At 35.3% G+C, this 144179-nt stretch overlaps 2 protein-coding genes across 2 annotated transcripts in view; both read left to right on the forward strand.

Moving 5' to 3' along the window:
• Positions 1-4743: 4743 nt before the first annotated feature.
• Positions 4744-95679, forward strand: LOC136037515 (transient receptor potential protein-like). Its single transcript, XM_065720239.1, has 18 exons — positions 4744-4814; positions 15387-15568; positions 16881-17025; positions 30074-30169; positions 32023-32165; positions 35721-35922; positions 42451-42618; positions 52511-52745; positions 54684-54836; positions 60201-60346; positions 61947-62187; positions 69858-69981; positions 75672-75867; positions 78215-78376; positions 81746-81968; positions 86580-87104; positions 93400-93716; positions 95128-95679. Exons 2-18 carry the CDS (start codon positions 15408-15410, stop codon positions 95290-95292), a joined length of 3402 nt encoding a protein of 1133 aa, XP_065576311.1. The 5' UTR covers positions 4744-4814; positions 15387-15407; the 3' UTR covers positions 95293-95679.
• A 21558-nt stretch (positions 95680-117237) lies between these two features.
• LOC136037521 (uncharacterized) overlaps positions 117238-144179 on the forward strand; it is a 30176-nt gene continuing 3234 nt past the window's right edge. The window contains exons 1-4 of the mRNA XM_065720246.1: positions 117238-117330; positions 124337-124464; positions 127205-127313; positions 136818-136954. Coding sequence (XP_065576318.1) covers positions 117321-117330; positions 124337-124464; positions 127205-127313; positions 136818-136954 — 384 coding nt within the window. The 5' untranslated portion in view covers positions 117238-117320. The remainder of the gene's footprint in view (positions 117331-124336; positions 124465-127204; positions 127314-136817; positions 136955-144179) is intronic.

Raw genomic sequence — 144179 nt, forward strand, 5'->3', positions numbered from 1 at the left:
AACGTTCAGAAATTAAATAAAAAAAAACTAATTTTTTTAGCTGAAAGTAAGGAGCGACATTAAAACTTAAAACGAACAGAAATTACTCCGTATATGAAATGGGTTGTCCCCTCCGCAATCCCTCGCTCTTTACGCTAAAGTTTGACTCTTTACCACAATTCTACTTTTTAAAACAATTAAAAACTTCAACGTAAAGAGCGAGGGATTGCGGAGGGGACAACCCATTTCATATACGGAGTAATTTCTGTTCGTTTTTAGTTTTAATGTCGCTCCTTACTTTCAGCTAAAAAAATTAGTTTTTTTTTTATTTAATCCTAAAAGAATACCAAGCCTATGGCCTTTTAAGCTTCCTCTTCCTTCAGGTGAATACACACAGAATTTTGTGGGGCATGGGCCAAAATTGGCTGGGAAACTGATTTAGATGGCTGGTTTAGAATAAAAAAAATGTCTTATAAATATTCTAGCAAAGTTCTTTTGCTTGACAAACAGAGCATTTTTGTTGTTATTGGACTCGATTTTTCGCACGAAATGTATTCTCTCTGACTATATGATTTATATGAGAAATCAATGATTCTTCTTGTTTAGGCCATATTGTGAAAGAATTGATGGTAGTGAAGTTGCTTTTTAATTCTATCTAAAATCAGTGTAATTGTTCAGTCTTAGAATTCTTGACTGAGAATTAGTATAATTAGTATTGTTAGGTGACCTTTTATTTTTAAAAGAAGGAAAAATGATTGTTTTCGTGGTAAGTTTAAGTTAGTATTCCAATTTAATGCTACTGAGCGTTTTATTTCTTTTTCTTATATGAATTGATTTTGACTAGTTTAACACTCTTAAAATTATAAAAGAATCTTCAACATAAGCTTTATTTCCTCAATAACAACACCTATATCATTTTTTTTCCCCACTTCTACGCAATTTGTGCTTATTGCACCGTTTAAGCTTTTATAGTTGCATCTACTATTTACATCTTCTTTCATTACTATCAGGACGAAGCCAGAGGAGACATACAGGTATAAGTGTCCCCTGCCCCTTCCAAGAGTGCAGGAAAGGTATCTTACCTACATATTTGACAACTAAAGGGTCAAAAAGAACAAGTAATGGTTTTCTAGAGTTGACTCACCCCCTGAATAATGGCTTAAATATTGCCGTGGGTGCTATCTGGTGATGTTGAACCCGCCATGGTTGGTTCTAATACTGTGTGGGAGTAGAGTCTAAACTACAGTATCTTAAGATAGTAGTTTTAATGACTATATTCTATTTATTTTGTTTTGCGAAGTCCTAGCAAAGACAAAGCTATTAAACATAGCTTTGGAATGACAAACATGAAACAGATCTTAGCATGTCCCAAATTTTACAATCATACTTCAGATTGTGCAATGATATGCCTTTCACTCGCATTTTCAGCAGAGAAACTTTGTTTTCGGTGAATGCAGTAAGTGAATTTTATATATTTTTTTTCCCTTGCCTTTTATTTTAGTTCGTCTTACCAATTGTTTTTACTTCTGTGTTTTACGAGTGGAAAGAGCTTTTTTATTTTTGTATTGCCTGCAAATATGAGACTTGTCAATAATATTGGCTTTTACAAACCGATCAAATTTTTCGCTTGACCATTTGCGTTGTTGTCAAGAATGAAAATTTTGAACATTCTTCGATATTACGGCCTTTCCCCCGTTTTTCGAGCCCATGAGTTAAAAAAAGGTTTCCCACTTTTGGCAACTCTTCCGTTTGTACAATGTTTTTCCACCTTTTATATTTAGTCAGTCTTACTTTCTGTTTTATTTTCATCAGTATTTTTTTTCTATTCATTTTTTTTAACTTCATGCGAAAACGACTAAATTCAACTAACAAAATTAAAATCTTCGATCGAATGACTCTTCTCTTGATATTCTACGAGGACTGGCCCAATATGATTATTCCTGGAAAAAAAGAAATAAATAAAGGCGCCTCCGTTTAAGGAATTGGCAACCTTTTCTTTAAATTTTTGCAACTTCAACCTTTGTAGGTAAGGCTTGACCTCCGCTACTGAGTACTCAGACATGTTGAATTTGACGGTGATATTTTCTTAAAGATCACTCCCTTTTGGGGGGGGGGGTTTCTGCTTTTTTTGAAATTATCGATTTTATGATAATAATCAATGAGATATAATTGGAAAAGTTAATATGTTTTACGCACGGAAAAATAGACTCTTTTGCTGTATATTTGTTATCTTTTGTTCAGGAGTTACGATTACCATCAGTATAGGTTACGATGACTACGACTTATTGTCACGAACAGTTTTATTTTTATTATTTTTATATTTTATTTGAAGTGAAAAAATTCCATAGATTGGAAAATTTCAGACGGGAATTCTAAAAGCAATGAATAATAGGTTTAGAACTAATGGCGTACCCAGATGGCTTGTAGTTTGGACCTACTCATCTCCCAAATTCGACAAATTAAAAAAAATATATGCATCCTGCTTATTTCATTATTCAAAGCTTCTTTTCCATACTGTAGTGAGTCCCCCTACCCTGAATCCAAATTATGAAAATAATCTTGTTTTAAACTAGTCCTGGCCAACAAATTGAATTCCTAAGCTCCCTAGCTTTAAGAAGTTAAACAAAAAAAAACAAGTTTTTCAAAGTGAAAGTAAGGAGCGACATTAAAGCTTAAAACGAACGGAAATTACTCCGTATATGAAAGGGGCTTTTCCTCCTGAACGCCGCGCTCTTTACGCTAAAGTTTGACTCTTTCTCTTAACTCTACATTTTAAAGCCCCTTTCATATACGGAGTAATTTCTGTTCGTTTTAAGTTTTAATGTCGCTCCTTACTTTCACTTAAAACAACTTGTTTTTCTTGTTTAATTTCTGGACGTTTTTGAATTAATGCATGTTTTGATCTTGGCTCTCAGCACATAAATAATTAAAACGAAATTTGCATATTAATTTTTTGGGGCTAAATGCCTTTTTCATAGTTTTAATCGGCAGATTTTGAGAAAAAAGGAGCGAGGAAGGAGGCTTAGTTGCCCTCCAATTTTTTGATTACTTAAAAAGGCAACTATAACTTATAATTTTTTACGAACATTTTCATAAGTAAAAAATATACGTAACTTACGAATTAAATTACGTAGCGAACTTCTATATTCGTATGTCTTTATTGCGTATATGAGGGGGCTTACCCCTCGTCGATACCTCGCTCTTTACATTAAAGCTTAAATTTTGTCCCAATTCCTTAAGAACGACCACTGAATCACAAAGGCCGCAGAATAAATAGTTGAAATTACTAAAAATACTTTAGCGTAAAGAGCGAGGTACTACGAGGAGGTAAACCCCTCATATGCGTAATCATTTCTGTTTGTTTTAAGTTTTAATGCTGCTTCTCACTTTCAGTGGAAAAAAACTTTTCATATTTGTTTTTTCATTGTTTTTTTTAATTATGCTAGAAAATCCTGCGCCCCCTCCATTGAAAGTCTCCCCCATGAGAAGTTCCTCCATGGAAAGATCCTCCCACGTACCCCCCCCCCCTCAACTCCCTCCCCCCTCCGAAACCTAAAAAATCCCCCTGAAAACGTCTGTACACTTCCCAGTAACCATTACTATATGTAAACACAGGTCAAAGTTTGTAACTTACGGCCCCTCCCACTAGGACTGCGGGGGAGTAAGTCGTCCCCAAAGACATAGTTATTAGGTTTTTCGACTATGGTGAATAAAATGGCTATCTCAGAATTTTGATCCGGTGACTTTGGGGAAAAAATGAGCGTGGGAGGGGGCTTAGGTGCCCTCCAAGTTTTTGGTCACTTAAAAAGGGCACAAGAACTTTTAATTTCCGTTAGAATGAGCCCTTTCGTGACATTCTAGGACCACTGATTCGATACGATCACCCCTGGGAAAAAAAACAAATAAACACGCATCCGTGATTTGTCTTCTGGCAAAAAATGCGAAATTCCACATTTTTGTAGATAGGGTCTTAAAACTTCTACAATAAGGTTCTCTGATACGCTGAATCTGATGGTGTGATTTTCCTTAAAATCGTATGACTTTTAGGGGGTGTTTCCCCCTATTTTCTAAAGTGAGGCAAATTTTCTCAGGCTCGTAACTATTGATGGGTAAGACTAATCTTTACGAAACTTATATATTTAAAATCAGCATTAAAACGCAATTTTTTTGATGTAACTATTGGTATCAGAATTCCATTTTTTAGAGTTTCGGTTGCTATTGAGCCGCGTCGCTCCTTACTACAGTTCGTTACCACGAACTGTTTGATATATTTTTGACCTGTGAAAGTTCGACTAAGTACTATGCATACGCTATTACTTACCAGTTGTTCATGAACGGGCTCCTGTAATAAGTTGTTTTTTTTATCTTATATTATTTACCATGTTATAAAAAGTGCATATTTATGAACGCAGTATCTTAGGCCAGGGAAATTATAATTAAAATTTTTATCCATTACTGCCCATCCATATTTTGCGTAAAAGCCTATGTTTCAGACCTATCTGATAACACAATTGGCCAAATATTAATTCCCTTTCCCTCTAGGTCCTCATAAGACAGGGATGAGGTGGGTTCACCGTAAATGCATCAGTTACTGTATCCCTCTTGCTATAAGTTGTGATTATAATTTTCACCTAAGAAGCTCTTTATTCCCAGTTTTGAACACTGAACCTATAAGGCTTCCATGTGAATTTATTGTTTCTGGCGTTGTTCCAATTTTCTTTAATCTCATTACCAAAAAGACTTCGCTGATTTTTTTTCTAGAGCGAATCTGTTCTTCGAGTACCAACCTTTGTTCAATGTTTTATTATATTGTATTGGCTACCCAATTCATATAGGTAAGTCTTATAAGAGTCATCATGTTCTTTCCAGTTTTGAAATATAGCTTTCTAAGTAAGCAGTGGATTGGGAAAAAAAAGAGATGAGGGCGTCTTGGAGGTGGAAATTCTTCCTAGAAGATTATGTGTAAATATAAAATTTTATATGCAAATGAACACTTATGTAAACATGTGTACTTATGAACCGTATATTTTATCTATATAATAGATGTCTTAACAGTAATGCGTTTAATCCCCCCGCCCTATTAAAGTCTTGCCAAGAAACTGTTACCTTACCATATATGGCAAGGACTATGGTTCCCTGAGAAAAATTCTGCTAGATATAGCTGGTAAGGAGTCTAAGGGATTTTTTTTTTTTGTTAGAGGCCCCTAGTTTTTACGATGATTTCTTAATTATGGCATTGGGAGTTGGACGGTTGCCGTTGAGTCCAAATACGTTTGTAATAAGGATTTAGATAAGGTTGGACAGACATAATATTCTTCAGAAAATTTTAACTGGCTACCATTCTCGAGACTTCAGCAACTCAGTTTGATATTAGTTATCTGCAGGTTTGGGTAATATTTGCTTTTTGAAACCAGGGAAATCTCAGGTAATTCTCACCTCTGATTTGACGGTTTAAGAAAGTTATCAAAGTAACTCAAACAGCCCCTTATGTTCATGGACATCTTCATTTTGAATTATAATTTCAACCGTTTCACAATAGAGAACAAAGTTGATCGTAAAAAAGGGACAGAAACCGCACTGGTAATGAACAATTACCCCATAATACAGACACACGGAGTTTTCCTCTAAATCGGTACGGAGGGCCTTCCAACACGGAAAACATTTTCGGCCAAGAAAAGACCAAACCCCATCTCCTTACGGAAATAAATAACAAAAAAACAAGTTTTTTCGACTGAAAGTAAGAAGCAACATTAAAATTTAAAACGAATATAAATTATTGCGAATATGAGGGGGTTCGACCCCTCGTCAATATCTCGCTGTTTACGCTGAAGTTTGAATTTTGTCCCAATTCAAGTACTTAAAAAAGCTTTAGCGTCAAAACCGAGGTATTGACGAGGGGCACCCCCACTTATACGTAATAATTTCTGTTCGTCTTAAGTTTTAATTTTGCTCCTTATTTTCAGTAAAAAAAAAATTGTTTTTTATTTAATTTCTGTTCGTTTTTATTTTAGTTTGGCTGGAAAGTCAGGCGTCCCCTTCATGGAAAATTCTCTTCCCCCATGGAAAGGTCCTCTCACGTAATCCTCTCCCCTGACCCCTCCTTCCACCAGAAAAATTTGTCTGTATAATGAAAATGTCTGTATACTTCCCAATAACCAATACTATATGTAAACAATGGGCAAACTTCATAACTTGCAGCCCTTCCTCCGAGAACTGTTGAGGATTAAGTCGTCCTCAAAGACATAGTTATTAGCTTTTTCGACTATGCTGAACAAGATGGCTATCTCAAATTTTGATACAGTGACTTTAGGAAAAAATGAGGGGGCCTAGTTGCCCTCCAATTTTTTCAGTCACTTAAAAAGGGCACTAATTTCCGTTCAAATGAGCCCTACCACGACATTCTAAGACCACTGGGTCAATACGATCACCCTTGGAGAAAAATAAGTCAAATAAACATGCAACCGTGATATTTCTGCTGGCAAAATATACAAAATTCCACATTTTTGCAGATAGGTGCTTGAAACCTCAACAACAGGAGTCTTGATATGCTGAATCTAATGGTGTGATTTTCAATAAAATTCTATGTTTAAAATTATATGTTACCACGAACTGTTTGACTTCGCTCTAACAGGAGAAAAGAATGGTCAATGTGCACAGTTTTGCTCATTTAATGACTCTAGTTTTTAATTTGGTGTTTTATGGGGTTTGACTAAGAGACTTAGCAAAAACATCTCCTTTTATATTGATCAGTGTAAAAAAAAAAACCTCCACTGTGACAGTGAGAAAGGATATGGGCAAAAAGTACTGAATAAGACTAGAAGATTTACCAAACTTTCTCTCAGCCATTTGTATTTATATAAGAGGTTAGTTTCAAGAAGCCACAGAGAGAGATACATTTATTAAACCAAAAAACAGCATTAGTATTAAGAACCAACCCGAGAAGTAGAAAAGCTTTCCGAAGGGATGGCAATCGGTACCCCCACGCCCCTTTTCCCCGAACCCATCCGATAAAAATTTTGAGATAGCCATTTTGTTGAAAATAGTTGAAACATCAGATAATAAAAACTCTTGTGTCGACACAACCCTGGGCCCAGGGCCAGGCGTTGTGCCCCGAGGGTATATATGGTTCTTTTTGAACGGATGCTCTTATAAACATTTGAGGGGGCTCATTTGACTGAAAATTGAAAGTTCTAGTTCACTTTTAACAGTGAAAAGGGACCGACGGGCAACAACCCCTCCTCCACGCCCTTTTCCCCAAACCCCCTGATAAAAGATTTGACGTAGCCATTTTGTTACAATTAGTTCAAAGATCAGATAATAAAAACTACAGAGTTGACACAAACCCCTAGAGCCTGGGGCAAGTTATACCCCGAGTGCATATAGCCTAAGGTTCTTATAGAGGTTCTTAGGGTTCTTAGGGGAGGTCGCATAAACTTCGGAAGTGGCTCATTTGATATGAAATTGAAAGATCTAGCTACCTTTCTAGGAGTCAAAAGGGGTAGTAGGGTATCTACCCCCCCCCCCTCCACACGCATACACAAAATCAAAATCTCATTTCCGCAAATGCGTCCGATCAAAATTTTGAGATTGTCAGCTTGTTTGAAATAGTCCAACAATCAGATAACAAAAACTTTGTGGTCAACATATCTCCCCCTCTAGAGCCAAGAGTATGAGTTGTAACTTATGCCTTGGGGGCGTATAAAGTTTTTATGAAAGAAGTGGTCGTATTGATCTCAGAAATTTCTAATCAAATGATTAGAAACTGAAAGTTCTAATTCCCTTGTTAAGAGTCAAAAGTGATTCGATTGCAACTAGAACCCCCCCCCCCCCGCCAAACTTCTTTTCCCCAAATGCGTCTGATTGAATTTTTTATATAGCCATTTTGTTCAGAACAGACCAAAGATCATATAACGAAGACTAAAGGCAACAAGCCCACCAAAACCTAGGGGCAAGTGTTATAAATTATGCCGCAGGGGTATTTATGGTTTTTATGGAAGAGATGGTAGTATAAACTTCGGAGGGGGCTCATTCGATTGTAAATCGGAATAAATAATGTCCTTTTTAAGAATCAAAAGTGATCGAAGGGTATCTACCTCCCCCCAAAGGCCCCTAGCCATTTTGTTCAAAATAGCCCCCAGAGTCCGGGGAAAGTATTGACAGTTATGCCCTGAGGGCAGATAAGTTTTTTTTTTTAATAGGGATGGTTGCATAAACATCAGAGGCGGCTCATTTGATTGGAACTTCTATTGACTTTGGAGGGGGCTCATTTGATCGGAAATTGGAATTTTTAGTTCTTTTTAGCGTCAAAAGTGATCAATGGGCATTTAGTCCTTGTCCCACTTCCCAAAGGGCATCCACTCAAATTTTGACATATCCAGTTTGTTCAAAATAGTTCGAAGGCCAAATAAATATGTTTTTGAACCCCCCCCCCCCCCTCAGCCCCTGGTAAGTTGCTCTGATTTATGGAACTTGCTTATTGTGAATTTGATATTTTGTTTACCTTGATACCTTGTTTACTTTGATGTTTTCTTTGCTTTGATACTTTGGTACTTTGATCCCAGTTTTGATACTTTGATGGAATCTTGATTCCATTTCCAAAGGCATTTTCTAAAAACTTGATTCCAAAAGGCATTTTCTAAAAACTTGAAACTTTTTGCAATCAAAAACGAACAGAAATTTCCGAGAAAGAAATTTTTGAAGTAAAGTAAAGGCCATTTTAAACTTAAGATCAGCAGATACAAATACCTGTTAAAATCAAACAGTTCGTGGTAACGAACTGTAGTAAGGAGCGACCCGGCTCAATAGTAACCAAAACTCAAAAAAATTGAATTTTTATATCAATAGCTCCATCAAAAGAATTGCATTTTAAGGCTGATTTTAAATATATAAGTTTTATCAAGTTTAGTTTTACCCATCAAAAGTTACGAGCCTGAGAAAATTTGCCTTATTTAGGAAAATAGGGGAAAACACCCCCTAAAAGTCATAGGATCTTACCGAAAATGACACCATCAGATTCAGCGTATCAGAGAACCCTACTGTAGAAGTTTCAAGCTCCTATCTACAAAAATGTGGAATTTGTATTTTTTGCCAGAAGACAAATCACGGGTGCGTGTTTATTTGTTTTTTTTTTTTTTTTTCCAGGGGTCATCGTATCGACCAAGTGGTCCTAGAATGTCGCAAGAGGGCTCATTCTAACGGAAATGAAAAGTTCTAGTGCCCTTTTTAAGCGACAAAAAAAATTGGAGGGCATCTAGGCCCCCTCCCACGCTCATTTTTTCCCAAAGTCAACGGATCAAAATTTTGAGATAGCCATTTTGTTCAACGTAGTCGATAACCATAATAACTAGGTCTTTGGGGATGAGTTACTCCCCCACAATCCCTGGGGGAGGGGCTGCAAATTACAAACTTTTACCAGTGTTTACATATAGTAATGGTTATTGGGAAGTGTACAGACGTTTTCAGGGGAATTTTATTTTGTTTGGGGGTGGGGCTGAGGAGAGTGGGCTATGTTGGAGGATATTTCCTTGGAGGAATCTGTCATGGGGGAAGAAAAATTCAATGAAAAGGGCGCAGGATTATCTAGCATTACTATAAGAAAACAATGAAAAATAAACATGAAAACGTTTTTTCAAATGAAAGGAAGAAGTACCACTGAAACTTAAAACGAACAGAGATTATTACGCATATGAGGGGTTCTAAAAATACTTAAGCATAAAGAGCGAGGTATTTAGGAGGAGATAAATACCTTGCTCTTAATGCTAAAGTATTTTTAGTAATTTCAACTATTTATTCTAAGGCCTTTCTGATTCAGGGGTCATTCTTAAAGAATTGGGACAAAACTTACGATTTAGTGTAAAGAGCGAGGTATTAACGAGGGTACAAACCCCCTCGTATACATAATAAAAATATAAGGTTATGAAAGTTTGTTACGTAACTTAATTCTTAAGTTACGTATATTTTTTTACTAATAAAAACGTTCTTTAAAAATTAAAAGTTCTAGTTGGCTTTTTAAGTAACCGAAAAATTGGAGGGCAACTAGGCCTCCTTCTCCACCCCTTATTTCTCAAAATCGTCTGATCAAAACTAAGAGAAAGCCATTTAGCCAAAAAAAAGAATTAATATACAAATTTCATTTTAATAATTTATTTGCGGAGAGCCAAAACCAAACATGCATTAATTCAAAAACGTTCAGAAATTAAATAATAAAAAAACTAATTTTTTAGCTGAAAGTAAGGAGCGACATTAAAACTTAAAACGAACAGAAATTACTCCGTATATGAAATGGGTTGTCCCCTCCGCAATCCCTCGCTCTTTACGCTAAAGTTTGACTCTTTGCCACAATTCTACTTTTTAAAACAATTAAAAGCTTTAGCGTAAAGAGCGAGGGATTGCGGAGGGGACAACCCATTTCATATACGGAGTAATTTCTGTCCGTTTTAAGTTTTAATGTCGCTCCTTACTTTCAGCTAAAAAAATTAGTTTTTTTTATATTTAATATTAACTAGAGACGACAAGAAATTACTATTAAAGAATAAATGAAACCCAACACGAACAGAAATTAAATAAACAATCATAGCCAAAAAAATTCACCCAGTACTAATATAAATAAACAAATTACAATAGATTACTATTAAAGAATAAATGAAACCCAAAACAAAAAGAAGTTAAATAAAAAATCATAGCAAAGAAACATACAGTAGATACTAATATAAATGAATAAATAAATTTTAAAAACGAGCCAAAACCAAACATGCATTAATTCAAAAACGTTCAGAAATTAAATAATAAAAAAACTAATTTTTTAGCTGAAAGTAAGGAGCGACATTAAAACTTAAAACGAACAGAAATTACTCCGTATATGAAATGGGTTGTCCCCTCCGCAATCCCTCGCTCTTTACGCTAAAGTTTGACTCTTTGCCACAATTCTACTTTTTAAAACAATTAAAAGCTTTAGCGTAAAGAGCGAGGGATTGCGGAGGGGACAACCCATTTCATATACGGAGTAATTTCTGTCCGTTTTAAGTTTTAATGTCGCTCCTTACTTTCAGCTAAAAAAATTAGTTTTTTTTATATTTAATATTAACTAGAGACGACAAGAAATTACTATTAAAGAATAAATGAAACCCAACACGAACAGAAATTAAATAAACAATCATAGCCAAAAAAATTCACCCAGTACTAATATAAATAAACAAATTACAATAGATTACTATTAAAGAATAAATGAAACCCAAAACAAAAAGAAGTTAAATAAAAAATCATAGCAAAGAAACATACAGTAGATACTAATATAAATGAATAAATAAATTTTAAAAACGAGTGAAACTTAAATTAAATATGCAAATCAAGCTTGAAACGAACGAAATCACTACAAGCAAGAGTTTTGATTTTGCCTCCTTCTCTCACTGTTAAAGTCTAAAACCTACTGCCTCATTGGCGTTTTACGCTTTACTAAAAACGAACTATATTACAAATATCTTCTTTTGTACTTATCGTAACATAGAAAATAACCATAAAAATTAGAGTAGAGTTAGATTTTGAAGTGATGGGCTTTCATCAACTAATATCATTATACATCAAATATTCAGTTTAATTTTATTAGCTGTTTCCTAGGCTATTCAAGACAAATATATTTTCGCAGCAAACAAGAGTTCCATACTGCCCTTCCTTAACAGTATTAAATAAAAAAACATGCATTAATTCAAAAACGTTCAGAAATTAAATAATAAAAAAACTAATTTTTTAGCTGAAAGTAAGGAGCGACATTAAAACTTGAAACGAACAGAAATTACTCCGTATATGAAATGGGTTGTCCCCTCCGCAATCCCTCGCTCTTTACGCTAAAGTTTGACTCTTTGCCACAATTCTACTTTTTAAAACAATTAAAAGCTTTAGCGTAAAGAGCGAGGCGTTGAGGAGGGGACGGCCCATTTCATATACGGAGTAATTTCTGTTCGTTTTAAGTTTTAATGTCGCTCCTTACTTTCAGCTAAAAAAATTAGTTTTTTTTATATTTAATATTAACTAGAGACGACAAGAAATTACTATTAAAGAATAAATGAAACCCAACACGAACAGAAATTAAATAAACAATCATAGCCAAAAAAATTCACCCAGTACTAATATAAATAAACAAATTATAATAGATTACTATTAAAGAATAAATGAAACCCAAAACAAAAAGAAGTTAAATAAAAAATCATAGCAAAGAAACATACAGTAGATACTAATATAAATGAATAAATAAATTTTAAAAACGAGTGAAACTTAAATTAAATATGCAAATCAAGCTTGAAACGAACGAAATCACTACAAGCAAGAGTTTTGATTTTGCCTCCTTCTCTCACTGTTAAAGTCTAAAACCTACTGCCTCATTGGCGTTTTACGCTTTACTAAAAACGAACTATATTACAAATATCTTCTTTTGTACTTATCGTAACATAGAAAATAACCATAAAAATTAGAGTAGAGTTAGATTTTGAAGTGATGGGCTTTCATCAACTAATATCATTATACATCAAATATTCAGTTTAATTTTATTAGCTGTTTCCTAGGCTATTCAAGACAAATATATTTTCGCAGCAAACAAGAGTTCGATACTGCCCTTCCTTAACAGTATTAAATAAAAAAACAAGTTTTTTAACTGCAATTAAAGAGCAATATTAAAACTGAAAACGAACAGAAATTATTCCGTATATGAAAGGGGTTGTCCCCTCCGCAACGCCCCACTCTTTTCATTGAAGTTTGACTCTTTTTCACAAATCTACTTTTTAAAACAATAAAAAAAACTTTAGAGTAAAGAGCAAGGCGTCGCGGAGGGGGCAACCCCTTTTATATACGGAATAACTTCTGTTCGTTTTAAGTTTTAATGTCGCTCCTTGTTTGCAGTTATTTTTTTTTATTATTATTATTATTTCTGAACGTGTTTGAATTAATACACGTTTTGATTTTGGCTCACCGCACATGAATGATTAAAAAGAAATTTACATATTATTTTTTTTTTGCTAAATGGCTTTCTCTTAGTTTTGATGGGATAATTTTGATAAAACAAAGGGGTGAGGGAGGAGGCCAGGTTGCCCTCCAATTTTTGGTTACTTAAAATACAACTAGATTTTTTTTATTTTTTGTACAAACGTTTTTGTTAGAAATAAACATACATACCTTACGAATCAACCTACGTAACGAACTTCTACATTTGTGTATTTTAATTTTGTATATGAGGGGGTTTGCCCCCTCTTCAATACCTCGCTCTTTACACTAAAGCTTGAATTTTATTCCAGATCTTTAAGAATGACCCCTGAATCCCAAAGGCTGTGGAATAAATAGTCGAAATTACTAAAATTACTTTAGTGTAAAAAGCAAGGTACTGTGGAGGAACCGAACGTCCTTATATACGTAATATTTTATGTTCGTTTTAAGTTTTAATGCTACTCATTATTTCCAGTTGAAATTTTTTCTCATTTTTTTTTTTTAATAATGCTAGAAAATCATCTGCCCCCATTCATGAAAATTCTCTTCTCCCATGATAAATTCCTCCATGGAAAGATCCTCCCACGTAACCCCCTCCCTCGACTCATCCCAACGCGAAAAAGTCCCCTGAAAACGTCTGTACACTTCATAATAACCATTACTATATGTAAGCACTGGTCAGTTTGTAAATTGCGGCCCCTCCATCAGGGTTTGTGGGAGAGTACATCGTCCCAGAGACATAGTTTATATCTTTTTCGACTATGCCGAATAAAATGCTATCTCAGAATTTTGATCCAGTGACTTTTGGAAAAAAATGAGCGTGGGAGGGAGCCTAGGTGTCCTCCAATTTTTTGTTCACTTTAAAAGGCACTAGAACTTTTAATTTCCGTTAGGGTGAGCCCTCTCGCGACATTTTAGGACCACTGGGTCAATACGATCACCCCCGGAAAATTCGTAATCTGTCTTGTAGTAAAAAAAAATTACAAAATTCCACATTTTTGTAGATAGGAGCTTGAAACTTCTACTGTAGGTTCTCTGATACGCTAAATCTGATGGTGTGATTTTCTTTAACATTCTATGACTGTTAAGGGGTGTTTTCCCCTATGTTTTAAAATAAGGCAAATTTTCTCAGGGTCGTAACTTTAGATGGGTAAGTCTAAACTTGATGAAACTTATATATTTAAAATCAGCAGTAATATGCAATTCTTTTGATATAACTGTTGTTATAAAAATTCCGTTTGCTTTAGATGTCATAAAGCTTATAAGGCAGTAATAATTATAATAATTATAATAATGATTATATAATAAGTTATAATAATTATATTTGTAATTATATATATTTTATATATTTATGTATTTTATATATTTTTTATATTTATATATTACATATATTATATATTTTTATATTATGTGTATATATATATATATATATATATATATATATATATATATATATATATATATATATATATATATATATATATATATATATATATATATATATATATATATATATATATATATATGTAATTGTACAATTATATATATAAGTATAATGATTATAATTATTATTTAAATATAACTTAATAATTTCAATCGATCTTGTCAAGAATCAAATGACCATCAGTTTTTGTTCAAATTGCGATGTTGAAGGATTGCTTCTTTGTTAGTAGAGAAAAGCCTGGAAAGGTGCGATAAGGCACCAAAACTGTATCATATACCAGCGTTACATAATAGGTGTAAGATTATTATTTATATTTTTAGATTTTGTATCTTTTACGGATCCAAGAACTGAAAGTTTTGTTCAAGTAAATGAAATCTGTTTAGAAAAATTAAAGAAAAGGATATTTTCCTAAAAGAATAATTAGTACTCAGTTAGCTCAGAAAAGTAAACATTTACAGTATTGTTATTTGTAGTATGTTTTCATACTATACATTACATTATTGTATGTTTACTTATGATAACTAACATAATGCACTGACTTGTATTCCCGTATTCCTTCATTCCGTGGTTTCCAGCTGTCTTCAGCAGATATTTAATATTATAATATTTCTGCAACAAAAAATACGCTTTGTGCAACTCATTTCTTAATGATTTAATATATATATATATATATATATATATATATATATATATATATATATATATATATATATATATATGACTCTCCTTCTAATTTATCTAAAGTTTCCACGTTATGAAAATTTTGGTAAAATATTTGAAACGCAACAAAATTCGAAAATATCGGCTAAATAATTTTTTCAAGTATTAGAACAAGAAATAGATATTAAATATCAGATACATTTGCATATGTCACAAAAAAATGGAAATAAAGCACACTTTACAAATGGAAGTATAGGAGAGTAGTCTACACCTTCCTTTGGTCAGATTCCGTGCAACCCTGATCATCACTCATGTATTATTATGATCTTTACAGGTGCAATATACAATTAAGAACATGAAGGCGACCGAGTCCAAAGAGTTCCTTGTAGGAAGTGGAGATGGGGTCAGCATTACTGCTTCTGAGGTAATGGGGCCACCAGTCGAAGCAATTCTGACTAATGAAGAAAAGAGGTTCCTACTATTTGTGGAAAGAGGGGACGTAGCAGGTTGTCGGGAGTAAGTTTTGCGTTTATCACCTCCAAATTCTTTCCATTTTAGTCATTATGCTGTTGATACCGGACGGGTATTGTATTTGACTGAACATAGTCTTGTGTTTCTAAATATTCCAATTTGCCAAGCTACATTGTGGTGTTTAAGGTCTTCAATTTATGAAATGTATGGAGGGTCAAAATATTTTCCCCAAAAATCAAGTGTTTGGCGACTATTCTGTTTTTTTTTTCACAGGAAATTCTCAAAAAAGACGTTTTTCAACAAAAATATCTAATAAAAAAAATGTATTTTCGAAATCTAGAGGGAGCAACTACCCACCCCTCCGATTGACAGGCTCCTATGATTTTTCACAAGAGAAGATGTAGCATGCTGACCACAAGTCTTGAGCTGACCACCAATAAATCCTTTGTATGGTATTTTAGCCATTATGCTATTCAATGTAACCGAGTGCTATATGTGACTGAACATAGCCATTGCATAAAAAATTTGTTTCTAAATATTTGAATTTGCTCAAGTTTAATAGTAATAAATAGGGGCTGCAGTTCACACAAAAATAGGGATTGGGAATGTGTACTTTTTTAAATATTGGGTGGTAATGCTGTTGTTTCTTTTAAGATTTTTTCAATAAAATGCCCCTAAAAAGGATTTTCAAAATCTAAAAGAGGGAGGGGAACACTAATTTTCCCCCAATCGACGCCTGGGGATATCTCTCGTTATGACAAGACTTTGACCGGAGACTAAGTCCATTGCAACACCAGTAAAATTTATTTTTACTAGTGGATAAAAGAGGTTCCTTCTTTTTGCTGAAAGGGGGAGTGGTATAGCAGACTGTCAAGAGTAAATTTGGTGTGAATCACCACAGAATGCATTCTATTTCACCACGTTTTTCCATCCAAAGTGTTATGGTATTCTGTTTGAGGAAAAGAGTGTAATTGTTTTGTTGGAGTTCATAGTAATATTCTGCCAAAACTCCAACTGGAGGATAGTGCCCAAGGTGGATTTGAACAAGTGGGAGATAGGAGTTTCTCTGTCATTATCCATAACAGCGTAAACTCCTAAGTGTACTCTCCTTTTCTCACTAACATGAAAACCTTACGTCCTCTTTGGTGTAATCTTCCGAGAATACAAATTTATTGAGCCTATTTATGGCACTTGCCCGTTGGCCAAGTGCCAAATAGCGATCGCAAAATTTAATTGCAGCTTATAATTTAAAGCAGTGTGCTGCAGTTAAACAAACATTGAAAATTTTTCCGAAAAATTATAAATTTATTTTTGAAGGTCAAAATGAAGTGTCTCTTAACCTTATTATATTTCCTAGATTATTAAAGGAGATGAAAGACCAGCCGGATAAGCTGAGCATAAACTGCACAGACCCACTTGGAAGAAGCTCATTGGTTATTGCCATAGAGAATGAAAACTTTGAATTGATGGAAGTTCTTTTGGAATTCGGAATTCAAGTTCAGGTAAAAACGAAAGAGTTTCAGTAAACCAATATCACACGTAGAGTAACAAATATTGCTATGTTTTTGAGTTTTAACAAGGAAGATATCAGAAACTCTACAGTAATCTAAGCTTGGCTTTTCATGAAAAAAGAAGACAAACAAATTAGAGCCTCTTCCATTGGATCTTTAAAATAACTTATTTGTAAATTTAGCTTATTGACTGGGGGGTAAAATAGTAAAATAGTAATTTTACTATTTGTAAAATTAACTATGACTGGGGGGGGGATAAAGGTTGCAAGCTCCAACCTTCTCGTTTGTACTAAAATCTTTCAACACTAAACATTTGCAAGCAGATCAATTTAGTTTCACAGTTTTAACGCTACTCATTTATAAGTTACATTCTTTTTAAAGCACTCTTTTTTGAAAATAGTGAAAAAATGAACATTTATGAACAATTTTTGTTTATATGTTTTTATTCATATGTTTTTGTTCATTGTAATTTTTGTTCAATGTATTGTTTCGTATTCTCCAATGTCTTATACAATTCTTGAACGTTCCTGAAACGAATCATGGGTTATTATCAGATGCGATAATCTAGGGTATCTTGAGTCTAGAGAAGTGAGATTTCAGCTTCTGGATTATGAGGTTTTTGTAGGATTTAGTTCCCAGCTCATCAACCTCAAACAACTGTGAAGAAAAAGAACAATGATTTCAATCTAATCAATATTTTTCGTTTTCAGTAAAGTACAATGACAATCGTGCCGTTGTGTGATGTTCGGGGGGATAGCAACGTCAAACTTATATTTAGTAAAAATATCTTGACATAAGATTTCAATTTTTCAAAAATCAAACCTTTCAATTTAATTAATATTTTAAGTTTTCATTCAATTTCAAGCAACAATCGAACCTTTTCATGAGCTTGAGGGGGGGGGGCATCACACTTATTTGTGATGAAAACATTGTTGACGTTGTTGTCCGTTTTAGGTATCATTTTTTAGCTTGGTTTATTTTGCTTGTTTTAAGTTTTTAATTTATTCTCTATTTTCCATAGGGAAGCTTTTTTTTAATTTAATCATACCTAAATGTCATGTGTTAGTTTTTCTGTAATTGATTTACTAAGGGATTTCACAGAAGTGCAAAAAAGAAGCATTTTATGGTAAAAGCTTCTTGATGTTAAATTAAAAAAAAAAATTGTTCAAAGAAAATATCTTTTGTTCCAAAAATATTTGTTAATAACAACAACTATAATCTATATAGAGGTAAAATTTAGCTTTAATGTATGTTTACATTGAATATGCTGTCCCAATATGATTTCTCAGTAGATTTTTCACTGCTTCGAATGAAGCATAACCATAGTGCATCGGAAACAAATAAAATTTAAACCCCTTAGGACTTTTATATAAGCATTCTTCCCTAAGAATGAGCATGCTTTATGTTCATCTGTCCATACTGTCTCCTAGTAAAATAAGTAAAAAGGTCACTCCCCCTGTTGTCTGTGTTTTTTTTGTTGTTTTTTTTAAATCAACCAAGTTTTTTCGTGGTCGATGCTCAGTAGTTTTGAACTTAACAAATATATATAGAGAATTGATTGAAAATTAATCCATTTATGTATATATATTTTTTTTTATCAAAATTCTTTTTCCTAGAGTTTGGTTACTATTAGCGAGTCACTCTTCACTTATAGTTTGTTATTTTGAGCTGTTTGATATGGCCTTTCACTTTTATTTGAAGAGTTTGTGCCACTCCTGAAGGATTCCTTCAGGAATGCTACATGATTTCTTCTTAAAAATCATTAACCGTGACAGAAAAATAATTCCGCGAACAATTCGATTTAATGTCTTAATTGTAAAAGTATGCGGTCTGAAATATCATTTTTTTTCAAGTGTGCTTGCTTGTTATACTTGCTTACCAAATTTCAAGTGAATCTGGACTCACTTATTATGCTGGAGTTTCTAAGTTTTTCAAAAATACATCTCGTTAAAATCCATGAGCCCTTGTGTTTGGGCAGTCTCTCTTAAAGAATAGTGACAAAAAGTTAGACTCTAGCGTACAGGGCGAGGGTTGAGGATGGGGTAGCTTCCGTCATGTACGGAATAATTTCTCTTTTTTTAAGTTTTAATATCGCTTCTTAACTAATTTAATTTCTAAGACCACACTGCTTTTCCATCTACGAAAAAATTAAGCAAAGAAAAAACGGGTTTAATTTCGACTAAGCAGTGAACAAAAATAATATATAAAAACTATACATTAACTAAAAAAAAATACAAATACTCCGAATATTTCGGCCCCACGTTTAAAACAAAACTCCCACTGTTGGCAATAACTTTAGAACAAAACCAAAGCAAATATTTATAATGAAACCATGGGTTCCTTTCCTCTGCAGCAACCGGTTTATAAATGGGAATCTATTAAAAATGAAAATTATAATTACATGATCAAAAAAAAGAAGGTCACCCAGCCCCAGATCCAAAAAGAATCTTACAGGTTAATGAATAAAAGTTATGAATTATGATTATTTTTGCAGTGTTAATCCCCTTTTCCCAAAATCAGACAAATTTTATCAGACTTTTAGCTCATAATTGGTAAAATAGAGCTTAATGAAATTTATTTATTTGGAATCAACATCAAGCAGTTCGTTTCGTGGTGACGAACTGTACTAAGGACCGACCCGGCTCAATAGTAACCGAAACTCTAAAAAACTGAATTTTGATACCAATAGTTACATCAAAAGAATCGCATTTTAATGCTAATTTTAAATATACAAGTTTCATGGAGTTTAGTACTACCCATCAGAAGTTGCGAGCCTGAAAAATTTGCCTTATTTTAGAAAATAGGGGGAAACACCCCCTAAAAGTCATAGTCATAGTCATTTTATTGTTTTAAAAAGTAGAATTGTGACAAAGACTCGAACTTTAGCGTAAAGAGCGAGGCGTTGAGGAGGGGACAATCTCTTTTATATACGGAACAATTTCTGGTCGTTTCAAGTTTTAATGTTGCTCCTTACTTGCAGTTAAAAAAAAACCTGTTTTTTTAATTTAATAAAAAGTAAAATCTTTTGACTTTTGTTATCAAAATTCTATTTTTAGAGTTTCGACTACTTTTCAGTCGAATCACTCTTTACTTACAGTTCGTTAAGACAATCTCTTTGAAAATCGATGAAATGGGCCTTTGTCCACTTTTCAAGGACTATTGACCAATGTCTGATTTAAAATTCGATTTTCTTGCTGTTAGCAAACTTTCTAATATAAAAAAAAAACGGAAAAAACGACAAGCTCTAACTTTGCTAGAAACACGATAACTATTAAAGTTTATGAAGCAGATGTGATGCCACATTACTGACGCAGTTCCCGCCACCGAAAATAAAATGACAAGCTTAACCGTAATCACAATCAAAAATGTCTTATCAAAGGAGATGGCAGCAATTCTCCAGGAAAAATTCTCCTTTCTTTTTAAGCTCTCAATTTTTCTGTTTACTATTTTATGAAAATGTTTTGGAAATGGAGCCAGGGAGGTGTCTTACAAAATAAGTCTTTTTATATATAATCCTTCTTGAATTTAAAATTGCTACCTATTTGCTCGCTTGATCGAAAAGAGCTTTCCAATTGAAAGCAGAAACATTGCTTGGAGAAACGAAAGCTTGAAAAGAAAGCTTAAACATAAGATAGACAAGAATTACATGCAGCTTTCCAAAATATGATGTAATTTTTATTCATCCAGCCAGAGATATGCTTTCTTTAAAAACCTCGGTGTTTTGGTCCTTGCAATTTGCTCCCAATAAACTAAAACTCATAATATAAAAAAGGGGACAGAATCAGTGTTGGTACCGCAAGACAATAATGAAATATTCTAACACAGTAACTATGACACAATATAGAATTTTCCAACACTATAATGTGTCTATAGTATAACGAAATAGTAAAACATAATAAAACACATAAAACACATAATAAAACTATAATAAAACACTATAAATTTTGTCTTTATTTTCAATTTTCGATTTATATGCCTAGATTGCGTCTCGAAGGTGTGTTATTATAATATTAACAGGGGCGTAATTTGATATGGGACAGGGGGCGACTGCCTCTCCCAGACCTTAGTTTACCCCCCGTACCCCAGTTTGCCCCCCCCATCTGAAATTTATTTTCTTCAAAAATCTTGTAAAAATAAGATAAACCTGCATAATTCAAGCATCAATTGAAACAGATAAATTTTTTAGTACAAATTTAACTTTACACCACTAGAAGTTACTTTTATGTAATCAGTCAAACCAAGATTGAAATATCGTCAAACCAGTCAAACCAAGATTGAAATATCGTTTTTCACCTGTGTAACTTTGTGTCAATATTGTGATTATTTTCAAATGGTGAAAAAATAGTCTTGTTGCTAGGTAATGGTACTGGATCATATTAAGGAGTGATAAAGGTCTACTTTTTGTACATTGATAAGTTTATAAGGGTGTAAATGGCAGACCAAGCACAAGAGGCTGAGAAAATGCAAAGTGCCCAGTTTTTACAAGAAATTAATTTTAAACTAGATTTATTACCGGTGCTTTCGCAGAAAGTTAATGCGATTCCAGAACTTTCGGAAAGCATTGATGCCGTACATATTTAAGTAGCATTATTACACAGTTATCTAACAATGCCAAGACAAATGAAGAAATTAAAAGAGAGCTTGAAAATGTGAAATCAAACCTAGCAGTCACTTATGAACCAGCCAATCCACTCGAAGCAGAGCAGAAAAGAACGAATTTAATGATATGTAATTATACTTCTCAACACCTTGGCGATTATACTTTGAAGCAAGAAATAATGGAATTATTAAACCGTACTATGCTGATATATTGATAATCAGGGCCGATAGTTGTAAAGCTAAACTCGGTTGAAATCAGAGACTATATTTTAAGAAACAGCGCCGTATTAAGAAGGTTTGGTTTATCGGTGGCTTTGGATTACACAGCAGTGCGAAGGGAGGCCCGTAAACACTTAAAGGAAATTTTGACTCTTGTGCAAAATGACGCCATGCAAAGCTATGAGGTGACAAACTGTTTATCCAAGGCCGATTTTTCAGGTACGATGGAAATTCCATTGTCGACATTAAGCTTAATTTGAACCTATTTCAAAATCCAGGTCCACTCCTTAGTGATAGGCTCCCAAATAATCCCAATAATATTCCGATAAGGCTAGATAGTGATGCCAGTGATAGTGAGGTGGAGACATTGGTACCGTCGACCAGCACTCCTCAGGCAGTATCGAAAGCCAAAAGACCAGCTAGGGCTTTTTTTCAACCCTAATTACCTGCACCGACCAAGTAGTCGTAATGTGGCACCCAAAGGAAGTCGTTCGCCAAGAAAGAAGTTTAACGAAAGACGTCGTGGTGGTTTTCCACGTGATTTTTATGACAATAGACACCGAGGTGTGTTAACGGATATAAGTAACCACCGTCGTAAGTATTATCATGTTGCCTTTTCCCCGACCAAGACTAGTAACGAGCAACTCCAACTAAAGGCTAGTGATATTAACGTGCTGACAGAAAGCGTAGACACATAGGAAATAGAGGGCAATATGCTGCGTCTAGTGTCATGGAAAATACAAGGATTACGTGATAAGTTGACTTTTTCATATGACGATTTAATTTCGTTTGATGTGATTTCGCTTATCGAAACATGGAATGATTATTCTCCTAAATCACTTCTCCCCGGGTATTTGGTAGAACAGATCGTGCGTTATGTATCAAGAAATAATAGACATTATGGTGGTATTTTGGTTTTGATTAAAGCATCTGCTATTGCAGGTTATGAAAGATTTAATAATAGATCTGGAAACTTTCTTTGGCTGTGTATTTGTTTTAAATTTGGGACTCAATTAATTTTGGGTGTAGTGTATATACCTGCACAGAGTAGTTCGTATAATCGAGAAATTACTTGAGAAATTTTAGAAGAAGAATTACCGTTAATACAAGAAAGTTATAGAGATCCGGAGTGCGTGTTGAGGGGGGATTTTCATACTTATCCCGGCATGGAGGCTGAGATCCCAGATGCGCTGATCTATATGTCTTCTCTATATTTCTATATAGAGATATCTTCTCTATATAACTTCTCTATATTTCTCACAATTTTTATCGGCCTATTTTTGGTTTCAGTGTGTACCTTACTACTGAAGTTGTCAACCCCTTTAAACTTTCAAACTGGTACATCTCATGAAGGAATTTTTCTACAAAAAATGGATGACATATACTTTGATCAGCTCATCAAGAGCTATCGACTGCCGTCGAAAGAAATCTATCTGTCTTAGTTCAAAAGTCGACTTTTTTGTCGTAGGCCAAGTTTCTAACGTCATCACTTAGAAAGGAGCAATGGATAAACTCTAATTTCCTTAGCAATTAGAAAGCTTTTAAATTTTAAGAGGCACATCTGAAACCACTTCTCTACCGCAATCCCAAGTACGAAAAATCGAATGATAAACTCAGCTGAAATCACGAACAGAAATGGGTAGAAACAAAAGATGGGAGTACTTTCAGTCCCCACTTTTTTGTTTCTATAAATTTTTTTTATTTATCCCTCAAAGAAGATATATTGGCTGTGGGGCCAGGTAACAGCCGCATATATTTAACACTTATAGATTTTAGTCCATCCTCAATCTGAAACTGGTGCCTTCCCGCTTGCCTGCCAGAACGGAGCTTTCCGCTCGAAAGCAGAAACATGGTTTGATGAGACGAAAGCTTTACTGCATAAATTCAGATAGTTCTCTCTGGCATAGGATATAAAACTACAAGTCACTTCACACACTATAGACTCTGGCTTAAGGACAGGCAAAAACCATCCTTTTTGGCCCCAGGCAAGAGCTCTACGAAGCTTTCCAAAATGCTAAGTCATATTCATCAATCCGGCCTAAGGTCGACACTTTCAGTAAAAACCACAGAGGTTAGACCCTTACCACTTTCTAGGAATAAGCTGAAACCAGGGTGCTAGGAAAAAAAACATGACAAAACCAAAGTGTTGCTCTCGCAACACAATGAGCGGTATTTTGATTGCAGGAAATGAAAGGAGAAGTGAGATAATTATTGAATCGCTTGAATGAATTTGAAAGCACGGAAGATCAAAGTTTGAAATTGCCTAAATATCAAACAGTTCGTGGTAACGAACTGTAGTAAGCAGCGACCCGGCTCAATAGTAACCAAAACTCTAAAGAATTGAATTTTGATATCAATAGCTACATCAAAAGAATTGCATTTTAATGCTGATTTTAAATATATACGTTTCATCAAGTTTAGTCTTACCCATCAAAAGTTACGAGCCTGAGAAAATTTGCCTTATTTAGGAAAACAGGGGGAAACACCCCCTAAAAGTCGTAGGATCTTAACGAAAATGACACCATCAGATTCAGCGTATCAGAGAACCCTACTGTAGAAGTTTCAAGCTCCTATCTACAGAAATGTGGAATTTTGTATTTTTTGCCAGAAGACAAATCACGGGTGCGTGTCTATTTGTTTTTTTTTTTTCCCAGGGGTCATCGTATCGACCAGGTGGTCCTAGAATGTCGCAAGAGGGCTCATTCTAACGGAAATGAAAAGTTCTAGTGCCCTTTTTAAGTGACCAAAAATTGGAGGGCATCTAGGCCCCCTCCCACGCTCATATTTCCCAAAGTCAACGGATCAAAATTTTGAGATAGCCATTTTGTTCAGCATAGTCGAAAACCATAATAACTATGTCTTTGGGGATGACTTACTCCCCCACAATCCCTGGGGGAGGGGCTGCAAGTTACAAACTTTGACCAGTGTTTACATATAGTAATGGTTATTGGGAAGTGTACAGACGTTTTCAGGGGGATTTTATTTTGTTTGGGGGTGGGGCTGAGGAGAGGGGGCTATGTTGGAGGATCTTTCCTTTGAGGAATCTGTCATGGGGGAAGAAAAATTCAATGACAAGGGCGCAGGATTCTCTAGCATTACTATAAGAAAACAATGAAAAATAAACATGAAAACGTTTTTTCAAATGAAAGGAAGAAGTAGCATTGAAACTTAAAACGAACAGAGATTATTACGCATATGAGGGGTTCTAAAAATACTTTAGCATAAAGAGCGAGGTATTTAGGAGGAGGTAAATACCTTGCTCTTTATGCTAAAGTATTTTTAGTAATTTCAACTATTTATTCTACGGCCTTTCTGATTCAGGGTTCATTCTTAAAGAATTGGGACAAAAATTACGATTTAGTGTAAAGAGCGAGGTATTGACGACGAGGGTACAAACCCCCTCGTATACATAATAAAAATATAAGGTTATGAAAGTTTGTTACGTAAGTTAATTCTTAAGTTACGTATATTTTTTACTAATAAAAACGTTCGTTAAAAATTAAAAGTTCTAGTTGCCTTTTTAAGTAACCGAAAAATTGGAGGGCAACTAGGCCTCCTTCTCCACCCCTTATTTCTCAAAATCGTCTGATCAAAACTAAGAGAAAGCCATTTAGCCAAAAAAAGAATTAATATACAAATTTCATTTGAATAATTTATGTGCGGAGAGCCAAAACCAAACATGCATTAATTCAAAAACGTTCAGAAATTAAATAAAAAAAAAAACTAATTTTTTTTAGCTGAAAGTAAGGAGCGACATTAAAACTTAAAACGAACAGAAATTACTCCGTATATGAAATGAGTTGTCCCCTTCGCAATCCCTCGCTCTTTACGCTAAAGTTTGACTCATTGCCACAATTCTACTTTTTAAAACAATTAAAAGCTTTAGCGTAAAGAACGAGGGATTGCGGAGGGGACATCTCATTTCATATACGGAGTAATTTCTGTTCGTTTTAAGTTTTAATTTCGCTCCTTACTTTCAGCTAAAAAAAATTAGTTTTTTTTTTGATTTAATAAAGATAAAAGAAGAGAATATAATAGTTTAATAAAAAGGAAAAAAGAGTATGAGAATAAGAAGAAACTAGACATTGCTGATGATTTTAGAAAAAAAGATTTTAAGAAGTTCTGGGACCATATATGGAATGATAGTGGGAAAAGAAAAGTAAATACCAAGTTGTTCCGGAAGTTGATTCATGCCCTGACTACCTAAAAAATGTGGAAGGTGATTGTGTAGATCTTCAGGAGATAGCACACACCCCAGAGATGGTTATTTATCCTATGAGGGAGCACGATTGTGATTTAGTGGGTGATGGGTAAGATCAAGAGATTAAGTTAATATTTAAGAATTTAAAAGGTGGTTCTGCTGCAGGTGTTGATGGTATACCAATAAAATTATTTAAGAATTTTTTCCATTTTTGTGCTGATAATTGTTCTTCTTTGCAATAAGGTGTCAACTACAGAGTAATGGCCAAGCGTTTAATAGACATCATTGTTTATACTACTTTTTAAGAGAGGAAACCCGAAGGATCATGAGAATTGTATTTAATCGTGCTTGTCTCTGCGTTAAGTAAGGTATCGGAGAAAATGTTAGATATCAGGCCTTCCAATCGGTTAAATAAAAATAACATAATACATAAGGAACAAGGAGGTTTCCGGAGAGGATATGGGACGACAAATAGTGTGTTTGTGTGTTTGTTTTAAAGACATTAATAGATAAATATTGAAAGGGGAATACTTGTCTTTATTTGGGATTTTCGGACCTCCATAAGGCTTTAGACAGTGTCGATAGAGATTTATTGTAAGATAATATGCTAAGAATTGGCCATCCTCAATTATTTGTTAGCTTGATAGTGAGTATTTGCGTGAGTATAACCGTAGAAGCTGGTAACAAGTTTTCGTAGCTTTTTGATATTAAGCTGGCAGTAAAACAGGGCAAGACCCTTTCTCCTAAGATGTTAACATTTTTATAAATTATTTTGTTAACTTTCTAAAGAATAGATGGGCTCCAAAAGTTAGATTAAGGACTCAAAACTATCTCTTTAATTATTTGCAGATTATATTGCTTTGGTGGCTAATAGGCCGCAACATCTACAGGCGCTTTTGAATATCATAGAAGAATATTTGCAGATAAAAAAATTAAGGCTGATTCGAACAGTTCGTGGTAACGAATTCAAACAGTTCGTGGAAATGAACTGCAGTAAGGAGCGACCCGGCTCAATAGTAACCGAAACTCTAAAAAATAGAATTTTGATACCAATAGCTACATTAATAGAATCGCATTTTAATGCTAATTTTAAATGTATAAGTTTCCTCGAGATTTTTACGCATCATAAGTTACGAACCTGAGAATATTTGCCTTATTTTAGATAATAGGACAAAAACCCCCTTAAAAGTCATACAATCTTAACGAAAGTCACACCATCAGATTCAGCGTATCAGAAAACCCTAATGTAGAACTTTTAAGCTCCTATCTACAAAAATGTGGAATTTTGCATTTTTTGCCAGAAGACAGATCACGGATGCGTGTTAATTTGTTTTTTTGTTTATTGTTTTTTTTTTAAATGGTTAATCGTATTGACTCAGTGGTCCTAGAATGTCTCTAGAGGGCTCATTCTATCAGAAATCAAAAGTTTTAGTGCCCTTTTTAAGTGACGAAAAAATTGGAGAACACCTAGGCCCACTCCCACGCTCATTTTCTAACCAGATCAAAAGTAACCAGATCAATATTCTGAGATAGCAATTATATTCACCATAGTCAAAAAACCTATTAACCATGTCTTTGGGGCAGACTTACTCCCCCACAGTCCCCGTGGGAGGGGCTGCAAGTTATAAACTTCGACTAGTGTTAAGATATAGTAATGGTTATTGGGAAGTGTACAGACGTTTACACAGGGATTTTTTTGGTCTGGGGGGGGGGGAGAAGATGAATGGGGGTTACGTTGGAGGATTTTTCCATGGAGGAATTTCTCCTGGTGGAAGAGAATTTTAATGAAAGGGGCGCAGGATTTTCTAGCGTTATTAAGAAAAAAATAATGGAAAATAAATGTAAAAAGTTTTTTCAACTGAAAGTAAGGAGTAGCATTAAAACTTTAAAGGAACAGAAATTATTACGCATATGAGGGGTTCACCTCCTCGTAATACCTCGCTCTTTACGCTAAAGTATTTTTAGCAATTTCATCTATTTATTCTACGGCCTTTGTGATTCAGGGGTCATTCCTAAGGAATCGGGACAAAACTTAAGCTTTAGTGTAAAGAGCGAGGTGTTGACGAAGGGGTGAAACCCCTCATATACGTAATAGAAACAAACGAATATAGAAGTTCGCTACGTAAGTCAATTCGTAAGTTACGTGTATTTTTACTAATGAAATCGTTCGTAAAAAAATTAAATGTTCTAGTTGCCTTTTTAGTAATCAAAAAATTGGAGGGCAACTAGGCCTCCTCCCCCACTACTTTTTTCTCAGAATATTCTGATTAAAACTATGAGAAAGCTATTTAGCCAAGAAAATAATATGCAAATTTAGTTTTAATTATTTATGTGCGGAGAGTCAAAATCAAAACATGCATTAATTCAAAAACGTTCAGAAATTAAATAAAAAAAAGCAAGTTTTTTTTAACTGAAAGTGAGGAATAACATTAAAACTTAAAACGAACAGAAATTATTCCGGATAGTAAAGGGTTTGTCCCCTCCTCAACACCTCGCTCTTTACGCTAAAGTTTTTTTTATGTTTTTAAAAAGTAGAGTTGTGACAAAGAGTCAAACTTTAGCATAAAGAGTGAGGTGTTGAGGAGGGGACAACCCCTTTACGTTTTAAGTTTTAATGTCGCTTTTTACTTTCAGTTAAAAAAACTTGTTTTTTTTTTAATTCAATACTGAAAAGAGCAAAGTTATTATTTAAAAAAAAGGAGTGTATGTGGTGAAGAAAAGTATAGATTTAAATTTAATAATAAGGAACTAATTATAAGTAAAAGAATAAAATATTTAGGCTTTATCTTATCGGAAAATGGAAGTCTAAAGAGTCATGTTGATGAAATAATTAAGAGAGGTAGATTGGTCATGTCTGCAATTTTTAGAAACCTGACGATAATGGAGATTAAAAGCTTAAAAATGCAAAAATGAATATTTAATACAAAAATTTTACCCGTGATAGATTATGGAGCAGAGATATGGAGTGGAGAAACAGTGCAGCAACTGGAGTCCCTTCAGCTCCGGTATTATTGGTTCTGGTTGAAGTTAATTAAGAGTAAAGAAGATAGATTAGTAAGAACGGCATATGATCAGTTGTTGAAAAGTGGTGTAAAAACCTCGTGGCCATCCTAAAATAAGTCATTTCTAGAAAAAGTAGGAATGCCTTACTTATGGAATAATGGTCTTTGTTCTAGTTATGTACCAGCAAATTTAGAAAGCCTGGTACGATTTATCTTAGAGAATCAGGAAATTCAGCATTGGCAAGAGCTGGTTTTAGCTTTTACAACTGCACAACTTTACAATCAGCCAAAACCTAGTATTGTAGAGGTAATTTATTTTAAATTTTACTTATCGGCTATGATTATACGTCGTTGGTTTCAGCTTAGGGTGAATTGTCTTCCAATCAAGAACAGGCAAAAAATGTTCGACAAAAAAAAAATAGTTGTTCCTGATAGGCGGTATGTTTGTCCCCTTTGTAAAGATGAGGATCATTTTCCCCGGAAATGGCCGGTGGTCTTTGATTTACGGGAAAATTATTTACATGGAATTAATTTGATGCTTCCTTGTATTCTGCAAAATAATAACCCAGCCACAATATTACAAGTGGTAGTGTATATAGGTAAATCCTTAGCAAGAAGAAAAAGCTTATATGATTAATTTATTTTGTCGGTAGGTTAGGTATTTTGACATTTTTTATATTTTTGTGTGCATATAGCCCTTGGGCCTTTGAAATATACTTATCTATCTATCTTTCTATGGTACTACAGAGTATCTTTATATTACTTTTAAACTACTAAATAGTATCTTTACGGTATCAAACGGCTCATTTTTTAGTTTATACTGTCATTTTGGCTTGATTTGGAAAAACTGGCTCCAACTTTGCCCCCCCCCCTTCCCCAGAATTTTGACAAAATTAGGCCCCTGAATAAAGGTCATAGTAGAAAAAAGAAAGACACTACTATATCTTTAAGTATTATTTTATATATGCGATATACCCAGTCCTAGGATCTCTTGTCATATCAAATATATATTTTCCAGGATTCTCTACTTCACGCCATATCAGAAGAATATGTTGAAGGAGTGGAACTTCTCTTAGAATGGGAGGAGGCAAACCATACAGAGGGAACTCCCTACGTAAGTTTTAGTAGATTCTACCATATTTGCGTAAAGTTAAGTCAAGATTTTGCCTAGTTATGGAAATAAACCTCAGGGTTATATTGTGCTGTTAATTAAATGGAAAATAAATCTCAAGGAATATTGTGCAGCTAAAAAAAGAGAAGCGACACGAAAGAAAATGGCTGGAGAAAAAAGAAATAAAAGGGAAGTAGCATAGATCGACCAATTCGAAAACCTAAAAATAATTGCTCAGTATTGTCGCAAATAATAATAAAAAAGTTAATTGAAAACCAAATTGAAAATCAATTAAGAAGGGAGTAGCAGAATAATGATATAGTGCCATGAAACTAAAATTTGTGTTTACCCAGCCCTGTTTACTTTTGATAAGTTTAAGAATGGAAAGCTAAATCATGTCTAATTATGGAAAAAATAAAAGTAATTTAATGTCAAGGTACATTTGTACTTTGGAAAACTATTAAAGCTGTTAAACACTTCGAAATCGTCTTCTTAATTCTGTCTTGCTTCGGCATTTCATTTTCATACTATCATTGCATATTTTATTGAAATAAAAAAAATTCAAGGAAAGAGGAGGTGAAGGCTATAAGATAAAAATATAAGGAATGTTTTAAGAATCTTTATTTGACTAACTGGAATCTTGAAAGAACGAGGGAGATTTTGCTCTTAACTAAGGTGTTTAATTTCATATCAGTAATGGTTAAAAGGAAAATGAGATGATGATTATAAGTAGAAAATTATGTGAATATTTTAAACTTGTATAAAATCTCATAGTAAAATCTGTTGTTGATAATTTTAAATTTTAAGAGAACCCGAGGGACTTTTCTCCCAACTAAATTTTTATATAGGAAAAAATCCTGAAATGTCAGTTCCAATCTGTATTTCGTACATAATTTAAAATACCACACTGCCTTTCCATGACGATAAATAAAAATTCCAGTAGGTATTAAAGCCTTTAATATGTAGTAATAAATTTCACAAAAATACTAGATATTTCGGTCACATATACAGTGATCGTCATCCGTAGTAATACTAAAACAATATATATATATATATATATATATATATATATATATATATATATATATATATATATATATATATATATATATATATATATATATATATATATATATATATATATATATATATATACATATATATATATATATATATATATATATATATATATATATATATATATATATATATATATATATATATATATGTATATATATATATATATATATATATATATATATATATATATATATATATATGTATAATAGAATATGTATAATGGTAAGACACTTGAAAAACAATACTGTATCGTAAATTTTTTCATTTAAAAAATACCATAAGACAGTAAAGTGTTACCTATCGATATTGCAGCATTACCCAGCAGAACTAGAACAATTCCAAACAGAAATAATAGTCATTTATTGAAACTTGAATTCAAATTCAAGATTCAAAATTTTCTATCTCCCTGTATTTTTCTTTTATTGTAGAGGGTTAAAATCAAATTTTTTAGATAAAATAGTTAGTATTCGGCTATTTCGCAAAAATTAAAAATTTATGCAAATTAAGCATATTCAGCCCTTTTGGCAGACAAGGTCACTATATGATTTGGGAAGTGAAAAAGTAGAGGCGAAAGTAAAGGAAATAAGAAACAAATGAATATATCAATATCTTTATCTAGGCTCTCATAATCTATGATATTTTTTTGGGTCGCACTAGATGGTGTCCTTTTTTTCTAAGGGACAAATTTTAGTTCCAAAACTCTGAACTGAGCCCTTGCCTGTATAGAAGAAAATTACTGTCAATCATCCATAATGGTCATTTTTTTTTTCGTTCAGAGCTGGGAAGCAGTTGACAAGGACACAGCAACATTTACGCCAGATATCACCCCTTTGGTGCTTGCAGCACATAAAGATAACTACGAAATCCTGAAAATTCTATTAGACAGAGGAGCTTCACTTCCCATGCCTCACGATGTCAGGTATTACTACTAACTATATTCCACATTTTAAAGTTATTAATCCTTGTAGGATTGCCAAAAAAACGCAATGTTCCTAGCATTGAACCTCATTTAGAGATACTGTGTAATAGATTTAATTGAGGTTCTGCATCTTTAGACGATGAGATATTTTTCTGCAGATTCCAGGACTAAGATTAAAGATGAGTCTCTTGCAAGAACAGCTTAAAAAACAAAATTTTATTACTGTTACTATTTTAACTATTAAACAAAAATCAGTTGTCACAGCTAAAGTTTCAGTTAAAAGAGGGAGGACAAGTTATATTTAGCCCAGAAATTTGTTTCTTTAATAGGAATTGTCACTATAAATGTCTCCCGATGGACTTGTTGTGGTTTGATATTTTTTAATATGTGTCACCTACACCGATATACCTTTAAGGCCGTGATTAAGTGAACTGATGGAACTCGAAAACCCTATGTTAAAATCGAAAATTTATATCTAAAGAGTACTCAAGTATTCATTGGCGGAAACATACCGCTTTTAAAATCAGGCCGTAGCTTCTTGAAGATGCTACAAAATGTTTGGTAGGTTTTGCTCTATTTCTTCTAATTGCTTAGATATCCTCGAAAATGTTTCGCTCTTTGTCATAAGTGTACTCTATGAACGATAATGCTTATAGAACAAAATCGGTATTATCATCACCAGAAGACAATAACCTGGAAGATGATTGCAACCATTTTTTGATGTATTTTCCTGTTTTCGAACAGTCTCGTAGAATATTTTCAGCTACCTGAAATTTTTAGAAGTCAAAAAGAATCGTTTCAGATCGCCGATAATACCCCTAGAGACCAGCTTGACAAGCTGGTATAATTAACCTGCTATTTCTGCCAATGAATAAGTGCTATGTGTAGGATTTTTGACAAATCGATGGTCTCTAGAGAATTGAGGGACAGAAGGCTACCCTAAATTGAGTTTTGAACCTGGATGTTTTCAAGTTCACTTAATCACTGCGTCAATTCCAGAAAGATACAAAAATGTGATTATGTCAATCCCGGAGGCGTGCATATGGTTCAATTCTATGAACCATATGCAAGAACGACGGTTAGTATTTTAATGTTCTAGATATTCAGCATATTTTGACTTTCTTGCAAAAGATTGGTACCAAGAACTGACAAACATGTTTTTAGAAGGTAAATATCAGTGTTGCGGTTTAATGTTTTTTAATATTTTGATATTAATATTGATATTCTTTTCTATTCTAGATTTTTGTCAGTTAAACAAAGCTCAAAATCACCGGATGTTTATGTTTAAGTCAGAGAAGGAAAAACTTAGTTTTGTGATCCATGAAATAAAAAAAAACCAATATTTTTTAACTGAAAGTAAGTAGCGACATTAAAACTTAAAACGAACAGAAAATTCTCCGTATATGAAAGGAGCTTTTGCCCCACTCTTTACGCTAAAGTTTAACTCTTTCTCTTAACTCTACTTTTTAAAACAGTAAAAACTTTAGCGTAAAAAGCGGGGCGTTGAGGAGGAAAAGCTCCTTTCATATTGGGAGTAATTTCTGTTCGTTTTAAGTTTTATTGTTTCTCCTTACTTTCAGTTAAAAAAAAACTTGTACTTTTGATTAATTTCTGAACGTTTTGGAATTAATGTATTTTTTTTATTTTGGCTCTCCACACATAAGTAATTGCAACAAAATCTGCATATTAATTTTTTGGCTAAATGGCTTTCTCATAGTTTTAATCGAAAGATTTTAAGAAAAAAGGAGCGAGGGAGGAGACCTAGTTGCCCTCCAATTTTTGGGTTATTTAAAAAGGCAACTAGAACTTCAATTTTTTACGAACGTTTTCATTAGTAAAAAATATACGTAACTTACAAATTAACTTACGTAACGAACTTCTATATTCGTATGTTTATATTACGCATATCTCTTTCTTTACACTAAAGCTTAAATTTTGTCCCAATCCCTTAAGAATGACCCCTGAATCACAAAGGCCGTAGAATAAATATTCGAAATTACTAAAAATACTTTAGCGTAAAGAGCGAGGTATTATGAGAAGGTTAACCCCTGATAATAATTTCTGTTCGTTTTAAGTTATAATGCTGCTCCTTACTTTCAGTTGAAAAAACTTTTCATATTTATTTTTTCATTGTTTTTTTTTTAAATAATGCTAGAAAATCCTGCGCCCTCTTCATTGAAATTCTCTTCCCCCATGAACAAATTTCTCCATGGAAAAATACTCCCACGAAACCCCCCCCTCAACTCCTCTTCCCCCAAACCAAAAAAATTCCCCCGAAAATGTCTGTACATTTATAACCATTACTATGTGTAAACACTGCTCCTTTTACAGTTCGTTACCACGAACTATTTGACTACTTCCATGGATAACGGGTGGTGTTTCGATGTTCCAGATATTCTGCATAGTTTGACTTTCTTGCAACAAAATAGTTTCAAGAACTGGCAAATATGTAAATTAGATCCTGTAAAAATGAACCAGAGCTGTACCGAGCCTCCTCATTTGCTCCCTAAGTAAAACAATCTAAATCAATTACATATTTTGTTGTTATGCCCCTTTATTCGACCAGACCGAGTCTATTCTCACTATTGGGGGTTGGAGTAACGCCTCGCTCTTTACACTAAAGTTTTTTTTACTGTTTTATAAAGATGAGTTGAGATAAAGAGTAAAAACTTTAGTGTAAAGAGCGGGGAGTTGATGAGGAAGCAGCCCCTTTCATATACGAAGTGATTTCTGTTCGTTTTAAGTTTTGATGTCGCTCCTTACTTTCAGTTAAAAAACCTTTTTTTTATTTAATTTTATAAATAATAATATGCCACAACGAAGTGGTTTCTTAAAAAATTAAGAAACCACTATTAAAGATTAGCTGCAGTAATATGATCCAGAAAATTTAGGGATAGATACATTGCACTCTTAGCCTTTATAACACCTTATTTTAAACTTAAAACCGTAATGATTGCAACGATTGAAAAAGATAAGTTTCAATTGGCTATATATACAAAGTAATACTTTGGAATTCCTTCACCGGATCCCAGACCAAAGTGTTGAGGAAGAAAAAGAAAGAGCCAGAAAAAAATATACTACTACAGTTACTACTAACAACTCAATGCAGCACTAAGCCACCCGAGGCCAACACAGCTAAACATGCTCTTCCTCCATCTCAACCATTTCAAACCCTTCCTCTTCATACCTTTCCAAGAATTTCGGATTTCCCTCAAATTTTTCCTTACGACATCCTCCCACTCATTTTGTGACGACCTAGTTTTGTTCAGTTTTAGATGCTTGGCCAACAAGACCGATCTTTAGACATCTGTCATTCTTCATCCGAAGAACGTGTCCTTGCTATCTCAACCTTTCTTTCATTATAGTTCGAGAAAGCCGGTTTGAACCATATTTCTCGTCAAGCTAACTGTTTGAGAAACGGTCGATCAGTTGAGTATCCGAAACAATCTGTAGACTAATTCTCGAGAAAGCACCTATCAAATCCTCCTCCGTCACTCGGAGTGCCACCTCTTCTGAACCATAGTTGATCACTGTTAAATTTTTTTCTTTTTACAGATGCGGATGCGATGAATGCTCGCAGTCTATGCAAGAAGATTCCTTGCGTCACTCACGATCACGCATTAACGCCTATAAAGCTTTGGCATCCCCATCATTAATTGCACTCTCAAGTAAAGATCCAATTTTAACTGCTTTTGAGCTCTGTGCTGAACTCACTCGTTTGGCTAATGTGGAGGCAGAATTTAGTGCTGATTATTTTGTAAGTAAGAGCTTCAATACTATTTGCTTCAATAATGTGGTTTAGATGGTAGCATTTAGTAATACTTTATATGGTAGGCTAATGTTTAGTAATTTTGATGTGGTAATGTTCAGTAGCAGTTGATAGGGTGGTCTTTATGTAGAATTCACTGTTGGTTATTTCATAAGCATGAACTTCACTAATGCTTTGCTAATGTGGCACTGTTGGTAGTGTTTGGTAAAAACTGATATGGTAAAGCGTGGAAATAATAGAGTTGGTAATGTTGAGCTTAGTACTGATTATTTCTTGAGTTCGAGCCTTAATAATGTTTAACTTATGTGACTGATAAGGCTTAGTTCGTATTTTTTGGTAGTAGCTTATTTGGTAACGCTGGCTAATTACTGATGTGGTAATTTTGAAAAAGATCCTAATGCTAATCGCACCCTAAACTATTTAATTAGCGGCCGGATGGTAAATCGGAATCAAGAGACTCGTAATATCATAAGCTATTGTAATACCGTAATCTACATATATAAAAATAAGTTGTCTGTGTGTGTGTGTGTGTGTCGAGTGACGTCATGTTTATGTGTCGACTGACGTCATGTTTGTTGATTGACGAAATTACACACCGGGACATCGGGATACAAATGACGACCGGGACAACGGGACATCTATATATATAAAAATAAGTTGTCTGTGTGTCGAGCGACGTCATGTTTGTGTCTCGACTGACGTCATGTTTGTTGATTGACGAAATTACACACCGGGACATCGGGACACAAATGACAACCGGGATACTGGGACATAGGGAATATAAATGACGACCGGGAGAAAGCGAGAAAGAGAAAGAAGAAAGAAGAAAGCACTCAAAGAGAAAGCGACCGGGACACAAGGAATGTTCGATTAGCAATCACCATCAACAAGGCACCGGGACACAAATGACGACCGGGACACAGGGAATATAAATGACAACAGACCGGGACACAGGAACACAAATGACGACCGGGACAAAAATGACGACCGGGACACAGGGAATATAAATGACGACCGTGACACTCAAAGAGAAATTACAGACTGGGACACCGGGACACAAATGACGACCGGGACACAGGGAAACAACAACAACGGGGACGCCGGGGGGCACTGGGGGATATATAAATGACGACAGGGACACAGGGATTGTTCGATTAGCAATCACCATCAACAAAGCTCAAGGGCAATCATTAGAATAACGAGGTATAAATGTGAATATAGATTGTTTTTCCCATGGACAATTATATGTTGCATGTTCAAGAGCCGGTAAACCTGACAATCTATTTATATGCACAGACAATGGGACAGCCAAGAATGTTGTACATTCGCAAGTTTTACGTAGTTAAATATATATATATATATATATATATATATATATATATATATATATATATATATATATATATATCTATATATATAAAAATAAGTTGTCTGTCTGTGGATCTGTGGATCAGGTGACGTCATGTTTCTGTGTCGGCTGACGTTATGAAATTAGTTGTCAGGTGACGTCATGTTTCTGTGTCGGCTGACGTCATGAAATAATACCTAGATCAACTCCTGCAGACGAAATGAATGCTTGCCTGAAAAATTCTAATTTATGGGCACACGTAAAAACATTAAAATTAACTACAAATATGCGGGTCCGATTGCAAAACGATGACTCTGGTCAAACATTTTCAGATCAATTACTGGCAATGGGAAACGGAAAGCTCCCAGTAGACTCAATTTCAGGACGTATACAACTACCTGCTGATTTCTGTAATTTAGTGACGTCCAAAAATGAATTGATTGAAAAAGTATTTCCGAATATTCTAAAAAATTATAAAAATAATAAATGGCTAAGTGAAAGAGCGATTCTCGCACCCAAAAATATAGACGTCCACGAAATCAACAATATTGTTTTGACCAAGATTCAAGACCAGGCAGTCCTTTACAAGTCAGTCGACACAGTTTTGGAACCAAATGAAGCGGTTAATTATCCATCTGAATTTTTAAATTCCATAGATCTTTCAGGGTTTCCACCACACGTGCTACAACTAAAAATAGGCGTACCAATAATAATTTTAAGAAATATAAACCCACCAAAGCTTTGCAATGGCACTCGACTTGCCGTAAAAAAACAATGGAAAACCTAATAGAGGCCACAATCTTGACAGGGCCTTTTGAGGGTGAGGCTGTTCTTATTCCTCGGATTCCCATGATTCCAACGGATCTGCCTTTTCAATTTAAAAGATTGCAATTCCCAATTCGATTAGCATTTGCAATCACCATTAACAAAGCTCAAGGTCAATCATTAGAAAAATGTGGTATTGATCTTAATACTGATTGTTTTTCCCATGGACAATTGTACGTTGCATGTTCGAGGGTCGGTAAACCTGACAATCTATTTATATGCAGCGACAATTGGACAGCGAAGAATGTTGTATATTCGCAAGTTTTACGCAGTTAATTTGTATTTTGGAACCAAATGAAGCGGTTAATTATCCATCTGAATTTTTAAATTCCATAGGTCCTTCAGGGTTTCCACCACACGTGCTACAACTAAAAATAGGCGTACCAATAATACTTTTAAGAAATATCAACCCACCAAAGCTTTGCAATGGCACGCGACTTGCCGTAAAAAAAAACAATGGAAAACCTAATAGAGGCCACAATCTTGACAGGGCCTTATGAGGGTGAGGCTGTTCTTATTCCTCGCATTCCCATGATTCCAACGGATCTGCTTTTTCAATTTAAAAGATTGCAATTCCCAATTCGATTAGCATTTGCAGCCACCATCAACAAAGCTCAAGGGCAATCACTAGAAAAATGCGGTATAGATCTTAATACAGATTGCTTTACCAATGTACAATTGTATGTTGCATCTTTGAGGGTCGGTAAACCTGACAATCTATTTATACGCACAGACAATGGGACAGCGAAGACTGTTGTATATTCACAAGTTTTACGTAGTTAATTTGTATTGTATCTATCTATCTATCTATCTATATAAAAACGAGTTGTGTGTATGCATGTTTGTTTGTTTGTAAAAAGAGCGTTTGCATATGACGTCATTATTAGTACATACGGCTTTGTATATGGACAGACAATGGGAAAGCCAAGAATGTTGTATATTCGTAATTTTTACGTAGTTTGAAACACATATATAAATCTATCTATATTCACAGGTGGGACACAGGGACACAACTACAATGGCGCGTAACTAATATGGCGCGTAACGACTTACGCGCGCGGGGGGGATTGGGGGGCGCGAAGCGCCACCCCAACAGCTAGTATATATATATATATATATATATATATATGATGCAACGATTTTATTTTGTAGTTTAACTTTCTGTAGAAAGTACTACAATTAAAAAAAAATATATATTGCTAAAACTTGAACTCTGTTTTTGATAAATATCGAAATAGTGACTCTATTTAAGCATATAATTGCTAAGATTTGATGCGGCAATTTCCATACAATGGTCAACTTATATAGCTGCTTACTATTAAAAGAGTTAGTCAAATAACAACAAAATAGTCGCTTTTGCTTGAGAGTATTGTTTTTTTTTCCTTTTTTTTATTGTTATTATCACTCAAAAGTTTATTGTTGCAACTTTGATATTTAATGTTCAGCACAATGTCAACTTACAACTTTTATTGTTTTAAAAGTTTTTATTGTTTTAAAAAGTAGAGTTGTGAGAAAGAGTCGAACTTTAGCGTAAAGAGCGAGACATTTAGGAGAGGACAGCCCTTTCACATACGGAATAATTTATGTCCGTTTTAAGTTTTAATGTCCCTCCTTACTTGCAGTCAAAAAAAATATTTCATATTTCAATAAGGTTATCAAATTGAAAATTTAGGGAATAATGCGGGGAATGTTGCACTAAATCAAAAGACACTAGATGCATCCAAGTTGTCAAAAGGGTGTACCTGGGTGTATCTATGTTGATCTTGGGAATGGCTATGGGTATCAAGTCGAACCTTTCGTGGATTACTAAGGGGGGATTGAACAAAATATTATACCCATTATATGCATCCAGGTTGTCAAAAGCGGCAGTATTTCAAGAACAGCTAAGAAAGGGTATCAAGTTGAAACACTCAGAGAGTTTTAAGCGGGATGTTGAACTTGAAGACACAATTTGTATCCCAGATGTTAATTGGCGGGCTGCACTATCTCATGAATGGCTAATATTTTAAGTTGAAACTATCAGGAAAAATGGACGAGATTTTGAACTAAATCAAAAGACACCATTGGCGTTCTGATTGTTAAAATGAAAGCTTCTGCAATATCTCACGGAAAATGAAGGATATTAAGTTCAAACCTTCGGAGAATATTGAGGGAATTTTGAATTTAATCAGTGTTCAGCTATTTTCATTCTAGTTGTAGGCGCAATATAACAGGGTCACCTAGTCGTATTTGTTGAAACTTTCAGGGGATACTGAGCTAAATCAAAAGATGTTATGTGCATCCATCTTGTTGAAATGGTGTGTACAATAGGTTAAATATATCAGGAACAGTCAAGGGTATTAAGTTGAAACAATATTGAGGGGAATTTTCAACTCGATTGATTTACAATATGTACATCCCGGTGGTACAAAAAGGGTATCTGCAATATCTTAGGGGCGACTAATGGCATTTATTTGAAAATTTTAGGAAACGTTGAGGGGATGTTTAAATTAAATAGAAGGTTTTAATTAGAACTTATGCTTTAAATTTCCATATTTCAATTTTGAAGCCGAAGACGTGAAAACTGGAGAAATACTCATTACAAACTAATGAAAAACTTTGGAAATCAAAAATTATTTTTTGTTAAACTTTCCCAAAAGAAGTTTAAAAAAAAAGGTTAGAGCCATATTAAACTTAAAACCATTAAAAACAAAGTTCTAGAATAATTCAAACTTAAAAAGACCAGAAACTACTATTAAAGAATAAATGAAAACCAGAACGAACAGAAACAAAAATAAAGACAGTACGAAATATAAAGATAACAAATACCGATATAAATATATAAATAAATATTTTATTGATTTTATTATCTAAAAAGTATTTGATTCAGATGATTATAGAAAAGAACCCTTGTATAGTGTACCAGTTGAGTACATTAAAATGATTAGTCCTTTACACTAAAGTATTATTGCTGCGGCAGAAGAAGGAATTGAGGCTAATAGTTGTCCTGTGTAGAATCAGGAGTCACATAGAAACGTTCTCTTCGTCTCCAGTTGCACTCTCTGTTTTAATGAACTATGTTCTAAACACCAAAATATAGGCTATGAGATTAAGAGGTATTAAATAGGAAGTTAAAATTCTCCTAGACTTAGATAACTTAGAGGATTTGAATGTCCTATATAATAAGATGTGGGAGGAAATCCATAAATTTATCGCGGTCTTGAGAAAACAAAACATAAGGATATACCTCAAAATAATGTAAGAAGACCAAGTGAGCTAAACTAGGAATAAATGAGGGTAATGATATCACCAATAAATTTACCGAGTGGAAAACCACTCGCTTAGGCAATACTTATCGTTTGGCAATTGTGATTTAGGATTCTGGGTGCACTGAAGGCATAGAAAGTAGAATAGTTAATGCACGGAATGTATTTTACCAGCTAAAATAAGTCTAAAAGAAAAAAAAACAATTTGTCCTAGAATTAAGACTTGAATGACAGGAGCCACGCTAGTGACTGTTGTTGGGTTTTGTTCCTAAATGCGAGTGACTCAAAACCTTGAGAAACATATGATACACGAGTAGAAAAACGGGATATACGATTTACAGACAAATTGTCTGAATATATACCAAATTTGTACTTTAGAAAAGCTACTAGGGCCAAACTAAAAGTAGTCCGCCCTACAATAGAGTGGGAAACCGTACTATGAGAAAGAAGAATTAGGAGCTTCGAGGGAGGGAGTAAAGAGTGAAACTCAAAACAAGATGGGATTAAGGAGAAGCTTGATCGGCCGTGTTTGTCTTCGGAGACTTGATCTGTGTCGAGCATTCAGTAGTAGCACCAGTAATAGCATTACTGTTCTATGGTTTGATGTAGACTTTCTCTCTCTCTCTCTCTCTCTCTCCCCTCTCTCTCTCTCTCTCTCTCTCTCTCTCTCTCTCTCTCTCTCTCTCTCTCTCTCTCTCTCTCTCTCTCTCTCTCTCTATCCTCTCTTTCAAAATTTTCTCTCTGTTGCTTTTCTTACTCTTTTTACGGAAAGTTGTATACAGCATACTTTATATTGGTTTCTCTTATTTTGCATTTTAAATACATACCCATATGTCTCAACCATTCCAACAACTAAACCAGACATTCAGGATCATCATCTTGCTTTTTAATCTTTGAGTTAATAGAATTTGGTTTTTATTACCGACATTTCATGTGCTTGCTATTGAAGTATAATGTTATAATTTTTCACAAGTATATACAAACGTTTCTACATTTGCCTATCTGTGTTCCTGTTGATTACCATGATTTTTGGTATTCGAACTATATTTTTACCTTTTAAGTGTTTGAATTCGTGTATATAATATTCAACAATTTCAGGATCTAGCCCGTCGAACAGAAGCATTTGCAACAGAGCTTCTTGATCATGCTCGTACGTCCCGGGAGCTTGAGATCATCCTCAACTTTTCACCTGGACAATCTTGGGAGCCAGGAGACCGTCAGACCCTTGACAGACTGAAACTGGCGATCAAGCGTGACCAGAAACAGGTAATGAAGCAATAAGGCACGGGAGTCAGTTCTGGACTGAATAAAAGTTCAACATTGCTGAGCTTCCAACGAATCAGGTTCAAAATTCAATGTTCTAAGACCAGGTCAAGTATTTGAACGCCACTTTTGACTCCTGGTAACTTTGTCTTAGTTGACTAAAGATATTGCTTAATGACACTTTTATAAGGCTTTAGAAATTTGTTTATTCTTTAATAAACAAAAATATTATTCCTGCAACAGAGTGTTATAGTTTTTGAAATATGATGCCCAAATCATCTTAAAGGTGTCACTGGTTTGACCTTAAAAAAAAGAAAAAAATCCGTCAATATTTTTCGCTTTTCCCCAATCTTCTATTTTGCCCAGCTTTGATATACGAAAATATATTCTTTGAGACTAAAAGACTGAATATACATCCTTTTGACAATTCTATGCTAATTAGTTATCTCGATATTAATGTCTAATAGAATCGTCGCCATATCCTGTAAAAAATTTTGATTTGCGGAAAAAATGGCGGAAATCTGCGCTTTGCTGTGGTCGGTCTCATTTCTTATTTACAAATTGGGCCTAGAACTGTAAATTGCCATCTGAATAAAGTCCCTGATCTTAATGAACTGATCAGTCCCTGATCTTAATGAATTGATCAGTCCCTGATCAGAAGACTGATCAGTCCCTGATCAGACGACTGATCTGAAGATCAGTCATCTGATCTTAATGTCTAATAGAATTGTCGCCATGTCGTATAAAAAATTTTGCTTTGCGGGAAAAATGGCGGAAATCTGCGCTTTGCTGTGGTTGCTCTCATTTCTTATTTAAAAATTGGGCCTAGAACTGTAATTTTCCATCTGAATAAAGTCCCATATTTGTTGATAGTAGCTTTAAGGCTCACAGGTATGTTGAATTATATCGTATAGTATTCATATTGATAACATCCCCTTTCTAAAATTATATAAATTTTGCTTTTGGTCAGTAAATCTAAAATTAATTAATGTTACAAGGTTAGAATCGTGTCAAAATTAGATTCTGATAATGCATATATTGTAATGTAAATTTGAATTTTTTGAATCTCGATTTCTATTTACAACTTTTGCCTTTAAATTTTAGCCCATGATCAGACCTATTTGATACAAGTTTCTCTTCAATTTCAGAAAGACTGCTATCTCCTCAGCCCCCTGCTGCCCACGTTCAAGTTAAATTTTGGTTGATAGTGCTTCGAGAATATTAAAAATCTCTTACAATAGTTTAGCCTAAAGCATTTTTCAGACAGGGGAGGTGGAAGTTAACATCAAAAAGAACTTGAGGCTTTCATTTTTAAATTTTGGAAGGAAGGGAGTCTTTTAACAAATGTTATTCTTGTAGGGTGTCCCTACCACTTACCCTTCTATGAAGATAAGATTATAATAATAATAATAATAAAGGTACACATTAGGTATTTCTGCAATGAGAAAGGATCTTTTACCCAACAGCTCAAATATGCCAGGCTTGGTAAAAAATATGTCTCTTAATGAAGGGACGACCCTCCCCCATATTTCTCTGGAGGACCTGTTGCACTAATTTAGAAAATGCGAAACAAAAATTCACTTTTGAGGGTTCATCCCCACTCCCACAAAAATATCAATCAATCATTTTCCCTAATACTTTATTTACAGCTAAGCGCGCCTCCTATAAATTTATGGCAGTGCCATTACTTCTGAAACTGCGAGGCTGCATTAATAGCTTCTTAATATTTCTAAGTCATTTGGCTATCTCTGAAACTTAACTCGTTAAGATGGCTTTCCATAGGCGTAAATTGTTTTTTTTTTGCACCACAAAATCGAAGAAATCACCTATTTCTATTGCTGTTTGCTATGTTCCCATTAACATGATTCCTATTTTAAAATTCTACCCTCACTGGTTGGTTATGATTACCGTTGGAAAAAAATAAAACAATGAAGAAATAGCTATCCAAGATCATTCTTCTGAAGAAAAAACTAAATTGTTTAGTTTAGTGGAAAGAGTTTTGGAAACCTTTACAATAGAATCCTCTGATGCATTGAATTTGATGGTATTATTTTAATTAAGATCCTTACCGTTTAAGATAAAATTTTTCAAAATTTATATATTTGTTACGGGTAATTTTTTTTTGGTCTAGCATGGATTAGATTTTATTAATAGTTTATTCGTTTTCACTACTTTCCGTTAAATATTACCTTTTAATTCCGATGGGTTAAGAAAGATTTCAATTTCAACTGTCTATTTAGTTTTCAGCAAAGCGCTAGTGACTATTTCTCACCCTGCCAATTAAGAACTAATAAATTAAATACATAAATATGTATAGCCTAATGTCCATTAACATGGAAATTTTTTTATGCAGCATTAGATTGTTGCTTGCCAGATTTCAAATGGGAGGGAGGGATCAGCGGGTCACTGCTTGAGGGAGGGGTATCATATTCCTCAGAAATTACGTTTTGCGGACTAAGTCTCTCTGTTTTCATGGAAAATATTTCAGGTCAATTTAGTGGGAGAGTCGGAGAAGTGATTTACTCGTAGGCCTACTCTCCCTTGCGCTGATGAAATTCATTTAGGTTTCACGTTAAGAATAGTTGCTAAAGGGGAAGTAGGTCGCATCATCCCATGTAATTGTGCTAGATGTTAAATATTTGACTGTATATTCATTTTATTAATTAAATAGTCTGGGAATTGACCAGGAGAATAAATTTCACAGGAAAGATTGCTGGAAAATATTTGGAGTTTGTGTGAGGCCTTAAAAGTATATTTGAGGCCTAAACTCTAGAAATTTTTGTAAGAAATCCCTCAAATCAATCTTTGTCAAGCGTAGAGAGCTATACATTTAGGGGGCATATTCGGACCGATTGTCAAGAATGTTTAATGAAATGAAGGGATAGAAGGTCCTGCTCTTGCCGAAATATTTTGTTAAGAGGAGAGAACAGGATGTCACTTTGTCCAAAACTGGTAAGTCGCAGTTTTAAGATTCATGTTTTGGTCTTTTAGACCTCCTTGTTCAGAATTCAAATTTAATTTACTGAAATAGTATCTTAAAAAGACCAATTTTAAAATAATTACATTTTTGACAATTTAATTTTATTTCATTTTCAGATAATTTAATTTTAAGATAACAGAAAATAACATAAAAACTTTAAACAAACAGAAATCAGAGGTAGTGCTCTAGTATCACCACTGTAAAGAGCCATAAGACTTGAATGTATTATTTTTTCAAAGCCAATCAATATGGACAGATTTGATCGTGTAAATTATGGAGGGGGTTCATTAGATTGGAAATTAAAAGTTCTCTTACTCTTTTCCAGAGTAAAAAGTGACTGGAGGGCAACCAGCCCCCTTTCCACGCCTTTTCCCCAAATACATCCGACCTAATTTTGAGATAGCCATTTTGTTCAAAATAGTCCAAAAGTAAAATTACTAAGTTTCAGGTTTGACATAAAACCCTGCACCTGTGGGACAAGCGCTGTAAGTTATGCAAGTTGCCTGTTTTTGAAATAAAATTTTTTCTTTGGGAAATGGGGGTATGTTTCATCCTGGGTCCTCAAAGTGGGTTAGGGCGTTAAAGTGTTACTTTGAGGAAATGTTGACACCAAACACAATTAAAAGACACTGTTTGCCTAATGTTTGTCAAAGTGACATATCAGTAATACATAACAAACAGCTGAGGGTATTAATTTGGAACTTTCAAGGCCACTACTACCACAACTGCTACTGTAACTGTAACCACGACTACTTGTGACTGTGACTAAGATGACTTTTGACGGCGATCAAATAAAAAAAAACTAACTGCAAGTAAGGAGCGATATTAAAACTTAAAACGAACAGAAATTATTCCGTATGTGAAAGGGGTTGTCCCCTTCTCAGTGCCTCGCTCTTTACGCTAAAGTTCGCCCTTTTGTCACAGTTCTACTTTTTTTTAAATAAAAAGCTTTAGCGTTGAGGAGGAGACATCCTCTTTCATATACGGAATAATTTCTGTTCGTTTGAAGCTTTAATATCGCTCCTTACTTGCAGTAAAAAAAAACTCGTTTTTTTATTCAATTTCTGAACATTTTTTAATTATTCATGTGCTCACCGCACATGAATAATTAAAGCGAAATTTGCATCTAAATTTTTTTTGGGGGGGGGGCTAAATGGATTTCTCAAAGTTTTGATTGGATGATTTTGATAAGAAAGGGGGTAGGAGAGGAGGCCTAGTTGCACTCCAATTATTGGTTACTTAAAAAGGCAACTAGTACTTTGTATTTTTTATGAACGTTTTTATTAGTAATAAACATACATAACTTACGAATTAACCTACATAACTAACTTCTATATTTGTATATTTTTATTACGTATATGAGGGGGTTCGCCTCCCTCGTAAATACCTCGCTCTTTACACTCAAGCTTGATGTTTGTCCCAATTCTTTAAGAATGACCCCTGAATCACAAAGGTCGTAGAATAAATAGTTGAAATAACTAAAAATACTTTAGTTTAAAGAGTAGAGTATTTTGGAGTAGGCAAACCCTCTTATATACGTAATAACTTCTGTTCGTTTTAAGCTTTAATGCTGCTCCTTATTCCCAGCTGAATTTCTTTTTTTTATTTTCTTATTTTTTTTTAATAATGCTAGAAAATCCAACGGTGCCTTCATGGAAATGTTCTACCTTCATAATAAATATCCTCCCACGTAAACCCCTCCCCCCTTAATGTTAAAAAGTTCCCCTGAAAACTTCTGTACAATTCTCAATACTTCAAATCCCTGTGTACTGTGGGGGGTTAAGTCGTTCCGAAAGAAATAATTATTAGGTTTTTCGACTATGCTGAACAAAATGGCTATCTCAAAATTTGGATCCGGTTACTTTGGGAAAAAATGAGCGTGGGAAGGGGCCTAGGTGCCCTCCAAGTTTTAGGGGTGTTTCACCCTATTCAAACAGTTCGTGGTAACGAACTGTAGTAAGGAGCGATCCGGCTCAATAGGAACCAAAACTCTAAAAAATTGAATTTTGATATCAATAGCTACATCAAAAGAATCGCATTTTAATGCTGATTTTAAATATATAAGTTTCATCAAGTTTAGTCTTAGCCATCAAAAATTACGAGCCTGAGAAAATTTGCCTTATTTAGGAAAATAGGGGGAAACACCCCCTAAAAGTCGTAGGATCTTAACGAAAATGACACCATCAGATTCAGCGTATCAGAGAACCCTACTGTAGAAGTTTCAAGCTCCTATCTACAAAAATGTGGAATTTTGCAATTTTTGCCAGAAGACAAATCACGGGTGCGTGTTTATTTGTTTGTTTTTTTTTTTTTTGTTTTTGTTTTTTTTTTCCCAGGGGTCATCGTATCGACCAAGTGGTCCTAGAATGTCGCAAGAGGGCTCATTCTAACGGAAATAAAAAGTTCTTGTGCCCTTTTTAAGTGACCAAAAAAATTGGAGGGCATCTAGGCCCCCTCCCACGCTCATTTTTTTCCCAAAGTCAACGGATCAAAATTTTGAGATAGCCATTTTGTTTAGCATAGTCGAAAATCATAATAACTATGTTTTTGGGGATGACTTACTCCCCCACAGTCCCTGGGGGAGGGGTTGCAAGTTACAAACTTCAACCAGTGTTTACATATAATAATGGTTACTGGGAAGTGTACAGACGTTTTCAGGGTTTTTTTTTGGTTTTGGGGGTAGGGTTGAGGGAGGGGGCTATGTGGGAGGATCTTTCCTTGGAGAAATATGCCATGGGGGAAAAAATTCAATGAAAAGGGCGCAGGACGAATGTGGTCACGTTAGAAAAAAACGTCAAATTAAGAGCTTAACATACAATGCTGGGTGTTCGGAGCCTCTCTATTATGGAGTATAATTTGAAAATAACACAACTATACGAGCGATAAAACATATATACCACAACCATAACTCAACTAACGAAAGAACTGCTAAGAGATAACACAACTATAAAGCGAAAACAGGTGAAAACTAACGGGAAAATAAACGAACTAAGAGGTGGAAGGGGCCCAGAGAAAAAATATAGTCCTTTTTCAATTTTGAGCCTAACTTCCGCAAAGGAGTAATAATGTCAGAAGCCCCGAAATACCGAATTATTTTCTTTTCAAATAGTTCGTGGTAAGGAACTGTAGTAAGGGGCGACCCGGCTCAATAGTAAACGAAATTCTAAAAAACGGAATTTTGATGCTAAAAGATACATAAAAAGAATTGAATTTTTACGCTGATTCTAAATATATAAGTTTCAATTAATTTAGTCTTTGTCATCAAAAGTGACGAGCCTGAGAAAATTTGTCCTATTTTGGAAAAAAGGGGGAAACATCCCCTAAAAGTCATAGAATCTTAACGAAAATCACACTATCGCATTCGGTATATCAGAGAACTCTATAGCAAAAATTTCAGGCTCCTATCTAAAAAATGTGGAATTTTGTATTTCTTGCCAGAAGACAAATCACGGGTGCGTGTTTATTTGTTTGTTTGTTTTTGTTTTTTCCCCAGGGGTCATCTTATCGACCAAGTGGTCCTAGAATGTCGCGAGAGGGCTCATTCTAACGAAAATGAAAAGTTCTAGTGTCCTTTTTAAGTGACCAAAAAAATTGGAGGGCAAATAGGCCCCCTCCCATGCTCATTTTTTTCCAAAAGTCAACAGATTAAAATTTTAAGATAGCCATTTTGTTCAGCATAGTCGAAAACCATTATAACTATGTCTTTGGGAATGACTTACTCCCCCACAATCCCTGAGGGAGGGGCTGCAAGTTACAAACTTTGACCAATGTTTACATATAGTATTGGTTATTGGGAAGTGTACAGACGTTTTCATGGGGATTTTTTGGTTTGGGGGGTGGGGTTGATGGGAGAGGGCTTTGTGGGAGGATCTTTCCTTTGAGGAATATGTCATGGGGGAAGAAAAATTCAATGAAAAGGGCGCAGGATTTTCTAGCATTACTATAAAAAAACAATGAAAAAATAAACATGAAAACGTTTTTTCAAATGAAAGTAAGGAATAGCATTGAAATTTAAAACGAACAGAGATTATTACGCATATGAGGGGTTCTAAAAATACTTTAGCATAAAGAGCGAGGTATTTAGGAGGAGATAAATACCTCGCTCTTTATGCAAAAATATTTTTAGTGATTTCAACTATTTATTCTACGGCCTTTTTGATTCAGGGGTCATTCTTAAAGAACTGGGACAAAACTTACGATTTAGTGTAAAGAGCGAGGTATTAACGAGGGTACAAACCCCCTCGTACACATAATAAAAATATAAAAATATAAAAGTTTGTTACGTAAGTTAATTCTTAAGTTACGTATATTTTTTACTAATAAAAACGTTCGTTGAATATTAAAAGTTCTAGTAGCCTTTTTAAGTAACCGAAAAATTGGAGGGCAGCTAGGCCTCCTTCCCCACCCCTTATTTCTCAAAATCGTCTGATCAAAACTAAGAGAAAGCCATTTAGCAAAAAAAAAAAATTAATATACTAATTTCATTTCAATAATTTATGTGCGGAGAGCCAAAATCAAACATGCATTAATTCAAAAACGTTCAGAAATTAAATAAAAAAAAACTAGTTTTTTTTAACTGAAAGTAAGGAGCGACATTAAAACTTAAAACGAACAGAAATTACTCCGTATATGAAATGGGTTGTCCCCTCCGCAGTCCCACGCTCTTTACGCTAAAGTTTTTAATTGTTTTAAATAGTAGAATTGTGGCAAAGAGTCAAACTTTAGCGTAAAGAGCGTGGGACTGCGGAGGGGACAACCCATTTCATATACGGAGTAATTTCTGTTCGTTTTAAGTTTTAATGTCGCTCCTTACTTTCAGTTAAAAAAAACTAGTTTTTTTTTATTTATTTCTAAAATAAGGCAAATTTTATCAGGCTTGACACTTTTGGTGGGTATTACTAAACTTGATGAAACTTTTATATTTAGAATCAGCATAAAAATGCAATTCTTTTGATGTGTTTATTGGTATCAAAATTCCATTTTTTAGAGTTTCGGCTACTATTGAGCCGGGTCGCTCACAGTTCGTTACCACGAATTGTTTGATTACTTACAACTCTGACTATTTCATACTTCGACTACGATTACTTGTGACTGCAACTACTTGTGACTACGAATGAGACTGCTCTTGAATGCAACTTCAACTGCTTGTGGCTGTGACTACTTTTATTTGCAATTATTTTCAGGAAATTTTGAGGGAAATAATGAACAAAATCAAAACACACTATGTTTAAAATCAAAATATATTTTTTACTACTTTCTTAAGTTTTGAGAGGTATGTTTGACATAATCAAAATACTATGTGCCTACTGACTCTCAAAAGAGCCCATCAGCAATATCTCACGGACGGTTGAGGGTGTACTATGTGTACTATTTTTTATGGTACGGTAAAATTAAAAAGATTCAGAGGACTGTGATGGTTATTTTTCTTCCTTTTTTAATGTGCTAAGTACATTTTCAGAGGCATATTTAATTCAGAAAAGGCAAGGGAAGACAAAGGTAGGGGTAAAATTATGTGCAAACAAGATGTTACATTAGCGTATCTCTAGCCTAAAAGTTCATTACCTAAAAGATGAAAGATTTGACCATCACATGCCTACGCATCTTGTTCATTTTACCCTGCCATATAAAAAAAAAGCCCGAATATTAGATAAAAGTAAAGTGTCGTCATGAATGATTCGTTATAGAGAAAAATAATTTTGCAAATTAGGTACTTAAAGAGCACGTGAAAATTTTTCCTTGATTTTCTATGTAAAATGCAAATGGTGTCTTAGCATAGTACCCTCATTGAATATAATTTTAGTTTATAGTTTGATTTCACGATGACTCTTCTAAATTTTCTGAACCATTGGTATTTTGTATTGAGATAATTTTGTTGCCTAAAAATTGATGGGCTTGTATGGTATTTTTTCAAAATGACTTACTTTTTCGTTTTTTTGACTTGCTGAGTGTATTTGCAGAGGCTTTTTTACTTCCTTAAACCTAAGGAAGACGAATATAGGGGTGAAATCGTAAGCACACGAAAATTTTCACCACCAATAGCCCAAAGGCTACCTGAAATAATTTCATGGACTAATTAGAAAATTAAGTACATTAATTAAGGAACACACATGAACTACATGTTCTTTCTTATGATAAAGCCCTCCTCTCCCCCAAAAAATATTTCCAAAAAGGTAAAACCGCATTTTAATGACATTAAAAAAATTATGACGATTACGCTCTTTGGCTATTAGCACGAAATTTTAAAGCTACTTACTAGATATTAATGTGTTTAAAACTTTTAAATTTTTTTATCTAATATGTTTCCCAATAAGCCTAAGCCTCTTGGTGTACCTTCTCAAAAAGATGGCCTCTACGATACTCTCTGCATAAATACTTTGAATTTCATTTGTGAGCATGATCCTCTTTTTCCTTTTTCTTTTCTGGCGCTAGTTAACAGATTTGTGTTATATAGTGTGCAGTGATTTTATATTTTCTTTTTTATTATTAATATTGTTTTTTTTTGTTCTCCAAATCGTTTTTCTGCTTCTGCTGGGTTAAAAAAAAAAACACACTTACTTGGGGAACAGTAGTAATAGTGAATATTGACGTAACTGTCATGGCGCAGTGGGTTTGAACTCAGCTTTATAATACAGGACCCAGAGATCGAGCCCTGCTGTAACAACACACTGCATGACCGGCGCAAGGACCTTAGTAGTCAAGAAGCGTCGATAACCCAGTAAAACACAATATTGACAAAAAATAAGTATAATAACTGTATAATATTATTATATACAAAATTTTTGTAATATTATTATTAAGTATCATATTACAAAAAAAGCATATGACAATTGACAACATATTCTTGGAAATATTAACCCCAATTTAGATTCTTATTCTCTGATATCTACTATTTAATATTTCCTCTTTCCTTTTTAGTTTGTTGCCCATCCCAACGTTCAGCAGCTTCTGGGAACAATATGGTATGAGGGCTTGCCGGGAATTCGACGGAAAGGACTGGTTGGTCAAATTGTACAAATGGCAACTCTGGCTTGTCAATTCCCTTTGTATGCAACAATACATATGATTGCACCAAATAGTGAAAAAGCAGCCTTTTCGAAAAAACCTTTCCCGAAGTTTCTCTTCCATTCTGCATCTTATCTATTTTTTCTCTGTAAGTCTTTGCTTTTTACAAATACCTTTATCAACGCTATATTACTATTTTCGCACCACAGTATATGGACATTCCCTGAAGAATATGATTAAAATATATTGTTGTAAAACAAATTTTGACTATCGACAAACATTTTAGAGAAGATAGTTTGACTAAGTTCACCTTTTATTCTGCTTGCTGATGCTTGTGGCAAAATATATTAAAAGAAATTTATCTATGTTGAAACATATAAATAAACAGTAAATAATCCTGAGGATTTTTTTTTTTTAGCATGAAAGCTGGTAGCTTAAAAACGCACGTCGGGGAGATGCCTAGGGGCCTGAACTCCCTCTTTGAAATCATAATCTTTTTTTTAATTTCTGGCTACTTATTCAAATTATTAAAAAAAAAAATTATTATTCTCCCCCCCCCTAAAGAAAACCTCCTGTGTAGGTTCCTGTGGTAGGCTTTAGAACATGAAAATTAAAACCAACAATCAATTACCTTTTTAGTTTTAGTTATCAAACAGTTCGTGGTAACGAACTGTAGTAAGGAGCGACCCGGCTCAATGGTAACCAAAAAAGTAACCGAAAAATTGCAGGGCAACTAGGCCTCCTTCCCCACCCCTTATTTTTCAAAAATCGTCTGATCAAAACTAAGAGAAAGCCATTTAGCCAAAAAAAAGAATTAGAAGACAAATTTCATTTTAATAATTTATGTGCGGAGAGCCAAAATCAAACATGCATTAATTCAAAAACGTTCAGAATTAAATAAAAAAAACTAGTTTTTTTAACTGAAAGTAAGGAGTGACATTAAAACTTAAAACGAACAGAAATTACTCCGTACATGAAATGGGTTGTCCCCTCCGCAATCCCTCGCTCTTTGCGCTAAAGTTTGACTCTTTGCCACAATTCTGCTTTTTAAAACAATTAAACGCTTTAGCGTAAAGAGCGAGGGATTGCGGAGGGGACAACCCATTTCATATACGGAGTAATTTCTGTTCGTTTTAAGTTTTAATGTCGCTCCGTACTTTCAGTTAAAAAAACTAGTTGTTTTTTTTTATTTAATTCACAATCTAGATCGTGAACTCACAGGCCTAATTTTCAGTGGAACAGTTTAGTTTAAAATCCTGTTTTTCAGCGCAAAAAGCCTTCAGCACCATCATACTAATGATTTATATACTTTTAAGCATATAATTATGCTCTTACGAGGACTTGTTATTTTCTACTTATGGAAAATAACAAAGAAATTTAAAAAATATGGTTTTTCTTAGAATTCAGGCCAGTCATATTGGAGAAAAAATGGTATTTTCCCGTTGGAAATAATTCAGTAGACTTTTGACTAACCTACTATAAGGTTTTTCACAGATGAATGCCATAGGTTTGTCTTTATTGTAATTATTTTACTGTCAAAACACAAATCCATGCACGTAAGTCAGGCACTTACTTACCCAGGAGGTTTTTTGGGGGAAGGGGCTATAATAATAAAAACTTTCAGAAGAGATTGATAAAGAAAAAAAACTCAAATTTGATAATTTGAATTACCAATGACCAGAAATTCAAGTAAATCTACGATCTTTCTTTTGGGGGGGGGGGTGAACGGGACCTGGGCACAAAGTACGCCCAAGGTAAACCTAAATGATTGGGTTCTCTGATATGCTTTATTTTAAGGGTTTAGTTTTCGGCAATATTAATTGCCCTCTTCATGCTATTTTCTCCCTTTCTCAAAAATCAATTAACTGCCTTGATGCGTAACTTTAAACTTGATGAATTATATATATTTCTGGAACCACTATAAAAAGCATGTTCTTTCTATGTATATATTCTTATTAAAATTTATTCCCTTACAACTTCAGAAAAGTTTTGTTGGTCCAGATCACTTTTTACTTTGATAAACATTATTAATATACTTTGTATGATATTTTCCGATTCTCTTTTTATTTATACTTTTTACTTTCAGCATTGCTGGCAATGGCATCACAGCGTCTCGAATATGTCCTAATAGAATGGTTTGGGCCAGAATGGATTAAGGAAATGATGTATGAATGGCAACGCAAGGAGAGAGGCTCTCTCCCTGGACCAGTTGAATGCCTTATTATTTTTTGGGTGTTTGGTGAGTATTGCAGATCTAGCAAACTTGTTCTCCATCTTTTTCACATGAAAGGGTATTCAATTATGCATCTCTTTCTTGGAGTTGCAGAATTCCAAGATCTGCACATCATTGAATCTCATATTGGGATATTAGACTACCCTTAAAAGCAGGGACAAGCTTTTCACCGAAATATGTCTTCATAATACTTACTGTGTTATTCCATTGTATATAAAGTTTTTCTAGATCATTTCTTCAAAGCAAGAAAATGGCAGAGACAATGAGTATCTATTACGCAGATCAAGATCCATGTTAGTTATTTCATTTAACTTGATCTGGTTATTTACTTGCCCAATTTCAAGGTTTTGTAGTAAAACTCAATTTAAGAGAGTTTACAAGCGACCAATATGGTTAGATCTCAATTTCTATAACGAAAGGCTATAACGGAATAATAGTCAAGATGGCACATAGTTAAGATAGTTAAGATAGTACAGAAACTTAGATGAACGATGATAGCTTGCCAAGACTGTGCTTCTTAGCCATCCTTCTGGCACCAAACGAAAAGAAAATTATCCTTGAAGGGGCATGGAAGAGATAGTAAGAAAGATTATTAAACGAAGCTGAGACTTTGTGGGAGAAGATTAAAACTCGGGACAGATTTAAATGGAGGAGAAGTTAGGTGAAGTAGAAGAAAAAGGAGAAAGGCCTGCACACCTGTGTTTGGCTCAGGTGGCTAGCCGCTGTAACAAGTTGTTAGTAGTAACAGTAGTTTAACTGCTAATAAAAGAACTTAAACAGGACTGGCCTACCATAAGCCTTTTCAAGATTTATATCTTTAGTTTAGTAAACCTACTAAAAAAATTCTCAGTAAAAAAAAAAATCCTCAATCAACCCTATCTCCAAATAGGACAGGAATACCTCACCAAAACAGTATTTTTAGTTTGCATTTCGTATATAAACCACTTTTGACAATGAATGAAACAGATAATTAGAGGGCCGGTTTTTCTATTGCTGTGTTTAAGAACACTTCACTCGAAGTTTCAGTTTCATTGGTCGATTTCCTTTCCAGTTTATCCGAGTCTAGTGAGAAAGCGATTTAAGAAATGGTCGAAACAGATAATGAGATTATTTATGCCATAACCAGCTGGGATCAAACATTCCATTAAACTTTCAAATTTTAAATCTATAAACTATAAGTCATGTTAGAAACCTGCCCTGTACTTTTTAGGCGTTGTCTGCTTCGCAGGTCGGATTTCCACTTAGTTGTTTGTTGCCCGGACGGCATCATGCGATTTTCTGGCAGAAAAAATGAACTAGAGAGGTCAAGAGTTTGACAAAATTCATTAAGAGCTTTAATTTTGGAAAAAAATTCATTTGAGTAACATCATATTTATGAGTACGTTTCAAAAGCATAAATACGTCATTTCCTCCCCAGGATTGATTGTATCGTTTTTAGTATTTATGACGCATGTAAATTCACAGAACAAAATAGCTAAGCATAAAATAGCATCTTTAATGAGTTGACTTAAAAAAGGCATTTTCAGCAGTTTCATAATACCCAGGGGACAAAAACGTAAATTAGCCGTTGCTCAACATCAACCAACTACTTCATCAGTGAGACAAGATTTAGAGGACGACATGAGAAATTTGAATTCACAATGGAAGAAAATGAACAGCCTAGACCATTAAATACGACAAGACCAATTAAAGCAGCTAAGGCAAAGGGCAGGAAAAAAATCTAAAGTAATAATAAACGAAAAATGAAGAACAAAAAAAAATGCGGTTACAATGCTTGCGAAAACGATAACTAAGACGAGTCAAAAACAAAGGTTAAGAACAAAGAAATATGCGGTTAACAGATAAACGGCAGCAAAAATTACAAGGAGTCAAAAACGACAGTGAAAAAAAAGTGCGATTAAAGGATAAGTGGGAGCGAGAATTACAATGAGTCAAAAACAAAAGTGAAGAAGAAAGCGGTTACTGAAAAAATGCCTGAAGTAATGGTAAACGAAATTGAAAAACAAAGAAATATATGGTTAAAAGATAAGTTGCAGTGTCATTTACCATGAGGCTAAAACGAAAGTGAAGGATTAAAAAATGTGCGGTAACAAGACATATGATAACGAGGATCAGAAAGAATCAGAAGTGAAAATGAAGAACAAAGAAATATGCGGTTAGAAGACAGCAGCAGAGAAAATTATAAGTGACAGCGAGAATCAGAACGTGTCAAAAACAATAGTGAAGAACAAAAAATTGTACCGTTAGTGGACACGCGAAAGCGAGTATCAAAACGTGTAGAAAATGAAAATAAAGAACACATAATACTGTTGTTAGAAGACAAGTGACAGTGAAATCAAAGCGAGTCAAAAATAAGAGTTAAAAAGAAAGAAATATTACGTTAGAATAAAAACAAAGTCACCATGTTTGACACCAACAAACTCTGGTGCAAAACCCTGTACAAACCTATAAAGATGTAATAGACTACGCAAGTGTTAATTACAAGTCACTGATACACTTCAACGTTTTATGTTTTCACTTTGGAGTCCTCCATCTTTTTGAGGCAAGAGTAGCCAACAAAGGTGATTTACATGGACATTGCTGCTTGCTTGATCAAATTGTATTACCTCCTCCACAATTGCCAAATGAAATGGTTTGGCCTTTCATAGGACGCCACTTCCTCTCTAAAGAGTTCACAAACAAATCCAAAGCTTGAACTCATGTTTTTCATTAACTCCATTCAACGTAAGTGATGATTGAATTGAACCATCAATAATCGTAATGTGTTCAGCTTAAAAGTAGCTGGCGAAAATTATCATAAAATAAATTTAGCGGCACATCCATAGCAAACCCCTGAGGGCAATTTTGGATCACCTTCATATGGCCAAATGTATGCTTTAAACATCGACGAAGCTGTAGGAGAATGTCTTGCATATCTTTTCAAACAGTTCGTGGTAACGAACTGTAGTAAGGAGCGACCCGGCTCAATAGTAACCAAAACTCTAAAAAATGGAATTTTGATACCAATAGCTACATCAAAAGAATCGCATTTTAATGCTGGTTTTAAATATATAAGTTTCATCAAGTTTAGTCTTACCCATCAAAAGTTACGAAAGTAAAAAGCCCCCTAAAAGTCATAGAATCTTAACGAAAATCACACCATCAGATTCAGCGTATCCGAGAACCCTACTGTAGAAGTTTCGAGCTCCTATCTACAAAAATGTGGAATTTTGCATTTTTTGCCAGAAGGCAGATCACGGATGCGTGTTTATTTGTTTTTTTTTTTTTTTTTTTTTTTTTTTTTTCCCCAGGGGTGATCGTATCGACCCAGTTGTCCTAGAATGTTGCAAGAGGGCTCATTCTAACGGAAATAAAAAGTTCTAGTGCCCTTTTTAAGTGACCAAAAAAATTGGAGGGCACCTAGGCCCCCTCCCACGCTAATTATTTTCCCAAAGTCAACGGATCAAAATTCTGCGATAGCCATTTTATTCAGCGTAGTCGAAAAACCTTATAACTATGTCTTTGGGGACGACTTACTCCCCCACAGTCCCCGTGGGAGGGGCAACAAGTTACAAACTTTGACCCGTGCTTACATATAGTAATGGTTATTGGGAAGTATACAGGCGTTTTCAGGAGGATTTTTTTGGTTTGGGGGAGGGGTTGAGAAGAGGGGATATGCTGGGGGAACTTTCCTTCGAGAATTTGTAATGGGAGAAGAAAATTTCCATGAAGGGAGAGCAGGATTTACTAGCATTATTTAAAAAAAAACAATTAAAAAATAAAAGTGAAAAAGCTTTTTCAGCTGGAAGTAAGGAACAGCAATAAAACTTAAAACAAACAGAAATTATTACCCATATGAGGGGCTCACCTCCTTCTAATACCTCGCTCTTTACGCTAAAGTATTTTCGGTAATTTCAACTACTTATTCTACGGCTTTTGTGATTCAGGGGGTCATTCTTAATGAATTGGGATAAAATTTAAGCTTTAGTGTAAAGAGCGAGGTACTGACGATGGGGCGAATCCCCTCATATATGTAATAAAAACATGAGAATACAAAAGTTCTTTACGTAAGCTAATTTATAAGTTACGTAAATCTTTTACCAATAAAAAGATTCGTAAAAAATTAGAAGTTCTAGTTGCCTTTTTAATTAACCAAAAAATCGGGGGGCAACTAGGCTTCGTCCCCCGTTCTTTTTTTCTCAAAATCATTCGATAAAAATTATGAGAAAGCCATTGAGTCAAAAAAAAAAAAAATATGCAAATTTCGTTTTGATTATTCCTCTGCGGAGAGCCAAAATCAAAACATGCATTGATTCAAAAACGTTCAGAAATTAAATAAAAAAAAACAAGTTTTTTCAACTGAAAGTAAGGAGTGACATCAAAACTTAAAACGCACAGAAATTACTTCGTATATGAAAGAGGCTGCTTCCTCATCAACGCCCCGCTCTTTACGCTAAAGTTTTTTACTGTTTTAGAAAGAAGAATTGAGAGAAAGAGTCAAACTTTAGCGTAAAGAGCGGGGCGTTGATGAGGAAGCAGCCTCTTTCATATACGAAGTAATTTCTGTGCGTTTTAAGTTTTGATGTCACTCCTTACTTTCAGTTGAAAAAACTTGTTTTTTTATTTAATAAATTATAGGATCTATGGTAACCTCATGGATCGCTTGGAAAGCATTTTGCGAGATACAAACAATATGCCAAAGGTTACATGAAAAAGGCAAAAAGTGGAAGATGGTATGAATCAACCTGCTGATTCACTTGGACAACAGCCTCCGTTAGAAGACAAGTGACAATGAAAAATCTATACATAAAGGCTCAGAAGAAAATACGGAAGTACCAAGAACAGTGAAAGCGAAACCTGAGATTTCAAATTGGTTAAAGAGAAAGTAACTCAACGGTTTACATCTTAAAACTAGGAAAGTTGGAAGTTCTATTTTAATGAAAAAGACCTCCATATGTAGTTATGCAACTTTTTTCAGTTGCTGTTGTCGAAGTTAAAAATAAAAAACGTGAGTGAAAAATCAGAAAAAAATTAAGCTAAAACAAAGGGGATCAAATAGCTAAAAAACATACAGGTGTCCTTCAAAGGTTTTACTGTCTTTTAGAATCAATAGATTGCTAATGTATAGAATTTTATCGGACATAAAGCGTTGTCAAAACTAATTAATTAGTTTTGCTTATTTATTTTTCTTATTCGTCAGTATAGCGACACTGACGAAAATGTAGTACTACCTTAAAAACTTCCCAAAATTGAAACAACCGAAAGGTGGTTGTCTGGTATGAATAGACCTATGATGAGCCGTAAGGACAAAAATGCTTATTTTGATGTCCCTCGTAGTTCTTGGCAAACCAAGGATTTTGAGCCTAAAACAGTCTTTTCATTTGAATTTAGGGTTGATCTGGGCAGAAATCAAATCACTTTGGAACGATGGCTTAATTGAATATATTACTGACCTCTGGAACATCGTTGACTTCATTACAAACGTCTTTTTTACTGCATGGATTCTGTTACGGGCCACAGCTTGGTTCGTTGTTCAGGTAGCTTTGGTGAACCGTAGAGGCCTTTATGCTGCCATTTTTAGTCTGACATCCCTTAGTTAGAAATTATACATGTGTGGTAGATTTGATCGGGCAGTTGGAGAAGAAAAAATTCACGAAAGCAAGTAAAAATCTGGAGTGGTGTATAATTATCCTTTTTAGGTTCCAGATAATGGAGCTTAAAACAAATAAAGATTGATACAGTAAATAAAACGAATTAATTAACGGCCAAATATTCCGGAGAATTTCATTAATGGAACAAAACAAAGGCTAAACAGCTAAAGCATACACAAAAATAATATGAATAGATATCTTTTATATATTCACGAAGAAAATACATTTATAAATGTGAAAATGAAAAGGCTTATATATTCATATGCTTCTATTTTATTAATAAATGAAAAAGCAATAATTTCAAAGTAGTTATTTTCGTTGTTCGGTATGTTTCGCTTTTGACTAGCTTTAGCGGAAAAACGAAACATCCCATGGTATTATTAACATACAGCCCAGTATATTCTGTTTTCGTGTAAACCCATCTTTGGTTGATAAATTCCTTTTATGGGGAGAGGGACCTGTTTGGTTTGTAATTTGTGTGCTTTTTGAATGAGCTAATTTTCTAAAATCTTGGTTTTAATGCAATTTTCATTTATATATTGAACCAATAGGGAATATTCTTTGCAAAACCCTAGCAACGTGGCCAGGGCCCCTGAGATGGGCCAAAATTTTTTGTTGTCACTGCACAGTCTAAAACGTACAGACAAAAGTGCTTTTTCAAAAGGAATCAATGTACAAAAGAATTTCAGGGGGATGTCCTCTACCAAAAAGAGGCTGAGGTAAGGGGAAGAATGCCCTCGATCGGCTCGGGAAGTGGGTGGGCTAAAAGGTTTTGTAAGTTTGGATCTGATCAAACTTTTAAATTTTCAAGACATAGTAACTAACAACCAGGAGTTACCAAACATCAAAGAAAACTTAGGAAATATTATGAGGAAAGGAAGCTAAAAAGAATTCACTAATTAACAATCTGTGCTTATTGTGAGAGAACTGCGAAGCTTGTGTTCCAGGAATTTCTTTTGAAAATCTTTTTTGATGGGAAAACTTGGATTTGGATTTACTTGTATGATTGAATTGCAAATAACAGCGAAGAAGCAGCTTTAATAAATATTATATATCAAAACTGCATCAGATGAAAACATTTTCCAAGTAAACTGAAAATTGGAACCAATAGGAATGAATAAAATTGGACAGATTAAAGAGCAGATGATTTTCAGAATGCGAGAGGGATAGAGAGACAAAAAGACAGAGAGAAAAAGAGACAAGGACATAGATAGAGAGTTGAAGAGAAAGAAAAAAAGGGACAGACGAAGAGAGGAAAGAGGGAAAGAAATCTGATGATTTTGATTTAGAAGCAGTTTTAAAGAACTTTAAGACTTTACCATAAAGATTGACGGACGAGGAAGTGGCAGCCCCTCCTCATATTAAAAATGTTTTTTTTTTCGTTTTAAGTTTTAATGTTGATCTATACTCCCAGTTGAAAAACCTCGTTTTCTTTTATTTAGTTTAGGTCTAAAGATTAATATGTCTAAGAATTCCACAATTTTAGAGAGAACTGTGGCAAGGCAAAGATCCATGGTACCCAAGGGAAGAATGGGATGCGTTTGACCCAATGCTGATTTCTGAAGGTGCATTTAGTGCAGCAATGGTTTTCAGTTTCCTCAAATTAGTACATGTTTTCAGCATATCCCCGCATCTGGGACCTCTTCAAATATCACTGGGAAGAATGGTTATTGACATCATCAAGTTTTTCTTTATTTATATGCTTGTGCTTTTCGCATTTGGCTGTGGTAAGTCATTTTCTAAAATAAGATAATTTCTTATGAAGTTTGAGTCTTTTGTCTTGTTTAAAAAAATATTAAAACGTCTTACTCACTTGAGCAACTAGAAATAAATTATGATATTTTTTTAATATGCACAGCCTCTGGAGTGTAGTATGTTGCCCTCTACACATGTTGTACAGAATAATTTGTTTGGATGTAATTACCGCAATGATGTACGTTTGTACCGATTTTTTTTCTTTTTTAATATGCTCTCAGTCCAAGTGTTCAATATAACCTGACATGTACTCAATAGCTTATTTCGGAGGAGGGGTGCTAAACTTATCAAACTAGAGGAAGTTTGGCAAATTTTATAGAAAATCTTTGAAAAAACCTGAAATTCATTAAAATCATGGGTAAAGTTTTTCACGGTGCTATTTATGTGCAATAAATATTATTACAGAATATTATTATTATAAATATTATTTAAATTATATTATTATATATTATTTTATATATTATATATTATTATATAAATATTATTATTATAGCTTTAGATGCTGTTGCTACTGTTATAGTGAGTATTATTACTTGTTAAATTACTACTACTACTACTACTAATAACTCACTGCAGCACCAAGCCGCCTGAGGCCAACACAGCTACGCACGCTCCTCCTCCAACCGAATCTATTTAAAGCCTCCCTCTTTACACCCTCCCAGGAAGTTCCCATTTCCTTTAAATCTTTATTTATGACATCCTCCCAACCCAGACAAGGACGACCTGCTTTCCGTGTAGCCCCAGACGGTTGTCACTGCACATATATGTATTTACCATTTATTGCTCCTTCTGCATTGAATTTTTTTTGGCTGAAGAGACCTTTAGCAGAGATTTATTTTGAAACAGACGCACCATTTTTCATCGTCTTCCTTATAATTCCTAAAAGATCCTTAAAACCACAATCAGACCTATTAAACAACCTTAAGCCTGACATATTTTTGAAATGAGACGTAGAATGATCTACTTCCTGTTTTCTGAAAACGTCCTGTTTTTTCTTCACTCTTGATTTTCTATTCGTTTTCCTGTAACACAAGGCTATTATTGCTCGGTATAGTCTGCATATATTCACATCTTTACGATTAATATACGAATTTTTTCAATAGAATCGCAGTAGAAATCTTCAATTTCTACTAATTGAAATGGAAACTTAAAAAAAGTAACTTCGAAAGCAATCCGTGCTTCAAATTATTTTTTTTATAGTGATTAAATAAAAAAACAAGGTTTTTCAACTGAAAATAAAGAGCAACGTTAACACTTAAAACAAACAGAAAAATTTTCTACATATGAGGGGGTTCCCTCCCCCTTCCTCAATACCTCGCTCTTCATGCTAAGGTTTTCTAGTACTTTAAAAAGGGTTCCTTATTCTAATTAAACAACCCTTGTGTGTCAGCAGGCTATTCAGCAGGCGTGGCAACCCCCTAAGTTATGGAATAATTTCTGTTCGTTTTAAGTTTTAATGTTGCTCCTTACTTTCATTTGAAAAGCTATTTTGATTTTAATTTCGGATCGTTTTTCAAATAATGCTGAGAAATCTGGCTCCATCTTCATATTTCTTGGAAAGTTTCTCCCACGTAAAATATCCCCCAAACCCTGCGAAAAAATTTATCTCCGGACAATTCTATTCTTGCTGAAAATAACATTTGCAAAATTTCTTGCAGATGATTCCGCCTGAAAAATTGTCCTTAACATACCTTAATTTGAAAAAGAATTTAATTTCTAATCATTTTTCAAATCATACCAAAAATCTCCTTTTCCATGGACATTTTTCCTTGGACCCCCCCCCCCCCACCTATGGAAAGTTTCTCCCGGGGAAAATTCCCGATGAAGAATTTCTCCAGGGAGAATTATTTTGGTGGAAAAGGCCCCCCCCTCTTGGAAAATCCCCCGGATAATTCCAACTCTGCTGAAAATTTTCTCCGGACAATTCTCCTTGGACATCTCCACATGCGAAATTGAGTCGGCAAAAAGAAAGCAAGACAAATAAAAAGAATTTCGTATAGGAATTCTATCAGATTCTCCCAGCGTAAAATTTTCCCTGGAAAGCTAACCCCGAAAACTTCCCTTCCCATGGAAAATTTTCCCCTTAGGTGCCCCCTCCCACAGCAGAAAATCCCCCCTTTCCAAAAAGTGTCTGTATGATTCTCAGTAACGACTACAATACATAAGCAACGGGCAAATTTCAGCCCTTTCCTAAGGAGCTCTGGGGGGTCAAGTCACCCCAAAGACATAGTTATTAAACCTTTAAACTATACTAAACAAAATGGCTACCTCAAAATTTTGATTGGACGACTTTGGGGGAAAAGGGACGTGTGAGGGGGGCTAGTTATCCTCTAATCTTTTTGGTCACTTAAAAAGGAAACTGGAGCTTTTAATTTCTGTTCGAAAGCGCCCTCTTCGATCCTCTACGATCAATGGTTTGATACGATCACCCCTGGGGGGAAAAAACAAACACGCATCCGTGATCTTTCTTCTGGCAAAAAAAAATTCCATTTTTTGCTGATGGGAGCTTAAAACCTCTGCAGCAGGGTTCTCTGATACGCTGAATCTGATGGTGTGATGCTCATTAAGATTCCTTGAACTTTTGGGGCGTTCCCCTCCCCTTTTAGAAAATCTGGTAGTTTTTCTGAGGCTCGTATGTATCCTTTGATATATCTGTTGATATTAAAATTCTGTTTTATTTTTAAGGTTTCGATTACTATTGAGCCGAGTCGAACCTTACTTACAGTTTGTTGCCACGAACTGTTTAATAATATTCTAAACCACTAAACAATGACAAATGGGCAAAACAAAACAATAGCCTAACATAATTTGTTTTTCTAGGCTATAGCCGTAAGACTGCAGTTGTTGTAGTAAAAAGGAATATGCTTGGCTTTCGCCCTCTGCGTCACGGAAAAATATAAATACATTTAATGTAGATTCATCATTACTATAACATTTTTTTAGGGGATGGAGTAGTTCTTCTCATATAAGGAATAATTTCTGCTCATTTTAAGTTTTACTGTTTCTTCTTACTTCCATTTGAAAAAATTTCAACTTTTTATGGTGTTTCCACCCTTTTCCGTAACTCGGGCAAATTTTCTCAGAACCAGTATAAAAAGCCTATTCTTTTGATACATCTATTGTTATCAAAATTCTGTTTCTTGAGTTCGGATATTATTGAGCCGACTCGCTCCTTACTTAAAGTTCCTTACAGTGAACTGATTGATACAAATTTCAGTTATTTTATGTTAAAATTCATCATCATACTTATTAATTTTTTCCCAAAAATTAGGGGACAGTCTATTTTGAACCGGTAATTCATGATATGCTGGCGGACACCAAATCACCATACTATGAGCTATACATCTCAATGGAAAATATTTTGTGTGAACACTATAGGCAGATTTTACAACTCACATCCTTTTCCCGAGGGGCTGTGGGGATCACACTATCCCCAAAAGCATAGTTACTAAATCTTTCGATTATGGTGAACAAAATAGCTATCTCAAAATTTCGATTGGACGAATGTGTACGATGGGGGCTGGCTACCCTCCAATATTTTCGGTCACTTAAAAAGGGACCTAGAGCTTTTAATTTCCTTTCGAATGAGCCCTGCGTCGATCTTTTAGGAACATTGGTTTGATAAAACCCTGTAGCAACATAATTGTGTAACTTACAGCCCTTTCCCTAGAGACTTTGTAAGGTCATGTCATTGCCGAATTCATACTTATTGGACCTTTCAACTATACTGAGCAAAAGGACAGTCTCAATATTATGATCCGAAGACTTTTGAGGAAGGAGGCTGGGGGAGCTAGCTGCCCTCTGATCTTTTTGCTCACTTAAAATGCACACTAGAACTTTTAATTGCAGTTCTAATGAACCCTCTGCCGATCTTCTAGGACCACTGGTACGATATGATTACCCCTGAAAAAAAAGAAAAGAAATAAACAGTATTCTTGACGCATCGAATCTTTTTTCTGGCCCACAATCCAAAATTCCCCATTTTTCTATTTTTGCATACAGGAACGTGACAAATCTACAGTAAAGTTATCAGATATTCTGAATATGGTACTGTGAATTTTGAAAAGATCACTTAATTTCTATAGGATGTATCCCAACCTTTTTCGAAAATCAGACAAATTTACTCAGGCTCGTATCTTTTGATGGGTAATACTAAACTTACGAATTTTATATATTTGAAATCAAAATAATGATCCTGTTCTTTTGAAGTATTTATTAATATAAAAAATCCCAAGGTCATGCCCAAGACACTGAACCAGGCTCTTGGGCATGACCTTGGTATTTTTCCCAGAGGAAACTCCTGTCTAGAAAAGAAATAGATTTCTGCATTTTTCTTTTCGAATATAACTGGGTATTGGTGAAACTTCCATCTTTTTTTTCACTTGAGGTCATTGTATTGAATTAGTCACCTTAGAATAGTTGGAGAAAATTCAGTTGGCAGGAAATCGAAAGTTCTAGTGCCCGTGGGTAATGAGAAACAGATTGTGTGACAGCAAAGTGGTATGTTTTTTATTTTATGGCACAGAACAACAGTTTTGGATCAAATGAAATGCTATGGAAAGAAAATTTTTAGATCATCATTCGATTAAGAGCAATGAAGTAACTCCACGTCTAAGCTGTCATAATTTAGCGTAGTGGCGGAATTGTCTGCGAAGAAGTATACATTTCATTCAAAATAAACAATTAGTATTGACAATTATTGTTATACTTTAACAATAAGAAGTGGGAGAGGGAGTATAAGAAAAGGAGAGGGAGAAGGAGTAATATACACCTAAATCCCCTTCATTCTGGGGATTATTTTGGACTGGTACGGCAATCCATCTGTTTCTGAGTGACGGCTTGCATTTTATTGAAGACAATTTTTTAAGAATAGAATAGTGGGTTAAATTCATATGCTTGCCTGTTTAGTAAGTACAGGGGTGGTGTTTTATTTTCTGCCATAAAATAACACTTACCCGAAGAAAACCTTTAAATGGAAAACTGATGATGAATTTTGTATAGTGTGCTGTATTAAACAGTTCCTGGTAACGGACTTTCAGTAAGGTGCGATTCGACCCAATATTCACTGACACTCTAAAAAACAAAATTTTTTTAACAGTAGATACTCCGAAAGAATTGGATTTTTATGCTGATTTCAAATTTATAAGATTCATCTAGTTTGGTGGCCCATTGTTAGTTACGATTCTGAGTAAATTTGCCACATTTTCGAAAAAGGTAGGGAACCTCCTCCAAAAGTCAACGAATGCTATTGAAAATTGCACCATCAGGTTTAGTTATTATAGTCCTGGTAACGGACTTTCAGTAAGGTGCGATTCAACCCGATATTGACTGACACTCTAAAAAACAATATTTTTTTAACAGTAGATACTCCGAAAGAATTGGATTTTTATGCTGATTTCAAATTTATAAGATTCATTTAGTTTAGTGGCCCATTGTTAGTTACGATTCTGAGTAAATTTGCCACATTTTCGAAAAAGGTAGGGAAACCTCCTCCAAAAGTCAACGAATGCTATTGAAAATTGCACCATCAGGTTTAGCGTATTATAGAACCCTACTGTAAAGATTTCAAGCTCCCACCTGTAAAAATATGGAATTTTATAATTTTGTTAGAAGAAAGATCACGGATCTTTTTTTCCAGGGATCTTCGCTTCGAACCATTGGTCCTAGAAGATCGGGAAATGGCTCATTTGAACGGAAATCACAATTTCTAGTGCCTTTTTTAAGTGACCAAAACCTCAGAGGTCAATTAACCCCTCTCCCTCACCTTTTTCTCTAAGGCCATCCACTCACAATTTTGATATAGGCATTTTGTTCATCGTAGTTGAAAGATATTATAAATATGCCTTTGGGGATAACATGAACCTCCAGAGCCCCTGCAGGATGATCTGCAAGTCATGAAAAATACTCATTGTTTACATATAATACTTGTTATTTGGAAGTATACAGGTATTAATCGGAGAGAGGGGGGTTATTTCTAGGGGATAACTCTCTACCAGGGGAATTTTCAATTGGGGGGGAGGAGAACTTTCCAGGGGGAATTTTACACGTGGGAATTTGTTAGAGTGTATATACAAAATTCGTTTTATTTGTCTTATTTTCTCTTTGGCAACTCTATTTGAAATGTGTAGATGTTCTAGAGGAATTTGCCGGGTCTATTTTCAGTGGGGTCGGAATTCTTGTAGAATATTTTTCGTGGGTTGGGGATTATTCTTCCCCTTAGATATTCTCTATGGGGGAGGTATCACCAGCAGAATTATCGCCAGGACAAATTCTCTGTAGGGAAATTTTCCGTCGAAAAAACTTCATTTTCCATCATGGTGATTTTCTATGGGAGAAGAAGATATATTTCCTAGCATTATCTGAAAAACGATCACAAATCGAATAAAAAAAAGTGAGCATTTTTTCTACTGAAAGTAAGGAACAATAAGAAAAAAACAAACAGATATTATATCGTATAAGGAGGGGTCTCCCATCCTTAATATCCCATTCTTGACGCTTCAGTTTAACCTTTAGTCACAATTCCTTAAGAAAGAATCCCAAAACACAATTAATTAGAATCAGAGTTTTTTTTAAATATGCTGAAAAACACCAACGTAAAGAGAGAGATAATGAGGAAGGGGCGGTCCCTCTTATACGGAATAATTTCTGTTCGTTTTAAGTGTTAATACTGTTCCTTACTTTCAGCTGAAAGAATTTGTTTTTCTCTTCTTGCTTGTTTGTTGTTGTTTAGTTTAAAGATAAGATAATAAGATTTTATTATTCCAACAACCTTAAAATAAAAAAAAAAAAATAAAAAATAAAGAAAACTCCTGTAAAGCATAATGGAACTCTTTTTTTCTCTATATAATACTGTCAAATCAAAATGGTGCTTCAAGTATCATTATACATTCCACATACCAAAATTAAGATTTCACAGGAACAATTAAAAATAAAAATATACTGAAAAAAAAATAACAAAAAAAAAACAATAAACAGAGGCACTTGTCAATAGAAACTGTAATTCTTTATACGGTTTCCAGACATAAGAAATTCTATCTTTATTTTTGCTCATAACAGAAACAGGAATTTTTCACGGTTACAGGTTATATTTGTATGGTTATTGAAGAAAAAAATTATTCAGTATAGCTCATGTTAATATCAGCTAAATTATAAAAAAGATTTTTTTTTTTTTTTTAAATTGTCTTGCTGACCGGCTTCTAATACTTTTTCCAAATACGTAAAGTTTGTGAAGCAATCGTTGTTAAGCAAACAAATAGGCAAAGAGGGATGTGTTCTAGTAGCTGCTAGAAACTAGAGAACAGGAAACTTTAATAACAATAAACATGTTTTTAAAAATATTCCTATTACACCAATTCCTAATATATAAATCTATTCAATTGAGTTTAACCAAAAAAAAAGTTGGGAGCCTGAGGAATTTGTGTGAAATTTTAGAAAAAAGGGGAAAACGCCCCATAAAAGAAATGCAACCTTATCCCAAGAAATATCCCAAGAATTATCCCACTGGGACAAACGTTTCTTGCAATTGTTCATTCACGTATCATAGAAAAGCTGTGCAATCTTTATATTTAATCATTTCTTTATTTGTTTTTATTTCGTTCCTTTAGTTTAGTGATTTATTCACTAAGAAACATTTCTTTTTTAGGCCTTAACCAGCTGCTTTGGTATTATGCAGACTTGACAAGGAAGCAATGCTATAAACTACCGGATGGCGAGGCAGATTGGGAAAATGAAGAAATTGCATGCTTTTTTTGGCGTCGGTTTTCTAAGTAAGAAGTTACTTTCTTTTTCCGCTTTTCAATTCTATTTTTTATTACTTTATTAGTCACACATGCTAGCCAGAATTTGCATAGTGAAAGTCACACATGCTAGCCAGAATTTGCATAGTGAAATTATTCGTTTTTTTTGCACTAATTATTGGTTGCTGCGACCTTTTTTCTAACTTCTGTGTAATTTATATCAGAGGGCTACAAAATGATGCTACAACATTTAGGAAAAATGCTGACTGTTCTAGAACTTGTACTCTAGCTACTTACTAGTAGATCTGGCTTTTAACCAAACCTCTAGAACACCCATTTCTATATTGTTGGTCAAACACATAAAAAATCAATGTAAAACACAACTAAAACTCTTACAAATTTTGAGTTGGGTAAGGATGGAAAAATGAAGAGGTTTCATGCTTTTTTACACTGGGTTTAAAACAGTTTGTGGGAAACAACTGTACTCATGTTATTATCGACTATGTTATGTTGTGTATGTTATGTATTACTATGTATTATAGTATGTTATTATGTATAATATGTAACTGTATTCATGTTATTATTAGTTGCCAAAAGTGTAAAAGAAACAGAAGTTTAGAAACAATACTTACTTAACAAAAAAACAAAAAAACTCAGCATTATGGTAATTGCAAACATGTGAACTTCATTAGCTGTTCAAAGGCACTCATTAGATGTTCTTAAAATAAGCAAATTTGAATAATTTCAAAAAGAGGGAGGAAAAAACCTACAAAAAAGATCTCATTTTGCATAATCAAATTCCGGCTACCCAGGAATCACCACAAAGAATTATCAACCCCTAACAACAAAAATATACAGTTTCAAATTTTTTTGTCATTGGCCTAATGCAAATTCATTGTTTTTCTTCTTTCTTTTATTCACCAAGGGGTGGGCATAGCATTAAACCTAATGGTCTAAGAATTTTGGGAGGGGTCTCATTAAAACAAAATGTTGGCCTCATTAAAAAAAAAATGTGATGTTTTTTTAAGAGCCAGAAGGGATCAGAGGCCCTGCCATTTTTTTCCGTGCCATAATGGCCAAACCTGGCTGTGCAATACTTTAATTTAACCGGTTTCATATGAAAGGTAAAAATATGTTGTTTTTTACTATTATTAAGTCTTGGAAGGTAGCAAGAGCTCTGCAGCCACTTAGGCTAGGGCATAAAGTTATGAAGAATTCCCCGTTTTATTTAAAAGAATTCATAAATAAATGTTTGAAAAAGGATACTGTTTCTATATGTTGCTGAACAGGTAGGCTATTTTGATTAATATTATTTTAAGGTTTTAAAATATATGAAAAAAACTTCGAATTATATGAATAGCTAATTTCAAATCAACCAGTCTATCATTGATTTCCTTTACAAACGTTGTGACGTTATTCCCCGTCGGAATTTTGACTGCGCAGACCAAAAGACTTCAGAATTCTGAGGACCTCTCCTTTTTATGCAATTGCCAAAATTTAGACGCAGGGGATAATTTATACATTATAGACACAAGTTTATCATGATATAATATTTTTAATTGAATATTGAGAGGGAACATAGTCCCTCATGTCTGATCGACTCTTTGTTCACCTATTGCCTATTTGTCCCTAGAGCTGAGATCAGCCCAGCTGCTCGAGTCGAACCAATGGCATTAGGATGTTGGAAATAGGCTCTTCGAACAGGAATCGTGCACTCCAGCGCTTTTTCTATGATTTAGAAAGATTGGATGTTAACTAGGTCAGTGGTTCCCAACCGGTGGTACGCGTACCCCAGGGGGTTCGCGAAACCCTCGCAGGGGGTACGCGAAGGTCCCAAAATTAATTTAGTCTACATCTTTAAAACTTGTTTCTGACTCAGTTCCAACATTTCCCTCAAAATCAGATAACATAACCCATTGTACGTAATTTCAGACTCATTTTCAAAACTTTCGCTTTCAGTAACCCGCTAATTTTTCTCCATAGCCGTAAGGTCTCGATTTAAACTCAGCGGGTTCAGTATCTTGTCATCTGTTGAAACACTAAGTTCGTGAATTGTGGTTGCAAACAAAGATGGATAGATTCCTGATCAGGAATAACAAGAAGCCGAATGATGGTACCCAAAACTCTGAGCCTGCACCTAAGAAGAAGAAATATGACGAATCATCGGTCAAAGTGCGTCGATATTTGTCAGAATACCTAGGGCTCGGATTTAGTGCGACAAAGTCTGATCCAGTGAATGCACAGTGCGTTCTTTGTGGTCAAGTCTTGGCCAACAGTTCCATGAAACCTGCGCATATGAACCGGCATCTCAGTACTGTGCACCCTTCTCATGTCGGTAAGCCCATAGAGTTTTTCAAGCGTAAACAAGAAGCATTCGCTAGTAACTGTTTGGAAATTGCAAAAGTGGCATCAGTTTCTTCAAAGGCTCTCCGGGCTTCGTATGCTGTTTCATATTTAGTTGCGAAACAGAAAAAACCGCACACCATCGCCGAATGTCTGATATTACCAGCACTAGTGAAAGTCAGTGAAATAATGTTTGACACGAAAACTGCTACTGCCCTTCAGTCTATACCTGTGTCGAACAATACCATTTCAAGAAGGATAGAAGACATTGCAAGCGATAATGTCATGCAGGTTATTGAGCAAATAAAGTTGACGAAGATGTTTGCGTTACAGCTTGACGAAAGCACAGATGTGTCAGGTGAATCCCAGGTGATCGTCTTTGTTCGATATCAAGATTGTTCTGACATAAGAGAAAATATTCTGTTTTGTCAAAACCTACAGTCAAGAACAACAGGAGAAGAACTATTCAAGGTGATTGACAAATTCTTCGCAGAAGGGGGCATATTGTGGGACTGGTGTCTATCAGTTTGCAGTGATGGAGCTGCCGCCCTAACAGGGAAGAATAATGGGCTCATGGCCTGGATAAGGAAGAAAAATCCAAAGGTGAAGTGGTTGCACTGCATCATTCACAGGCAAGCTCTTGCATCGAAAAGGATGAACGCACATCTGCACGAGACCCTCAACAAGGCTGTAAAAGTGATCAACTTCATCAAAGCCCGACCACTGAACTCAAGAATGTTCAAGTTGCTGTGCCAAGAGATGGGTTCAGAACATCAACATTTACTTCTGCACACAGAAGTTCGCTGGTTGTCTCGTGGGAAGATTTTAAACAGACTTTTTGAGCTTCGACAAGAAGTTCATATGTTTCTTCTGGAGCAAAAATCTGCATTCAGTTCACTTTTTGAAAACCAGGACTGGGTCTGCAGGCTGGCCTATCTTGTGGATATTTTCGACAAACTGAATGACTTGAATCTGTCAATGCAAGGTTTCCGGACGGACGAACTCTCCCTGAATTCGAAGATGTGTGCTTTCATCAAGAAATTGGAGTTCTGGCTTAAAAAGGTTCAAAGAAACAGCGTTAGTGTCTTCCCGACCCTTGACAAGTTTGCGGACGATAGTGAAATTGATAACCTCAGCACAATCTGTGATTGTATTCGGGAGCATCTGACAAAGTTGCGAGATGAACTTGTGTCATATTTCCCATCGATTATGAACCAAGATAGAACGCAGGATTGGATCCAAAATCCATTTGTTGAAGACGTGACCTCAAGCTCCGGTCTTAGTGACAAGCTTACAGAGAATCTGATCGAACTTGCCAGTGATCGCGCCTTAGAACTGAAATTCCAAAATGTAACTGTTTCCCAGTTTTGGCTGGAGGTGAAAGGAGAATACAAGGAACTAAGTGAAATCGCCATGTCTGCTTTGTTACCATTCGGATCCACCTACCTTTGTGAAGTGTCATTTTCGGCAATGTCATTGATCAAAACCAAACACAGAAACAGACTGAGTGTACAAAATGACCTTATAATTGCCGTTAGTGACATCGAGCCAAGATTTGATAATATTTTAGCAAAAAAGCGGCCTCAAGTTTCTCATTGATTTTGTACGTACATTTAAGCACCGTCATATTGGACAATAAATCTCGTGTTTTTGAAAATCTGATTTTAGTTAAGAAAAAAGTAAAACAACGATTCTCAAGAAAGGGGTACGCAAACTTTTTGGGCCTTGACTAGGGGTACGCGGACCGAAAAAGGTTGGGAACCACTGAACTAGGTTCCTTATATGAGTTTTTAGCCCTGGTCCTATCGTGGCAAAACATAATGTGGCAAACAGGGTGCTCAAGTACCCGCACTTCCCGCAACACTTCATTAGGATTACGCAATTCCATAAGGAGAACCCTTTGGTAGCTGATTGAAGGATATTTTATTTTTAATAAAAAAGTGTTTTAAAGTGTCTGAAGTTATCAGGAATTGTGCGTTTTCTTTTTTTTCTGTTTCTTTCTTTTTCATTTTCTTTTTGTTTTTCTTTTCATACTCCTCTTTAGTGCATTTGTGTTGTATGCAGAGGGTAACAATAAATTATTATTATTAATAATTTGAAATTGGAATTTAAAACAGTTATCATGATGACAGAAAATGATAGATAAAGAAACTAATGTCGTGGAGGAAAATTCGATGAGATATCCTTAATGTGATATTAGAAACGATCAGAAATTAAATTGTGAAGAAAAAAGTTTTCTTCGAATGGAAATAATTAAAACAAAAAATGGTCAAGAATTGTATATGAGGGGAATACTGCCTTTTCCAGTTTAAGCTTTATATTTCTTTACTTCAAGAAAGAGTGCTGATGCAATGAGAAACGAGAACGTGACATGATGTTAAGTAACAAAACGATAGCTGAAGTGGATACCTTTACTAATCTGATTGGAATTATTAAAGATTGTAAATAGATTAAAGATATAAAACACAGAATAGCCCAGATGTAGGGTGTCTTTCTGCTGCGGAAGAAAAAATTTGGAGGTATTGGGAGAAAGTTTTTGTTTATTTGATAGCTCCATTTTCCCACTTTCCCAGAGAGCTAGAAATATAAATCTATTAAAATGAAACCTGCATGTTAGCTAGAAAAGAGCCAACATAAAATTTTGATAAGAAATCCTCCCCCCTTTCTCTCTTCGAAATTCCATTAAAAAATAATCAAAAACTAGAATACCGAGCAGGATGCTATCCCGGATTAGATGCCCTTGAGTTTTGAATTTAGAAAAAGCTACCCCAACTTAGATCCAGAAGAGCACCAGCTTGGTTGCCAAAGGCTGCCCTTTTTGAAAACAATAGGTTGAGCAAAAAACACCCTGTGTTTGTGTCTGGAGGTGGATATTTATTTGATTATGTTACAGTTTCCGTAATTCATTTATTAATAGATAAATATATAGATAGATAGATTTATTTTTCCAAACAAAAGTACAATAATTACGCAACAATCTACAAATCCCCACAAAGGCTCCATGGCCAAGTATTTTGGTACTTGTGCATTATCCCGAACACAATGAGTTTGCTTAGTTTGATCTGGGTAAAACTGGTTTTTCTCTCTTATTGGGTATAATTAGCTTTTTCTTTCGTGAAATAAAGTACGAAGTGGGTACATTTTAATTAAATATTCAACATAAAGAGGTGGTTAGGTTAAGTATTTAATATAATGCTTTCTGGGCGGCCTGCTTTCCATAATCTTTTATTGTAGTTTCTATAATTTTGTTACTGAAGTATTATATTTTACATATTTTGGTATATTTTATTATGATGAGCCTAACTTCACTTCTTGAGTGTGTTCGGGATAATACACAAGTACAATTATTTTTAATGTGTTTTTATTTCTTTATCTAGTCTGTTTGAAACATCACAGTCTCTGTTTTGGGCAAGTTTTGGATTGGTTGACTTGATGGCATTTGAATTGGATGGTATAAAAGGTTTTACGCGTTTTTGGGGTCTATTGATGTTTGGATCCTATAGTACAATCAATATTATCGTCCTGCTGAACTTGCTCATTGCCATGATGTCAAATTCGTATCAGGCTATTCAGGTAAGCATAATTTTTTTATATATATTTTTTTCCAAAGGTGTCACATATTCATGTCCAAGTTATTGGTTTTTCCCTAAGTGTATATATGAAATCATTCCCAAATAATTCATTTATTATTTTTTCCAATTCAAAAAGCAAAGTTTGTTTTTTATGGAAACACAATTTTTTATGGCAACCATTCACTTCCCCGTAACGTTCCGTTACGGAAAATAACGTTCATAATAACGTTCATAATTCATAATGTTCCGTAAAAAAGAAAATGCCCTCACTCAAAATACTTATCTTCTCTTATAGGAGAAGACGTTGCATAACACCAGTTTTATGGAAGTACGCAATACCGAAAAATCTATTTTTGGTTTTAACGGAAAAAAACAACCTTTAGTAAATTCAAACGTATACATTGTTTCTCTGAACAAAAAGCCTTGGCCACCAAGAGAGGCTGTGGAGGTCACTGCACCCGGAAGGCAGGCCAGGCCGCGGGGGGATATGAAGACCTATTCACATCTCAACGGCTTCAGAAATAAGCTGATACATAGAGGTCTCAATTCATTTGTTGTCGCCAAAGTTGATTAGATACAAGAAACCCACGAGGGAGGACGTTGGATTGGTGTACAAACACTTGCGAGCCCTTTCGGGTCTGTATGCTCAACCAATAGAACGTACTATATGTGGATGGGTGCTCCTTGAAGACGTAATATTTAACCTTTTAAGGTGAAAAAAACACTTCTCATCTCTGCTTAATGCATACCCTCCATCTCCATCTATAGCGATTCTTGCCATCTTCCAACCAGTGATACATAATGACCTCGTTAATGAGGGCATTAAACCGTTTTCAGTGGTAGAAATTCAAAATACTGTGAAGAAATTGAAAAACAGCAAAGCTCCTGACATCTTTGGAATCATCACGGAGCTGCTTAAAAACGTCACGGAGCTGCATGGCAGTGGAACTATCCTGCTATGGCTCCAAATGTTATTCATTGCGATATGGGATCAACCCGAAAGACTAACATACAGAAGTGATTCTATTAGTGTGGAAAAGAAAAGTTTTCAAGAGGAATTACAAGAACTTTAGAGGGGTAACGCTCCTCTCAGTACCAGGAAAGCCAACGCATAGTAGAGAAGGCTGGTTATATGCCTGGTTGATCAATGATAGAGCAGATATTCTTCATAAGACAAATAAATGAGAGGTCGAATGAATTCCACCCAGAATGCTTTCATTGCTTATGTCCATTTCAAGGCAGCGTTTTAATCAGTGATCAAAATTTTCTGTGGAATATCCTTTATAATTCTAGTTTTCCGTCAATATATGTCAGCCTACTCAGAGCAATGCACAAAGAAACCGAGAGCTGTGTGCAAGTGAAAGGTAGACATAGCTTGTTCTTTTCACTAAAACAAGAGTGACAGTTACTCAGACTTGCACAACCCGAAAGTTGAGCTTTGGACACAAGTACTGGGACAGAATTGTTTCTGATTGTGACTTTGCCGATAACATAGCACTGGTCACTAGCTCTAAGTCACAGCTGCTCATGGCTTTAAACACGCTTCTAGGAGAATCTTCCAGAACCGGATTATCCATAAGCAGGAAGAAGACAAAAATCATGGTAGTGCAGCCAAAGTCTGACACCGACAGACGTTTCAGTCTATCGGCAAAGCAGAGCCCTGTTCTGCTTCGCTCATATTTTGTATACGCTGTGACCAAGTGTTTGGCAGCCTATTTTGAAGTTTTCTCATAGATCAATATAAGTATTTTCTTTTTCCTTTTCATCTTTTCCGTTTTGTTCTTCCTTTTCATCTCCAGCTACAATTAAAGTAGAGTCCTGGAACTAGTCCCAATATGATTTTCATGTTTTATAAAGTCCATAATGAAGTCGTCCTCGTTTCTATTATTTATTTTTTTTAATGTGAAATAATAAAAATGTTACTGAAAAACGAAAATAATATATGAAATACAATAACAATAAAAATAATTTAAAAATAATATAAATGTTTTTTTAATTATTAAATGCCTCTAACACCTAGCCAATTATGTTAGACCACACAGCCGGTAGGTAAGGCCAGTAGTTCTCTGAAGAACGTTTAAGTCACAGTCAATTAGTTTATGATCATCATAAGGAAGTATACATCTTCTTGTTTCTCGAGTGGTGAATTAAACTCAAGCCTTAGAAGCTTATTGGTTCTCTAAGCCCCCTTCCCCCGGTAAGAGGTATTGATATTTTTTATTTAGTCAAAAAGGGAATATATTTCGCTGGTTTTCACAAAGGAATACACGCTACAATTTCTTTCTCTTTGCAAACCTGTTATCTGAGAAGGTATTTGGCTAGTATATACGCAATTTTCCCCATTCTAGGGTCAATCAGACACAGAGTGGAAGTTCGCAAGAACTCAACTTTGGCTGAGCTATTTTGAAGAAGGAGCCACAGTGCCACCACCGTTTAATACTTTCCCAACACCAAAAGGCATGCTCAGGGTGCTTGGCATTGGAAAGGAAAGGATGACCGGATCAGTAAAAGTAAGTAAGATTCCTCATGGAAAAAGGAAAGAGTTTCAACATCCATAGATCGCCTTATAAAAAGTCAAATATTGTAGGATAGATATTTTTGCTATGAAATTAATTTAAAATTCTGACGATATTGAATACATAATATTATCATGGGAACAGCCAATTGCTATATCATATTTATGATATGCTTTATTATTATTTTTATAATATGTACTATGATATTCTTTTTATGATATGAATGAATGAATGAATGAACTTTATTACAGAGTATTATAAATAAACAAAAACAAAAACGATAAACAGCGAAGAAAAAAAATATACTCTTTATGATATTGCAAAGAGTATTTGACAAGACACTGGTAAGAGGAAAACTTAAGTTTGTGTCTGAGAAAAACACATACCGCATTCTACAGTTTATTTGACGAATTTCTTTAAATGTTACGTTACATTTGATTAAAGGTATAAGAACCTCTTTAGCTAATAGGGTAAAATTAATACATTATAAGATCTATTTATATATTAAGTAATAAATTTATATATTTGTATCTATTTATATTTAAATTTAGTTTATATAATTATGTGTATTTTTTATATTTAATGTTAATATTTAGTTTAATGTATCTTTTAATTTAATATTTCAATATATATCTTTTAACAACGAAATATATATCATGAAATAGTAATTTACTTTTAACCTCTACTCTGTTCATAAGTATATATATATATATATATATATATATATATATATATATATATATATATATATATATATATATATATATATATATATATATATATATATATATATATACATATATATATATATATATATATATATATATATATATACATATATATATATATATATATATATATATATATATATATATATAATTAATTTAATACATGTAAAATATTTATATTAATTTATTTTTTGCTAGTCTGTGTTCAGCATACTTTCCTTGAAATAAATAAATTATAACTATCAATTACAATAGTTTAAAAAAGAATATGCTGCTTTTTAGAAGATTTTACCCAAGTATTCTACGTCACGCCCAATTAATTTAAGAGCTATTAATGCAATTAAAATACAAACATATTAAAGATAAGCTTGTTTAGAATTTTCCTAATTTTTCTGAGTTTCAATTCTTATAACACATGGTTAAGCATAAATGTATATATATAATTATCTTTATAAACGAGCAATAATTGTATATGTATGTATTTATTTATGTATGTATTTTTTCTCGAAAATGGTTTCTTTTTTTTCGGGAGAATTTGTTTCTTGGGATATTCGCGTGTATAAAAACGATCTAGATTGGTCAGGAGTCTGATAAAAGTTGTTGAGCTTTGATTTTCGTTCTGAAAATGACGCCATGTACTATGTTAGTACATCATATTAGCATTTATTATGACACTATATAAGAATTTTCTTATATGCTGCAATGTATAGCATAAATAAGATTGTTGAGTCTCCAACGCATCAGTTATTTATGTTAAATACCTGAACTATCAAAGTGATAAGATGTGAAAATTGACAACCTGGACTATTAATTGTGACAAAACCAATACGGGCAGCAAAAGCAAAGACCATTGCTAAATTGCCTGAAGTAATCAATCCAAAAACGTGTCAAAAACGAAAACGAAGAGCAAAGACAGGAGCTGCTGGAAGATAAACTAAAACGACAATTAGAGTGCGTCAAATATCAAAATGAAGAGCAAAGACACACGTGGTTAGAAGACATGCGACAACAAGCATGTGAGCGAGTCAAAAATGAAAATAAAGAGCAAATACACAAGCGGTTAGAAAAACAGTGACGGTGTGTCAAAAATGAGAATGGAGATCAAGAGACACGTCGTAGAAGACATGTGACACCGAGCATGTGAGCAAGTCAAGAATGAAAATGAAAAGCAAAGGCACACATGGTTAAAAGACATGCGACCCCGAACATGTTAGTGAGTCAATGAAAATCAACCTGGATAGCGAGAATCAAAACGAGTCAAAATTGATAATAATGGCAATGATGATTGGGTTTGTGATTTTGACATGGATAAGGTAATTAATGACTACCATACTTTGTTAAGAAAAAACAAAGGTGTGGCGATATGTATTTTATTATGACGAAAGACAAGCCGATTTAAAACAAACCAAACAAACTGAAAATGATGGCGATGATAATTGGGTTTTGGATTTTGACATTGATAAGGTCTTCAATGCCTACCATACCTTGGAAAATCAGAAACCTGGACTAGATAAATCCCTGAAAGAAAAAGAAGTTTTTTTCCCATCACCTGAACAATTAAAAGAAACCAAGATTCGGCGATATGTCTATCTTAATGAAAAAGGGAAAGGCAAGGCAAAAGAAGAAGTTTTTTGTCCCACCACCTAAACAATTAAAAGAAACAGAGGTGGTCATCAATGCCTACCATACCTTTGAAAATCAAACACCTGGATTAGATAAAGTGTAGGAAGAAAAAGAAGTTTTTGTCCCCCCACCTGAACAATTAAAAGAAACAAAGGTTCGGTGATATGTCTTTCATAATGACAAAAGACAAGCCGAGGCAAAGTTAAAGATTCAATAAAGAAAACCTAATTTTACAAAGGCACTCTTTCTAATTTAAGGTTCATTTGGACGTCATGACATCAAGAAAAACCTCCATTTATCTGCGTTTAAAAGACAAGCGACGGTGAGAATCCGTATATAAAAGTCTGCCGCGTGCTGAGTGCCGGGGCCCGGTTATATATATATATATATATATATATATATATATATATATATATATATATATATATATATATATATATATATATATATCAGTAGCTATCACTGCCACCAGTAGTTAGCGTGGAGTAGCCCCTCCATTTCTTCATTATAACCAATAGCTGCAAAAAAATACAACTTTTAAAATATCTTTAATTAGCGTATATAGCGTATATTAATTAGCGTATATATCTTAATTATAATCTTTAATTTAATATATATTTAATAAAATATGCGTTTAAAAGACAAGCGACGGCGAGAATCCATATATAAAAGCCTGCCGCGTGCTGAGTGCCGGGGCCCGGTTATATATATATATATATATATATATATATATATATATATATATATATATATATATATATATATATATATATATATATATATATATATATATATATATATCAGTAGCTATCACTGCCACCAGTAGTTAGCGTGGAGTAGCCCCTCAATTTCTTCATTATAACCAATAACTGCAAAAAATACAACTTTTAAAATATCTTTTACTGTTGTCGCATATAATAATAAGTAAAATTGTCTTACATTGGGAAAATACTATTTTTTAATTTTATACATACAAATATATTAGTCGATTTTAGCTCAGATTTACTTGTAGAATAAGTGCCGCATGAGAACAGAGATACGTCACATGAAGGTTATGCGAAGCGTAATTCGTCGCTATGTAGCATCTGTGCAAGCTAGAAACGACGAACAAGGTGTCACCGAAGACGATATAAATGAAGTCAAACAAGACATTAGCTCATTCCGCTATGAGCTCATCGACATTCTTAAAAAGAGTGGAATGGACACTTCTGGAGCTAGTGCAGCAGAAAAGAACGGTGGGTCCACCTTTTCCATTTTTTTTCTTTTAGCTGGGATTCTATCCACCAGATCATAATAGTTAAGGAGATACAGTACCTTAAAGGATCACTTTAACTCCTCCATTATAACCTTCCTTAGTTTGTGTGGCCAAACTATTTAGGATTGATTGAGCGGTCTTGCCATAGCTTGTAGAGCTTGGATAAGAGATCAGAATAAATGCAGAAAATTTAAAGTTGACACCCACTTCCGTAGATAACATAGAAAAACCATTTAAGTTCTCGTGTTGTATCCTGGAGGAAGAGATATGCAGTTTTAATGAAACTTGCATAATCAAAAGGTGTAAGTTTAGTTTTTTCTGTTAAATTGACAGAATTGTTTTTTTTAAAGGGTAGGAGAGGATGTTCCCTCAAGACACTCCAACATAACTCCGTGGAAAATGCTAAAAATCAGATAAAAGGAATTATCATTTGATTAATTTGGTTACTTTGGGAGTTCCCTGTGGTGTCAACCGCTTTGATTGACCATTTTGTCAACAAAAGGGACGTAAAATTTCACTGTCTTTTTGGTCAAATTTACAGTCAACCCACAAACTCTTGACAGCTCTCGATGAAGGCTAGTCCTCTAGGAGAATTTTTAATAAACCCTTTATCTTTGTGACGATCAGCCGACGCTGAAGCTCGAAAAAGGATTTTTAATTTGTCGTATCACCTCAATTGGATTATTTATCTACTTCGAAACCGATTACAACTTTCCCTGTAATCTAAACCTTAATCGCTTCCTCTTGATACATAAAACCGACCAGAGATATCATTTTTCTCGTTTTTAAATATTTATATTTCCTACGGAACACGTATGAAACTATTAAACTGAAACTCATTTCCAAAAGCATTGATTTTCAAGGGAGTTACCTATTTTTAGGAACTTGATGCACTGAGTCTGAGAAATAAAGTTTACTTCTAAGGTAAGTTGATGCGGGTAAATACAGAAGAAAAGAACATCAGATGACTGAAAATCTAGTGCCTAATTAGTCTTTTGGCTGGTCTCAAAACGGATTGTCACTTATTTGAGAAGCACATAAGCCGTATCGTGATTGAAAACTTAAAATGAGCACATATTTCTAATATTTTTTGGGGATAGATGTTGCTACTTTCAGGGCTTTTCTTATTTGCTGTGGTTACAAACATATACAAAAACTAGACCTTTAGTGTCGAGGCCCCATAAAATTTTGTAGTAACCGCGACTTGTATGCCGACGTGGCAGAGCAACACTTGCCCCTGTGTCTCCGCGTAGAAACCTGGTAGCTACCTTAAGATGAAGGAGCTAAGATTCTGGCTACAAATTCCTACCATATTAACTGAGATCTGACGAGCATGGATGACGACAATGTACTGTAACTGACTGTAACTGCTTGCCAGGTTTGGCTGAAATCCTCTAGCTTGCGAAGTAAATAAGTAATTTCTTAAGCCTACCCCCACCCCACCTCTACTCCTTCACTCCGAAGTAAAGAGTGATGTTGGCAAAATTTATTATTTATTTATTTACCTTTTTTAGACCAGGGCACTTCGTAAAGAAGAAGTTGCTGTAGAGATTTCAAAAGGGGCTCATTCGATTGGAAATTGAAAGGGCTAGCGGGATTTTCGACCTTCTTAATGGTAGAATGTGATTGGAGGACAAACAGTTCCTCCCCCCGCCCATCATTCCCCCAAACACATCCAATAAAAATTTAGAGATAACATTTTTGTTCAGCGTGGCTTAAAGGTCCGGAAAGTATGTCTTTAAGGATGAACACAAAACGGAAACCAAGACACCAAATCTTGTCTTCAGGAAAAGAATTGTAAGTTATGCCCTGGGTGCCTATAAGGTTTTAGTAGAAGGGTGGTCTTATAATCCTCGGAGGGGGGCTCATTGGATTGATGGTCAGAAGTTCAAGTGCCCATTTTACGATTCAAAGTGATCGGAGGGCAGCTACCTCCCCCCCCCACAAACATGCGTCGTATTTTCCCGAAATGCATCTGGTAGAAATTTTGGGATAATATTTTGTTCAAAAAATAGTCCAAAGATCCTAGGCAGCGCAATTGCAGTACCTAAGTAATGAGCAATGTGGGCACAATGTATTATTATTATTTTTTTAGACCAGGGCACTTTGTTTACAAGGAGCTGTTGTAAGAACTTCAAAAAGGGGTGCATTGGATTGGAAACTGACTGTTCTCCCCCCACCTCCCCCCTCGTCCATTATTTCCCCAAACACATCCAATCATAATTTTGAGACAGATATTTTGTTAAGCCTATTTGAAAAGTCCGGTAAATATGTCTTTGGGGATGATAATCCCCGGATGGCCCTCAGGGCAAGGGCTATAAATTATATTAGTTGCCCATTGCTAACATCTAAGGTTTTTTATGGAAAGATGGTCGTAAAAACTTCAAATGTGGCTAATTCAACTGGAAATCAGTATTCCTAGCATCTATTTTAAAGTCAGGAGCGATAGGAGGGTAACTAGCTCCACCTCACGGCTTCTTTTCCCCAAATGCATCCGATAGAAATTTTGAGACAGCTGTTTTCTTCAAAATAGTCTAAAGATTATATAAAGACATCTTCGAGGTTGAAATCGCCAATCAGAACCTGGGGTAACGGTTTTAAACCATAGGCTACCCTGAAGGCATAGAAGGTTCTAATGGAATGGGTTGTCGTATAGACTTTGGATAGCATTTGATTGGAAGTTGAAAGTTATAGTGCTCTTTTCAAGATTCAAAAGTGCATTGAGGGCAATCAGCCCCCCTCCTATGATCATCATTTTCGAAAATACACATCCAATCAAATTTTGAGACATCTACTTTCTTCAACATTGTTGAAAGATCTTGTAATTATGCCTTTGGGGAGGCAAACCCCCTCACTTCCGGCAGCCCCCAGAACAAGGGCTGTGAGTTAGGCCATTCGTTCACTGTTTACATATAGTATATGTTATTGAGAAAGGTATATATGTTTAACCTTTACTTTCCAAAAAGACAAAGGGTATTCAGGTGAGCCTTTCACAAAAGGATGAGGGGAGTGTTGAACTAAATCAAAACACGTTATGTGCATAGGGGGATGTAAGAAGGACGTAACTCAGGAATGACTGAGTATACTAATTTGGAGCTTTCAAGAAATGATAAGGGAGATGATCAATTGAACAAAAAGGTAATATTTGTACGCTACTGCTACTACTGCAATTACTATCACTATTACTGCTTCCACTACTACTAGTACAGCTACAGTACTACATCTAAAATATTGACGGGAAGTTTTAACTAAATCAAAAGACGCTATGTGCATGCACATTTTCAAAAGAGTGTATCTCAAGAATGGATTTGAGCAATAAGTTGGAACTTTCAGAAAATGCTTAAGGTGGAAGATCAAATGAACAAAAGTCAATATGTGCACGCTACTACCGCTGCTACATTTACTACTACTGGTACTGTTTCTACTTCAACTACTATCTCTGTTGCAACTACTTGTAAGCCTAAGGCCACTAAGAAAAAATCGCAAAAGTATATAAATATACAGCATATCGAAAGGATACATCGGCAATGTCATAGAAACGGCTAATCGTTTGAAGTTAAAGCTTCAAGGACTTGAGAATAATGTTAAAATCACCAAAAGGCAATACATATTCTATTAATACTGCCACTACAGCTACTGTAACTAATGCCACTAAGTATATGAAGGAAGGTGATACTTTTAGGGCACGTTTAAAGGGAGTTTAAATTAAAAAAAAAAAACTACATGCATGCAGGTTTTCAAAAGGACATATAAGCAATACCATAGGCAGCGCCGCTATATAATAACAAGAAAGTTCTGTCCAATTTCGGAAGAAATTTGAAAACAAAATTTGAAATAAATTGGAACGTTACGTAAAACTGTTGATTTTGCAACAGTACCCAAATTAGCATTGCTACAGTTTTCACTAAATACAAGAAGGAGTAAAAACTAAAGTTCTAAATAGATCAATAGTATATAGAAATATAAATGGTATATAGAAATATCAATAGTCAATAGAAATAGATAAATAGTGAATTTTTCTCCATTAGACTTTGTTTTGGGATGATTTATTAACAGCAATAGCAGCGAAAACAGTTAACAAATATACCAATCCGTATTTTTTGAGTTTGTAAATTTTCCAGAACGTGAAAATCAATTTTCGGATCTATATACTTGCACAGATAGATTTTTTCAGAAAAATAATTGATTTCTTTGTAATTGAAGAAATTTAATTGTTAAAGTGAATAGTAGTCAATTATATTCTTAAATATTGTGCAAGAATTCATAAGAGGAGACTCCATTTTCACCATGCTATTTCCAGGATTGTTTTACTTTTAAATGATGAAGTAAACACTTATTTTTGGGCGTCCGCAGAGCAGGTTAGTAAGACTTTAGTAGTTTCCTTCCTCTAAAATACCAAAAACATTCTGAAAGTGGGTATTTTGTTTTTTTACCCACTTGGGCAACAAGACGTTTGTCAGGTAAAATACAGGTTTTCGAAATAAGTTCTTGGAAAAATCTTAGCAGGTTTTTTCCCCTGCCTTTCTGTATTAAAATTTTATATTTTTACTGTTGCATATGCAATTTTCTATAGCTCTTAACTGTTTTTTAGCTGTTGGAAAGAAAGGTCGTGTTCGTGAGCGACGTCTAATGAAGAACTTCCAAATTGGCATGGTTGAAGACGTGATAAACGATATAATATCCAGAGATAGCAGGCCAAAAGATATATTCGGAAAAATAGCACGTGCCATTGGAAATAGCACTACCAAAAGGACGGATTGGAATGCAGTGTCACGTAGATTCTCGAAAAAACGTAACCCTATTGGCCGCAGTGAGACAAGTCTCAAACGGGCCTCTCAACAATCCTTACGTAGAAAAACAGTCGAAGAAGCCAATAATATTCTACTTCGAATGAATGCTGAGGAGCTGGCAGATTATAATCCTAGGTTAAAAGAGTACACACCAGCAACGCGTATTGCTTATGCCAAGTTTAAAGGCCGTGCTACCAACAATGTAACCATAATTAACGAGACAAGCCGGAAATCGAGCATAGCGGACTTGAAATCGAGCGTTGTTGACTTGCAGAAAAGTTTAAAGGAGGCAAAAGCATCCGCTCAACAGCTTCCTGGTAGAAAAGGTATTTTTGTCCTACGTCCTAGCCTTAATTGTTGATTATATTTAAAACATTTAATTTTTAAAAAATCCAAATGATGATTGTGAAGATGTGAAGATAAGTATGCATAATCTCCCTAGGGGAAAGAGAAATTCTAACAAAAGCAATCAGTAGCACCCTTCACTTAATAGAAAAGCTGTGGTAAAAATAAGTATTTTGCAAATTTGGAAATGATGGATTTAACCACTGTTTTCCGCTTATTCCAGAGGAGTGATCGTTTGGTAATTTTTAGGGAAAATGCCTTAACTTAAGAAACACTGGGGATTTACCCTCCACAAAGTGATACATTTTAAAAAAGCTCAACGCTAAATCTTTCAGTGGAGATTACATATAAAATTCCAATTTGCTCAACAATGGGAAGCAGTAAAAGAACGTGTTTTTAAGTTCTAAGTCTCTCAGTTTTTCACTTATTTTGGAGCAGGGGTGCTTTGAGAAAATCTATGGAGAAACTTTTTTAAATTAACGGACACTGGGCGTTTACCCTCTACCTGGACAAAATAAAATGCAAATTAAAAGTGAGACTTTTTAAAATTACCAAATCTTCCAGCCGTAACTGCGTGTAAAATCTCGACTTGCCCGAGAATTACAAGTTATAAAGGGATTTCTAAGTTTTTAGACTACATTTTATGATCTGAAGCTACGTTTTTATTTTTTTTTATGATTATTTTTAACCATATACAGAAGTAATAAAACAGTGAAATAAACACAGTGCCTACTAGAAGACCAAATGACTTGTGTACAGTGACTCAATCAATTAATTAAATTACAAAGAAAAAGAAAGTGAAAAGAAAAGAAAAATCACATATATAATAGTCACTTATTCTCAGGAATAATATTCTCTTTATGTGTGAAGGGTAAGAATAGAAGGAATCTATTCTCACCCTTCATCACGGTTGAGGAAAAATTCTTTGACTTGGGATTGAAACGATGAAACCGATTCAGAACTTCTAGTGATGTCAAGGAGGTTATCCCAGAGGGGTACACTTATGTGAGGCTACACATTGCCTAATCTCACTCTATTTTCCTTTTCATATACTAGCTTGTCGGCACTCCTAGTATGGTACGAATGATAGTCAAAATTAGAAGAAAATATAGCCACAAAATATGTTGGTGCAACATCATTTAAACATTGGTATATCTTCGCTATTAACTGGTGATCTCGTAACTGAACTAGATACAGAATTTTTAAATAGCTAAAACAAAAAAGAGTGTCACCAAAGTTACATCAAAAGAATTGCATTTTAAAGCTGATTTTAAATATATAAGGAATAATTCATTTTTAAGGATAATTCAAAACAATATTTCAATTGAACTCTTTCAATTTCTTCAGTATATTCTAGCTCATCCTCCTCAAATTCTTCATCTGATTGCAAGAACTTTCGTTTTCTTTGTCTAAGAGGCGAAAACTGTTCATCTTCAATATAATCATCGCTTCTCCGAAACCATTTCTCTGCAGGATATGTTACATCATGCTCTGTATCTAGTTTCTCACATGCTGCCTGACTCAATTGAAACATTGTTTTGAATTATCTAGGCTCTTCTATAATTAGCATGAAAGTTACTTGCCCATAGGGTATATCCATATAAGATAATATCTTATATCATATTACATAAAATATCTTAGATTATAAGGGCGCATAACCATACCATAATCTTTAGCACACAAACAGGGACAAATTACGAAAAGGTCGTAGTCAACCTTGGCCTCTTGCGGCCTTAGATGATACAATTTCACGGTGCTTCTTCCAATTCAATTTAAAATCAACAACAAATCTTACATACTTCGTTTCAAAAACTTCATTAATAATAGTGCCACAAAAAGAACATTATTCGAAGAATTTACCCCTTGAAAAGTAAGGCTAATAAATGTGTTCAAGTACAATAGGACATCGTTGGCGTGAGCTATGAGATCTTGAAGGTTCCCCGTTCCCATATGCGACTGTTATTTCTGTGTCGTGGGCAGAATTTGTAAGACTTGCATCGAAAAGATTAAACATTAATGCATCAACATACACTAGAAATAAAAGTGGTCCCAAAACAGATCTTTGTGGGACATGCCCATGGAAAGAAAATTTTGGCCCAAAACCTTAATGACTTTATTATTTTGTATGTGACGAAAGTTCCAGATATATGCATAGAAGAGGCGAAAAATAACGTCTTAGTTGTGAGACAGAAAGTCCTTTCAGCTAGGCTTTCAAACATATCCCGTTTCTCGGTAGCTGAGTCTTTCTACATTAAACTAACAGTTTCCTTGACCGTTTTACATTTTTTTTAAAATTCAAATGGGCATAGTTGAAAATCATCCATTAAGTTTTGGAAAAATATAAGTGCAAGTATGGAATCCCGAGCAATTTAAGACCATTTCAGTGGTAGTAGTAAAAAATACACAAGTACATACAATTAAAAATGTCAGGTTTTATATTCTAGCATTTGGTCTTCGTTTGGCCTAGGCCTTGATGCTGTATTAAATAAAAAAAAACTAGTTCTTTTAACTGCAAGTAAGAAGCAACATTAAAACTTAAAACGAACTGAAATTATTCCATATATAAAAGGGGTTGACCCCTCCTCAACGCCTGGCTCTTTACGTTAAAGTTTGACTCTTTCTCGCAACTTTACTTTTTAAAACAATACAAAATTTTAGCGTAAAGAGCGAGGCGTTGAGGAGGGGTCAACCCCTTTTATACACGGAGTAATTTCTGTTCGTTTTAAGTTTTAATGTCGCTCCCTACTTGCAGTTAAAAAACTTGTTTTTAATTTAATTTCTGAACGTTTTTTTAATTAATGAATGTTTTGATTTTGGCTCACCGCATATGAATAATTAAAACAAAATTTACATATCTTTTTTTGGCTATATGGCTTTCTCATAGTTTTGATCGGACGATTTTTTGATAAAAAAAAAGGGTGGGCAAGGAGGCCTAGTTGCCCTCCAATTTTCAATTTTTGGTTGCTTATAATGCAACTAGATTTTTTTTATGAACGTTTTGTTAGTAATAAACATACGTACCTTACGAATTAACTTACGTAACGAACTTCTATATTTGTGTATTTTTATTACGTACTAGCTGTTGGGGTGGCGCTTCGCGCCACCCCAAAGCCCCCCCGCGCGCGTAAGTCGTTACGCGCCCTATTAGTTACGCGCCATTGTAGTTGTGTCCCTATGTCCCACCTGTGAATATAGATATATATATATATATATATATATATATATATATATATATATATATATATATATATATATATATATATATATATATATATATATATATATATATATATATATATATATATATATATATATATGTTTTTAACTACGTAAAACTTGCGAATATACAACATTCTTTGCTGTCCCATTGTCTGTGCATATAAATAGATTGTCAGGTTTACCGACTCTTGAACATGCAACATATAATGGTCCATGGGAAAACAATCCGTATTCAGATCTATACCTCATGATTCTAATGATTGCCCTTGAGCTTTGTTGATGGTGATTGCTAATCGACCATTCCCTGAGTCGCCATCGTCATTTATATATCCCCCTGTGCACCCCGGCGTCCCCTTTGTAGTTATGTCCCTGTGTCCCGGTCGTCATTTATATTCCCTGTGTCCCGGTCGTCATTTGTGTCCCGGTGTTCCAGTCTGTGATTTCTCTTTGAGTGTCCCGGGCGTCATTTATATTCCTTGTGTCCCGGTGTCCCGGTCGTCATTTATATCCCCCTGTGCCCCCCGGCGTCCCCATTGTAGTTGTGTCCCTGTGTCCCGGTCGTCATTTATATTCCCTGTGTCCCGGTCGTCATTTGTATCCCGGTGTCCCGGTCTGTATATACATTCGTTTTTTAGTTTTGTTTTTCTCCTTTATTTTTTTCCTTTTTTCTTTTTTTTCTTTTTTAGTTTATTTAGATTTTTAGATTTTTTAGTTTTTTTATTAGTTTTTAGTTTTTTTGTAGTTTTTACCATTTTTTTAGTTTTTTTAGTTTTTTTTTTTACTTATGTCCTGGTCGTCATTTATACTCCCTGTGTCCCGGTCGTCATTTGTGTCTCGGTGCTTTGTTGATTGCTAATTTATATTATATTTATATTTATATTTTTTATATTTATTAATATTTTTTTAGTTTTCTTTTTCTCTTATTTTTCAGTTTTTTCCTTTTTTTTAGTTTTTTCTTTTTTAGTTTTTAGGTTTTTTTTTGTTTTTTACCTTTTTTTAGTTTTTTTAGTTTTTTTAGTTTTTTAGCTTTTTTAGTTTTTTTATTAGTTTTTAGTTTTTTTTTAGTTTTTGCCTTTTTTTAGTTTTTTCAGTTTTTTTTAGTTTTTAGTTTTTTACCTTTTTTTTAGTTTTTTTTAGTTTTTTAGCTTTTTTAGTTTTTTTTCTTTTTAGTTTTTTTTGTAGTTTTTACCTTTTTTAGTTTTTTTTCTTCTTTTGTATTAGTGTGAAATAATTCAGACGTCATATGCGGACAAACACGACGTCACTCGACAGACAGACAGACAGAAATAACCCACAAACAACTTATTTTTATATATATTTATTCATATTTTTTTAGTTTTCTTTTTCTCTTTTATTTTTCAGTTTTTTCCTTTTTTTAGTTTTTTTCTTTTTTAGTTTTTAGTTTTTTTTAGTTTTTTACCTTTTTTTAGTTTTTTTTAGTTTTTTTAGTTTTTTAGCTTTTTTAGTTTTTTTATTAGTTTTTATTTTTTTTGTAGTTTTTGCCTTTTTTTATTTTTTTCAGTTTTTTTTTAGTTATTAGATTTTTACCTTTTTTTAGTTTTTTTTAGTTTTTTAGCTTTTTTAGTTTTTTTTTTCTTTTTAGTTTTTTTTGTAGTTTTTACCTTTTTTAGTTTTTTTCTTCTTTTGTATTAGTGTGAAATAATTCAGACGTCATATGCGGACAAACATGACGTCACTTGATCCACACACAGACAACTTATTTTTATATATATAGATATGAGGGGGTTCGCCCCCTCGTCAATACCTCGTTCTATACACTAAAGCTTGAATTTTGTCCCAAATCCTTAAGAATGACCCCTGATTCACAAAGGCCATAGAATAAATAGTTGAAATTACTAAAAATACTTCAGCGTAAAGAGCAAGGTATTGTGGAGGAGACGAAGTCCCTTACATAAGCAATATTTCATGTTCCTTATAAGTTTTAATGCTGCTCATTACTTCCAGTTGAAAAAAATTATCTATTTTCTCATTCTTTTTTTAAATAATGCTAGAAAATCCTGCGCTCCCTTCATGGAAATTTTCTTCCCTCATGAAAAATTCCTCCACTGTAAGATCCTCCCACGCAACCTCCTCCCCGCGACCCACTCCCATCCCAACGCGAAAAAATCCCCTTGTAAACGTCTGTACACTTCATAATTAACAATTACTATATGTAAACAATGGTCAAAGTTTGTAACTTGCAGCCCCTCCCCCGGGGACTTGAGGGATTAAGTCATCCCCTAAGACATAGTTATTAGGTTTTCAACTAAGTTGAACAGAATGGCTGATCCGGTGACTTTGGGGGAAAACGCGCGTGGGAGGGGGCCTAGGTGCCCTGCAATTTTTTGATCACTTAAAAAGGGCACTAGAACTTTGAATTGCCGTCAAAATCAGCCCTCTTGCGACATTCTAGGACCACTGGGTCACCCCTACGGTCACCCCTGAAAAAAAAAAATAAATAAATAAACATGCATCCGTGATCTGTTTTCTGGCAAAAAATACAAAATTCCATCATTTTGTGATTGAAGGCCGATATTAACTAGATTACTTAATTAACTATTTATATAGTTAATTCAGTAATTAATAAAATTAATTTAGAGAGAAAAAAAGATATTGACGCAGAAAAGTTGTCAACTGAATAAGTCTTATAGAAAGAAGTGTCTAGTAGAAAGTTAAGTCTATAATTAAGAAATTGGTCAGGTGGGTATTTTTCAATTTCTGTTGCGTCAAATCTACTTATATAAAAAATGTAATAAATTAGTAAATTAAGAACACATCTTTCGTATTTAGCAACGTTGAAGTAATTGGAAACAGGAGTATACGCAAAAGTAAAACTATTGAAAATAAGACCTAAGGAAATCAAACTTTCAAGTTTTGCTATAAAGACTTATTTATGATCAACTGCCTTCTGTCTGATAATTAACGACTACTGTAAGCTTTTCTCAGGAAGTAGGCTAAGTCTTATTTTTGTGATTTATCAAGAGCAGCTTTATTCACAAAGATTCGTATAAGTTTTATTTCTGATTAAAATTAAGTCAATGTTTTAAACCTTTGTAGAGGAAAAAACAGACGATACAGCCAAAAAAGCAGAAAACGGAGCTCTTAAAAATTCAAACGAGTCAAATACGAGAGAAAATAGTAACCAAGTCAACACCAACACTCAGAGTATTGCCGAAGAAAAAGAAGCTGTGCCAAAGGTAGTGACTAGCCAAAGTTCAGAGAAACCTACGCAAAACCTTGATTCAAAGGAGAATTCGCAGCCTATAACATCAACTATAGACCCGCCGTTTACGTCTCATAGTTCAGGCGTGACAGCTGCAGAAAAGCCAGCCGTATGTTCCGGTGCAAGTACCATAGCCACTCCTCGGCCAATTGTAAGTTCCTTCCTTTCTTTTTCTTTTTAGAAATGCTTTAATAGAGTGGGTTGGAGGAGGAGTGTGTGTAGCTGTGTAAGCATCAGGCGGCCTGATGCTGCAGTAAGGTGTTAGTCGTAACATTAGTAGTAGCAGTATTAATAACAGTAGCAGTAGTAGCAGCAGTAGGCTATAAGTAGTATTAGTAGTAATGGTAGTAGTAGTAGTAGTAGCAGTAATAGTAGTAGTAGTAGTAGTATTTATTGTGTATGTTTTATGTTATTATTTTTAAGAAAAAACTCTCTCTGTCTAAAAGAAACCCTAATGCCACAATATAGGATACACAACACAGGTCATCACTAGTTTCTTTGTCACGTATGTTGGAGGTGACTTCATTGTATGAATTGCAGAGTAACTCACTTGTTTTGCATTTGACTTAATTTGTTTTTGCATAGTAACTCAAATTTCAAGATGCAACATTTTAATGAGCTTCTCTGTTTTAAATGAAAACTATCCACTAACACATGAATTAAACATGGAATTTTTATTATATTACCTAGCTACCATTTTTTACCATGTACCGAAAAAAGTAATTGATTAAATAAACTACTCGGTGAACACATCAGGTGATTCTTATCCATTACATTAATTAAAAAAAAATTCAATTGAATCTCAGGAACAACATTAAAACTTAGAACAAAAAGAAATTATTACGTGTATGAGGGGGACGCACCCTTGTCAATACCTCGCTCTGTGCACTTAAGTTCAAATTTTGTCCTAATTCTTTAAGAATGACTTCGGAGCTACAAAGGTCGTTTAATTAGAATAAGTAGGTCCTTTAAAAAATACTAAAAAAAAATTCTGGCGTAAAATTTAATTGTATGAACGACCGGACTTTATAAGTTCGCTGTAAATGGGGCTTAGGTAGGTTCTTCCTGTATCTATGATGAGGGCGACTTTTTGATATATATATATATATATATATATATATATATATATATATATATATATATATATATATATATATATATATATATATATATATATATATATATATATATATATACTAGCTGTTGGTGACCGGAAAAACAAAACCTATTTGAATATTTCGGCCCTATATCTAAGGGTCGTCTTCAGCAAAGAAAATAATAAACAATGAAACACTTACAATAAAAGCTCTCGGCTAAAAATCCATTTTTTTTTTTTTTTTTAATTAGCCTTGGCATCATTACTTCTTAACGAAAAGTTCAGCCAAGACCTTTTCTCCTCTTCACAGTTTTTTTTTTATTCTGCCATACATTGCCAGGGTGGTCTTAAAATTATTTAGTTTAGTTTTGAGCTTAGCCTAGACTCCATTGTTGTTTTTTTTTTCTTAAAAAATCTAGCGCAACAATTACTTTTCAGTAGCTGAGTCTATACTTTCTTGTTTCAGGTGCCAACATCTGAGCCGAAACCCGGAGCTCTGGCCCCACCTCCAACAACTCGTAGCCCTTCACCAAATCCAGCTCCTTCTCAAAGAGCTTCTAGTTCTACTGGTTCATATGGAACGGCTGGGAAATCTAAAATGACAGGACAGCCCAAAACGGGATGGCTATAAGAGATCAAAAATTTTACTCTACTAACATACCTCTCCCTTAAATTTATTCAAAAGCTATATCTGCAACGAAAAACCTTTGCTGAGCCCCCCTAAGGCACATTGAAGCTGGTATAACATCTTATTAAAGATCCTTTATGGTGTCTTTAAATGCTATCACAAGACACCACAAAGGAATAAGATACTAGAAACCGGATTGTTATTTTTTCCCTTTTTTTACTGGCTTTGAGGTATGGTTTGGAGAGAAAGAGAGAGAGAGGGAGAAAAAATTAAGGAGCCACCATATGGAGGCATCTATGTGGACGATTAAATGTTTATCAACGACAGAAAATTGGGACAGATGACTAAATACAATCTAAGATCACACTGGTCTTACATGATGTATGAACTAAAGAAAAGAAAGGATACAATAAATTATGACCACCATCAGCGGTGCCTCATCGTTGGCGGGGGAGAAGCAAGAGAATGGATTGAAACGGAGTTAAACTATGTGAACGAGGATGTTATGCGAAATGTTAAATGTTGAAAGAATTATGTGAAATATTAAATGGAGTTAAATTATGATAGTGAAGAGCTATTTCTAGTCCATAGTAATAGGGAATTCAAAAACGCTTGAAAAAAAGTGTTAAAGACCTGGAATATTTGTGCTAAATCAAGTGCACCCTGTTAAGGGCTACTTATTAAAGAACGATGGGGCGTCTATGGGTTATTTTTTTCCAGTCACCTTGTATAGAAGGTATGTTCAGAAATGTATACAGTTTATCTTCTGTTTTGCTCTCTTGACACCATCATGTTTAAGAATGTTTTTATACTAATTACATGCTTTAACTGTTAAGGTGATGCGACCTGTCAACCATTTATATTGGTGTATGTCGTCATTGCAAAATATTGACTTAGGAACATCTATCATTGGGGCAACCATGTGGAGGCATTTGCGTGGACGATTGAATGTTTGTCAACGACAATAAATTGGGACAGATGGCTAAATACATTCTAAGACCACACTGGTCTTACATGACGTATGAATTAAAGAAAAGAAAGGATGCAATAAATGAAAAATTAAATCAAATAGGTGAGAAAAAATGAGGATTTCAACAGCCAGTTGCAAACTTTGAAAAGTGAAAACAAGTAAATATTTCGACAAGGACCTCAGCCAAGTTGTTCTCAGTGCCCAGAAAAAAAATAATAATAACAAAGACAATTCTAACCTTTTGAAGTGAACTCTACAAGAAGAGAAAAGAGTGTCTTTTCTCTTCTTGTAGAGTTCACTTCAAAAGGTTAGAGTTTGTCTTAGTCTTTGTTTTTTTAGCGCTGAGAACAACATGGTGGGGGTCCTTGTCGAATTATTTGCTTGTTTTCATTTTTCATAGTTTGCTGCTGGCTGATAGAATCCTCGTTTTTTCTCACCTATTTCATTTTATTTTTTATTTATTATTTTCTTTCTTTTCTTTGTTTCACACAGATGGCTAAATAAGGCAGATTACATAGAAAAAAAGCCAAAACCTTCTAGGTAATATGTCAATGTTAGTTCATCGTTGGGCATGCACATGCGAGAGCCTTTAGGAACCCATTCTCGTCCCCTGAACTTTATGATTAAAGAAAATCCCCAGTTGCTAATAATTTTCTTATAATTTGCCCGTTTTTAGCTGTTTTGATTTGATTCCTCTTCCTCCGAAACGTGATTTCCTCCCCCAAAAAATGATACCTCCAGGGCTGCATCTATCCATAGGCTACAGAGTAAAACATTTAATCTATAAATCACAATAATATGTTGCGAAAAAATTTTCCATGTTTTAAAATTTGGGCTAAGAATATTTTCTAAAAGAGTATCCAGATAAACATTAAAAGTATTCATTTTCTGTCTTACTGTAGATTTTTACTGTTGTTTCTGTTGGTTTGTTGTTGTTTTTTTTTTGTTCCTTTTTGTTGTTTCTCTTACTTTGTTTCTGTTCCGATACTATTATAATTAATCAAGAAATAAAATCTAGTGTCAGTTGGATTGCAATCCTTCCTTTTGGAGAAAACAGGTTTTAGGCAAATATGTAAAAGGAGGTATAACCGAGTTTCCTTTGATTTGGTGGATGTGTTCAAGAAAAACAAATGTGTGAAAATATTCTTTAATAATGTGTAAAAATTTATCACTACCGGTGGTAAACAATCGCCTTCTTAACAATTTTTCTTTTTGATATTTTAAGGAAAAAGTAATAAAGCCAGGCGACAAAACTTTCAAAAATCAGTTCAAAAGTCAATTCCTGAGAATCTCTTGAACTTTGATTTACTAGACTCCACTACCCTCTATAAAAAATCTATAGAAAGTTTGTCCTCTATTAGACTTCAGACTTTTTTTTTTAGTTCAGATTAAATTAAAAAAAAAACAAGTTTTTTTTTAGCTGAAAGTAAGGAGCGACATTAAAACTTAAAACGAACAGAAATTGCTTCGTATATGAAAGGGGCTGCTTCCTCATCAACGCCCCGCTCTTTACGCTAAAGTTTAACTTTCTCTCAACTCTTCTCTTTAAAACAGTAAAAAACTTTAGAGTAAAGAGCGGGGTGTTGATGAGGAAGCAGCCCCTTTCATATACGAAGTAATTTCTGTTCGTTTTAAGTGGCTTTCTCATGGTTTTAATCGAATGATTTTGAGAGAAAAAAGAGCGGGGAAGGAAGTCTAGTTACCCTCCGATTTTTTGGTTACTTAAAAAGGCAACTAGAACTTTTAATTTTTACGAATGTTTTTATTAGTAAAAGATGTACGTAACTTATAAATTAGCCTACGTAACGAACTTTTGTATTCTCATGTTTTTATTACATATATGAGGGGGTTCACCCCCTCGTTAGTACCTCGCTCTTTACACTAAAGCTCAAATTTCGTCCCAATTCATTAAGAATGACCCCTGAATCATAAAAGCCGTAGAATAAATAGTTGAAATTACTAAAAATACTTTAGCGTAAAGAGCGAGGTATTAGGAGGAGGTGAGCCCCTCATATGCGGAATAATTTCTGTTCGTTTTAAGTTTTAATGCTGCTCCTTACTTCCAGCTGAAAAAACTTTTTCATATTTATTTTTTCATTGTTTTTTTTTAATAATACTAGAAAATCCTGCGCTCCCTTCATGGAAATATTCTTTCCCCATGACAAGTTCCTCCAAGGGAGTTTCCCCCAACATATTACCCTCTTCTCAACCCCTCCCCCAACCAAGAAATCCCTCTGAAAACGTCTGTACACTTCCCAATAACCATTACTATACGTAAGCACTGGTCAAAGTATTGTAACTTGTAGCCCCTCCCACGGGGACTGTGGGGAGTAAGTCGTCCCCAAAGACATAGTTATAAGTTTTTTCGTCTACGCTGAATAAAATGGCTATCTCAGAATTTTTATCCTTTGACTTTGGGAAAATAATTAGCGTGGGAGGGGGCCTAGGTGCCCTCCAATTTTTTTGGTCACTTAAAAAGGACACTAGAACTTTTCATTTCCGTTAGAATGAGCCCTCTCGCAACATTCTAGGACCACTGGGTCGATACGATCACTCATGGAAAAAAAAATAAAATAAACACGCGTCCGTGATCTGCCTTCTGGCAAAAAATACAAAATTCCACATTTTTGTAGATAGGAACTTGAAACTCCTAGGGTTCTCTGATACGCTGAATCTGATGGTGTGATTTTCGTTAAGATTCTATGACGTTTAATTTCAACTTCAATAGCCTTGTTATATCATATTTGGACTGTTTTGAATAAAATAGCTATCTCCAAATTTCTGTCAGATGCATTTCAGGAAAACACGAGGTGTGTGAGATGGTAGTTGCCCTCCGATCACTTTGACTCTTAAAAAGAGAACTAGAACTTCTGCCTACCAATCCTATTAGCCTCATTTGAAAACCTTACATTTTTTAAAACCTTACTGGCCCCAGGGCATAACTAAAAACCATTGCCTGAGGACAGTGGGGATGTTTTGATCCTCAAAGACATTATTTCCGGATTTTAAAACTACGTTGAACAAAATGGCTATTTTATGACTGGATATGCTTGGGGAAGTGATGGGCGCGAAGGGGGATTGGTTGCCCTCCAGTCACTTATGATTATTAAAAAGGGCATTAGCCTCTTCAATTTCCAATTGAATGACCCTTTTCAAAGTTCCTACAGTAACTCATTCGATACGAAATGCCCTGGCCTAGAACCAAAAAACAAAAACAAAAAATATATACATAATGCACTGTGCCAATATCGTCCTTTTCTTAGGAAGCGCTTTTGCGCTGCCTATGATTTTAATTTTGATTTATGGTCTAACCACAGTTTTCGTCACTTTTTCCATACCATTTTATCTAGCTGTTCGGAGTCGTTCGTCATCTTGTATAATTCCACTTACCTCATTGATTCAAGAATGATAAAACCACCCCAAAAAATGAAGCAAGCTGATCTTTAAATGCACATGCGTATCAAAAATCACGAAGCATTATAAAAACATAGAAACAACAGATAAAAATCAACAACGAAAAAAAAGTGAAAAGAATCTGACATAAGATAAAAATATAAACATAAAGAACCATGAACTAAAGAATGGTGGGGTCCTAGCAACCAATTCCAAAGGGGAAGGTTGATATTAGAGGTAGATTTAAGCACTATGAAGAGCTATTTTTGAGAGGTTTTAATGAAAAAATGCCGCGTTTCTTTGAGCCAAGATTATGCACCAGAGCATGCAGGCGTTTCTTTTAATTCTGGTGAGTTCTACCTACATAGTATTTTACCACATGGTATTTGATAAACCCCTCTTTGGCGAGTAAATGGGGTTTTATCTTTGCCAGAATTTAGGAAATTCATGATTTTCAAATTATTGGTATTTACTACATATAGATTATTTTATGTACAGACTTTTTAAGATTCAAATTAATTTTGGAATGTGTGGGAGGTAATTTATGTTTGAGAGCTTATCGGGATTCTCATATGATAAACTACCATTGACTTTACACGAGGCTCTTTTCGGCCTACGGTTAATTGCATTATTAATAAATAAAATAGGATACCCATTTCCAAAAATTCCCTGCTTAAGTTTAGCTCTACTGTGATGTCTGAATCAGGACAAATGTTTAGGGTTCGATCGACGAGGGGGATTACGACAGCTCTTTTAACTTGTGGGGGGGGGTTTTATTTAAAATGTAAATATCTATTGTTTTGTATCGTTTTTCTGTAAATAGTAAAATTGAGTTTATCTAAGCTACGAATAATTGACATATCTAGGAATGAGATTTTATTTTCAATTTCAATTTCTTATCTGTAAACTGTAAATTTTCATCATATGCACTAAGGTAATTAAAACAAAACCTCTAAGTTCATTTTCCCCACTTTACTTGGGAATTATGGGAAAAATAAAATGTGTTCTTCTTGTTTTCATGTTTGTGATGGAAAAGCAGTATGGTCTTCGTCGCTCTTCTTTAACTGAGTGTTAAATTTCAAACCCTCCTCGGTAGAAAAAAATCTTTTAACACCTCTCAGCTTAACTTTAAACTCTAGAAAATGTTAGTCCAAACAACTTACGCCAAAGTGACAATATGTGACGTTTCCGGAGCAACCGATTCCGGAGGGTAAGGGTTACTATAAGAAATAGATTTAAACCTTATGAAGAGTTACCATAAAAAGGGTTATTATTAAAATTTTTATTATGAAAATCCCTCATATCATTGACCGGATCTTAGATTTCAGTCACCCCACCGTCAAAAAATTTTTATTGTACCTCATACCTCATACTTTGGCAAATACAGCATAAAGATGATATCACCGAAGCTCTAAATTCTAATATTTCTTCTGTTTCTTTTGATTCTGTTTTAAGCAGCCATGTATCTGAAAATACTAGCCACAAAATACTTTTTGAAGAATCCACCCTTATTAGCAAGGACCTAGGCATAGAGCAGGTAGTTCGAGAAGCAATTGAAATCTGACTAAGGTTAATAACAATATTTCATTAAATAGGGACTTGGGAGAATATTTAAAATTAAAATATTTAAAATTAATATTTAATTAAAAACGATCTTACAAAATATTGAAAAAAACAATAGATATTAACACAGAACCATTCACAAATAGACCATTGAAGTTAGCGGCCAAAAAAGCAAGATTAGCACTAAAAACTTGTTTTTAATTATTCTTCTTTCATTTCAAAGAACTGCCTTGTTTCATCTCACTTTATCTATCAGTCCTGGTTGAACTTCGATAAAATAAGGATGCTGGGACTGTTTAACAAAAAATCATTTTAGTTTGATAGGTCGTATGTTGTTGTAAGTTTTTCTTCTTCTATATATTTATGTTTTGTTGAGGATGGCCTTTGGACCTAGGGCCGAAATATTCATTCAAGTTAGATTTCCACTGTCTCACAAAAAGAATTCCCTGTTTCTTGTTTTTGATGTCGGTCAGCCAAAGAAACGAGGTTTTTTCATTACAAGCCGTGAAAAATATCTGAATGTGGTTTAAATTTACATCTAACCAGATTATGTAAAATTTGAACAGAAAATATTATTCAGGTGTGCCAATGTCAACCGGAGGTGCATTTGTCTTGATTCAAAGAAACGCGGCATTTCCATTGAAAGCTCTCGAAAATATCTCTTAATAGGGCTTAAATTTACGTCTGACGAGATTATGTGAAATTTGAAGAGAAAATACTATTCAATTGTGCACTCGTTAACCGGGGCCACATAGTCTTGTCTCAAAGAAACGACGCATTTTCATTATTGCTCTCAAAAATATCTTAATGTGGCTTAAATTTACCTCTAACGGGATAACGTGAAATCTGAAGAGAAACTATTATTCAAATGAGCGCTTGTCAACCAGGGATGCATAATCTTGGCTCAAAGAAACGCAACATTTTCATTAAAACATCTCAGAAACTGGCTTATTTACTCTTAACTGGGCTTATATTTACCTCCAATATCAACCCTTCACTTTGGAACTGGTTGCTAGGACCCCCACCTTTCTTTAGTTCATAGTTCTAATTGTTGATATTTTACCCTATGTCAGGCTCTTTTCAAGTTATGTTTTTTCAATGTTGAGTCTTCACTGCTTTTTCTGTGTTTTTATAATGCTTCGTAATTTTTTTATTAATGAAATTTTTATTTTAAAAAGTTTTTATCCTTTAGATTTATTGATCCAGGGCAAAACTTCAATATATTTCACTAACGTAATATCTTGTAGCCTATGGACATAGGTATCAAACAGTTCGTGGTAACGAACTGTAGTAAGGAGCGACCCGGCTCAATAGTAACCAAAAGTCTAAAAAATGGAATTTTGGTACCAATAGCTACATCAAAAGAATCGCATTTTAATGCTGATTTTAAATATATAAGTTTCATCAAGTTTAGTCTTACCCATCAAAAGTTACGAGCCTGAGAAAATTTGCGTTATTTTAGAAAATAGGGGGAAACACCCCCTAAAAATCATACAATCTTAACGAAAATCACACCATCAGATTCAGCGTATCAGAGAACCCTATTGTAGAAGTTTCAAGCTCCTATCTACAAAAATGATCTGCCAGAAGGCAGATCATGGATGCGTGTTTATTTGTTTTTGTTTTTTTTTTCCAGGGGTGATCGTATGGACCCAGTTGTCCTAGAATGTTGCGAGAGGGATCAAAATCACCGGATCAAAGTCTTGAGATGGCCATTCTGTTTAGCTTAGTCGAAAACCTAATAATTATGTCTTTGGGGACGACTTAATCCCCCACAGTCCCCGTGGGAGGGGTTACAAGTTCAAAACTTTGGCCAGTGCTTACATATAGTAATGGTTAATGGGAAGTATAAAGGCGTTGTCAGGAGGATTTTTTGGTTGGAGGCAGGGGTTGAGAGGAGGGGAATATGCTGGGGGAACTCTATATCGAGGAATTTGTCATGGGGGAAGAAAATTTCCATAAAGGGAGTGCAGGATTTACTAGCATTACTTAAAAAAAAAAACAATAAAAAGTTTTTTTCAGCTGGAAGTAAGCAGCAGCATCAAAACTTAAAACGAACAGAAATTATTACCCATATGAGGGGCTCACCTCCTCCTAATACCTCGCTCTTTACGCCAAAGTATTTTTAGTAATTTCAACTATTTATTCCGCGGCTTTTGTGATTCAGGGGTCATTCTTAATGAATTGGGACAAAATTTAAGCTTTAATGTAAAGAGCGAGGTACTGACGAGGGGGCGAACCCCCTCATATATGTAATAAAAACATAAGAATACAAAAGTTCTTTACGTAAGCTAATTTATAAGTTACGTATATCTTTTACTTATAAAAAGATACGTAAAAAATTAAAAGTTCTAGTTGCCTTTTTAATTAACCGAAAATCGGAGGGCAACTAGGCTTCCTCCCACGCTCTTTTTTCTCAAAACCATTCGATCAAAATTATGAGAAAGCCATTTAGCCAAAAAAAAATAAATATACAAATTTCGTTTTAATTTTTCCTCTGCGGAGAGCCAAAATCAAATCATGCATTGATTCAAAAACGTTCAGAAATTAAATAAAAAAAACAAGTTTTTTAAATGAAAGTAAGGAGTGACATTAAAACTTAAAAGGAACAGAAATTACGCCGTATATGAAAGGGGCTTTTCCTTCTCAACGCCCCGCTCTTTACGCTATAGTTTTTTACTGTTTTAAAATGTAGAGTTAAGAGAAGAGTCAAACTTTATCGTAAAGAGCGGAGCGTTGAGAAGGAAAAGCCCCTTTCATATACGGAGTAATTTCTGTTCGTTTCAAGTTTTAATGTCGCTCCTTACTTTCATTTAAAAAACTTGTTTTTTTATTTAATGCTCATTAAAGAATGACCCTATATAAGTTTAAAATTCTGATCAATAAAGAGGAAAAGGAAAAACTCTTGATCATGTATGAAGGCGTAGCATATTCTAGCCATAATGGTACTTTCAATATTATTTCATCTCTGATAGCAATATTACCTGATAACACTCTTTTAAGCATTACTTAACATTCAGGTGCATACCAAGTGTAAGCTTTTTCTCCTAATCGATTTTACCCTCTGCATCTTAATTATTGCAGTCATAGGAAACACATAATCAATATGACCTGGTTGGTCATTATTAGAGAAGCGCATCCATTTTTTAGCTCTCTAGAATCCCACTCCAACGAAACAAAAAACGCACAAAGTGGGCTTGCTTACAGGTAACATTACCTATAGAGCGAAGCTTATTAGTCCATGAGCCCCGCGGGCAGCAGGGCGAGGTCTGCATTCTATATTTATTCAACAAAGAGTAACAAAACTAAAAAAAAGAAATAAAAACAAATGAGGTTTATTAAATAAACTTAGAATACAGACCTCGCCCCGCCACCCGTGGGGCTCATGGACTAACACACTTCGCTCTATAGGTAATATTACCTGTAAGAAAGCCCACTTTACACATTTTTAGTTTGCCCCATGGAGGAGGAGGGTCAACCAGAAATGGATGCACTTCTAGAATTAGCATTCCTTCGCAGCATAGTTCCTAGTTTAGAGCACTTGGAACGAAACTAAACATTTACCGATTTTAGTTACGCATTTAATATTCAAATTACGATTTATAAATTTAGTATAGAATCAAAGGTTCTTCAAAGATCACATCACATGAGGATTGAAAAAAAGTAAGTACAAGCAATAAGTGTGAATGAATATATGTTTTTCAATAATGGTTCCAAAATTATCTCTCTAAGGTGGTACGCTAAGATTTTCCGGCTAAAAAAAAACGATCCAGATGGGTCAAGACTTTGGGAAAATTCATTTAGACCCTTTAAAAAAAATCTATTTCATAAAAATGACATCACATTCATGTGTAAATAAAGATCAACTTACTTCAGTTTTTGGGGTGGTTGTATCATTCTGCAATCCATGAAGTAAGTGAAATTATACAAGATGATGAATGATTGCGAACAGCTAGATCCAATGGTATGGAACAAGAGACGATATCTGCGGTTAGAACATATATCAAAATTACAATCATAGGCAGCGCAATAGCGCTTCCTAAGTAAAGAACGATGTTGGCACAATATATTATTATTATTATTTTTTGATTCTAGACCAGAGCATTTCGTATCGAAGGAGCGGTTGCCGAAACTTCAAAAAGGGCTCATTCAGTTGAAAACTGAAGAAGCTACTGCCCTTTTTAATAATTGCAAGTGACTGGAGGGCAACCAATCCCCCTCTCACACCCATCACTTCCCCAAACACATCCAGTCACAAAATAGCCATTTTTTTCAACGTAGTTTTAAAATCCGGAAATTATGTCTTTGAGGATGACAACCTCCCCACAGGGCCAGGGTTTTAACTTATGCCCTGGGGGCCAGTAAGGCTTTAAAAAAAGATTGGTCATACAAGTTTCAGAGGGGGCTAATAGGATTGGCAATCAGAAGTTCTAGTTCTCTTTTTAAGAGTCTAAGTGATCGAAAAGCAACTACCATCTCCCACACCTCGTGTTTTCCCAAAATGCATCTGTTAAAAATTTTGAGATAGCTATTTTATTCAAAATAGTCCTATATAGGTTGAAATAAACCCCCTGAGCTTGGGAGCAAGGGTTGTAAGTTATGCCCCGGGGACATTTAAGGTTCTTATGGAAGGGATGGTTGTATAAGCCTTAGAGGAGGCTAATCTGTTTGAAAATATGAAGTTTGAGTTCCCATTTAAAAGTCAAAAGTGATGAAGGGCAACTAGCACACCCCTCGACTACCCCTCTTTTTTCCAGAATAATCTGATTAAAATTGTGAGATGGCAATTTTGTTCAAAATAGTCCAAAGAACATACAACAAGGCCTCTAGGATTGACACAACCCTCTCCCCAGTTCCCCCTGGAAAGAGTTGTAAGTCTTGCCCTGGGAGCCTATAAGATCTTTATGGAATGGTTGGTTGTATAAAATTCAGATGTTGCTCATTTGATTTGAAATTGAATGTCATAGTGCCCTTTTTAAGCGTCAAAAGTAATTTGAGAGTAACCAGCCCCTTCCCCAGGCCCGTCGTTTCCCCAAAGACATCCAATCAAAATTTGTAGATACCAATTTTGTTCATTGTAGTTGAAGGGTCTCGATATTATTTCTCTGAGGAAAACACACCGCCCCCATAGCTGTCAGTCCAAGAGTTTTAAGTTATACCGTAGGGGCATTTACGGTTTTTATAGAAAGGATAGTCATATATATTTCCGACGGGATTCACTGTATAATTCATCAGAATTTCTAGCGTCTTTTTTAGCAGAAAGTGATGAGAGGGAAGCTAACCTCCCCTACAAACGTCGTTTTTTCCCGAAATGCATCCAAAAGAAAATCTGAGAGAGTTATTTTATTCAAAATAGTCGAAAGGCCATATAACAAGGCTTCCAGGGTTGATACAAACTACCAGAACCTGGAGGCGAGGGGAGTAAGTTATGCCGCGGGGCATTTAATGTTTTCATGGAAGGGATGTTTATTTAACGTTAGAAGAGGCTCATTCGCTTGAAAATTGGAAGTTCTAGTCTCCTTTTAACAGTCAAAAGTCATGAAGATTAACTGGCCCGCCCCCCTCGACAACTCGACTTTTCACCAAACACATCCGATCAAAATATGGATTGCGATTTTGTTAAAAATAGTGTAAAGAACATATGACAATGCCTGTAACGTTGACATAACCCCTCTGTGCCCTGGGGATAGGGCTGCAAGTTCTGCTCTGGTGGTATATAAAGTTTTTATGGAATGGGCGGTTGCATAAACTTCAGATGGGGCTCATTTGATTTGAAATTGGAACTTATAGTCCTTTTCGAAGATTCAAATGGGATTTGAGAGCAACCAACCCCCAACAAGAGCAACAAGTGTTTTAAGTTATGCCCGGGGGCATTTAAGGTTTGAACTTTAAAGTAGGTTCATTTGGTTGAAAATTGGAAGTTCTAGTTCCCTTTTAAGAGTCAAAAGTGATCTGAGAGCAACCAGCCACCCATACCCGTCATTTCCCCAAAACTTCCAGTCAAAACTTGGAGAGAGCGATTTTGTTCATAACAGCTGAAGGGTTCAGAAATTATGTTTATATGGAAGAAATGCCCCCCCCCCACAACTATCAGGGCAAGCGTCATGAGTTATTTTCTGGGGCTATATAAGGTTTTTGTAGAAAGGGTGGTGGTATATACTTAGAATGAGAGTCATTGAATTGATAATCGGAATTTTAATGCCCTTTTTAAGAGTATAAGAGATCAGAGGGCAGCTTCCGCTCCCCCCCCCACATGTTGCTTTTTCTCTAAATATGTCCAACAGAAATTTTGTGATATTGATTTTATTCAAAACAGTCCAAAGATCATATAAAATAGCTTTTGGGGTTGATAAAAACTACCTGAGCCGAGTGTTATAAGTTATGCCCCGGAGGCATTAAATGTTTTTATGGAAGGGATGGTTATTTAACGTTAAAGTAGGCTCACTTGGTTGGAAATTGGAAGTTCTAGATCCATTTTAAGAGTCAAAAGTCATAAAGGATAACAAAATAGTCGAAAGAATACGACAATGCCTCTAAGGTAGACACAACCCCCCAGTAACTGGGGAAAGGGTTGTAAGTTATTCCCGGGGGCATATAAGGTTTTTATGGAATGGAGGGTTGCATAAACTTCAGACGGAGCTCATTTGATTTGAAATTGGAAGTTACAGCGCCCTTTTTAAGAGCCAAAAGCGATTTTAGATCAAACCCACCACCTCCCTACACACTCTTCATTTCTCCCAAACACCTACAATCAAAACTTAGAGATAACTATATTTTTCATCGTAGTTGAAGGGTCCTCAATCTATGTCCGTGAGGAAGAAACCTCACGCCCAAAAGCTCTCGAGCTAAGGGTTGTAAGTTGTTTCCTGGTGAATATAAAGTTTTTACAGAAAGGGTGGTCGTATATGCTTTAGAAGGGACTCATTGGATTAGCAATTAGAAGTTCTGGTGCCATTTTTAAGAGTCAAATTGATTAGAGCGCAGCTATATTCCATACACCTCGTGTTGTCCCAAAATGCATCGAATGAAAATTTTGAGACAGTCCTTTTATTCAAAATAGTCCAAAAATCATGTAGCAAGGCTTTCGAGGTTGATACAAACCACCAGAGCCTGGAGGCGATGGTTGTAGGCTATCCCTTTGGCATTTATGGTTCTTATAAAAGAGATGAAGGACCAAGAGAGGAGAATCCAGTCCTTTGAGAACGCTTGTCTTTGGAGGCTGCTTGGTATTAACTTGACCCAGAAAGTCACGAATGCACATATAAGGAACATCACGGGCCAGCCATCCCTCACCGAAACGTAGATGGAGCTACCTAAGTCACGTACTACCCATGGACGACACCAGAATCTCAAAGCAAGCATTCTTTTGGCTACCCGAAGGCACCTGCCGCAGAGGACGACCCAAAAACACACTCCGTGGTACCTTCAACTACATGCGCCAGCTTCATGCCTCCCTACAACCAGAGTGGGATGACATTATTGCTGCCGCCAGTTATAGAGACGATTGGAGACTCTTCCTAGACGCCTTCGGTGTCTCAGGAGGCACAGAAAGATCTAAGGTAAGGTAATAGAAGGGATGGTTGTTTAAACTTTAGAGGTAGCTCATTTGGTTGAAATTGGAAGTTTTAGTTCTCTTTTAAGAGTCACAAGTATTGGAGGTCAACTCGCCCCCCCCCCAACAACCCATCTTTTAATCAACCGCATCTGATTGAAATTTTGCGATGTTCAAATTGTTTAAAATAATCCAGATACCATGTAACAAGGCTTTTGGGGTTGATACAAACCACCAGAGCCCTGTGGAAGGGGCTTTAATTTATGCCCTGGGGCAATATAAGATTTTTATGGAGTAGGTGGTCGTAAAAAATCAGATGGGTTTCATTTGGTTCAAAATTGAAAATTATATTCTCCTTTTTAAGAGTCAATGTAATTTAAGAGTACCCCCCCCCCCAGGTCCATTATTTACGAAAACAAACATTCAAACAAAGTTTTGAGACATTAATTTTTTCAGCATTTTTGAAAAGTTGAGTAATTATGCGTTTGGGGAAGACCAAGGGCTATAAGTTAGGAAATTTGTTCATTGTTTACATATTGCATATGTAATTAAGAAAAGGTATGCATGTTTGACTTCTTACTTTCCCAAAATACGAAGGGCATTAAGATGAGTCATTCAGGGAATATTGAGGAGTGTTCAACTAAATCAAAACATGTTAAGTTTATATGGGTTGTCAAAAGGGTGTAATTCAGGAATGACTGAGTATATGAATTTGGAACTTTCAGGAAAGGATAAGGGAGATGATCAATAAACCAAAAAGGCAATATTAAAAAGGCCATGCTAAAACTACTACTTCTTTAGCGAGTACTACTAAGGGTGAGGAGATTGAAAAAACATCTAAGGAAACGTTGAGGGGAAAGTTGAACAAAATCAGAACATATTATTTGTATACATATTGCTGATACGGGCGTATAAACAATATTTTTGGAACGGCTTACCATATCTTCAAAGCTACTGTTTCTACTACTATCACTACTGCTATGATGCTAGTACAATTAAGGCTACACACATGAATGTGAGAATTTGACAGAATAAGAGGGGGGAAATTTAATACATCAAAACACACTATACGTATACATAATGTCAAAAGGGCGTATCTCAAGAATGGATTTGGGTATTATTATTATTATTGCTATTATTAATATATTACCTGTCAAAAACGGAAAAGACGGAGTATAAAAAAGAAAAAAAAAATCAAATACGCTTCAACTACAAACATTATAAAATAACACTAGTCCAGGGGTGGTTGGCTCTTAAAACATTGGCACTGAATTTGGAGATTCTTCTCTCTATGGCAATGGAAGGGTTGGTGACCTTGTATTTCATGGAGATGTCGCCATTGCTGTGCCACAAAGGGAGACGCAGGAGAAACTTGGCATATCTGTAGAATGCGCTACAAATGGCTTTCTTTTCGGTAGCTGTGAACATTTTCCAGAAGGGAGCCAGAGCAGGCAGATGGGGGGCAGTAAAAGTATTGCATAGCCAGGCAAGGAGAGGACGGTTGAGACGATACTTATTGGCAACAAGTAATCCGCAAGACGCTCGTAGACGAAAACAGAAGTGGTTTGTCAGTGCTGAGCGTGTGTCCTTCAATGTAGAAGAAATAGGGAGGCCAAGATAGGCAAGAGACTCATAGGGCTTAATCAGAGTGTCGCCAATTTTAACGGAGAGGTTAATTGAAAGCTCATTTTTCGAACCATTGAAGAAAAGAAGTTCTGTTTTAGATTCGTTGAACGAAAGTCCGATCTGCTTGTATGCCGCTGCAAGTGAGTCGTAATTTTGTTGAAATAAAAATATCGAACGAGAAACATGAAGAATTTCATCAGCCAAGTTCAGCAGCGATAGATTGATCCCACGGAAAAAACACGACGGCTTTATTACTTGTTGTTCTTCGATGATAGCGTTATTAAACAGTGACGGTGAAGTTTTGCCACCTTAACGTACGCCTTTCTTGACACTCATCATTTCTTTAGAAGGAAAAGTGCCGGACGGAGAGGGGATTAGGATGACAGCCGAGAGCTTATTGTACATACTGTAGACAGGGGAAATGATGCAAGAGGAAACACCTCGATGAAGGGCTTTGAGCAGGATATGGTCATGGATGCCAGAGTGCTCCAAAGACGAGAAGATCACCATTTTTATTTGCATCAATAAGAAGATTCGCAAGAACGCTGTGAACGTGTTCCCGTCCTGAGTGCTTTTTGAACCCAAACTGGTCGTCCGGAGTAGTGCATCGAAGTGCAATTTCATTAAAAATAAGGGATTCAAATAGCTTATAAAAAGTAGTTGAAACAGTGATCGGACGATATGAAGCGCACTGGTCAGCTGGTTTACCTTTTTTGAGAAAAAAAGGGACCAATCAAACACCAAAGCTGTCTGGAACGATGCCAGTAACAAAAATCATTTGAAATAGCGGAGAAAGGTGCTCTAGGAGAAGATTGCTGGCAAAGCTTCAGTGGGTGCCAGATATACCATCGATGCCCTTAGATTTCTTTTTTTTACCTTAACAATTTTGGAACGCATCAAAGACGGAGTGACCAGGAATCCAATATCCTTAACTGCAAACTGGAGCTGCTTATAGAGGGCTTGGCAAAAGGTGTTGCCAAGGTAGGAATTAGTAAGGCTGAAAATTGGCTCCTGAAGTAGTCACACCAGTATTTTTCTGGCATGCAGGGTGGGTCGGTGGAAGATTTGTTCTTAGCTCGAAGACGCCATAAATCAGGAGGCAAATTGTCGACAATCTTGCAGGTACGGGCAATTTTGTTAGCCTTATGCTGTGCGATGGCTTCGGAAAATTTACACTTCGTGTAAATACAAACAGTGTTGACTACTCTGGGGCGCGACTTCCAACAATCTGCCCATAATTGTAGCCAGATTTTGCTGAATCATATTTGGCTAGGAGATTAGGATTATTCCGCCAGTTATCACTTCCGTACCGTGGCGAATTTTGCGGATAGCATGCGTTAGCTCAGAGCAGTAGATGTTTAATAGGATAGTTCTTTCCGAAATGAAAATACTATCCTAGGATAGTGTTAAGTTGGAACTTTTAAAAAATTCTTAAAGGAGAAGATCAATAAACAAAAAGGTAATAAATGCATGTCAGCTGGGATAAAAAGGAAGGAGGAATTGAATTCACGCCTGAATTTCTTAATACAGTGTCAAATTGGTGATTTACCACCTCATGACTAAAAACTGGAGATTAGCACGATGATTATGCCAATGTACAGTTTGAGAATCTAATACATTTGTATTCGATGAGATGGGACGTGTTGAGTGCCAGTTGCGAATGAAGCTTTGGCTCCTGGGACTACAAACTTAAGTGCAAAATATAGTTTCCTTAAACGATAGAATTTATGTATTTATACCTCCGATAGAATTATGGGTCTCAACGTGAGTTTTGTCACAGAACATTGTACTTTAAGTTTAGTTATTTCCTTTTTTTGATTAAACCCGATTGAACCTTGAGCCTTGAACCTTTTTTCCAAATAGAGGTTTTGTTCAAAGTAGTCTTTTATTTCAGTAAATCTGTATCACTACCTTAGTTTTCAAATTACGATTCTTCAGATTTGATATAGAATCTAAGGTTTTTCAAGAATTACGTCAAATGATGATCAAGTTAAGTTATTCAATATGAGTGAAAAATTAATATGCACGTAACACATTTAAGTGCAAAATATACTCCACTTAAATATTAGAATTATTTAAACTCTACCGAATGCAATTTTTCGTCATTTTTTCCAAATAACATTTTTTTTAAATAACATTTTGTGTTTATGGTCCTACCAGGAATAAGAAAAATTCTTGGTTCATTTTCTCCCTCTTCTGGATCCCATGCGTAACGATCTCGGGGTCAAAACAATTTTGGGATGAATATTTGATGTTTCCCTCCATTCCACTCCACCCTCCTCCCTTCGTTGGGCTTGTGAGAAATGATATGACTTAAGTCTTACCTGAAACACGCTCTGAGAGGAGGTTTCATACATTTTGGCACCGTTTGTGGCAGTTTTATCCGCTTCCTCGTTCGAGTCCTGATCCATGACTACAATCTGACTCATTCAAATAAAAATAAACCTTTTTATATTTATTTAAAATCTTCCCTGAAGAATCTTCCTCCATTCCTGAAATATCGTCAAAACAAATACAGCGCGGAGCCATTCAACCTTTAATAAGTTTTTCATAATGACCAAATCATTAAGATTCAAAATCATTAATAATGATACCGTGAATGAAGCCCAAGTACTCCATCTCCCTCTGCACACACACGAAATATAAAAAAAAATCCTAGTCCTTATAGAACAGAAATCGAGAAACTGCAAAGTAAGGCATCATTCTGCAATAAGGGCATCTTCCTTGCACAAGAAAACCTGTTTTCAAACCATTACCCTTCATACAAGGAAAAAATTCATGCAAATCCCATCCTCATTGGAAGTTGTGGCTGAACAAGTTTCAGAGACGACAAAATACTGGTTTTGTTTCCTCTGTGTCTTCAAGCATTAGTAAGCCAGTAGAGAAAGGGAAGGAGGACACCCCTGTCCCTGACTGGCCGAAATATGACACTTCTGTAAAAAAAAATAATTAAGAAAAGTTTCTCTATATCTGAACAAACGTACAGCCCCCCCCCCCTCGGATGGAACTTCCCTGTCACCGTCACCCCTGTCGAAACAGCAATTTCACTATGCAAAACCAAGTTTTTTTTTTATCTGTAATTCTGTATCGTCTTTCTTCTTGAGTACGCAGATGTACTTCTACTAATTTTCATTTGCCGAGGTAAACATGTAAACGTAAGGTAAACGCAATCAGATAGGTTATGATTCACATAATCATTATATTGTTACGGTGAACTTAGAACATATCAGCGTTTATAAAAAGTAAGGAACAATGTCAGAAGGTAATGCATTCACTTATTGTAAATTTTGTGTCTAATTGTGGGATTCGTTAACATTGCCACATGTAAGCATGACGTTTAATGGCATCCCCAGTTTTGGCTTAGCATCGTTCCATTCATGGCCAAACCAATCTTCTTCATTGAACAATTAATAAAAGCTTGGGTAACTTCTGTATATTCTTTTAAGAGATTACTTTAATGGCGATTAATGTCAACTCCCCAATTTCTCTAATTTTAAGGAAATGTTATTCTAGCCTTTTTTTGCTAAAATCTCAACTTCAATAAGAAAGTGGGTAAAATTCTAGTTAATTGACTTCTTGCTATCTCGGAAAGGGTTTAGGTTAGGAAAATGAAACTTTCAGGGATGAATCTACACTAAAGTATGTCCCGGGAAGGTATTTTGAAGTAGCTACCTCCTTTCCTTCTCCCTCTAGAGGGCCCTGACCTTTGATGACCTTTAAAAATATGTGTGTTATAAAAGTGAAACCTTGCAAAATAGATCTTCTGCTTAATTGAAGTACAACAAAATTGTTGGTAAAATTCTAGTTAATTGACTTCTTGCTATCTTGGAAAGGGGCTAGGTTAGGAAAATGAAACTTTCAGGGATGGGTATACTAGCTAAAGTATGTCCCAAGAAGGTATTTTAAAGTACCCATCTCCACTCCTTCTCCCTCTAGAGGGCCCTGAAATTTGCCATTTACCTTAATTTTCAGTTACTAGTTGTTTTTTCTGGTCAATGTTGATTATACCTGAACAATTGTTTTGGGTCATGAAACCATTGTTAATAGATGCATTTTGACTTTTTGAACATCTTTTCTCTCTTGCAAAACTACCGCAAACTCTCCGTTATGGAGTTATTCCGGCTCAAATATCCTGTATTTGCACATATAGAATTGCAATCATTTCCGTTTTCGTTGGTCGGACATTTGAAATCGCGAATCTAATAGTTTAGAAACAAATTTGGGCTATATATTTGCACATCAGGGGGGTGGGGTAAAGCAGAGCATATATTAAATATGTAAACTAACCATTGCTGTATTTAACATATGCTATGCTTTACCCCCCCCCCCCACTAATGTGCAAATATATAATAACTCCATAACGGTGAATTTGTGGTAATTTTGCGAGAGAGAAAAGATGTTCAAAAAGTCAAAATACATTTATTAACAATAATTACATTTCCCAAAACGATTGTTCAGGCAATATCAACATTGAGCCTTTTTCTCTGCCTTTAATTCTTAATTCTGAAAATTTAATTCCTGTTATTTGATTAAATAAAAAAAACAAAGTTTTTTTTAACTGGAAGTAAGGAGCGAAGTTAAGACTTAAAACGAACAGAAATTACTTCGTATATGAAAGGGGCTGCTTCCTCATCACCGCCCCGCTCTTTACGCTAAAGTTTGGCTCTTTCTCTCAACTCTTCTTTTTAAAACAGTAAAAACCTTTAGCGTAAAGAGCCGGGAGTTGATGAGGAAGTAGCCCCTTTCATATACGAAGTAATTCTGTTCGTTTTAAGTCTTAATGTCACTCCTTACTTTGAAAAAACTTATTTTTTTTTATTTAATTTCTGAACGTTTTTGACTCAATGCATGTTTTGATTTTGGCTTTCCGCAAAGGAATAATTAAAACGAAATTTGTATATATTTTTTTTTTGCTAAATGGCTTTCTCATAATTTTGATCGAATGATTTTGAGAAAAAAAGAGAGGGGGAGGAAGCCTAGTTGCCCTCCGATTTTGGTTAATTAAAAAGGCAGCTAGAACTTTTAGTTTTTTATGAATCTTTTTGTTAGTAAAAGATATACGTAACTTATAAATTAGCTTACGTAAAGAACTTCTGTATTCTCATATTTTTATTGCATATATGAGGGGGTTTGCCCCCTCGTCAATACCTCGCTCTTTAGAATAAAGCTTAAATTTTGTCCCAATTTATTAAGAATTACACCTTAATCACAAAAGCCGCAGAATAAATAGTTAAAATTATTAGAAATACTTTAGCGGAAAAAGCGAGGTATTAGGAGGAGGTGAGCCTCATATGGGTAATAATCTCTGTTCGTTTTAAGTTTTAATGCTGCTCCTTACTTCCAGCCTAAAAAAATTCATATTTATTTTTTCATTGTTTTTTTTTTTTAAGTAATGCTAGTAAATCCTGCGCTCCCTTCATGGAAGTTTTCTTCCCCCATGACAAATTCCTCAATGGAAATTTCCCCTAGCATATCCCCCTCTTCTCAACCCGTGCCTCCAACCAAAAAATCCTCCTGAAAACGCCTGTACACTTCCCAATAATCATTATTATATGTGAGAACTGGTCAAAGTTTGTAACTTGTAGCCCCTCCCACGGGACTGTGGGGGAGTAAGTCGTCTCCAAAGACATAGTTATAAGGTTTTTCGACTACGTTGAATAAAATGGCTATCTCAGAATTTTGATCCATGGACTTCGGGAAAATATTTAGCGTGGGATGGGCCTAGATGCCCTCTGATTTTTTTGGTCACTCAAAAAGGGCACTAGAACTTTTTATTTACGTTAGAATGAGCCCTCTTGCAAAATTCTAGGACAACTGGGTCGATACGATCACCCCTTGGAAAAAAACAACAAAAAAAAAAAAAAACAAACAAATGAACATGCATCCGTGATCTGCCTTCTGGCAAAAAATACAAAATTCCACATTTTTGTAGATAGGAGCTTTAAAATTCTACAGTAGGGTTCTCTGATACGCTGAATCTGATGGTGTGATTTAAGTTAAGATTCTATGACTTTTAGGGGGTGTTTCCCCCTATTTTCTAAAATAACGCAAATTTTCTCAGGCTCGTAACTTTTGATGGGTTAGACTAAACTTGATGAAACTTATATATTCAAAATCAGCATTAAAATGCAATTCTTTTGATGTAGCTATTGGTACCAAAATTCTATTTTTTAGACTTTTGGTTACTATTGAGCCGGGTCGCTTCTTACTACAGTTCGTTACCTCGAATTGTTGATACCTTTCTCCATAAGCTACAAGATATTACGTTAGTGAAATATATTGAAGTTTTGCCCTGGATCAATAAATCTAAAGGATACAAACTTTTTTAAATACAAATTTCATTAATAAAAGAATTACGAAGCATTATAAAAACACAGAAAAAGCAGTGAAGACTCAATAACGAAAAAACATAACTTGAAAAGAGCCTGACATAGGGTAAACTAAATCTACGTTGCATGGGCAACGTGAGGTGTTGCGGCAACCTTTGCTCGGCTTCGCCGAGTAAAGTGTTGCGAGAGCAACACTTTGGTTTTGTTTCCTCGCTGCGACTAAACGCTGAAGTTGTTAATCTGTAAGGATGCTAAAATACATACTAGGTACACCAACTCGCAAAAGTTGCAAACTCCTCATTGCTAAAGATGATTGTAGCCTTACAGCCGATTATTACTTACAAGTCCCCTACATGTCTTACCACTGGAACCAAATTGGTCTTACCATCAAATACAACGGAAACAAAAAATAGGTACACCAACTAGTAAGAGTTGCGAACCCCTCATTGCCGAGGATGATTATGAGCTAACAGCCGACTGTTGCTTACAACTCCCCTATATGTCTCACAATTGGTATCAGATAGGTTATGATTCACATAATCATTATATTGTTACGGTGAACTTAGAACATATCAGCGTTTATAAAAAGTAAGGAACAATGTCAGAAGGTAATGCATTCACTTATTGTAAATTTTGTGTCTAATTGTGGGATTCGTTAACATTGCCACATGTAAGCCTGATGTTTAATGGCATCCCCAGTTTTGGCTTAGCATCGTTCCATTCATGGCCAAACCAATCTTCTTCATTGAACAATTAATAAAAGCTTGGGTAACTTCTGTATATTCTTTTAAGAGATTACTTTAATGGCGATTAATGTCAACTCCCCAATTTCTCTAATTTTAAGGATCTGTTATTCTAGCCTTTTTGTGCTAAAATCTCAACTTCAATAAGAAAGTGGGTAAAATTCTAGTTAATTGACTTCTTGCTATCTCGGAAAGGGTTTAGGTTAGAAAAATGAAACTTTCAGGGATGAATCTACACTAAAGTATGTCCCGGGAAGGTATTTTGAAGTAGCTACCTCCTTTCCTTCTCCCTCTAGAGGGCCCTGACCTTTGATGACCTTTAAAAATATGTTGTTATAAAAGTGAAACCTTGCAAAATAGATCTTCTGCTTAATTGAAGTACAACAAAATTGTTGGTAAAATTCTAGTTAATTGACTTCTTGCTATCTTGGAAAGGGGCTAGGTTAGGAAAATGAAACTTTCAGGGATGGGTATACTGGCTAAAGTATGTCCCAAGAAGGTATTTTAAAGTACCCATCTCCACTCCTTCTCCCTCTAGAGGGCCCTGAAATTTGCCATTTACCTTAATTTTCAGTTACTAGTTGTTTTTTCTGGTCAATGTTGATTATACCTGAACAATTGTTTTGGGTCATGAAACCATTGTTAATAGATGCATTTTGACTTTTTGAACATCTTTTCTCTCTTGCAAAATTACCGCGAACTCTCCGTTATGGAGTTATTCCGGCTCAAATATCCTGTATTTGCACATATAGAATTGCAATCATTTCCGTTTTCGTTGGTCGGACATTTGAAATCGCGAATCGAATAGTTTAGAAACAAATTTGGGCTATATATTTGCACATCAGGGGGGTGGGGGTAAAGCAGAGCATATATTAAATATGTAAACTAACCATTGCTGTATTTAACATATGCTATGCTTTACCCCCCCCCCCCCCCCCACTAATGTGCAAATATATAATAACTCCATAACGGTGAATTTGTGGTAATTTTGCGAGAGAGAAAAGATGTTCAAAAAGTCAAAATGCATTTATTAACAATAATTACATTTCCCAAAACAATTGTTCAGGCAATATCAACATTGAGCCTTTTTCTCTGCCTTTAATTCTTAATTCTGAAAATTTAATTCCTGTTATTTGATTAAATAAAAAAAACAAAGTTTTTTTAACTGGAAGTAAGGAGCGAAGTTAAGACTTAAAACGAACAGAAATTACTTCGTATATGAAAGGGGCTGCTTCCTCATCACCGCCCCGCTCTTTACGCTAAAGTTTGACTCTTTCTCTCAACTCTTCTTTTTAAAACAGTAAAAACCTTTAGCGTAAAGAGCCGGGAGTTGATGAGGAAGTAGCCCCTTTCATATACGAAGTAATTCTGTTCGTTTTAAGTCTTAATGTCACTCCTTACTTTGAAAAAACTTATTTTTTTTTATTTAATTTCTGAACGTTTTTGACTCAATGCATGTTTTGATTTTGGCTTTCCGCAAAGGAATAATTAAAACGAAATTTGTATATATTTTTTTTGCTAAATGGCTTTCTCATAATTTTGATCGAATGATTTTGAGAAAAAAAGAGAGGGGGAGGAAGCCTAGTTGCCCTCCGATTTTGGTTAATTAAAAAGGCAGCTAGAACTTTTAGTTTTTTATGAATCTTTTTGTTAGTAAAAGATATACGTAACTTGTAAATTAGCTTACGTAAAGAACTTCTGTATTCTCATATTTTTATTGCATATATGAGGGGGTTTGCCCCCTCGTCAATACCTCGCTCTTTACAGTAAAGCTTAAATTTTGTCCCAATTTATTAAGAATTACACCTTAATCACAAAAGCCGCAGAATAAATAGTTAAAATTATTAGAAATACTTTAGCGGAAAGAGCAAGGTATTAGGAGGAGGTGAGCCTCATATGGGTAATAATTTCTGTTCGTTTTAAGTTTTAATGCTGCTCCTTACTTCCAGCCTAAAAAAAATCATTTATTTTTTCATTGTTTTTTTTAAGTAATGCTAGTAAATCCTGCGCTCCCTTCATGGAAGTTTTCTTTCCCCATGACAAATTCCTCAATGGAAATTTCCCCTAGCATATCCCCCTCTTCTCAACCCCTGCCTCCAACCAAAAAATCCTCCTGAAAACGCCTGTACACTTCCCAATAATCATTATTATATGTGAGAACTGGTCAAAGTTTGTAACTTGTAGCCCCTCCCACGGGACTGTGGGGGAGTAAGTCGTCCCCAAAGACATAGTTATAAGGTTTTTCGACTACGTTGAATAAAATGGCTATCTCAGAATTTTGATCCATGGACTTCGGGAAAATATTTAGCGTGGGAGGGGGCCTAGATGCCCTCTGATTTTTTTGGTCACTCAAAAAGGGCACTAGAACTTTTTATTTACGTTAGAATGAGCCCTCTTGCAAAATTCTAGGACAACTGGGTCGATACGATCACCCCTTGGAAAAAAACAACAACAAAAAAAACAAACAAATGAACATGCATCCGTGATCTGCCTTCTGGCAAAAAATACAAAATTCCACATTTTTGTAGATAGGAGCTTTAAAATTCTACAGTAGGGTTCTCTGATGCGCTGAATCTGATGGTGTGATTTAAGTTAAGATTCTATGACTTTTAGGGGGCGTTTCCCCCTATTTTCTAAAATAACGCAAATTTTCTCAGGCTCGTAACTTTTGATGGGTTAGACTAAACTTGATATATTGAAGTTTTGCCCTGGATCAATAAATCTAAAGGATACAAACTTTTTTAAATACAAATTTCATTAATAAAAGAATTACGAAGAATTATAAAAACACAGAAAAAGCAGTGAAGACTCAATAACGAAAAAACAACTTGAAAAGAGCCTGACATAGAGTAAACTAGATCTACGTTGCATGGGCAACGTGAGGTGTTGCGGCAACCTTTGCTCGGCTTCGCCGAGTAAAGTGTTGCGAGAGCAACACTTTGGTTTTGTTTCCTCGCTGCGGCTAAACACTGAAGTTGTTAATCTGTAAGGATGCTAAAATACATACTAGGTACACCAACTCGCAAAAGTTGCAAACTCCTCATTGCTAAAGATGATTGTAGCCTTACAGCCGATTATTACTTACAAGTCCCCTACATGTCTTACCACTGGAACCAAATTGGTCTTACCATCAAATACAACGGAAACAAAAAATAGGTACACCAACTAGTAAGAGTTGCGAACCCCTCATTGCCGAGGATGATTATGAGCTAACAGCCGACTGTTGCTTACAACTCCCCTATATGTCTCACAATTGGTATCGGCCTATTTTTGGTTTCAGTGTGTACCTTATTACTGAAGTTGTCAACCCCTTTAAACTTTCAAACTGGTATATCTCATGAAGGAATTTTTGTACAAAAAAATGGATGACTTATACTTTGATCAGCTCATCAAAAGCTATCGACTGCCGTCGAAAAAAAATCTATCTGTCTTAGTTCAAAAGTTGACTTTTTTGCCGTAGGCCAACTTTCTAACGTCATCACTTAGAAAGGAGAAAAGGATAAACTCTAATTTCTTTAGCAGTGAGAGAACTTTTAAAGTTTAAGAGGCACATCTGATACCATTTCTCTACCGCAATCCCAAGTGCGAAAAACCGAATGATAAACTCAGCCGAAATCACGGCAGCACTTTCGGACCAGTGGGAAAATGCCGCTTTTTTGCTTCTCTAAATTTTTCTATTTATCACTCAAAGAAGATATATTGGCTGTGGGGCAGGGTAACTGTCGCATATATTTAACACTTATAGATTCTAGTCCATCTTAAATTTGAAACTGGTGCCTGCCTGCTTGCCTGCTAGAACGGAGCTTTCCACTCGAAAGCAGAAACATGGTTTGATGAAACGAAAGCTTGGCTGCATAACTTCAGATAGTCCTCTCTGAAATAGGCTATACAACTCCTCTTCACTTCACAAACTATAGGCTCTGGCTCAAGGACAAGCAAAAACCATCCTTTTTGGCCCCAGGCAAGAGTTCTACGAAGCTTTCCAAAATGTAAAGTCATATTCATCAATCCGGCCTAAGGTCCACACTTTCCGTAAAAACCGCAGAGGTTAGACCCTTACCACTTTCTAGGAATAAGCTGAAATCGAGGTGCTAGGAACAAAAAAAAAAAACACGATAAAACCAAAGTGTTGCTCTCGCAACACAAATATCAACAATTAGAACTATGAACTAAAGAAAGGTGGGGGTCCTAGCAACCAGTTCCAAAGTGAAGGGTTGATATTGGAGGTAAATGTAAGCCCAGTTAAGAGTAAATAAGCCAGTTTCTGAGATGTTTTAATGAAAATGTTGCGTTTCTTTGAGCCAAGATTATGCATCCCTGGTTGACAAGCGCTCATTTGAATAATAGTTTCTCTTCAGATTTCACGTTATCCCGTTAGAGGTAAATTTAAGCCACATTAAGATATTTTTGAGAGCAATAATGAAAACGCGTCGTTTCTTTGAGACAAGACTATGTGGCCCCGGTTAACGAGTGCACAATTGAATAGTATTTTCTCTTCAAATTTCACATAATTTCGTCAGACGTAATTTTAAGCCCTATTAAGAGATATTTTCGAGAGCTTTCAATGAAAATGCCACGTTTCTTTGAATCAAGACAAATGCACCTCCGGTTGACATTGGCACACCTGAATAATATTTTCTGTTCAAATTTTACATAATCTGGTTAGAGGTAAATTTAAACCACATTCAGATATTTTTCACGGCTTGTAATGAAAAAACCTCGTTTCTTTGGCTGTCCGACATCAAAAACAAGAAACAGGGAATTCTTTTTGTGAGACAGTGGAAATCTAACTTGAATGAATATTTCGGCCCTAGGTCCAAAGGCCACCTCAACAAAACATAAATATATAGAAGAAGAAAAACTTACAACAACATACGACCTATCAAACTAAAATGATTTTTTATTAAACAGTCCCAGCATCCTTATTTTAGCGAAGTTCAACCAGGACTGATAGATAAAGTGAGATGAAACAAGGCAGTTCTTTGAAATGAAAGAAGAATAATTAAAAACAAGTTTTTAGTGCTAATCTTGCTTTTTTGGCCGCTAACTTCAAAGGTCTATTTGTGAATGGTTCTGTGTTAATATCTACTGTTTTTTTTAAATATTTTTGTAAGATCGTTTTTAATTAAATTCTGTATAGAGCATTTAGTGAATATTCTCCCAAGTCCCTATTTAATGAGATATTGTTATTAACCTTAGTCAGATTTCAATTGCTTCTCGAACTACCTGCTCTATGCCTAGGTCCTTGCTAATAAGGGTGGATTCTTCAAAAAGTATTTTGTGGCTAGTATTTTCAGATACATGGCTGCTTAAAACAGAATCAAAGAAACAGAAGAAATATTAGAATTTAGAGCTTCGGTGATATCATCTTTATGCTGTATTTGCCACAGTATGAGGTATGAGGTACAATATAACTTTTTTGACGGTGGGGTGACTGAAATCTAAGATCCGGTCAATGATATGAGGGATTTTCATAATAAGATTTTAATAATAACCCTTTTTATGGTAACTCTTCATAAGGTTTAAATCTATTTCTTATAGTAACCCTTACCCTACGGAATCGGTTGCTCCGGAAACGTCACATATTGTCACGGTGGCGTAAGTTGTTTGGACTAACATTTTCTAGAGTTTAAAGTTAAGCTGAGAGGTGTTAAAAGATTTTTTTTCTACCGAGGAGGGTTTGAAATTTAACACTCAGTTAAAGAAGAGCGACGAAGACCATACTGCTTTTCCATCACAAACATGAAAACAAGAAGAACACATTTTATTTTTCCCATAATTCCCAAGTAAAGTGGGGAAAATGAACTTAGAGGTTTTTTTTTTTAATTACCTTAGTGCATATGATGAAAATTTACAGTTTACAGATAAGAAATTGAAATTGAAAATAAAATCTCATTCCTAGATATGTCAATTATTCGTAGCTTAGATAAACTCAATTTTACTATTTACAGAAAAACGATACAAAACAATAGATATTTACATTTTAAATAAACCCCCCCCCCATATTTTCTAAAATAACGTAAATTTTCTCAGGCTCTTAATTTTTGATGAGTAAGACTAAGTTTGATGAAACTTATATTTAAAATTTAAATATATTTAAGTATATTAAATTTAATATATTTAAATTTATATATTAAATTTAATATATTAAATTTATATTAAATTTAAATATATTTTTTTTATTTAAATATATTTAAAATCAGAATTAAAATGCAATTCTTTTGATGTGGCCATTGGTACCAAAATTCCATTTTTTAGAGTTTTGATTGCTATTGAGCCGGGTCGCTCTAATGACTCGAAGAACTAATACTCAGAATAATTTGTTGTCACTATAATAAGATACTTTTTTCTTCCTTTTTTTTTGGGGGGGGGCATCCAATAATTTGAAGCCTTCCATTCAGTTAAAGTAAAACAGTTCAAAATAGGGATATCCAGTTAAATAATTTTATATTTCACTGTCAATAAAAAGGTATCATCCCTATTTTGAACTGTTTTACTTTCGTCATGGAAAGGCAGTGTGGTCTTCGAAGTTATCTCCATTCAGTTAATTTAGGAAACATTTAACTAAGACTTGAAACATGAAATAGCTTAATGTAATCTACACCTATTTTCTCAATAATTTCACTCTCGCAACGTTTGTCTAGGAACATCTGATGGAGCTCCACCCATGCATTCCTCTTACATTTATTTATTATAGTTCATTTAGTTTGTCGCAATTTCTTCTGGAAGTATCTTACAATTTCGTTAATTATTGAAAACTGAAAACAGTAGTTTAAACTTTGTGAAATTTTAGCTCTAAGACGGATGAGAGAAATAGATTGAGCGCTTTAAATATTTAGCATCTTTATAATTGCTTATTATTTTGTTGCAGATATAGGCAACATACATATTGAAGCAGATTTGTCTAGCATAAGCATAAGAGAAGCAGCAGCAATCCAATCTTTAGAAGGAAAACTTCTTGGTATTAATCCCCAGGGGGCCCTGGGGCCAACAGCATTGGTAATACATTTAAAGTCAACTAACAGCACTGATATGAACAATACTTAGTAGATTCTTAGAAACGTATATGATTTTTTGTGTGAACAGCTAGCAAACGTTGATTGTTATTTTTACAAATTCTAATGAGACATGTCAGCTTTGTAAAAAAAAAGGAAAAACCTGATTTTGTCTCTTATTTCTAAGCAGAAACGATCTTAAAACAAACTTTTCGAGGCTTCCCTCCCCCACCTTTTCAGGCCAAATATTAGCTTACACTCCTTACTAATAGTCGATGTCCAAATATACAGTATCCTATAGGCTATACTGTTATAAAACTTCATAAGAACCAGGTTAGTTAAATGAAGCTTATTATAGCCGTCTGCTTTGGCCATTTATTTCGTGCAGACTGCAGGTACATTTTGGAACGAATGCTCACTAAACGATATTCTTCCTCTGAAACTGGTAGGCTGTATAAACAGTTATTTATGGCACTTGGTATTTACCAAGAGACTTATAGCGATCGCAAATTCTCTTGGTCTGTCTGTCTGTTGGGTTTTGCTTGTTTAGGCGTTTCCAGATAAGCTAGGACGATGGAATTTTGCAGGTGTATCAGGGACCAGATTAGATTAAATTAGAAATTGTCTTTTCCCCGATTTGACCTTCAGGGGGTGTGGGGGGTGATTAATTCGGAAAAATTATAAGAAATGAGTTATTGTTAACTTAAGAATGGGTGATTAATGAAATTTGATATTTAGAAGAATATCATGTCTCAAAGCTCTCGTTTGAAGTCCCGACCATATTTGATGTCATTGGGAGGAGTTGGAGGGGGAAACCTAAAATCTTGGAATACGCTTAGAGTGGATGGATCGGGATGAAATTGGGAAGGGGGATAAGCACAAGTCCTAGATACATGATTGACATATCTGGAACGGATCCGCTTCCCTTGGGGAAGTTGGAGGGAAGTTTAAATCTGAAAACTAGGAAAAATGAGGTATTTTTAACTTACGAAGGAGTGATCAGATCTTAATGCAATTTATATTTAGAAGGACCTTGTAACTCAGATCTATTGTTTTAAGACCCGAGCGGATCCAGTGTCAATTGGGGGAAGTTTGGGAGAGGAACTAGAAATCTTGGAAAACGCTTTGAGTGGAGAGATCAGGATGAAACTTGGTTGGAAAAATAAGCACAATTCCTAGATACGTGATTGTCCTGATCGGACAGAATGTGCTCTCTTTGGGGGAGTTGGAGGGGTGTTAATTTGAAAGAATTAAAGTATTGAGTTATTTTTAACCTAAGAACGGTGACCGGATCTTAATGAAACTTGATATTTAGAAGGAACCCATGTCTCAGAGCTCTAATTGTTAATCCCGACTATATCTAGTAACATTGGTGGGAGTTGAAGGGGGTTTGAAATGCATAGAGTGGAAAGATCGGATGAAACTTGGTGGATGGAATAAGTAAATGTCTTAGATACGTGATTGACGTAACTGGACTGGATCCAATCTTTGGGGGAGTTAGGGAGGGTCTAATATTTTACCGTGTTCGGTGCTTATGGACTAGCTAGGACGATGAACATCGGTAGGCCTGTCAGAGACCTGCACAAATTGACTCGATAAAGTCGTTTTTTTTCGATTCGACCATCTGGAGGGCTGAAGGGAGAGGAAAAATTAGAAGAAAATGAGGTATTTATAACATACGAGTGGGTGATCGAATGTTAATGAAATTTGACATTTAGAAGGAACTCATGTCTCAGAGCCATTATTTTAAATCTCGACCAGATCCGTTAACCTTAAGGGAGTTAGAGGGGGTTGGAAACGCTTAAAGCGGAGAGATCAGGATGAAACTTGGTGGATAGAATAAGCAAATGTCTTAGATACTTGATTCACATAACCGGACTGGATCCACTCTCTTGGGGGGAGTTAGGGGGGTCTAATGTTTTGGCGAGTACTGTGCCTCTGGGCTTGCTAGGACGATGAGCATTGGTAGGCGTGTTAGGGACCTGCAGAAATTGACTTGATAAAGTCGTTTTTCCCGATTCGACCATCTGGAGGGCTCAAGGGAGAGGAAAAATTAGGAAAAATGAGGTATTTTTCACTTGCCAGTGGGTCATCGGATCTTAATGAATTTTGATATTTGGAAGTACCTCGTGTCTCAAGCTCTTATTTTAAATCCCGACCGACATTAAGCCTCTGATTTTTCTTTTAAATTAATCTATTGATTCTTAGAATATCGCTAGAGCTCATGCCATGTGAGCTCTTGGCTCTTCGGACCTCGTCACAAGTGCCATATGAGCTTTCAGATCTTGTTATGATTCTCAATCAATTGGGTAATCCTGAGAATCTCAAATGTTGGCCCCTTCTGACAAAAACAGCTACACAGCTGCAACAGCTGACAAAAACAGAAATAGCTTCTTCAGAATTCTGATCGAACGATTTAGGGGGAAAATGTGGCATGGGATGGGGCGTAGTTGCCCTCAATTTTTTTTTGGTAATTTTAAAAGAGCACTAGAACTTTTAGTTCGAAATTTCGAAATTCAGGCACGTTTTCTCGTAACCTTTGGGTGTAAAACTAAACCTAATAAAACTTAAATCATTTAAAATCAGCCTAAAAATGTAATTCTTTTGATATTTCTATTGGTTTAAAAATTTTGTTTTTTTAGAGTTTCGTTTATGATTGAGCCTGGTCACTCATTATTTACCGTTCGTTACCACAAACTGTTTGGTAACATTCATCCCTTTAAACTTGTTTTTTTTTTCTTTAGTCAGCTGCTAATGCAAGGGAAAGTGTTACTTCAGTACCATTGGAAAATGAGCCCCTAGAGGCACCAAAGCCAGCTGATATTGACCCTGACAGTGGTACAGCGAGTAAAGGTAATGTATAGTTATTATTGGATTAAAAATAGTCTAATTATTCCTGCGTTGGCAATATAGAATGAATTTCAGCTTGGTAATGCGGGACCCAGACACGGATCTCAGTTGTGGCAACCCCCCTAAGGACATAGAATTTGATTCCGGTGATGACATTATGCAAAAGTGTCCATAATAATCGAAACAAAAAGAAGAAGAGAAAAGAGGTCTTGTATATATAAAGAGCATTTAAATTTTACATTTTATTTTCCTGGTAGATAACAGGGTTGTTTTTTATGGCACTTATTATTTACCAAGTGACATAGAGCGATCGAAAATTTTGTTGACTGTCGTTTCGGTTTTGCTAGTTTGGACACTTCCTGATAAGCTAGGACGATGAAATTTATCAGGCATATCAGGGACAAGACCATATTAGATTAGAAATATTTGTTCTTTCAATTCAACCATCTTGAGGAGGGGGAGTTGGGAGACGGTTAATTCGGAAAAATTAGAAAAAATGAGGCACTTTTAACTTACGAACGGGTGATCAGATCTTAATGAAAATTGGGAAGAATATCGTATCCCAGAGCTCTTATTTCGAGTCCCGACCGATCCAGTGACATTGGTGGAAGTTGGAGTGGGAAACATGAAATCTTGGAAAACGCTTAGAGTGGAGAGATCGGGATGAAACTTGCTGGAAAATTAAGCACAAATCCTAGAAAAGTGATTGACATAACGAGAACGGATTCCCTCTCTTTGAGGGATTGGGGGGGGGGGGGGGGTATTATGAAAAAATTAGAAAAACGAGGTATTATTTAACTTACAAACGAGTGATCGGATTTTAATGAACTTTGCTATTTAGAAGGACTTCGTAACTCAGAACTCTTATTTGAATCCAGACCAAATACAGTGTCATTGGGGGAGCTGGGAGGGACTGGAAACCTTGGAAAACGCTTATAGTTGAGTGATCAGGACGAAAATTGACGGGCAGGATAAGCAAAAGTCCTAGAAACGTGATTGAAATAACTGGACAGCATCTGCTCTGCTGCTCTGCATCTGCTCTCCTCGTAACTCAGAACTCTTATTTGAATCCAGACCAAATACAGTGTCATTGGGGGAGCTGGGAGGGACTGGAAACCTTGGAAAACGCTTATAGTTGAGTGATCAGGACGAAAATTGACGGGAAGGATAAGCAAAAGTCCTAGAAACGTGATTGAAATAACTGGACAGCATCTGCTCTGTCTGTGCCTGTTGGGGATTGGAGGCTAATTCGGCAATTCGGAATTAGAAAAAATTTGATATTTTTAACTTCCGAACGGGTGATTGGATCCTAATGAAATTTAATAGTTGGAAAGATCTCGTTTCTCAGAGCTTTTATTTTAAATCTTGACTGGATCCGGTGACATTGGAGGAATTAGGGGGGAACCGGAAATCACGGGAAACGCTTAGAGTGCAGAGATCGGAAAGAAACTTGATGGGAAGAATAATCAAAAGTACTAAATGCTTGATTGACATAACCAGATAGCATTCGCTCTCTTTGGGGGAATTGGGAGATTCGGTGATTCGAAAAAATGAGAAAAAATGTGTATTTTTAACTTACGAGCGGGTGATCGGATCCTAATGAAATTTGATATTTAGAAGAACCTTGTGTCTCAGAGCTCTTTTTTAAGTACTAACCTGATCTGCTGATATTGGGGGCAGTTGGAGGAGGAAACCAAAAATCTAGGAAAACGCTTCCTGGAGAGATCGTTGATGATACTTGGTGGGAAGAATAAACACAAGTCCTAGATACGTGATTGATATAATCAGACAGTATTTGTTTTCTCTGGGGGGGGGGGGGGGCGGGGGAGGGTCGGGGGAGGGTTTAATTCAATTCATGAATTTGAGGCATTAACTGAATATTGAGGCAGATAGTGCATCAATTCATAATGAAAATTGATATTTAGAAGGACACTATGTCTCCAAGATCTTATTTAAATCCCGACCGAGTCAGGTGACATTGGGGGGGGGGGAGCTGGAGAGAGAAGCCGGAAATCTTGAAAACACTTAGAGTGTAGAGACTGAGATGAAATTTTGTGGGAAGAATAAGCACATGTTCTAGATACGTTATTGGTAAACCGGACCGGATCTGCTCTCTTTGTGGAAGTTGGGGGATTTGTTAGTTTTGGTACTTCCAGATAAGCTAGGACGACGAAATCTGGTTCGTGTATCAGAGACCAGACTAGAAAATCAGAAATAGTCTCTTTCCCGATTCGACCATCGCAGGGGGGGGGGATGGAGCGAGCACACAAAATAGTTGAGAAAAATTTTATTTGCCGATAAACCAAATGATTGTTCTTCTTAAGTATGGCTTGTGGTCTAGGGATATAATTCTCACTTAAAGTGCGAGAGGTTTCAGGTTTGAATCCTTGACCACCCTAATTTTTACATGAAGAAGATCCAAAACTAGATACGTGATCAATATAGCGATCGCTGAAAGTTGGAAGGCGTATCAGGGACTCGACCAGATTAAATTAGAAATAGTCTTTTCCCCGATTCTGCCATCGTAGGGGTAGGGGAGGGGAAGAACGGTTAATTCAGAAAAATTATAAGAATGAAGTATTTTTAACTTACGAATGGGTGATCAGTTTTTAATGAAATTTAATATAGAGAAGGATCTTGTGTCTCAACGGTCTTGTATTAAATCCCGAACAGTTCCAGTGAAATCTGGGGGAGTTGGAAGGGGAAACCGGAAATCTTAGAAAACGCTTAGAGTGGAAAGATCGTAATGAAACTTAGTGGGAAGGAGTTCTTGGCTCCTGGCTCTTCCGACCGTGTCACAAGTGCCATATGAGCTCTTTGCTCATGTTTTTGTGAGGGGCTGTATTAATAAAAATTGAACGTTACTTGACAACATGAAAAAAATACTATGTGGTTCATTCAGATTTAGCGTTCTAGAGGGATGCACTACCGGGAAGTAAACCCCCTTCCTTGTGCTTGTTTCAGGTATTTTCGGCCTTTCTTAAGGCATTATGAATCAAAGATTGATTATAGCGAATATTACCAATAGGAAACTAGCATAGTAAATTTCATGAATATATTTAAAACAAGAGTGTAAGATATTAGCAATAGAAAATAAAAAGAATAGCTATTAAGAAGCGCAAGTGTAAGCTATTTTGACCTAAGTGCCACCGTTGATAGTAGGCTAGTGAGAAATCACTATGATAATTAAAAAGGGGAATATTTTAAACAGCTTTTGCCGAAAAAATTTACAAAGAAGATTAATTGCTGGTTTTTGGTATAAAAAAAGGCTATCAGTTTGTTGAATGGAAAGTTTCTTCCCTATTTGTGAGCAAAAACAACAAAAACGTCCCAAAACAACAATAGCTGTACTTGGCTCACGACAAAAAAGTAAGAAAAGGTTAAGAAAAAGACGAGACAACACGAGGATAACTGTCACCCAATGAATAAAACGAAAAGACAAATCATATATTTCGGCAGAGCCTTTCGATAAGTCGTTCTAGTTGCAAAAAAAATTAACTTTCACACCTGATGAAGGCTACCCCCTCTATTAAATATTTTGAATACGATGAAAAACAGTATTTTTAAACAAAAAAATATGTGCATCTTCAATAAAAAGTTAAAAATTTAATAAAGATCGAGGAAAAGATTGTATAAATTGGTCTAAGGATTCTTATGTCTATTATTAGATTATTTACCCTTGTTAATATGGTAGAATTAATAGGTTTGGAGTCCGTAAACTCTAGTGTCGAATATATTTTGTGATTCCAAATCTTGACGAATAAATACTTTGTCAGTCTTTGTGAAATAGTAAATATCGTATGAGAAGATAAATCAGCATATAAATAGTAATACGCCGGGGAAATATCAGGGAAAAAAAGAAGAGAACCCTCAGAACAGACAAGTGTCAAAGTTGTTTCAGCCTTAATGCATGAAGATGCATATTTTGAATCTCTACGCGTTGTTGAGAAATAAAAAAAAACGCTGCAAGACATGTTTTTTTTAATGAAAGTAAGGAGCAACACTAGATTTAAAACGAACAAATATTATTCTGTATGTGAGGGGACTGCCCCCTCCTCAATCCCCCATTCTTTACGTTAAAGTTGTAACTTTTGTCTAAATTCTTCAAAAACAACTGCTCAAACCAAAGAGATAATGAAACACGCATGGCTTTGTAGACTAATGAGGCAAACGCACACCTAACGCCTTCTGTCAAACTGTTCGTGGTAACGAACTGTAAGTAAGGAGTGACCCGGATGAATAGTAAACGAAACTCTAAAAAAAAGAATTTTGATACCAATTGACACATCAAAAGAATCGGATTCTTAAGCCGATTTCAAATATTTAAATTTCATCAAGTCTAGTCAAAAGTTTACGAGCCTGAAAAAATTTGCCTCATTTTTGAAAAAAATGAATACTCCCTAAGCATGATATAATCTCAATGAAAATCACATCATCAGATTCAGCGTATCGGAAAACACTAATGTATAGGTAACAAGCACCTGTAACAATGTGGAATTTTGTTTTTTTTGCCAGAAGAAAGATAACAGATGCGTGTTCATTTCTTTATTTTTTAATTTCTTTTCCCAAGGGGTAATCGTATCGATCCAGTGATCCAAGAATATCAAGAGAGGGATCATTCGAATCGAGATTAAAAGTTCTAGTGCCGTTTTAAAGTGACCAAAAAATTGGATGACAACTAGGCCCCATTCCACGCTCATTTTTTCCTGAAGTCACTCGATCAAAGTTTTGAGATAGCCATTTGTTCAACATAGCTGAAAATTTAATAGTTATGTCTGTGAGGATGACTTAACCCTCCACAGTCCCCAGTAAAGGAGCTGGAAGTCATGAACTTTGCCCATTGTTTACATATAGAATTGGTTATTGGGAATGATGATTTCCATGGAAGATTATTTCATAGGGAAGGAAAATTTCTATGAAGGGGGCGCTGGATTTCCCAGCATTATTTATAAAACGATCAGAAATTGAATTAAAAAAACAAACAAGATTTTTCAACTGGAATTAAGGAGCAACATTGAAACTTTAAAAAGAACAGAAATTGTTAGGTATGTGAGAGGTTGGCCCCCTAGTCAATACCTCACTCTTTACGCTAAAGTTTTTTTTTTATTACTTCCAAAAGAGCCATCTATTCTAATTAAACGGCCTTAATGATTCAAAGGTCATTCTCAAGGATGTGGAACAAAATTCGAACTTTAGCGTAAAGAACGAGGTATTGAGGCCGACTTACTCCCCCACAGTCCCCGTGGGAGGTACTGCAAGTTACAAATTTCGGCTAGGGTTTACAAATAGTAATGGTTGTTGGAAAGTATACAGACGTTTTCACAGGGATTTTTTTTTGGTTTGGGGGGAGAAGAAGTTGAAGAGGGGTTTTGTAGGAGGATCTTTCCATGGAGGAATTTGTCATGGGGGAGGAGATTTTCAATGAAGTGGGCGCAGGATTTTCTATCATTATTAAAAAAATAATGAAAAATAAATATGAAAAGTTTTTTCAACTAAAAGTAAGGAGCAGCATTAAAACTTAAAACAAACAGAAATTACTACGCAAATGAGGGGTTTACCTCCTCGTAATACCTCGCTCTTTACGCTAAAGTATCTTTAGTAATTTCAACTGTTTATTTTACGGCTTTTGTGATTCAGGGGTCATTCTTAGAGAATCGGGACAAAATTTGAGCTTTAGTGTGAAGAGAAAGGTGTTGACGAAGGGTGTTCATACGTAATAAAAATATGCGAATATAGAAGTTCGCTACTTAAGTCAATTCCTAAGTTACGTATGTTTTTTACTAATGAAAACGTTCGTAAGAAATTAAAAGTTCTAGTTGCCTATTTAAGTAAACAAAAGATTGGAGGGCAACTAGGCCTCCTACCCCGCTACTTTTTTGGTCAAAATCTACCGATTAAAACTATGAGAAAGCCATTTAGCAAAAAACAAAACATTTTATGCGAATTTCGTTTTAATTATTTATGTGCGGAGAGTCAAAATCAAAACATGCATTAATTAAAAAACGTCCAGAAATTCAATAAAAAGAAACTTTTTTAAATGAAACTAAGGAGCGACATTAAAACTTAAAAAAATATTCCGTATAGCAAAGGGGTTGTCCCCTCAACACCTCACTCTTTACGCTAAAGTTTTTTTATGGTTTTAAAAAATAGAGTTGTGACAAAGAGTCAAACTTTAGCGTAAAGAGTGAGGTGTTGAAGAAGGGACAACCCCTTTATTATATGGAATAATTTCTGTTCGTTTTAAGTTTTAATGTCGCTCAAGGGTGCCCCTGGGAAGCAAACGAAAATTAAATAAACACGCCTGCGTAATCTCTCTTCTTGCAAAAAGATACGAATTCCACAATTTGTAGATAGGAGCTTGGAACTTCTACAATAGGGTTATCTGATACGCTGATTCTGATGATGCAGTTTCTTGACTTTGATAAGATTCTATAACTTCCTTGGTAAGATTTTATGACTTTTTAGATTCGCATTTTATTGGGTAGTACTAAATTTGATGAATCTCATAATTCCGGTTTTTAGAGTTTCGGTTACTAACGAACCGGGCCACTCCTTACTTACAGTACTTTACGACGAACTGGTTGATTTTGAAGAGGATCATGTCGCAGCGGCCAAAAGCTGGCCTGGAAACTAGCATCCTACGGAAAAACCAGACATTCAAGATAAAGAAGAAATGAGAACCTTACCATGGAGGTTTCCTGTGTGCATGCAAAAACCGAAGCTTGTGATATGGATGGGACGGAAGAGAGGTGTCCATCAGTGCATTGACCTTAGGTCGCTAGACATTGTGGCTAGTTTTTTATGATACTTTGTATTTACAAAGTGACATATAGCAATCGCGAATTCTGTCTGTCTGTCGGTCTGTCTGTCCCGGTTTTGCTACTTTAGGCACTTCCAGGTAAGCTAGGACGACGAAATCTGGCAGGCGTATCAGGAACCAGACTAGATTAAATTAGAAATTATCGTTTCCCCGATTCGACCATCTGGGGGGAGTGGGGGGACAGTTAAATCGGAAAAATTAGAAAAAATGTGGTATTTTTAACTTACGAACGGGTGATCGGATCCTAATGAAATTTGATGTTTAGAAGGATATCGTGTCTCAGAGCTCTTATTTGAAGTCCCAACCGTTCCGGTGACATTGCTGGGAGTTAGGGGGAGGGAACTTGAAATCTTGGAAAACGCTTAGAGTAGAGGGATCGGGATGAAACTTGGTGGGCAAAATAATCTATAAGTGATTGACATAGCCGGAACGGATCCGCTCTCTTTGGGGGAGTTGGGGGGAGGATTTATTCTGAAAAATTAGAAAAAAAATAGGGTATTTCTAACTTACGAAGGAGTGATCGGATCTTAATGAAATTTGATGTTTGGAAGGATATCGTAGTTCAGAGCTCAGTTTAAATCCCGACTTGATCCGGTGACATTGCGGCAAGTTGGGGGGGGGGGCTAAAATCTTGGAAAATGCTTGGTGTGGAGGGATCGGTATAAAACTTGGTGGGAAAAATAATCACAAGTCCTAAATACGTGATTGACATAACCAGAATGGATCCGCTCTCTTTGGGGAGTTTGGGGAGGGTTGATTCTGACAAATTAGAAAAAATGAGGTATTTTTAACTTACGAAGGGGTGATAGGATCTTAATGAAATTTGATATTTGTAAGGATACCGTGTCTCAAATCTCTAATTTTAAATTCCGACCCGATCCGATGAAATTTGGGGTATTTGGGGGGAGGAACCTAAAATCTTGGAAAACACTTAGAGTGGAGGGATTGGGATGACACTTGGCAGGAAAAATAAGCACAAGTCCTAGATACGTGATTGACATAACTGGAACGAAACCGCTCTCTTGGGGAGTTGGGGGGGAAGGTTAATTCTAAAAAAAAAATAGAAAAAATGAGGTATTTTTAACTTACGAAGGAGTGATCGGTTCTTAAGGAAATTTCATAATTAGAAGGACCTCCTACCTCAAATTTCTTATTTTAAATCCCGACATGATCCAGTTTCATTGTGGGGGGGGGGCAGAAATCTCGGAAAACACTTAAAGCAGAGAAACCAGGATGAAAATTGGTGGGAAGAATAAGCACAAGTTCAAGAAATTTGACAGAAATAACCGGACCAAATCTGCTCTCTTTGGTGGAGTTGGGGGGTGGATAATCCGGAAAAATTAGAAAAAATGAGATATTTGTAACTTACGAACAGGATATCAGATCTTAATGAAATTTGATCTTTAGAAGGATCTTCTGCTTTAGAACTCTCATTTTAAATCCCGACCAGATTTGGTGACATCGGGGGGGGGGGGGGTCTGGAGGGGGAAATGGGAAATCTTGGAAAAAGCTTAGAGTGAAGAGATTGGGTTTAAACTTGATGGGAAGAATAAGCACAAGTTATAGATATGTGATTGAAATAATTGGAACGGATCCATTCTCTTTAGGGGAGCTTAGGGTTGTTAATTTGTAAAAATTAGAAAAATTGAGGTATTTTGACTTAAGAAGGGGTGACCGGATCTTGATGAAATTTGATATTCAGAAGAAACTCATGTCTCAGAGCTCTCATTTCAAATCCCGATCGGATCTGTTGACATTGGAGGGAGTTGGAGGGGACACCGGAAATATTGGAAAACGCTTATAGATGTCGTATTTACGTAACTTAACCTGAACGGACTGGATCCGGACTGGAACGGACGTAATTGACATAATAAGAATGGATCTGCTCTCTTTGGGGGAGTGTGTGTGTGTGGGGGGGGGGGTATTAATTCAGAAAAATTAGAAAAAATCAATTGACCGGATCTTAATGAAAATATTTAAAAGGAACTCATGTCTCAGAGCTCTTATTTTAAATCCCCACCAGATCTGGTAACATCGGAGGGAGTTTGAAGGGGAAACCAAAATCTGGGAAAACGCTTACAGTGGAGAGATCGGGATGAAACTTGGTGATTAGAATAAGAAAATTCCGTAGATACGTGATTGACATAACCGGACTGTATCCGTTCTCTTTTGGGGGAGTTAGGGGGGTCCAGGGCTTTGGCGAGTTTGGTGCTTTTTGACGTCCTAGTTTAATGGACATTGATAGACGTGACAGGGACCTGCAAAAATTGACTTGATAAAGTCGTTTTCCCCGATTCGACCATCTGGGGTCTGCAGGGAGATGAAAAATTAGAAAAAATGAGGTAATTTTAACTTACGAGTGGGCAATTGGATCTTAATAAATTAATCTAAATTAATCTTAATCTAAATTGATATTTAGAAGGACCTTGAGTCTCAGAGCTTTTATTTTAAATCACGACCGTGATTAAGCCTCTGATTTTCCTTTTAAATCAATCTATTGATTCTTAGAATTTAGCTAGAGCTCAGGCCATACGAGCTTTTGGCTCTTGGCTCTTCCGACCTCGTCTCAAGTGCCATATGAGTTCTTAGCGCTTGTTTTTTTTAGAAACATTCATGCATCTTTTGTCCCTTCAAATAAATTTTCTTGTCAAAACTTTTCCCTACTAACCAGTTATTATTTCTTTTAGATTTTAAGCATATGAAGATAGTGGTCGATTTGAACCAAGTTACTAAAGCAGAAGCTGAAGCACTTGTAACTGCAGAAAGGAAACTAGAAGGAGATAATCCTATAAACCAAATTGGTGGTATAGGAGCAGCGGCAAGGGTAAATAGTCTTATCCAAGTATATTTTTTGTACCCTCTTTTAAATCTCACCTAAAAAATTTCGTACCAAATGAGTTTCTGTGAGTTCGCTAAATACTTATTTCTATTTATATTAGTTAAAAAAGTGAAAAAGTACATATGTCTGATATAAAATACACTCAAGACTTTGTATTGTATAATTAGCATACTCATTCGAGAATACGGGCTTTCAAATCTTAAAAATCTTATCTAAAAATTATATTACTTGCTTAGGTCTTCCCACGCAGGTTGGCACATAAGGTGACAACAGCACTACGTCCTGACAACATTTCCGGTGCTTTTGACAAAAAAAAATATGAAAGGCACGAGTTCAATAGAGCAGCTACCTTCTCAAGATAATGGCCGTCTCTTTCTTTCGTCCTTTCGTCTTTCGCTTCTTTCGTCTTTCATTTTTCGTTTCTTTCGTCTTTCATCTTTCGTTTCTTTCGTCTTTCGTCCTAAAAACATATGAAAAGGACGACTTCAATAGAGCAGCTACCTTCTCAAGATAACGGCCGAATGTCTCTTTCTCTCGTCCACGGTTTGTAATAAGTACTCATAAGTAAGCTAACTACTTTCTACTCTTTAGTTAAAATTTTAGGCTGACAAATTGAGAAAAGTCAACATAAAGAAATTGAGGATATAGTTCACGAATGACCATAAGAAATAGTTTTACTTCAGCTATAAGACACTTGTTTATGGCACTTGGTATTAATCAAGTGACATATGGCGATCGCAAATTCTGTTGGTCTGTCTGTCGGTCCCGGTTTTGCTAGTTTAGGCACTTCCAGATAAGCTAGGGCGATGAAATTTGGCAGGCGCATCAGGGCTCAGACCAAATTAAATTAGAAACCATCGTTTTCCCGATTCGACCGTCTGGGAGGGGATTAGGGACGGTTGATTTGGAAAAATTAGAAAAAAATGAAGTATTTTTAACTTACGAACGGGTGATTGGATCTTGATAAAATTTGATATTTAGAAGGATATCGTGTCTCAGAGGTCGTATTTTGAATCCCTACTGAATCCGGTGGCATAAGGGGGAGTTGGACTGGGAAACCTGAGATCTTGGAAAACGCTTAGAGTGGAGGGATCAGTACGAAACTTGGTGGGGAAAATAAGCACAAGTCATAGATATGTGATTGATATAACCGGAAGAGATCCGATCTCTTTGGGGGAGTTGGGAGGGTTAAATCTGGAAAATTAGAAAAAATGATGCATTATTAACTTACGAAGGAGTGATCAGATCTTAATGAAATTTCATATTTAGAAGGACCTCATAACTCAGATCTCTTATCTTAAATCCCGACCGGATCCAGTGTCATTGGGGCGGGGAACCGAAAATCTTGGAAAAGACTTAGAGCTGAGAGATCAGGATGAAACTTGGGGGAAGAATAGGCACAAATCCAAGATACGTGGCTGATATAACCAAACCTGATCCGCTCTCCTTGGGGGAGTTGAGGAGGGAGGGGGTAAAATTAGAAAAAATGAGGTATTTGCAGCGTGCGAATGGGCGATCATATCTTAATGAAATTTCACATTATGAAGGATCTTGTGCTTCAGACTCTCATTCTAAATCCTGACCAGATTAGGTGACATTGGGGGGAGTTGGAGGGGGAAACCGGAAATCTTGGAAAATGTGAAAATTGAGGTATCTTTATCTTATGAAAGGGTGATCAGATCTTAATGAAACTAGATATATAGAAAGATTTTATGTCTCAGATGCTCCATTTTCAATTCGAATCGGATTCACGGACATATGGAGCTGGAGGGGGGGGGGAAACAGAAATCTTGGAAGCTGGAAATCTTTGAAAACACAGAGTGGAGAGATTGGGATGAAACTTGATGGGAACAATAAGCACAAGTTCTAGATAAGTGATTAAAATAATTTGAAAGGATCCAATCTCTTTTGGGGAGTTGGGGGGAAGGGTGCTAATTCGGAAAAATTAGAAAAATTGAGGTATTTTTACTTAAGAATGTGTGACCGGATCTTATTGAAGTTTGATATTTAGAAGGAACTGACGTCTCAGAGCTCTTATTTTAAATCCCGAAAAGATCTTGTGACATTGGCGAGAGTTGGAGGGGAAACCGAAAATCTTGAAAACGCTTAGAGTGGAGAGATTGGGATGAAAACCTGGTGAGTAGAATAAGCAAATGTCGTAGATACGTGATTGACGTAACCGAGTTGGATTCACTTCCTTTGGGGGATCTAGGGGGGTCCAGTGCTTTGGTGAGTTCGGTGCTTCTGACCGTGCTAAGACGATGAAAATTGGTAGTCGTGTTAGGGACCTGCACAAACTGACTTGATAAAGTCGTTTTCCCCGATTCTACTATCTTTGCAGACTTCCAGATAAACTAGGACGATGAAATTTGGCAAGCATACTAGGGACCAGGCCAGGTTCAATTAGAAATAGTCGTTTCTCCGGTTCGACCATCTGGGGAGGAGTGGGGGGACGGTTAGTTCTGAAAAATTAGAAAAAATGAGGTGTTTTTAACCTTGCGTCACAGAGCTCTTATTTTGAATCTCGACCGGCATTAAGCCTCTGATTTTCCTTTTAAATGAATCTATTGATTCTTAGAATCTTGTTAGAGCTCATGCCATATGAGCTTGTAGCTCTAGGCTCTTCTGGCCTCGTCAAAAGTGCCATATGAGCTCTTAGCTCTTGTTATCTAAAGGGGATACTAAAATTAAGAAATGGTGGATCCGTACAAGAAGTGACCTCAGCTTACAGTGTCTAGCCAAGCGAAAGGGCTGCAAGGTTAAACGATATGAGCTATATGCATTTTTACGTTTAAAAATTGAGAAATACAGTGAAATAGCAAATCACCCGCTCTACAGCCGTTATTGAAAAAAGATTATTGGGACGTTATTGAAAGATATTGATTTGTTGTTGTTGTTATAAAATGGTGACGTTTGCTTCAAGTAAACTTAAAATAGTTCCTCATCCTTGGGTCATATTGGTGCTTTTTTCTGTAATTCAATTCGAAAAAAGAATTCAGGGAAAAGAAAAAAAAGTTATTCGAAAACTTAAAGCCACAAGAAATTGCGTTATATCAAATATCACGCTTTTCGATCTAATATCCGATGTTTATAGCGAAGAGAAATTCAAAGAAAATTCTTAAATACGTACTTAATATGGTTTGATGGGAATATTAGCATCAAATTTTTCATCAAGCTGCTTAGAAAGATCAAAATATGAATCTGGTGAAAATTAAATTCAATTAAATCAAATAAACTATCTCTGACGAGTGCACATCTTGGACAAAGGACATTGTTTGCTCTGAGGCAGGACCCTGCTTCAGTAAAATGTTAATTAGATTCTTACACTGTCCTGTTTTGAATTTCGCTGAACGATCTATGAAAGCTGGAGTGAAATTTGACAAGATAGTAAGATATTTCTGCGAATTTTTCAGTCACGATGATATGATTGTCGCCAAAAAGACATTATATAAGCAAATAGAACCCGACTAGCGATGTATCAAGCACGCTAACGATCAAGATTGTGTCATGGATATTGGCAAATTGCTTCACAAGTGTAAAAGGAAAAGCAGCAGCTGCCAAAGCTTCTTATTTATGACCCACAAGAAGTCCCAGCGGCATCTGAGTCAGTTGGAACTTACATTACTTCTGCGGTTAATAAAATGTGCCGAAAGCTGGACAATTTTATTCATTGCACGACTGCTCAGTCCATTCCATCCCTTTCTATTAATGAGGAGCCTGTGCCTGCTCTTCTCTGTAAAAATGTAATCGAATCGGTGATTGGCCTTGAACAATCTGGTGATATTTAGATCCGCCGAGGAAAGTCTGAGCTTCGTGTCTTAGTTAACTGCTCAAATAAAGCTGAAAAGATTTCAGGTTCGCTGGAAAACATCTACGCAAATATGTCAGTCAAGGTGAAGGCCACAGAATTTGTGGGCATTATTAAAAGCTTTCCCGAGGAATTCGAGGCCTCGCTCACAGATTTATTGAAGAATTGTCAGAACGCTGCGGGATAAGTCTACCTTTTAAGCTATATTTCCCTTCGGAAGCGGACTTACACTGTGCTTTGACAAATCCCTCTAAGCTGGGGTACGAAAGGCTGCCAATTGAATTATAATATGTTCTTCCGCCTAGGTGCTATCAATGCCAACAAGCAGATGGTCACCTGGCAAAGAATTGTCCAGGCCCTAAGGTTTGCTCCCGTTTTGGGGAAGAGGGGCATGATAGTTCGAAGGCTTCTCCCTGTCAAAAGAAAATGAGATGTGCCATCTGCAAATCAGATAGGCATCATTGTTACTCCGTCTATTGCCCCTGAAAAGAGAAAATACAGCAAACGGAAGACCCTTAGCTCGCGATAGTCTGTGAAACTAAGGTCTCGATTTGTTCATGGAACTTAAAAGGTAAAGTTTCCAAGAAGCTACTGCTGCTAGAAGAGATGTTAAGGAAATCGGATGTTCCGTGTACAAGAACATTTTTATCCCAGGACAAGCTTAGTCTTCTGAATATGTTATAATATAATATATAAATATATAAACCAATAATACAATATTATTACAATTGGGTTATAAGATAAACCCAATAATGGGTTATTATTCAGTTCCCCATCTACCTGGTGAAAAGTGCGTGGCCGCCATTGTCTGCAAATGCCCAGCCACAATTATAAAGAGTGCAAATTGCTTTATTGGTATTCGGATGAGTGATCTCGTCGTGGTTAACGTTTATTTGCCTACAAATTACGGAGATCAGTCTTCTGAAAGAAGGTTTCATACTGCAGTTCGACTTCTTGCTAGACAAACTTGGATCACGTGCTATATTCTGGCAGCAATAGTTATGAAGTGAAAGTTAACTCGGAAGGTTTTTACAGCGATCACTTGTCGATTTCCGTAGCTCTTCCTATCCAGGGTAGCAATGTTCAACGTGATCATAAATAGTGAAACCAAGAAATGTGGAAAAAACAGATCCCTTGCTGTTACAGCGAGTTAGTGACGAGATCCTTGATAAGATAAGAGTACCATTTCACCTCCTCCAGGTAAATTCAGGTTGTAGTCAAACAGTTCGTGGTAACGAACTGTAGTAAGGAGCGACCCGGCTCAATAGTAACCAAAAGTCTAAAAAATGGAATTTTGGTACCAATAGCTACATCAAAAGAATCGGATTTTAATGCTGATTTTAAATATATAAGTTTCATCAAGTTTAGTCTTACCCATTAAAAGTTACGAGCCTGAGAAAATTTGCGTGATTTTAGAAAATAGGGGGAAACACCCCCTAAAAGTCATAGAATCTTAACGAAAATCACACAATCATATTCAGCGTATCAGGGAACCCTACTGTAGAGGTTTCAAGCTCCTATCTACAAAAATGTGGAATTTTATTTTTTTTGCCAGAAGGCAGATCACGGATGCGTGTTTATTTGTTTGTTTTTTTTTTTTCCCAGGGGTCATCGTATCGACCCAGTCGTCCTAGAATGTTGCAAGAGGGCTCATTCTAACGGAAATGAAAAGTTCTAGTGCCCTTTTTAAGTGACCAAAAAAATTGGAGGGCACCTAGGCCCCCTCCCAAGCTTTTTATTTTCCCAAAGTCAACGGATCAAAATTCTGAGATAGCCATTTTGTTCAGCGTAGTCGAAAAATGTTATAACTATGCCTTTGGGGACGACTTACTCCCCCACAGTCCCCGCGGGAGGGGTTACAAGTTCAAAACTTTGACCAGTGCTTACATATAGTAATGGTTATTGGGAAGTGTACAGGCGTTTTCAGGAGGATTTTTTGGTTTGAGGCAGGGGTTGAGAAGAGGGGGATATACTGGGGGAACTTTCCATCGAGGAATTTGTCATGGGGGAAGAAATTTTCCATAAAGGGAGCGCAGGATTTACTAGCATTACTTAAAAAAATAACAATGAAAAAGATTTTTTTTCAGCTGGAAGTAAGCACCATCATTAAAACTTAAAACGAGCAGAAATTATTACCCATATGAGGGGCTCACCTCCTCCTAATACCTCGCTCTTTGCGCTAAAGTATTTTTAGTAATTTCAACTATTTATTCTGTGGTTTTTTGTGATTCAGGGGTCATTCTTAATGAATTGGGACAAAATTTAAGCTTTAGTGTAAAGAGCGAGGTACTGACGAGGGGGCAAACCCCCTCATATATGTAATAAAAACATAAGAAAACAAATGTTCTTTACGTAAGCTAATTTATAAGTTACGTTTATCTTTTACTTATAAAAAGACTCGTAAAAAATTAAAAGTTCTAGTTGCCTTTTTAATTAACCGAAAATCGGAGGGCAACTAGGCTTCCTTCCCGCTCTTTTTTTCTCAAAATCATTCGATAAAAATTGTGAGAAAGCCATTTAGCCAAAAAAAAATAAATATACAAATTTTGTTTTAATTATTTCTCTGCGGAAAGCCAAAAATCAGAACATGCATTGATTCAAAAACGTTCAGAAATTAAATAAAAAAAAATCAAGTTTTTTAAATGAAAGTAAGGAGCGACATTAAAACTTAAAACGGACAGAAATTACTCCGTATATGAAAGGGGCTTTTCCTTCTCAACGCCCCGCTCTTTACGCTAAAGTTTTCTTACTGTTTTAAAATATAGAGTTAAGAGAAAGAGTCAAACTTTAGCGTAAAGAGCGGGGCGTTGAGAAGGAAAAGCCCCTTTCATATACGGAGTAATTTCTGTTCGTTTTAAGTTTTAATGTCGCTCCTTACTTTCATTTAAAAAACTTGTTCTTTTTTATTTAATGAGCCAGAGATCCGTCCTCAGTTAAATATCTATTGTGCAGAGATTATTCAGGCTTTGAAGTGTGCAGAGTCCGTGGCAGTGGCTGTTAAGAGTATTATAGTAAAAACCGAAAAATTCGGTTGGTCTTCAAACCCTCTACTTCAAAAAGCGTGCTCTGACTCGAGGTTTTGGCTGAGAATCTGGAACGAGTGTGGCAGGCCAAGAACCGGCGCTGTGAATTCGGTTCGTATATTTTGCAAGCGCAAATTCAACCGTGAACTAAGTCTGCACATGGCAGAGGTGAAAGTTAATAGTGCTAAAAAAATCGCTACCACGTCCTAGTCCTTCTGGTGTTCTGAGCTCTGGAGTTATTCCTGTATCTGAGTGGGTTAGTCATTTTCCTGAGCAATTAGAATTCCCTGTTAGTAACGCTGAAGTTGAATTTGACAAAGAGATTGAAAGTATTTTACAGACAAAGCTGAAAACAGGCAGGGTTGCTGTCTCGTCTGGT

The sequence above is a fragment of the Artemia franciscana genome, chromosome 2 (assembly GCF_032884065.1).
Source record: "Artemia franciscana chromosome 2, ASM3288406v1, whole genome shotgun sequence".
Classification (NCBI taxonomy): Eukaryota; Metazoa; Arthropoda; class Branchiopoda; order Anostraca; family Artemiidae; genus Artemia; species Artemia franciscana.

Bases quoted from the DNA above. Each gene is read 5' to 3' on its own strand.
- LOC136037515 (XM_065720239.1), top strand. From the start codon at position 15,408: ATGAAGGCGACCGAGTCCAAAGAGTTCCTTGTAGGAAGTGGAGATGGG. The intron at 35,923-42,450 runs GTAAGTAAGAGC...CAACAATTTCAG, and splicing joins AATTTAGTGCTGATTATTTT to GATCTAGCCCGTCGAACAGA. The intron at 81,969-86,579 runs GTGGGTCCACCT...ACTGTTTTTTAG, and splicing joins TAGTGCAGCAGAAAAGAACG to CTGTTGGAAAGAAAGGTCGT.